Source organism: Cebidichthys violaceus, unplaced genomic scaffold (genome assembly GCF_023349555.1).
Source record: "Cebidichthys violaceus isolate CVI_PGR_0920_01 unplaced genomic scaffold, fCebVio1.0.p SCAF_12, whole genome shotgun sequence".
Classification (NCBI taxonomy): domain Eukaryota; kingdom Metazoa; phylum Chordata; class Actinopteri; order Perciformes; family Stichaeidae; genus Cebidichthys; species Cebidichthys violaceus.
In genome coordinates this window covers 838,075-972,500 of record NW_027176285.1, presented here as the reverse complement: position 1 = coordinate 972,500, position 134,426 = coordinate 838,075, and the positions used below count along the sequence as shown (strand labels likewise).

Sequence of the window (134,426 nt, the reverse complement as noted above, 5' to 3'; positions counted from 1 at the left end):
CACATTTACACACATGTGCATGGTGCAGGAGCTGCTTTGTATAAGTTACTGAAGAACTGAGACCAATCAGACATGAAGGCGTGTTTAAAGTTCCCGAAGTGACTTTAAAGAGGAGTCCAGGTCTAGACCTCCAGATTTACTGGGAGGTTAAGAGGGTGTATGTGAAGGAAATGGATCATCATTCTAAGGGGTATAAACTTCAGTTATAAAATCATTTTAGCATTATAAACAACCGGCCAGTTCTCTACAATGGAATAATTCAATCAGAATCTTAATCAAGTCAGACTCCCAGGTGTTTTCTTTGAGCTGTTATGTGGTTTTTTTTACAGTGTAAAGTTTCTCAAATAAAAACTCGACTTCATGCAGTCTTATCGTCTTCTCAGCATGTGTGCATGTACATTATGTGTGTGTTTCTTCTTTATATCAGATTACTGACATGCAGACAGTTGTTCATTTTCTCAGAGCTCCAGCCAAAGCGACCAGAACACCTGGATAGTTACATCGGCCTCATCGGTCTGGCCAAAGCCGTCCACCGCATCAGCCCTTCACCCCCGAGTGTTTTACCCTGTCAGTTTTCATTCCCTTTCATTTACGTTTCTTCGCCCAAAACCACATTCATGACCAAACATGGCCTGATCCCATCAAAGTGATGCCTCAGAATACCTCAGCGAAAACCCTCAGATACTTCAGTGGTACCACAGCGATGGAAGCAGAGAAGAAGAAGCCCATTTTGCTCTCACGGTTTCTGGAACGGGCTCGAGGAGACACTGAGGACAGAGATGAGAGAAGCCAGACATTTAGAGGAGATCTGTGAGGAAAAGGGTTTGTGTTCTCGGTTTGGTCTGCAGCCACAGAAACCGGGCTTCACAGCCAAGTCCCTGAGCAGAACCCAGAACCGCAGATCGCAGACCTCTGTCTCGGTATGTAGAGGGGTCTGGATTCCAGTTCAACCTCATGTTTGTTTTTTCACATTCAGGCCATGAAGAGAAGCGAAGATGAAAACATACACACTCAAATGAAGTGATTGTACTTGATCATTCAACACAAACAGAATGCGATGCACCATGTATCACCTGTGGATACAGAATCACAGAACATCTCTATCCCATCGCTGCAATGAGCCACACAGCTGCACTGGGTGACATGTCAATCAAACCTGAGCCATCCTGCTGCATTGCCTCCTCGCCAGCGCAACAATTCCACGGCTGAAAATAGTTTGGGTTTAGCGAAAGCTACAGTGTTCGCTGTTGCTTGGCGAGATAATGAATCCTCTGCTATGATATAATTATACTAACTGGACAATCGGGAAAACACTTTTAAATCATTGTCACACTTAATAGAAATATTGCACTGCATTTTCTTGGATGGGATGAGAAGACCTTCGGCTGAAGGAACTGTTCACACGAGCTTCACCATCGATCTGGGCCGGTTGTTGTTTGGTTCTGGCAGATTAGCCGAAGGGGAACCAATGGGAAGTCTTGATGAGCCAGCGGTCTAAGATGCATGACCGCAGCATCCCTGGTTAGGTTTCAGCGAGTTGCTTCCACATTTACTTTCACATATTGCATTTCTCTCTTGTTTTATCGCTCTTCATGGCTCCTGTCAGGATCTACAGTTAACTATCCAATAAAGGCAAAAACAAATGAAGGGCAGCCAACGCTGAGGTTTTGTGTGGTTTAAAGAAATAATGTTTATTACTCAGCTTGAGAGGTGAGAGTGGATTTTAACTTTGAAAGGAACCGTTTCCAGTCATTATGCTAAGCTAACAGGCTGAAGGCTGTAGCCGCTCATGCATTTAACAAACAGACGGACCAATTCTCTCATCTAACTCTTGGCAAGAAAGCAAATAAATACATTTCCCAAAATTGTTAGATGCCAACCTTTTATTTGCTTTTATTTGCGCTGCTGTGCTGAGCTGCGAGTGTTGCTGAACTGCGCAGCGATGAGATGTTGAGATGTTGAGATGTTGAGATGTTGAGATGCTGAGATGTTGAGATGCTGAGATGTTGAGATGTTGAGATGTTGAGATGCTGAGATGTTGAGATGCTGAGATGTTGAGATGTTGAGATGCTGAGATGTTGAGATGTTGAGATGTTGAGATGTTGAGATGCTGAGATGTTGAGATGCTGAGATGCTGAGATGCTGAGATGTTGAGATGCTGAGATGCTGAGATGTTGAGATGTTGAGATGCTGAGATGTTGAGATGCTGAGATGTTGAGATGTTGAGATGCTGAGATGTTGAGATGCTGAGATGTTGAGATGCTGAGATGCTGAGATGCTGAGATGCTGAGATGTTGAGATGTTGAGATGTTGAGATGTTAAGATGCTGCCCCACAGGGTGATGGACTCTCCGTGGCCTGCCGTGTTAACAGGACAGATCTGTTAGAGGAGCTGGGACCACCCCAACGCAGCTTCCCTCAATAAAACTCAACCAGATGTGTAATGAAGGCTGTGTATGCGTGAGGATGGTGTGTGTGTGTGTGTGTGTGTGTGTGTGTGTGTGTGTGTGTGTGTGTGTGTGTGTGTGTGTGTGAGTGTAATCATTCTCACCCGTGTTGCCGTGTGTGTGTGCGCTGATACAACCCCCTGTGTGGAGGTTAATGGATGCAACTTCCAGTTAGGTTTGACCAAGTTTCTGCCTGTCTCCCTATTTCCTCTCTCCCCCCTTTTGTCTCTCTACCTCCCTGTTACAATTGTTCAGATCTCACACCACCTCACCCTCATCTTTTCTTTTAGTCCGGTCCAACATGTTATTTTTCTATTTGCACTTCTTTTGGGATCTTTTCCCCCTCAGGGCTTACATGCGGAATTCATTTTCATATTCCCTTTCCATAATTCCCCTTTCTCCCAAAATCCTCCTCCTTAACTGACAGCCCTCCACCCCCGCTTCACCTCCTGTACACCCCCCCCCCCCCCCCCCCTTCATCCCCTCATCCCTACCTTACAGCTGTTGTTTTGGATTAGTCAAATAGCTCCTGTCAGATCCAGTGATCCCTCTCCTTTGCCACCCACAGAGCTGCACTGCACTCTCCGCTCACTCACACTTTCTGTCTCCCCCTCAGCCTCTCTCTTGTGCGCGTGCACACAGACCGTATTGACATCTTTGACAGGTGCGTGTCAAGGTGTCTCTGTGGGCAGGGCCGTGAGGTTGTCGTGGTTTCAGAGGTCTCCACAGGCTTTCTTTCTTTTCAGGTCCAAGAAGGCGCGACGGTGCTGGCGTACAGCTCACACCTCTCAGCAGAAAAAAAAAAGGGTTGTTGTTCTAAATCAGACAAGGAGCGCCACGAATTCCCAGAGTTTCACTTCCCTGGAATTCACCTTACCTTTCAACTGCTCCTCTCTTCTTCTTCTTCTTTTTGGGTCTCGAGGAGTCTTTATTATTTTTTGAGAATTTTGACAGCTGCAGGTCCGGTCATCCATGCTGGGCGAGACAGACTGACACTGAAAAGGGTTTTGACATGATGATGGCAAAAGTAATAGTGTTATTTCAGTCATTTGGAGAAGGGGAGTTTCTGTGTGTGTGTGTGTGTGTGTGTGTGTGTGTGTGTGTGTGCGTGTGCGTGTGCGTGTGCGTGTGCGTGTGCGTGTGTGTGTGTGTGTGCGCGTGTGTGTGATAGAAAGAGAGGGTCCAGTTCCAATAGCACAGCACAGATATGCATCGAAGCAGAATTGGGAGAGGTGCTGCGTGTAATAATTTGACAGAGACGTGTCGAATCAATGATGTTGTTTCAGTGATTACAGAAATAGGCTGCTTTTACTTTCGAGTTTCAATGATACAGTATAGGGGTGTGGTGCAAAGACAAACAAAGGAGTCGCTCTTACTGTTATGAATGAGTGGCAGGAATCTGTCTCCTTGTGACCATTTAACGTCCACATGTTATGCAGAACATTGTAAGGGGATTTTTTTATGTCTGTGTTTATGAGTTTTGTATCGAGATCAAACAGTAAATGTAATTTGCAGTCCAACTCGGGTCATTTCTCAGGCCGTGTGTTGTGTGCCTGAATGAAACACATACAAGATGTTGTGTTAGTCAGAAATACAGACTGCAAATCTGTGCTCCAGTGCTTTGAGCTTAATGCTAATGTTAGCAAGCTAACATGCTCAAAGTGACACGCTCAAGATGTTTAACAGGTATAATATTTACCATGGTCACCGTCTCAGTTTATTGTGTTAGCATGCTATCAGTAGCTTATTAGGACTAAACGATATAAAGCTGAGGCTGATGAGAACGGTGTTTGCTGATATTATGTAATAAACCAAAGTATTGGACAGCTTAATGTCTTAATATCTTTAGATGAAAGGTTATTGGATCAATAAAGGTAGTAATAGAGCCAGTATCATCTGGGGACCACATATTAACAACGTGTTACACTGTGCTGGAATCACAAAGAATAGAAGCTAACCAGGCCCAACGACTTTTAAACCTTCAACAATATTGTTTTAATTAGACTACTGTCTGCTTTGTTTCAGCCTTCACATATCAATCACTGTGGCTGTGTCTGCTCTTTATGGCCATATAAATAATGTATCAATCAGACACACACACACACACACACACACACACACACTTATACACACATAGATTGATGTGGTGGCTTTAATCAGTTAAATAGCTCCTAGCCAATTAAAAGTATTTCTATACAGTTAGCAGACGTCATTATGAAGCCATCATTGCTGATTGATGAGTGTGTGTGCGTGTAAGTGTTTGTGTGTGCGTGTGTGTGTGTGTGAGAGAGAGAGAGAGAGAGAGATTACTGAGCTATGTAAAATAGTTCAAAAATATTATTTTGCTTGATACATGTTTATTTACATGTTCATGTATTACCTCACCTCAGTTTCAAACTGCTTTACTCACAGCTGGTCAAACTCCCTGTCAGTAAAGATCTGAATTTTTGGGAAACAACATCTTGCCTCCTCCTCCTCTTTTTCCTCTTCCTCTTCCTCTTCCTCTCTGCTTCCTCTTCATCCTGGTGTTTTCTCTCCATCTGCCCCCTCTTGCCCTGCATGCTCCTTCAGCTCAGGACAAGATCCGACCTCCTTCTCCACTCGCAGGCTTCCTCTGTAAGACAATGGCAGGGCAAAGGAGCTGTGTGTGCAGAGAGCTCTGTGTGTGTGTGTGTGTGTGTGTGTGTGTGTGTGTGTGTGTGTGTGTGTGTGTGTGTGTGTGTGTGTATGTGTGTGTGTGCCTGTTTATTTGCAAATGTACAAATGCGTGTGGGGGTTATTAGTTATTAGTAGCATCTGCATGCATACTATTTCTTTTTTGTACCTGCACATGTTTGTAGGTTTTGTGCACAGAGTAATTGTGTGTGTTGTTCATAAATAATGTATATTACTTTCTGTTCATGTAGATTTATGATGCAGGAAACAGCGACTATGTAACTGTAAAACAATAGAAGATCCACAACACACACACACACACACACACGTATTCTCTTTTGGCACTCACTTCTCCTGAAACCCCTTCGCTACCACAAGGAACTCCCTTCCTGCCTCAATGCTGGCACACACACACACACACACACACACACACACACACACACACACACTGAGTGACACATCCCCTGGGCTCACAAGTCATCAAGATAAAGCTTTAACAGTTGTGCATCCTCTTTTCGAAAAGTAAGGGTTGAAAATAAGAAATAAAGCACAAGGGAAACAGCCCAGACAGGATGCAGGAAATAAAAGTGAGAAGTCTTGTATGTCCGCGTCCGACCTGTCAAATTAATTTGTGGGATCATGGCTGTGAGGATACATAATAACAAAATATTATGTGTGACCATACGCTGGTATCAGACTGGAAGCAACAAAACAAAAGAGGATAGATTCCCAGTGTTAGCCTATAGCCTGTTCTTTCTGAGACAATAGCCCTGAGTGCCAGTGTTCCCTTATAGAGGAAACATAAGCGTTCTTTCGTGTAACCTTCCCCCCTCTGCTTCGACGGAAGCGTTGACGGCCCTCTTGAGACGGGCAAAGATGTCCTAGCCACCGTGGATGCGGACCCTGAGATAAAGGTGATATAAAATACATGAGATTATGGTTGTTTCATTGAGCTTTTCCCCCTATTCTCTCTCACAATGCAGTAACAGTTAATCACCTGCATAAAGCAGCCTAAATATAGGGTTTAGGACTTGTTACACCACTACCCGCAGGCTTGTAATTTAAACTTTTCCATTCAGTTTTTTTTCAAATGCTTTGGCTGCCGAGGGGAGATTGGCAGCTCTGAGTGGCCAGCAGATGAAGCGGCTGGCGCGCTAATGAATAGAACGCTGATTGCAGGATCCCCAAGATGCAAATTACCGTGCCTGCCACCCCTGACGACCGGCAATTACCGGGCCGCCGCGGCGGACGCCTCGTGCATATTCATCGCACTCGCTGGGCATATTGATCAACAACTTACTTCGAGCAAGAAGCACTGAAATGTATCGTGTCACTCAGTCAGTGCTAAAAAAAAAAAAATACTCTTAATTTTCCTGTTGTCAAATTTGACACAGTAGCATCGAGCAGGACAAGCCCTTTAACCGTGGAGGGAGTATTTATTATATCAGACTCAGGTATAGGTATAATTGCTAACATGTCACATTTAGGAAGAAGTGACAATTCTCATTTATTAGAAAATATTCATCATTCAATTATTAATTCTTGCTTTTACTTTACCCAATTAAATGCAATTAAAGTTCACTGCCCCCAACAATGACACTCAGCTCTAAGTCGTGTCTTCATCTTGACAAATGTTTTTCAAGATGAACTGTTTATGTCAGGCTTTTCTTATTTCATTCAAATCAGAAGTATCGAATGTAATACAGTTTTTTTTATTCTTCAAAATTGACTTGGCACCACATATGCTCATTAAAGATTAGATCAGTTTCATTTAGTTTTAACGCGAGTCGTGCGTCTTTGTAAGTCAGAATTATGTCATTATACTAATAGCAGCTCATTAGTGACCGTGTTACAATGACTGCTAATAAGTACCTATCAGTGTTCAACCCTCAGCACTGACAGCTTCCCTGTTTTGGTTCATCTTGTGTCCGTTTAACTCATATTTTGGAGAGCATACTTTTTACGGAGTAATTCCTGAAAACACACAGGCACACACACACACACACACACACACACACACACACACACACACACACACACACACACACACTGCAGGGCAGGCTTCAGAACATGGAATATGAATATGAAAGGGCTTCCTTCAACAACAACGGAAAAACAAGAGTGCTGCCAGCGGTTAATGGGACCAAATGAAGGAAAGATGAGCAACATTGGATTTTGAGCTCTCTCCCTCAAAACAAACATCCAATGATCACATTAGCATGGATCACAGAGCTGTGTCATTATTGTCTTGTGTGTCTTGTTTAGAGCCTCAGCTTCTAAATAATAATATTTATCATTCTTTTGACTTAGAAGCAACTTAAAAAAACATTTATTAGAGGATATGTGCCGTTTTTTTAATGTGATTTCTCGTCTCTCATCATGTAATGAAATTGAGTCTGTTTTTACATGATAAAGGTCTTAAAGCCTCTGAAAGCTTTGTGTAAATCTTTAGTATTTCTCATTAATTTAACATATGACTACATAATTAACGCTCAAAGTCCAAGCCATCTGAGTCGTCAGATTTTGATTCAAATATTGCTTTACCCTGAGACCTATGACGTCACCTTTTTCAACTGAAGATCAAACTAAATTCTGTCATTTAAAGATAACAACAGTGTTCTTACTTTAGCAGAACGTTGTATGTTCATGTTGGATCCCATCACTTGTAGTAAGAAGCTGATTGAGGAAATAGGTTTTTAGGGCCTTTCTTAAAATGAGATTTTGTAACATGGCCCCTCTAAAGTCACCGCCACAGGTTAACCTAACAATGCAGCATGTGTGTCCGTTGATATTGTGCTTCACCGGTGCAGATTTACATGCAAGGGTCAAGTGGATCAAATCAAGGTAGCAGGTAGAATAGGTGCTTTCGGAGCAGTTGCTTGCGGTCGGTGATCCAGCTGTATACTTGGTGAGCTTGAAGCTGGAGCCTCACAACGTTTGTTCCTCTGAGGTGCCACCGAGCCGAACTCCACACTGTTCCAGCAGCTCAGCTGTCAACAGAACTATAGCTTCACCACAAAACTGCTCCCGATGGCGCTGCCCTGCCTCCCTCTGCTGCTACTTCTTTGGGCTGTGAACAGGATTAGAGTGTGCTCTTAGGGAAGTGTTCCTCTTAAATAAGGGTTAACACACACACACACACACACACACACACACACACACACACACACACACTCTTTCCCTTTCAACTTTTCCTACACTCACCAGCTATGCATATAGATCTATATCTTAAATATTACCAACCCCTCTGATAACAATCTACACACACATACTGAGCGGTCTGACGTGTTTCCGTCACACAAAAGCAACCTGCAGTCAGGCAGGGGGGGGGGGGGGGGGGGACACCCCAAATGTAGGAAAGGAAAAAAAACACTGTATAATTCAAGTGAAGGAAAAGAAAGAGCGAGTGCAGGTGCTGACCTCCTGAGCTGCTCACATATGTTGTTATCGGTGTGTAATTTCTCCGCTGCAGATTCTTATCTCCTTATCAGAGAACGGCTGGTGTTCTGACGTCCGCCCATCAGACGCTGACTCTGGGCCAAGATTGCATCAATCAGGGTCTGGAGTGGAGCGGTGCTTTGAGTTTCTTAAATTGGTGGAATACTGAATCTACTTCCAATTGTTACCCTCGATTTAAACTTTTGATGGGAAACTGTGAGAAACAAAGTGGAAGAAAAACTGCAGAAATATAGATTTTGGGGGGGGGTGGGAAACAGCCTGCAGTTGAGACCATGGCCTGTTTTCATGTGCAACGTGTTGCTGTCTCAAAGAATCTATTACAAGAGTTTCTCTATAATATAAGTGATTGTAAACAACAGATGCAGAACTCAATCTGACATGGAAAAGTTGATTTGAAGAAATGTCCAAAATCCCTCCTGTCCAGCATGCATCATTTAAAGTCTCAAACTGATCTGAGGAAGTCATTGAGGACTAGGTCAGCCAATGGATCAGCTTCATGATATGACGTCATACTTTACGGTCTCCCAAAACCAGTGATTGAAGTTAGTCCTCGAACTTGAATTATTACTAGGACACACCTCTGGGACACAGAACCTCTGATCTGGACGGAATGCTGCAGATGAAGACTAAATACACAATGGAGAGTTGTGGAATGGAGCGATTCTTCTTTGGCTGCTCATCTGTGGCTCAGTCTGTCTGTCTGTCTGTCTGTCTGTGTTTGTTTGCCTGTCTGTCTGTCAGCCAACAGGAATGCGAGTGACTCCTGCCAGCAACAGAGTTGTAACAGGAAGCAATCACTTCAGAAGCAAAATGACTATTGAGAAGCGTCAGTCATGTTCAGGGCAGCATGGATGTTGCACAGAGGGATGCTGAAGAGATCTCAGGTTTGTTTCTCCAAGAAGTTCTTTTTTCAGGACTATAACTGATCCATCGAAAAATATTCTGTTTCCACAGGAGGTGTGGTGCTTTCAATGCTTTTATATTTACGCTAGCTCTCATGTGTGTGTGTGTGTGCTTCGCTATGATGCTGTTGCTGTGACCCTCTGCATCATCCAAATGAACCACATCATTGTGTTACTATGAAAGCGATGACCTCACCTGGCTGTCTTTGGTACCGCGGTGTTATCTCTCCTCTCTGCTGGTGCTTGAGTTTTGCTGGCGCGGTCACATGATCGCTTGTGACAAAGGTCGTGAAGGGTCAAGTGGGGTCATGAGTAGTATCCTGGCATCCTGCCAGACTAATCACCTGTTTATTTTTTTAACAACCAAACTCTGATCCGTCCTGGCTAAAGGAGGGAGAGAGAGAGTGAAGAAAGAGAGAGCGAGAAAGTGACAGTGAGAGGAAAGGTTGATCGTATTTCATCCTATGTAGGAATGCTCACCTCATATTTAGTATTTAGTGTTTGTTGTTATACGTTTACACATCTCTTTATTTAAACCGAGCAGCCTGTAAGCGTATCAGTCAGAGGATACGTTCTGACAAACTTGTGCTGTGCAGCCAGACACAGTTCAGATTTACAGAACTTCATTTTAAAGTCTGGTGGAGATTCAGAAGCTTCCAAAGATACCAAATGTGTCCAAAATTGAACATGGGTTTGGGAGAAATGTGTATAAAATCCAAATATTTATTTATGATGAAATGGTGCAGCCACTGAGAAACATAGACGCTCGGGTTGTAATATTTCACTCAGTGTGTTGTGAGGAGCAGGTCTGGAGGCGGAGCTGTCTGACGGTGGAGCAGGAAGTGGGAGGAGCCTGCTGTTCAGCGCCTACATATATGGGACTGAGTTCAGAGGTGAGCTCCTTGAACGAACCTGCAGCAGAACCCTGGGATCTCTTCTGGCAACAATTGTTTGTCTGAGAGAAACTGTGAGTTTCCTTGATCTCAGCACACAAACAGCGCATTGATGCTTGAGTTATTGATGTTAGAATCATGAACAATTAGTTAATTCTTGCAAGTAATATTTGTACCCGATGTATCCATGTGTCTTGTGATAACACATGGTACACATATATATATATATATAGATGAAGCATTGACTGTGCCAGCCTCACTTGACTGCATGCATGTGTTGATCACAGTGCCTGGTACCCAGCTTATCCTCGTTCAATCCTGATTGGTGAATTTTCTTCACAGCGTGAACATAATTTAGCTTCAATGAAGAGCTGAAAAAGCAGATGCATAATAAGCTGTATAAATTAAACCGTTAGATGGTCTAGATTAATTTCCCAACCTTAAAGCGATCATTCTCTTACCAGTACTGTCATTTATAAACCTCGATTGTTTTGCTGTGAGTTGCCTAATTTTGGAGACATCGATGTCTGCATTCTCCCCACTATGATGGGACTCTGGCACTCAGCTTGTGGTGCTCAGTGACAAAAAATGTTTGAAAAATTCAATGCCTCTTAAATCCACATATTGTTAATTTTAGTTTTTCTTGTTAGCAATTTCATGTAGGAACTATTTTCTTTCAGCAATAGTTGCTACTTGAAATTGCTTACAACAAGGTCTGTGGATCATCCTGTGTAACCGGCTTGTGATTTTTGGAAACATTGCTGTTGAGCTATTCAATTGTAATTTTTTGGCTCTTTGAGCACCACAAGCCGAGTGTCATATAGTCCTATTATATTCAAGAGAAGGCAAACGTCTTGATAAATAGCAAGAAGGAAAACAATAGTTTTGATTTGGGGCTGTCACTTTAAAGCTAATTGGAAATTAAAAGACAATACTAAAGGATAAAGGGTTAAAATAATGTATTTTTAAATTTTTATTCAAACCCATTTCATTTAATCTACCAAGCATTTATAAACATGGCCATTCTCTGTAGCTAGTCTGTTGGGACGATGAGACTGAAGCCGGCACTACGGCTTGTTACTGCCCTCTTTTGGGAAGAACTGCCACCGGCTTTGTTGTGAATTTGACTTGTATTGACCAGCCTTCACCACAGAGTGGCGCTATATCACAGCTGTAACGCTGGAGATCACTGACTGCTGAATGATGTGTGCTCTAATGGAATATACACAGAGAGGGCACTGGAAACAATTTGAACCAAAATTAGCAATAATGTAATGCAAATGCATTTTATTACCCATATACAATACATGTATATAAATCACATCTTAAAACAAATTTCTATCAATTAGCCTCTCAATCATTTTTCTAACTTTTCTATTTTACATCTTTTGCTCTATATGTTCCATGTTGTAACATTTCTTCTTTGCTTTTAGCAAACAAGCCTTCATCAGAATAGAACAGTGATGAAAGAGGACCATTGCATGACCACTGTGGTAAACTGAGACCAGAGTACTGAGAGGATTTTTAGCTGGTTTGTTTCTAATGTTTCTCCACAGATACATTGCAGAGAACCACCGTGACTGCATTATACAGGAAGTGATTCTAGTGTACAGAAGAACAAAGTCATGAACCAATATATGATAATATATCCATTTGCTTTTTGCTCAAATACAACTTGCAGGAACAAAATACTGAATGTTTGTGGATGCAAATGGAGACTTTTACAATTCTGAAAGAGAAAAGGAACATTTCCTTCTCTTGTATTTGAATATGATAATATGTGTCACCCACACATTCATAATATCACACCTTCCTTGTTTATATGAGATTGTGCATAGACAAAGTTCAAAGAGTCGTAGTTGCAGCATTGTGTAATTGGCAACTGGTGTGTATGCGTTATAGCTCACATACAGCTTCATCTTTAAAGTTACAGCTTTATTAACAATGGCACATTCTTCTTTGCTTCTATTTCTGTGTCTGCACGTAAACTATTATGAGCGTACATCATGTCTGTTCCAAAGAGCTTCGGTCAGCATGTTTTTCTTCGTGAGCGACTTGTTGAATATTTCATCTCTGACAGGTAGGAGCTTCAGGTTGCAACGAGATGACTGACTGCAAGACAGGAGGGCTGCAGAGAGCTGCAGGTAGGTCGCCACCCGCCTAAACACGAGCAATAAAGGGCTGGTGATGATAATGAGACATATAATAGCACAGATGCACAGGGCATGCTTTATTGTGATCAGCATGCAGGCAGCAACACGCTTGCAAATAAAATGAAGCATTTAGCAGCCATTTCTCTCAGGAACTGTTGGAGATCAAAAACAGAGCGAAAAGGAGAGAAACTCACATTCACAAGGTGGCCAGAAGCACTGCTTCAAATGAATGATTATGTCACTCCGTGTCTGCTGGATGTGTAAAAAGGAAGTTCATTGTGAATATGTTCACCATATATAAGAAATGTTTCTTATCAGAGCTGATCATTGTAGTCCAGACCAACATTTATTCTGTAACTGCCTCATAATAGAGGTTCAACCTGAGCATGTGGTATCTCAGATTATTGCGCCTCAGCAGTAGGTAGGTAACAAAGAGATATGTTACGGCTTCATCAAAAGACTCCACATATCAAAACCTTCAGGTTCAGTAAACGCATGCCCCTCCTGTTCAGAGCTAGCCCCTCCCACTTCCTGCACACCTGCATATAAGCTCACCTGTAGCATCAGCAGCACAGATCCTCCGGTATTCCTCTGGATCCCGCTGTGCCTATCTGAAGAAGACTCTGGTAAGTAGGATGTTTGTTTTTTTTAAAGAACTTATTTCTTAGCAATTAGATTTGTCAGAATTGACTGAAATCGTTTTCAGCAATTCCACTTGGTATTTTATTAAATTTAGATTTAAATTTAAAAATTAAAGCATTTATCTGAATGAAAATGATAATTGGAAGAAAAAAGCTTCTCCCACTTTCAAGGAAATGAATCTTACATTCTTGCTCTCTTCCATTCAACAGTTGTCAACACAACTATTTGTCAGCTAACGATGAGATGATTTCCAACAAAAAAATGAAATGAAAGTTCCATTTCCTGCACAACAAAGTGTTTCTTTGTGTCACTGGAATTCACTCTGAATATTTTCCCGATGATTTTCCCAAGCTCTATCTTTCATCTGAACAAGGAGCGTCTGTCTCCTGCCGGGTCCTTTGTAGTTTTGTGGGAACGGTGTTGCAAGGATCAAGTGACGGAGCGACAGAGAGGTTCCCTTGACCGCTAATCTGCAGAAACACACACAGACAAAGACACACTGTCCATGTTTGACATCCAGACAGCAGCTCCTCACACGTAAAGGTCCAGCAAGAAATGTGAACACCTGTTAAACATACCATCAAATGAGGTTGGAGAGAAGATATGAAGTATTTATTCAAAGAAACGTTTTTTTGTGCACTGGATGTAAACAGAGACGTCACTTTCATGATGTGCTATAACATTTAAACACATCACCAGCAGTCTTAACCTTTAGGAAATCTATTTTTTGGAGCCTCTCTTTATCTCCTCAGTATTTTTTCTGTTTTCATGAATCCTCCATTAGTGTCTTCTTGAATATCAAATGCACCTTATTATCATAGTAATAGACGGTACGAGAGCGTTCTTAGTCCCGCTGAGAGGCTCTCCTTCGACCCCGGGTTGAGCTGTGCTCATTTCCATTTAGATTTTACACTGACTTGAGTTGAAGCTGTATTTGAACGGAGCCGAGATGGACAGACTGAAGAGGCTGTGACCATAGTCAGTCAATGTCTTCCATGCTGATGGTTCAATTGAAAAGCCACTAGCCGGTCACATGTACACTCATTGAAAGACTCCTTCCATCGTTTTTAGTGGTCTTGAATATAAGGCCCTACTTGCGTTTAGCTGCCAAATGCTGGAATAAAACGCATTTACTTAAGGGCCACAAAAGAGCTTTTCCACAGCCAGATCTCATGTAATTTAAATGACTGCAATAAATCTGCTATTTGAAGTATTTTCCTTATGACATGTGTAATTTGAACATCCATCCAGTGTCTATTCAGAGAGGTGATGGATGTAACGCGTGTCATCTTGCTCTTGTTCTGTTTCTCTCTTCATGTATTGCCTCTACTTCTGTCTTTACAAGTTCACCAACATTTCCATGAGTTGTTCACCGTCGTTTCCTCTTGCCTCACAGCCCCCCATCATGGCCTCCAGCATGTCAGTGAGGAGCTTCTCTGTGAACCGTCAGCCGTCCTTTTCCAGCCGCTCTCTGATGGACACCGGACGCGCTCGCTCCCGCGCTTCCGTCTCTTTCACGGCAGCCAGCCCTCTGAGTCGCTCGGCCTCCATCGGCCAGGATCTCAACGGGCCAACAAGCCTGCAACTTAATGGCCTTCACGGCAACAGCATCAACGATAAGGAGGCCATGCAGAGCCTGAACAACCGTCTGGCCAACTACCTGGACAAGGTCTGACGCATTAAACCAGCCCTGTTGAGCTGTGGGTGAAGTGGGTGATGGGTGTATCTTCTTCTGCTACCAAACACTATGATCATTGAACTGTCTCTTTGTCTTTGTCTTCCTCCAGGTGCGTTCACTGGAGCGCTCCAACGCAGACCTGGAGATGAAGATCAAGCAGGTGATGCTCGACCGCATTCCCAAAGGTCACGATCTTGATTCCATGATGGCCCAAGCTCATGCTGTTGAGCAAGAGGTAGGGATGAAGGGACCCGCAACCACACCAGACATGCAGTACAGTGAGCGGCTCAAGTTCTCAAGGTCCACGGTGGTGACGTTTATTTTACATAGCCAAAACATCGATGCAAATGTGCAGGAGCTGCATCACTTGATTCATCAGAGGCAGAATTTAACCTGCGCTTGATCTTTGAGTTAACTTGTACCAAACCAAGCCTGAGCAAAGTTGATCATTAATTTTGCCTATTTTGACCAAATGGAAAAAAAAGTTACCGTTTAATGAAACTGTAATGCGTCACCTTATTGGACAATGAAACCTTCATGTGTCTTCTGAAACATTGGTACCCCACTTTTTACTGGCAGTATGCCTTTTAATTTTAAACATGCGAGTGTAATACATGAAGCATTAGAAGCACATGACTTCTGAGTGAAGACTGACTTTAGTGATGTTAAAGTATCTACTGTTCCTCTACTTTGGTATTTGGCAGGTGAGGAAGAGGACCTTGGAAAATGCTCGTCTCATGTTAGAGATTGACAATGCTAAACTGGCTGCTGATGACTTCAGAATCAAGTGAGTGGTTAATGATTAAAGTATGAAGGGGGATAACTGAAACTATCATATCACTTTGATTTAGACGTGCTTTAACCATTCAGTTCCTCCTGTTCCCTGTCCTCTGTACCCTAAGACTGCTTAGAGATTCTTGAGTATTTTGTTTAATGAAAGATTTATGCAAAGAGACGTCATGAGATGGACAGAACTACATTGATGAAACACACTGATCTTTTTTTTATACATAGATGTTTGTTTTCCATCTGCAGACATATCAGAGCTTTTAAGGTTACATGTAACTTTATGAAGCATTTTGTAAGCAATTGTAAAGAAAGACACAAAACATGAAGTATTCTGTTTTCTGCCTTTCTCTCCGTTTATCTGGACTTGACTATAGGTGGGAGACAGAACTGGTGATGTGTCAGTCTGTGGAGCGAGACTGTGTTGCTCTGAAAAAGGCCAAAACCGACCACGAGCAGATCATCGCCTCCCTGAGAGGAGATCTGGACAGCCTGAAAGAAGAACTTTACTTCCTCAAGAAAAACCACGAGGAGGTGAGTCTGATGGAAGTCTGTCTGCGCTCCTTTCTTCTTCACCCACATTTCTACGTCTTTTAACACGCTGTTTATCACATTCACTTCGTCATTACTCAACAATGGCCTTATCTCATTTTCATTTTGGGCCTCTCTCTTATTCTGCAGCCTGCCCTCACAAACAACAAGTTGTTTGATATCGGTCTGACCCAGTTTGGTGGACTGATGAGGTCTTATTTAGAGCCTAAGAGGACAGGGGAAAAAAAGTGTGTGTGTGTGTGGGGGGGGGGACAGACAGACAGAGAGGCGGTTCTCTGGTTACTCTGGACAAAAGAAGCAGGTGGATCTGGTTTCCCTAACCTGCTGTTTCGACCCAATCAGCTGATCTGAGGCGAGCAGACTCCTGTCCTCTGGGGGTGAATGAGAAACTAAGATTAATTTACCTCCTCTCACCAACAGAAGGATGGATCCCCTACTTACTGAAACACAATGTCAACAAAACTGCACCGATCCAATTCATGACCCGCCGCAGATATCGAGAATGCATTTCATTACCTGAGACAGGATTATTTAGGCTTTTGTTGATCCTGGATGTATCCTGCATGCACACCTATGTATACTTATTTTACTGTTGCTTGTTTGTCTTCTTTGACCACATGTGAAGGTCTTGACCTCTGTCAGTCATGTATGTTGAAAGTATAGACTCTCAACCCACCTACCAAGCAATCATACAAATACGCTGCATAAATTAAAATACACAATGTGTGAGTGTGTGTCACACAAAGAAACGAGAGTGAAAGAGATCCAGTGAATAATCATTAAAAGAGAGTGTGTGTGTGTGTGTGTGTGTGTGTGTGTGTGTGTGTGTGTGTGTGTTGAAAAACCAGAGGTAAGGTGAGCTTTGCCCCATCAACTATTAATGGAGAACATCTAAATTATAAAGATGTCCTCACATCCTGTCTGCCACCCTGCGGTGAAGGATTCACTATCCCTGGTTCCATATGTCGTCTGTATATTCACACACTGTACAACTTTATGTTTATTTAGAGATGACAACCATTAGGTTCTTTTAAATTAAACGTATGCACGCTGTGACAAAAGATAATTAAGAAGTCACTATGTTTCCCCATGCAGGAACTGGAGCAGATGAGGTCTCGTATTGCCAAAGATGAGGTGAACGTGGAGGTGGACTCAGCCACCGGGCCGGAGCTGGGCTCCATTCTGTCCGACCTGCGATCCCAGTATGAGGGGATTGTGAAGAAGAACAAGGACCAAACGGATCAGTGGTACCTCAAGAAGGTGAAGGGAGCAACTTTTATTATAAGAGAATTCTCTTTAATCAAGTGATTCCTTGAAACAGGTCTGCAACTTAATACTTCTTTTAATCATTTATTCCATTGTTTGATGTATGATCTGTCCAATGAATCAGAAATATGTTTACATCCTCATTAAAATATTTAGTTACACCTGACTCATCCTACTGAATCAAAGTTTATGAAAAAGGCAGAAAAATAGAAATGAACACTATATTTGGAGAAGAAATGGCAGACGGAGTGAGGGGAAACACACAATCATGCACTACAATACATTCCTGTGACGCTGTTGTGTCCTGTCCAGCTGGAGACGGTGCAGAATGACGTGAAGGAGAGCAACGAGGCTCTGAGAGGAGCTCAGAGCGAGCTGGTCGAGAGGCAGCGCTTCCTGCAGAACCTGGAGGTGGAGCTGGAGAGTCTGCACAAACAGGTGAGCTGCTGCAACTGAGAGGCGAGGGGCAAATCATCCCACAGACACAGAAGAGGATTCCATTCTACAAGCAGTAACTGTGCTGAAAGAGATCTTTTGGTGAAGGTGGTGTATCCATGTGTTCACACCTATTGGCTCCATGAGAATGGATTGATTAGGAGAATTGAAGATTGATTGTTTAGAATAGAAAACTAAACCGTGTGCCCATTGCAGCACAGCAAAGTGCTTCTTCCTCCTTTCTGGCAGCAGAAGCCTGACACAGTTGTGTTTCGGTTTAAAAATAATCGTGCAAGTGATGTTTCTACACTTTCAGCTGTGCAAACAAACCTTCATGATCATAAAGCAGTGCAAACACCACAACCATGAGTTTAAAGTATGACTGTGAGTGTTTCTTTTTCACAACGCCAAGAGGAATTATGGCATTGTGTTAAAGATGGACCGGGATTAGAAGGGATTTGTCAGATACAACACAGGGAATCCCTACTATTCAGATTCAGTCTCCATACGACGTCAACGTCTGAGAATAATAATTTAGTTTTTGGCTCTTCTAATCCTGTGTTGACAGTAATATGATCAGATATATGATGGATTCAGTTACTAAATTCTATGGGGTGAGTTTCGGTGGTGAGATGGGTAATCGTGTAATCATGTCTGGGCAGCGGTTTTGTTTTGGATGCCAAGGCCTTGCCAGCTATTTAACAGGTATTTTAGAACCAGGAGACACTGAGGTTTCATTTCTACTGGCAAACACCTTCAGAGGGAATGGGACCATTCAAAGCTCTCTCACTATTTCCTCTTTCTCTCCTCAGATATCGGCGCTGGAAGGTAACCTGGGTGAGGCGGGCCAGAAATACTCTTCTGAGATGGAGCGGCTGCAGGCCACCCTGAACCAGCTGGAGGACGACCTCTCGCAGCTCAGGCTGGACATGCAGCGCACCAAGACCGACTACGAGCAGCTCCTCCGCATCAAGCAGAACCTGGAGATGGAGATCGCCACCTACAGGCGCCTGCTGGAGGGAGAGGAGGCGTACGTTTTATAGTCTCATGACTGGATGAGAGCTGAACTTGGATTAAAAAGTCAATACCACTCTCATATCAGTCCGCTACGGGCCGAAACCCTTTAGCTTAGCATAGGTTGGCTCATTCCAAAGGTAGCAAAACCCCTGTAAAACCACAACTTCCCAGTCTTTATGCTAAGCTAACTAGCTGCTGGCACCAGCCTCATACTGGCATGAGAGTGGTATCGATCTTCTCATCCAACGCTCAGCAAGGAAGCAAAAAGCTCATTTCTTGAACTATTCTTTTAAATGTGCTCATCTTGTTTTCAAGTCAATTTAAAAATACTAATTCTAACAATGTTTCCTTTCTGCCCCTCAGAGTCAAGGAAGTTCCTCCTCCACCAAAAAGTGAGCGCTTGGCTTTTAATATTTAACTGACAAAAAAAAAGCAGCAAAGTCACTGCTGGTATGTCAGAGCACCAGAAGGACGTTCAAGCACAGAGTTAAATGATAGAATCACGAGCACAGCAAAGAGTGAAGCACTGCTCATTCGTGTATTCTTATCACACCCTGAATGAAACAGGGAGGCACAGAGTGACTAAAGGAGATAAGTACAGCAAACTGTTCCCATATGTTTGTGTTGTAATTTGACAGCGTTTAAGTGAGGCTGACAGACACGTATTCATTCACACACCCAATTGGCCCAGGACTAATGGTTGTTTTATGCACCTCTAAACAATGCAAGCAACAGCTCAGCTCCTATAGCAACGAAGGTGGGAGTGAACACATTTGTCCCAGTGTTGTAAGGTACGACGCTGGGACACACGTGTTCACACCCACCTTTGATTAAGACACAGAAACAACTTGTAACTGTGTCTTAATCTGACTGACTCATGCTGCTGGATTAACAAAGTGCAAGGTGTTTTGGTAATGTTCAGCATCAGAAGACTGAAAACAACAGAGTCAATGAACTCAAGAGTCCTCCGTGAGACGGTGGACTTTAATAGTTTAAGCTGTTTTATTTCGTGCACATAGTTCTTCACTTGAAGCTGCCGAGACATAGCGACTGATTTAGTTCAAGTTCAGTGTACAACAAACCAGCTGCATCAGGAGAATTAAAACTGTGGTAGTGCAGTGACTGAGCAGGCGATACTCAGACACATGATTCAACACACATTACAGAGGAATGTGAGATTAAAATGACTTATTTCCTCTAATGGTTTCTCCTCTCTCCTCCGCTCTCATACCACCTCATTGCATCTCATCTCTGCAAATCACACTCTCCTCACACTGCATTATCTCATATTTTCTTCCCTTTTCATTCAATCTCATATCATCAAACCATTGTCTCCTCATGACATATAATCTCTTTTCATCGCAGCTTACTTTCTCACCAGTGTAAATCTCACGCGCTCCCATTTAAACTAGTCCTTTCAACTCATTCTATCGAATCTCATTCCAAATCATCCTGTTTTCTTCCATCTCATCTCATCTCATCTCATGTCATCTGTGTCTGTGCAGAAGAGCCTGATGTTCGCACCAGGAAGATTGTGAAGGTGGTGACTCAGACGATGATCAACGGCAAAGTGGTGGACGAATCCAGCGAGGTGGAGCAGATTGAGGAGACCAAGAAATAAAAAGAGGGAACAAGAAGAAAATGACACGGAGCTGGAACATCATTTATCCTTGCAGCTGAGAAAACATTATTTTGAATAGAGGATTTTTTTGGGGGGGGGGGATTGCTTGACTATGAATGTTTTTAGTGTTTTCAGAGAAGTTCTTTCCCACATTTGACTTATAAGTGACGCTTTGATCAATTATTTGTGTCTGGAGTAAATGCAACAAACATACAACATTATGTCCAGCACTGCTGTAGCTATGCATGCTTCTATCACTTTAGAATAGAGATGTCTTTGTGTGAGAGCAACTGACTTAACCATCTTCATACTGTCTTACTAATGCAATGCTGTGTACTTAAGATACACGATATTTATTACTTAGTGTGGAAAAGTTTACTTTTTTTGATGTAATGCATTCCTTTACTCCTTTTGCAAGAATATTGTTCAATTGTCTTTGCTGTTTGTGTGTTTGTACTCTGACTAAATAAAGGTTCTTTAATCCATGTCATGTGTACTCCTCTATTCTTTCTTAGAATAAACTATTATGCTGAAATCAAATGACAACATGCAGTGTCTTCAGCGGACTGATGTTGCTGCAATCAGCTGTTTTTTTTTGCCAGCAATATTTCTTACTGCTGTCTCAATATGTCTCTAAATAAATATATACGTGATTATGTGCAAATAAGCTTGTATTCAGTCCCAACATGTATTGTTGGTGCAGGTACCTCGGTTTCCTTAGCAATAGGTTAACGGAGGACATTTCTGGAAAGAGCTGCAGAACTCTTACAGTCACATAGATCCATTTGGTAACTCAAGTAAATACTTAATAAGAATAGAATTGTGTTGAAGTATACACGTTTCTACCATTTACAACCACAGGAAGACGTATATTCAGGGCCAGCTGACATGACCCCTCAGTGAAATTCTCTCTCTGTTAGAAATTAAATGGAACACTTTTTCCATTTTGTGTGTCTTCTCCTGAGACATCCCCATAAAACAAGTATTAATTAGTAAACTAAGAGACCCGTAAAAGGACGTTTTTCTTGATGAACAGATTTCTTTGAAAGTCTGTTTCATATGTTAAGTTGTGTTTTGTTTTGCAGTGCTTTCCCTGTGAAGCGGATTCATGGAGCCTGATGCACAAGCAGAAGCTTGTTCACGTCTTTTAAATGGTGGCAGGTAGAGTACACCGGCAGTCGCCTTCTATCTCTCCTCTGTTGTTCTCCACAGAGAGATAATGACGACATGGTGGGTAGGAGACAGACAGATCATTGGATTAAGCGGTCTGGTGATGTTTCAAAAACAAGCTCACCTCCCGAGTTCAGCTGCTGCATTCAGGCACCATTTACAGTGTGAGATCAAACTGTAGTCATATATTCATTTCTGCTTCCTGGTGTTGTTCCATTAGTGGTTATGTGAACAAGAACAGGCTGACATTTTAGAGGTACTACAAAAATCCCCTCAGTCAGATCAGATTTCATCCCCAGCCGGAGCCCACATACACTACAGCACCAATTATGTGTCAGTGCTCTAAGGCAGTTATAATGGGTCTTCCAGCTCATTGTTTAGCGCTCAATGTAGCTTGACTGTCCTCTCGTGGCCAGATCTAATAATAGCAATTAATGCACAACTCAATTCAGTGAAGGCAGCATTTGCAAAGATTCACAATGTACAGTTTTTTATAAGGTGGAGTGTTTGAACATATTTAAACATATATGATGCAGTCTGCATGGACAGTACAAACAGTATGAGAGGAAAGTCACTCGCTTGATATAAAGAAGATACTGAAAAACAGTAGATTACAATGAGTAGATTTGTGTTTGTCATTTTACCCAAAGAGAAGAACATTGAAGGACCACAACCCCGAACTCTGTCATCCTCCAGACGTTGGGTATCTGGGTTCGAGCCTCACCAGACTCAAGCAGATCAACCCACTTATATTCTTACCTCGAGCTTGTAGCCTGTTTTACGTGAAAACAGTCTGGGCTTTGACAGTACCTTTTAGTCTGCAGTACAGGTGAGACCACATCCTGTTTTTGGTCTTGTTTTCCATCTAAAGCGATGTCTACGTAGTGTTTCTTTTATTCTTTGGGTGTAAAACATTGCGCATTAAATGGTCTCATTTCCAGGAAGGTCAAACAGTTGATCCCATCAGAGCTAAGCTAGTTTACAGGCAGACTGACTCTAAGGCAGCTTTTTTTTTCTGTCCCGCCAACCAGTGTCAACACTCAGAGATTATTCACGCTCCTCTGTCATGCATTCCCATTTTACAACTGGGACGCCTCCACAAATATAACTGAGCAAACTCAGTGAATTATTACAAATGTTTTATACATTGTAGAAGAAATTTGACCACAGTGGAGTAACCTGCTGAGACGTTTAAACAGGAAGAAGAAGAAGACATCTAGAGGTGTCATGATCCGTTTCATGGTGTACTGTTTGATAAAGAACGATGACAAATGTACAAATCAATCAGTCTAGCATGCTTCTATGTTATATATGGAATACAACGTGAGGTTGAAAAATGTCCACATCGTTCTATAATGTCCTCTATATGGGGGGGGACAGCCTATCATCCTCGTATTTCAAAATGGTTCCAGTTCATTTTTGGAAAGAAATTCATGAAATAAGTTGATTTTAGTCACAACAAAGTTCAATGATACATGTCCAATGACATATTACTACAAATCACTGTTATGTACATAGTAGGACAAATGTTGTCATTGTGTCATCTTTGGCTTATTGTTTTTGGTCTGACACTGTTTTGCACAAAGTAAGCCGGGGCATGAGGTGTATTATATTGGTTTACAGTAATGCTCGCCCATTATTGGCTTCAGCACATTGCTTTCCAGCATGTTGCATAACATCAACAGGATTACTCACCAGACACAAACATTCCCCATCTGTCTCTCTGCCTCCATCACTCGCAATCTTTCACCGTCGACCATCTTGCTTCTCCCTTCATTTCCCGAACGTGACAGCATTTGACCTCTTTAGTTATGGAGCTCCTGATATGAGCGTTGACCCCTGGATCATGCTAAGTAGCCAAACAGGTGAGTTAGTTTGTAAGAAGGCTAAGGTCTCTGGACATCAGACCACCAGTAAGCTTATTACTGATTGTGTTGTGTTTGTCTGCATTCTCTTGAGCTCAGGAGGGATCACGGCCACTTACAAGTGCAGCGTGTTGTCAAGCCTTAACTGCTGACAAACATGTTTCTGTTTCTATGCTTTAAACAACAGGGCTTTATGCTGCACCGCTAAGAGATTTATACACAGTCACATGTTTGGAAAGTGAACTTTTTTACAAAAAGGACAAAATTCCAGTGATATTGTTTAGAAAAATATCTTTTATTTCGTCTTTCAAAGCAGCAGTAACATTTTCCTTACAAACAATGGATGAACACAGAGTGACAGAGGAGGAAATGGATTCAAACTGATCTTTTTTCACTGTCTTTGCCTAATTATATTCTGGTGTTTTTCCTCCTCTCACTCTTTTTGTCTGTCCAGTCACATTATCACTCTCACATACAGGCCTTCTTACACATACACTCTTTCACACTCTCCCTCTTCTTGCTTTCAAGCCTTCTTGACTGCAACTAGCTGGCTTCACGCTCTCCTGCTCTGCTTTCTCTTTCTCTTTAGCAGGCTCCAGACTGCAGCACAGGCTGAAACTCTCCGGCCATGCAGATGTCCTCCTGTTTCTGACGGACGACGCGCTGGATGGCGGGCGGCAGGCCGCGGGGGTTCCTGGAAAAGATAATGGCGTAGCCGTCCTCGCAGCTGCCATCCTCCTTCAGGGTGCGGCAGGCGTAGGTGATGGCGTAGTTGTCGTAGTCGGTGTCAATCACCCAGTAGTTGTCGCCTGGTTAGAAAGGAAGGAAGAGGTCAGCGAGTGTGAAGAGGAGCGAGGAGATATGAGAGGGGTGTGAGGGTGGGTATGTGTGCACAGCTGACCTCCACTGGACAGGTAGCTGGCCAGTCCCTGGTAGTTCATGAACATCTTGCCGGGGTTGGTAGGGTCGGGGACAGAGTACTGGGCGGCCATGTCAGCACACACAACCCAGAAGCTGCAAGCACACACACGTCAGTGTCAAAGTGAACAATGTAGGCCCTCAACAAATCAACAACGCTAATATCGTTCTTGCAATTACAGGACATTGTAGCGGCGTAAACCTCAGAAATTCTAATGACAACATACTGAATAATCGGCATGCATACACTACAGTACAGTATACATTTCTCAAAATAAAGCCTAGATTTCCTTCAGCATGCAGTGGAGCCCACATTCCTATGTAAAAAATCTACTTCTTCAACCTTCAATTCTTCCTAATCCTCCATAATCCAGGGAAAACCCAGTTTGTAGCTAATGCTGTTCAGAATGTGCTTTTACAAAATCACACCTGCTCCTAACTGCTGACCCTGAAAACTGAATCAAGGTGGTCTTTGTGACCAAACTGACCATTTGGGGTTTAAAGAGATGGTGAGATGGTTTTTCATTTGAATTATGTAATCGTATCCGCAGATAAAGAGTGAAATAGAGCAGGGTGAAAAGTCTCTCATTCCTGTGAAGTCACTCGCTGGTCCTCTGACTCACCCAAACAGAGTGACGCGTCCCTTGGAGGAGGCGGTCATGGAGCCGTCATCGTCGATGGTGTACTCAGCGGAGATGTTGTCCTGCAGGAACAGGCCCTCTGGATCTTTCTTCTGCAGTGCGTACCACTTTCCTGCATACTGCGATGAAAAAGAAGGAGGAGGACGGTGAGAAAGGGTTTTACTTCCTTTCAACATGCATGCTGTTGATGTGCTTCCATTCACTCACCCTCTTGGGGTCAAAGTCCCCTTTGACTGTGAAGCTGTCAACAACACAGGAGGCAGACAGGCAGTGCTCTACGCAGGACAGCAAGACCAGCAGCAGAGCCAGTTTAGAGGATCCCATTCTAAAATGAAAAGCACATGAGTGTGTTAGGACCAGAGACAGACTCCCACATGGCTGCTGAAGTATCATTAATGACACAAAACCGATCTGTTGTATACAAAACTGTGAACACCACATTACGTCAACAGTCACAGCTGACGGAATGGATCGTTTACATCAAGTGCACAGTACATGTTTAGACAACACAATCATAGATAGCGTTTGCTGATCACTTCAAATACAAGTCAGTAGAAGGTAAAGTGAGTAAAAGGCATTGTCTTACCTGTTTGAGTCAAAGAAGCAACACCAATTAAAAATCTACTGTTCGTGGTTATCCACCAGATTGAGTGTTGTGGCTCTTGTGTGTGTGAGGCAACCTTTATATACACACTCTGCAGACCAGCTTATGGCTGATTTTCATTGCTTGGTACTAAATAAGGTGCTTAAATCTAGAGGTAATCCTGTTGGGCTGAAATACTTACTGTAATCTGGCTTCTACGCTGAAACCTGCCCAAGACTTTCTATAACAACAATCAGACCTTTATGTAACTGAAACTAAATAAAAACAGGCACATATCTGAGCAGGTGCAGCAGCACGTACACACACACACACACACACACACACAATTTGAATAAACACATGGGACAGCACAGGTAATACATTGAGTGTTTGGATTTGGAGTGTGGATTTTTCTCAACTATAGCCAAACGTTTAAGTGTCAAAAGTTGAAATAAGTTGCTGCTACACAAAATGCAAATGTTCTGCCTCAAATGCCATCCTGAGTAGCAACAGGAAGGTTTGAGCTTAGTTCTCTGATTTTTGCAGACAAAACAAAAAAAAGTTTTTTATGAAAAAACTGTTTCCAAGAGTGAGTTTCTGATTAAAGCCACTCCGGGGTTAGACGTTTTAAGCAAAGTGCCACACTGGTACAAAAGGCTCAAATCTGCTTGTGAAACTAAACTGAATAGGATCAACAAGAACACCAGCTAAAACAATTTCCTGGCTAGATTATAATGACATTCCACTTTGTCCTCAACATATTCCTCTGAAGGAGCTTTAAATTCAGACAAATCTATTTTCCCACTCACTTTTGATGAGTTCAAACCATACAATGACTGAGATATTAATTCCATAACTCGTTGGAGACGTTGGTGAGTTCACCAGTACAAGGACTGAGGAGTACTGTGTGGACAAGCACTGTTCAAAGTCAGGCTGGATCACAGGAGAACGTAAATATTGCACTAGAATCTAGGTTAATTTAGCTACAGCTTGACATATGATGTGTTTTCTTACATTTTAAAGAAGCTCTCTTGCTTAAAGTTATAAGTTCACTACATTTACGCATCCAAACCATAACAGGACTACATATGTTACTTTACTACAATAAATACATACTTTAGAGGTGAGTACAACAAGCAAAACACCTACAGGACTGGTTAAAACCGTGCCAAGGTTTCTCATTTTAATTTTGAATTTCAAAATCAAAACATTATAGATATTAATATTATTATTATTAATAATGTAAATGCAGATATATTGCATTCTTACATACACATACAAAGACATATACTGCTCCTGACAAAGCTATTCTGCATCAGGTTTAGGAATCTGGTAAATATCATCTTTTTAAATCTGCTGTTGACCTGTGATGCTAGTTATGTATTTGTTTTGTTTCTTACTGTTATCATGTTATCTATCTGCCTTGTTTGTATTGTTTTACCATGTAAAGTGTCTTTGAGTACCTTTTAAAGCACTGTACAAATACAATGTATTATTATTAATATTATTAAATTCAGCACAGTTTAAGACTGACAACATTATCTCACACCTCTTGAGACTAGCTGGTTATTTTCTCTTCTTGTGGCTGAGTAATCAGTGCGTAATCCTGGAAGAAGTAGCCTGTAAGTCTGTCCAAACTTCCCAAATAATGGGATGATCCGCCTAATAACACAAACACTCACAACACCGTTAGATAAGGGCGTCAATGTCTGAGAAGTCTTTTACCACAGAAAGGATCACAGTGGCAACACACATATTACATTTCATGACAAAAGAAGAAGTGGAAATCAATATGACTATTATTTCACATGCATGCAGTTTTGCACTTACACACACACACACACACACACACACACACACACACACACACACACACACACACACTCTCTGCTGTGAACTATTGAACTCTCCTTTTCTGGATTAACCCCGGTCACATGAGATTACTGCTGGCATAACACTGTTTATCATGACATAACAATCAAAGTCTTCTTCGTGTGCAGCTTTGTTCTTCTATTATTCTCGCCTTAATTAAACTTATTCAATCAAAATTAGATAATAGTTATATAACTGCAGAATCGCCCCACACTGTTAGTAGACAGTCTCCTCAGCGAGGACACAGACAAACAAACCAATCAAGGCAGACAATACCTCTGTTTTTGAAGTTGTAAATAAATATGTGATAAACAATGAGTACTTCTTTTGATCCTATAAAACCATTTATATGAATTAACTTATGATCTGAGGACGCCTAGAAGCCCAACCGTGGCCTATTCAACAGAGCACGCCACCAGCCTCGGGTCATTATCAACGTCTGCATTCGGCCGGTAACCTGGACGGACCTGTGACACGGCTAGAAACGATTACACCCTCTGCTCACCATCATGACTGCTGTATTTAGATCTGTTTAAGTGCTGTCACGTTCAGGGACTGTGCAGACACACACTGGCTAAAACCTTAAGCTCCTACTGTACACCCCATTTACAAAACATGGAGGCGTTTCCTGGTATTTGGGGTTGTTTGGTATATTGTGATGTAAAAATAAAGGGTAAGATAGATAGGCCTTGGGCTGGAGAGGTGTAGGATGTGTAAACATATGTATTGATCTATTCATTATTATGTATTCCCTCTGTAGGACAAGGAGTGTGTGTGTGCTTTAAGGTGCTTTATATGGGTCTGCTGCGATCTTGTGGTGAGTGTCAGCATCGCAGCTGGTAAGTATTCTTGTGTGTGTGTGTGTGTGTGTGTGTGTGTGTGTGTGTGTGTGTGTGTGTGTGTGGGAGGGACTCCATGGGGTCTGGGGAGGGCGTCTCAGAGTGGGCGCTCAAAGGTGGAGCGGCACAGCTGCACAGCAGATCAGGCAGGGGTTGTGAGGGCTGCGCTGGTTATACTAACCCATAGCATACAATGATCTTGATCCTCTTGATGAAGTTTCAAGGTAACAAATGTACACATGCTGACTATAGTGTCTGCAAACATAAACGCATATTTACATGTCATGACAAGTAAAAAACAAATAATGCTAAAATAAAATAAATATTAATATTTATCTGCTGATCTGTGCTATAAATGTAATTTCTGTATGATTCCAATCATTTCAAGCATTTTCATAATCAGAATCTCTGAATGATGTCATGTCCTGTTCAAACAGAGGAGACAGTGAGGTGAGACAGTGACCAGCTGTTCCTCACCTCACTGTGAATCCTCACTAACTGTTGAGTCTTTTTCTGTCTCATTGTTTGTCACCACTGTAATATCTGTACACTCTTTTATTATATCTCCTTTCTTTACATATAATATGTAATGTATTTCACGTCTGTGTAGAACATATTTAGTCCTGCTGATCTGACATTAAAAAGCACAGAGAGGCGAACACTACCTCTGCCTCACTGAAGGGGGCGAGCGAGAGCCCACGGGTCGGTTTATGCTTGTTCTGTCGTTGCTCTTCTTCTACACTTATCTTCTTCTTCTACGCTTCTCTTCTTCTTCTTGTATTTTGCTTTGACCACAACAATGTAAGATTATATATCTAAGCTTAAAAATGTCTCAAAAACAGTGAAATATGACCAAATCAACATCAGTTCATCGTCGGACAGGTAAAGTAACATTTTATGTGTTTGTTGTTCTCTTTGTACATCCGGGTTGTTACGCAGATTATCGAGGAATCTCACGATGTTCGCGGGTGGCGCTCGCGAGCGCTCCGCTTCTGAAACGCCCCCGGTGGAATCAAACATGTACCTTAATGTGTGTGAATAATGCTGATATGAAATATGAAGAACAACCAGTAGTCAATGGTCAGGCTGTCAGTTGAATGTTGATGTAAGCTTCTCTATTGGGTTCATATATCTGTAAATCTGACTTATGTAGAGTCAGAACCTCACCAGGCAGGAACCTCACCACACGTCACTGTCGTGTACACACACACACACACACACACACACACACACACACACACACACACACACACACACACACAATGGATCTGCCGTAGGCCTAATCTATTATAGTGGAAACAGATTATCTGTTTGACCTTTTGTTTAAGGTGTTTATGGAACCTTATTATAGAGAGGTCCTCCCTGCTCTCAATGAAAGGATTAACTTTCTTACAGAAGCACAAAACGTCTCTCTGTGTTGTTGACAGTAGTCTCTCACTGATGATGAATGAATGTCTATCTTCCAGCGTTACTCCCTTGGCCCCATCAGGATGTCACTGACCACCAGTCTCTTAAGTAACGACAGTCATGGCTGTGGAAACCAGGGGGACAGACACTGCAGGGAGACTCACACGTGGACAAAGACGGAGAGTTGGGGTGCTGAGATAATCAGCTCGTGTCCTAACTAAAGAGGGCTTATGCCAGAGGAGGCCTTGTTTAATAAGGACTTAAAGAGCTTGTACAGGTAGACAGAGCTGCATGTGAGAGACGGACAGAAATAGTATGCTGCAGTAGACCACACTGAAAAATAATTAATAACAATTATCTTTCTAGGTTTTTATATTTATTTACGACTTCATTCTTTTTTGTAATTGGGATTTGTAACTTCCTGCCTTAGACAACCTCCAACAGATCCTCTTCATTTATAGTTATTCATATGTATATTTAAATGAGTCCTTTTTGTTTCACTTCTCTCGAGCTCAGAGAAGACCTTCTTAGACTTTATTAGAACCTTCGTATCCAACTCCCAATGAGGTTCTTGTATCCTCTTTTACGGAATTCTCTTCATCAACAGCATCATTCACTTTTTATCTATTAAACATGTTTATACAAGCTGGGATCAAAGCACCAATTTATATGAGGTGTCGTACGGTTATTCTACAACACTGGTAGTTTAATTGTTAGCTTTGTTTGTCTTTGTGCACATGTATTTAAGACAAAGACAGCTATATGCATTTAACCCTACATACAAATGTTTTCATTTGAAATAATTGCTGATTGGATGTAACCCTTGCAGTGAAAAGAAAGAGAGGAATATGTTAATTTCTTAGTTTTTTTGTTAAATCTCTGTGTTTTTCATGCTGTATAGATTCCTTTGATCGATCTGTGCCGCTACGAACGTACAGAATGTACTCGAGCACGCTGGGCGCTGTCAAACATATCTGTTACTAGATGATCAGCTGACAAGTTTAGCAGAGGCCGATCCCTGCTAACCTTCAGCTCTGTCTGCTGATGACAGATGGATTGTTTGGATTCAGCCCTCTGCCTCCTCCTCAGGGATCTCCCTCACTCAGTCCACTCATCCCACTAACAGGGGGGATTATTTTATTCCTGCATTTGAATGTGTCCACTTCTGTTTTCCCCCGTTGTGTGTGACACCTGGGTAAGATTTGTTTTTCTGTAGGGGATTAGCTGGATGAACCGGTAGCTATGTGCTTTGTTTTGCTTCATCCTTTTTTTGTTCTTTCATTTCTATTCAGAGAAGTTGGAAGTAGCTAATTCAGGGACCGAGCGGGAGCTCAGTCACTGAGCTGAGGAGGGAGACGACAGGAGCGTTTGGGAGAAGAGGAGGCAGAAGGAACCATGGGTGTGCAGAAGGAAGACGTGGAAAAGTTCCTCAAGGAGAACCCTGCATTTGCTAAACAGTACTTTGACAAGAAGATGAGCCCTGCCTCCATGTCAAAGGTGTCAGGACTCCCAGACAAACAGATCGACTTCAGCCAGTTCAAGGACCTCACTCAGGTACGTTTAACTGTTTCCCTTCTTGTTTATTAAGAGGAAAGGAAGCAGGTAGAGACTACTGACCAAACGTTGCCATAGTTAAGCAGCCAGATAAACCGTATCCATATATAATATAACCTCTGCAAACTTCTTAGGAAGGTCCGAATCATCTCTACTGAAAATACACTCTTAACATTTGTCCATTTTTTTTTTTCAAGCTCGAAGAAAGCCAAATCATGTATGAGCTGATCAAAGACATGCAGGAGAACATCAACGTGGAAAAGGTGGTCTTCAAGATCCTGAAGAGGATCAGCGCTCTCATCCACGCGGACCGCTGCAGCTTGTTCATGTACCGTCAGCGGAACGGCATTGGAGAGCTCGCCACGAGGCTCTTCAACGTCAACACGGAGGCAGAGCTGGACGACTGCGTTGTGCCACCGGACTCTGAGATCGTCTACCCGCTGGACATGGGGATAGTCGGCCACGTGGCCCTGACCAAGAAGACTGTCAATGTGAAAGACGTCACGGAGGTTAGTGGGAGGAAATGCATCGATGACCATAAACTAATCAGAATGATGAAGTTCTCTCTGGATGGGGTGCAGATGTTCAGCATATCTGCACTGCTGTCTGTCGCGTCCTTCATGATACTACAATCAGCCTCTAACTTTTAGATCCTACACATAGTTTTAACCAGTAATTAAATGTTTATCTTTTTAACAATTACATCGTAATCTCATAGCAAGCAGGTCTGCTTCTGAATGCAACTGCAGTTATTAATGCAATTAACTCATTCATTAAATATGACTCAGGAGGTGACATGCAGACTGAATCTCTATGTTTTCCTTAATTACATTTAACCAGTAATATGTGCAGACAAGTAAAGGAAGAGTTAGTGACACGTATCTATGAGAACGTAAATCCTCTTGTCAGACATAATCCATTTATTTCCAGATCCCATCAGCCTCTGCTCTAGCTGTGGATTAGACGCCTCTGGCATTTAGTCAGCAGGAATCTAAAACAGATCAAAACAAACTCGCTCTGCGCTGCCTCCATACAGACTAAACTAAGTACTAAATATTAATGAAGTGCTGCGGTTTCATAATGAAATCACCTTGATAATCAAGCAGTGGGAAACAGCTGGTTGATCCTATGATTGTGGGACATTTTGCTTTTGTAAATCATGTTTAAAAGAAAAACATCTTCCAGTTCAGTGTATCGATTATTGTCACTCTGACTAGGTTTACAACAATGGTCTTGGTTTTGGTCCAAATGACTAAATTATAAATTTAATAGCAATAAGTGTAATTTATCTCATGATATAGTAGGAACAAAGCTGCCCTCTAATGAATCTCCTCATGGCTCTATACTGCATACTGCATTTTGTACCAAATTTCTCTTTCAAAGCATTTTTTTTTTTTTAATGTTTGCAGTAATTGTAATGAAGGAGAAATGAAAGCCTTGCAAGTGTACTTAACATCCACTCAGAACGTGTGTTTTCTGTCTTCTAGAACCAGCATTTCAGCTCATTCGTCGACGACCTCACAGAATACAAGACCCGGAACGTTCTGGCTACGCCCATCCTCAACGGCAAAGACATGGTGGCTGTGATCATGGCTCTGAACAAGACCACAGGACCACATTTCACTGCTGAGGATGAGGATGTGAGTCCCAACCACACAAGAAGCACACGCAGCTGAAGCACATATACACTCGTTTATACACGTTCAGAGGCCAAATCATAGCTTCTAGAATTTGATTTATTTGATTATAACTTTTCAAGACAACTGGCATCAGTGTATCACTGCAGCGGGTGGGGAATCCCCTCCTGGTAGATCATTAAGGTCTTTACCAGTAGGACCGATGTGTGTTCAGCATACGTTAGGTCATTAATCCCAATTAGCAGCAAACTAAGCTTCAAAATGGAAATAAGCTTGAGGTGGTCAAGAGCGTTATGGACTTAGATCTACAGCAGGTTCATGACTTTACGAACAGTAAGACAGCGTATGAAATCATAATCAGATTCTTATACTTCTACGTATTCTTTCTACTGTAATGTCTACCCTTCTGTATCCTATATCTTCACACATCAGCACATCTTGTATTGAGTCAGAATCTATCACGTTATCCAATCAGAGGTATCATATCATATCATGCTTTTCCTTTTCTCTTGTTTGTCCGTCTAGCTTTTTTTAAAGTATCTGAAAATTGCCACGTTGAACTTGAAGATCTACCACCTGAGTTACCTCCACAGCTGTGAGACCCGCAAAGGACAGGTGAAGGACGTTAACCTGCAGCACAGATTTTAATAGAAGTCAGGAGTTTGGCTTTTCATTCTACTCAAACACTGAATGACTGCATGAACTGACTGCTGTGTGTGTGTGTGTGTGTGTGTGTGTGTGTGTGTGTGTGTGTGTGTGTGTGTGTGTGTGTGTGCGCTCGCTACCTTTCTCTAGCTGCTGCTGTGGTCGGCCAACAAGGTATTTGAAGAGCTGACGGACATCGAGCGACAGTTTCACAAAGCCTTGTACACAGTCCGAGCCTACCTCAACTGTGACCGCTACTCCGTGGGTTTACTGGACATGACAAAGGAGAAGGTACTGTGTCTTGTGTCTTGTGTCTTGTGTCTTTCTCTCCGTCTTCGTCTGTAACATCCCTCGTTTTTGAGTTCACGCATTTGTCACCAGGAAGTGTTGACTGCACTTTTGTCTTCCCTCCAGGAGTTCTTTGATATTTGGCCGGTGTTGATGGGAGAGCAGGCGCCTTACTCTGGCCCCGTCACTCCTGATGGCAGGGTACGTTCCTTTATCATCTAACATTATCATCAACACTCTGCTCGGCTGTAGATTTGTCGTCCTTGTTCTTTTTCCAGTTGTAGCCGTTTTAAACCTGATTGGTGTTTGTATTTTTGTACTGCAGGAGGTCATTTTCTACAAAGTGATTGATTATATACTACACGGAAAAGAAGACATCAAAGTAATACCGTAAGTACATCTTATGGCTTTAGTCTGAATCTTGATTTAACATGTGGTCATGGATTAAGATGACAACAACAACCAACAAATCAGCCTTTGAAGTCATTACAGAACTAGCAACATTTTGGGGAACGGGGCTTGAAGTCAACGTGGAATATTTAAGTTTGGTAGCTTTAACTTAGTTTAGACACAATCTGTGCTCATATCTCAGATTGTGTCTGTATGGATCTGTGCTCATATCTCAGATTGTATCTGTATGGATCTGTGCTCATATCTCAGATTGTGTCTGTATGGATCTGTGCTCATATCTCAGATTGTATCTGTATGGATCTGTGCTCATATCTCAGATTGTGTCTGTATGGATCTGTGCTCATATCTGCTAACTTGTCTACTTGCTCGTGTGTCACGCAGCAATCCCACTCCGGACCACTGGGCCTTGTGTAGTGGTCTGCCTACGTATGTTGCTGAGAGCGGTTTTGTGAGTTTATTTTCATTACATTACTCCAAGCTGTTGAGTCATTTAGAAAAACCAAATGAATGTTCTTTAGCACATCTTCCACCTCCATCGATCTGTTTTATTTCTGCTCCTCAGATTTGTAACATTATGAATACGGCCGCTGACGAGATGTTCAAGTTTCAGGTAAGAGACCTTAGAGGGCTAAGCTCAGCTATCAGGTGGAAGAGAAGATTGTATCACATTGTATCACATTGCATCACATTGTATCACGTTGTATCACGTTGTATCACATTGTATCACATTGCATCACATTGTATCACATTGTATCACATTGCATCACGTTGTATCACATTGTTTCACACGCGTTTGCTTGCTTCAGACTGAGCCACTCGACAGCAGCGGATGGACCATTAAGAATGTTCTCTCGCTGCCGATCGTCAACAAAAAAGAAGAGATCGTGGGCGTGGCCACTTTTTACAACCGAAAAGACGGAAAGCCTTTTGACGATCAGGATGAGCAGCTCATGGAGGTGTGTCAACGCTGAATTCTGTCACGTGATTAAATACTTTTGTACACATTGAATAGTTCTGCATCATAGTGTCGCTCACTATTGATGAAATACTCAATGATGCAGTTCTTTTTATCAGACTATTTAATGTGGACTGTCACGACCCCTTTGTCTCAGGCTTTGACCCAGTTCCTGGGCTGGTCGGTTTTGAACACGGACACTTACGACAAGATGAACAAGCTGGAGAATCGGAAAGAAATTGCTCAAGACATGGTGCTCTACCATATCAAATGTCGGGATGATGAGATCCAGAATGTTCTGGTCAGTACTCTTTGGTTTATTTCAAACTTTGCTCGCAATTGTTCCACCGCAAGGCAACAGGAACGCTTCAGCCATGTTACACACTGTCACACTTCAGAGACTATCTCTCTGCTTCTGTTATTTAGTCGGTTAAAACGTACAGACGCAATGTTCTTCTCTTTTCTCCCAGAACACCAGAGAGGTCTACGGCCGTGAACCCAGAGATTGTGAAGAGGAGGAGCTCCTAGATATCCTGGTAACACTGAAATCTGTCCACTAAAATGGCACCTAATCTTTAGAAGAGGTCCCAAAGTGATACTTCATTAAAATAATTTCTGTTTTTCTAATATTCAAGAAGGGATGTTTCATCTCACTCTGCTTTGCTTATGTTTATTCCCCTCTTAGAAAAAAGAACTACCTCCACTTATTAAGAAGTTTGAGATCTACGAGTTCCACTTTTCGGACTTTAACTGCACAGAGATGGAACTGGTTAAGTGTGGGGTCCAGATGTACTACGAGGTCGGGGTGGTCAAGAAGTTCCAGGTCCCTCAAGAGGTGATCTAGACGAGCATGCCACATAATTACACTGTATTATAAAAGACCGCGCTCATGAATTAATCAGTTCTCTCCCTCAGGCGCTGGTTCGGTTCATGTACTCACTCAGTAAAGGCTACAGAAAAATCACCTACCACAACTGGCGTCATGGCTTCAACGTGGGACAGACCATGTTTACGCTCTTAACGGTATTATTTAATAACATATGCTATTTCCATTTCTGCAACTGCTTCATGTTCCATATCAAAGCCTAAAAATCCATCTGAAAAAAAATATTTTCTTTGTGTTAACCACTCTGTGTGTGTCTGTGTCTCTGTGTGTGTCTCTGTGTGTGTGTCTCTGTGTGTGTCTCTGTGCGTGTGTCTCTGTGTGTGTCTCTGTGTGTGTCTCTGTGTGTGTGTGTCTCTCTGTGTGTGTCTCTGTGTGTGTCTCTGTGTGTGTGTGTCTCTGTGTGTCTCTGTGTGTCTGTGTGTGTGTGTGTGTGTGTCTCTGTGTGTGTCTCTGTGTGTGTGTGTGTGTGTGTGTGTGTGTGTGTGTGTGTGTGTCTCTCTGTGTGTGTGTGTGTGTGTCTCTGTGTGTGTCTCTGTGTGTGTGTCTCTGTGTGTGTCTCTCTCTGTGTGTCTCTGTCTGTGTCTCTGTCTCTGTGCGTGTCTCTGTGCGTGTGTCTCTGTGTGTGTCTCTCTGTGTGTGTCTCTGTCTGTTTCTCTGTCTCTGTGTGTGTCTCTCTGTGTGTGTCTCTCTGTGTGTGTCTCTGTCTGTGTCTCTGTCTCTGTGTGTGTCTCTGTGTGTGTCTCTCTGTGTGTGTCTCTGGCTGTGTCTCTGTCTCTGTGTGTGTCTCTGTTCTCAGACGGGAATGTTGAAGCGGTACTACACTGACTTGGAGGTAATGGCCATGATAACTGCAGGCTTCCTCCACGACCTGGATCACAGAGGGACCAACAATTTGTACCAAGTCAAGTAAGCGCTGTTTAAAACTTCAACTTAAAGGAAGGAACATTTAGCTTGTGAAACAGTTGAATTTAATGTCCTACTGAACTTGAAAGCCATATAGAAGAGTCTGTTTTGAAAGTCATATGCTATGTCAATGCTGAAGCCTTCAACTTGAAACTGAGGCTGATCGTTGTTAATGTTGTGGATAATTCTATTGATACCTGAGGGATTTTCTTTTTTTATGCCAACAGATCTGGCAACCCTCTGGCCAAGCTGCATGGCTCCTCCATCTTGGAACGACACCATCTAGAGATGGGGAAGTTCCTCTTGGCTGACGAGGTGAGAAAGGAGAGGTGAAGTCGACGTTACTGAAACCTCTTCCTCGTCTCGACTGATGACTGATGCCCACCTCTCTCCTCTCTTCTGCAGTCACTGAACATCTACCAGAACCTTCACAGGAGACAGATAGACCATGTGATTCATCTGACCGACATCGCCATCATCGCCACGGACCTGGCTCTTTATTTCAAGTCAGCATAATCTCTCATTGTTAATTCCCTCATGTTGTACTTTCTCTCATCGTCACTCTGTAAAAAAACACGATGATGATGAATGGTGAACTAGCTCCTCTCATCTCATCTTGTCAGGAAAAGAACCATGTTCCAGAAGATCGTAGACCTTTCACACACATATGAGGATGAAAAGAAGTGGGTCGAATTCATGTCTCTAGAAACAACCAGAAAAGAAATCGTCATGTGAGTACAGCGAGCGTGTACAATGTCCTTTGTTTGTTTCACATTGTTTGATCTTCTAAATCTCTTTTCTTGTTGTTGCTTCAGGGCTATGATGATGACCGCATGTGACTTGTCAGCCATCGCCAAGCCTTGGGAGGTACAGAGCAAGGTGAGAAGCACAAACATGTAATAAATAATGAATGTTTATGATCTGCTTCTCCACTGACTGTGTGTGTTTCTCTGTGTGTGTCTCTCAGGTTGCCTTGTCTGTAGCAGCAGAGTTTTGGGAGCAGGGTGACCTGGAGAGGACGGTCCTGGAGCAGCAACCTATTGTGAGTTAACAAACTGTTTGTGTTTGTATCTGTGGTGAAAACGTGCATATGTGAAAGCACATGTTGGTGTTAGTGAATAACTCTACATGGAGACTATCTGTGGTGTGGAATTATTACTTTCATTCCCTTCATTTGCTTAGTTTTTTTACATTAACTTTACATTTTAAACATTAACTCACAAGATAAAGTTCTCAGGATAAAATGGTTGACGTCAAACAGATGATTAGTAAATACAAACTCTCCCCTGTCACTCAACCAGCAGCTGTTATTGAATTCCTGGATGTTAATATGGTTTCTTTGTTAAGTGACTCGAGCCCTCTCTGTCCCTCCCACCAGCCCATGATGGACAGGAACAAGTCAGCAGAACTACCAAAGCTGCAGTGTGGTTTTATTGACTTTGTCTGCACCTTTGTCTACAAGGTAATTCTTAATATTGCATTTTAGCTGATTATTTACGTTTCCTTTAATCAAATCATCTATTTAGTGTATATTTGGAGGTTTCCTGCTCTATTTTTTGTGTTATTTTGTACAAAATTAAAGCACAACCGCTCGCTTATTTTCACTGGCGCATCAACGAACCCCCCCCCCCCCTCACCGAAACTGCTCTGTTTTCATCTTTGCAAACTCATTTTTTATTGAATTTAAATTTGTACTCTTTCCTTTTTCAGGAGTTTTCGCGCTTCCACCCACAAGTCCAGCCCATGTTTGATGGCATCCTGAATAACAGGAAGGAGTGGAATGCTAAGAAAGAAGAGTATGAGGCTAAACTCAAAGCCATGGAGGATGAGAAGGGTGCTAAAGAGGCTGCCACCGCCAGTAAAGGTGCAGTAATACTTTAGAATAAGTAAATGTATTAGAACTGCCGTCATTTGTTTGCCATTATGTGATCACTGAAGCTAAAATGTCAAAATTGGTTGTTAGTTTAAATACTAAAATTGGCCCCAAATGTGTTGACTCTCCCTTTGCCATGTGTTTGTCTACCAGCTCCTGCAAACAGTGGTGGAGGCTCTAAGACCTGCTCGCTGTGCTGAAAGGTGAAACGGCCGGAGTTCACACCGACGGCTCACGACGGACTGACTTCAGAATGACCTGAGCGCCGCAGCCAGCCGGACGGTCAGTCTCACTGCAATAAAGTCATGAAGACGGATACGAGAGTGAATGGACAGTGCTGTAGTATTTCTCCAGATAAACTGGTTCCGATCAGAAAAGGAAAAACCTGAACCAGGAGAGAATCCTCACCAAGAAGACACGTTTTGTCTTTAAGGGACACTAACCAGGTGAGCCAAACATGTAATTCAGAGCAAAGCAGGACTCCAGAACATGACTGCTGTAGTCATGACGACCTCTACTTTAATTAAATATCAATCGAGAGTAAAGTAGAGGTTCCTACTCATCCTCATACAATATCAGTTTCCTTATGTTCTGAGGATTAATGCTAGTTCAGGTGCAAAGATGCTGTGTGTGCTTGTTTGTTGTGGGACAACATTTTATATTTCTTTAATTTAGTTATTAAGCACAGCAAACATGAGAGGATGACATTTGTACATACATCTGTGTAATAACTGTAGATTCTATATCATGTTTCAAGCTCTGTTGTCAAACATACTGTATATTGTACATTCATGTAAAATTCACTTAGGGGTTCAGAGTGTAAAGTCAGTTAATGGGTGGATAGAAATCTATTTTAACTACTGTACATATATTCTAATATTTAAAATGTGATGATTTCATGTTCACTAACCATTCACCAATGAGAGTCTGTTTACCGTGACTGCAGAGAGCCAATCGAGACTGCTGCAGTAAAACATGTGCATTCACTTTAGGAGAGAGATGCTGAAGATAGATTTTGCTTCGCTGTCTGCAAACAGACCTTTAGTCGCTTAATCATGATGCCTTCATACTGTACATACATCTGAGAGAGTAGCTGAGCATCTCATGTTTTATGAAGATACAACGACTAATGTCTTTTTAAAGACGAGCACATTCGATCTAAAATGAGCTGGTTCCAGATCAGATTAACTTCACTGTGACCTGAAGGACTGGACCTCAATGGCTGTTCTGATGTCTGCACTGGTCCCACCCTAAACAGGACCGTTGAGAGGGAACCTTGCACACCTTTAGTCCATCATGTATCTTCAAAGACAATTTCTGCAGACTTCTAGAGCCGATTGAGAAAAAAAGAGCAGCTTCTTGTAATGACTTGTACATCCTCTGTTCCTCCCTGTAAATACATAGAAAAGAATATGTTTCCAGTTGAAATAGAGCTTATTTTTAAATAGTGAAAGTGTGTGATTTATAAGCGCTGACAAATGACTCAATAATTTCTCATTTCCTTTAAGGGATTGAAATATGTTTTTATCACGCTTGTCTCAACTTACTGATGTACAGGAATCACATACAGATGTTTGTGTATCAGAGATCACCGTGTTATATTAGGCAATACATGTACCTTAATATGCTTAACATGTTTGAGTAGACTTTACTTTATGTTCAGTGTTTTAAAGCCACTTCAGATGCTCCATGTGAACTATGATGACCCAAATAAAGCAAATGTATTTTTTATCACTGAGTGAATTCATTTCCTTGGATCCTGAAACGGAAACTTGGTCACAAACTAAAATGACTGACTTGCTACATACTGTTTGGCAAACTCACTATTCACTTAGTTAACATTCAGGACATTGACTTTTAAAGTCATATGACTAGTTTAACTTAATAAGACTTGTTTTATTTGAGTGTCACAACATGAAATGTACTAAAACCTCGTCCACTTAACCATCTCAATTATGAAAGCATGGAGTATATAATGCTTTAAAAAGGTAAGGGAGAGTTCATAATGAAGGTTACAATATTACACAACACACAGGAGTATTGAGGGGACACTTGTGTCCACACAGCACTTTCTACGACTGGTCCCTGACCCCAATCCTGGGATTGCTGCTAAACTAGGCCAGGATTACAACCATGCTCTTCCCCCAGGCTCATCTCCTACTGAAGGACAGGTACACACACACACACACACACACACACACACACACACACACACACACACACACACACAGACAGTTGTCATAAGGTGTGTGTGTGTGTGTGTGTGTGTGCGCGCGTGTGCGCACTACAGTGTATTCCGTCTTTGTATTACATGCAACTAACAAACTAAACCTGAAGACTGACTTGGAAAGGTTAATTGTTTAAAATCACTTTCTATTTCAGTGTAAAGACAGAACCTAAACAACAAAAAACAAATGACAACACTTTGATTATTACATGAAAAATATGTTTTTGTTTATTAGTTTAGAACATAGTGCCGCAGGTTCGGAGAGGATCGTTCATTTAAGGATGGTGTCAGAATTTGCTGCAGAGAGGAGAGAGAACAAGAGGGGGACATGTGTTTACAAATGATATACATATATTTAGTGGAGATAATGTGTGAATAAACAACAACAAAAGCTGTGTTTTGGTGACGAACAGGAACCTGTGTTACCTTCAGACAGTTGTTTGTAGATGCGCTCCTGCTCCTCTCTGGCCTTCTTCTCTGCTTCCTCGACCCTCTTCTCCTCCTCAGCGATGGGCTTTAGGTAATCTGAACCAGAACGACACCACAACCGGTCATTATTTCAAAACAATAAGACGGACTGTTTAAGGGCTCTAAAGGTATTTCCTTAAATGTGGACTTTTATTTTACACATGGGCTGGGATGGGCTTAGGTTTACTGGACTAAATGAGACTTTTAAACATGTATATTACTTCCCTTTTGTTTAGCTGTTGCCCTTGAAGTGTGGACATTGACACTATGACACATTGGCGCATGCGCAGACATGAACTTACCAAACCTCTGTTTGCCATAGAACACGCCGATCAGCAGAGCAGACCATCTGGCCGTCTGAAATAAAAGTGATTCACAGGTGTTGACTGGTGAAGCAGCTATGCCCAGCCAGCTAACTGAGTGTTCACAGTGTGTTGTTTAAGATACCTCCTGCAACTGACCTCATTGCTGTGACTGCGTTAAACACAACTGGCTGAGAATTAGCTCTACGGCTAGCAATAATAATCACGAGCTTCACATCAGACAGATGTGGAAGATGCCCCGAACTTTAACCTCCAGCTGTTCGTCCGGAGTAATGTTCAAGTCTGTCAATGTCATTGCTAGCATTAGCTCGCATGCTACTCTAGCGACTAACATCCGTTCGCCTATAGATGCACGCATAGAGGGAAGTTGGCGTTGGTTTATTCCCTTTAAATTGAGAAAAATCACAAAGATGACATGACATCTTCGGGGTACATAATGTGTGTTATTATTACCTTGATGAGCGGCGACACAGCGACCGGAGGAACCATTTTGAAGCGAGGAAGTAGATCACTTCCGGACAGAGCGGAAGTGATTTCTTCTTCGTTTTTTTTTTTTCTTGATACGAGAGGAAAGTTTGAAACCTCCGGGGCTAACTAGGATTCACTGTTAACCAAACGTACCACACGTCGTTCTATAATGTAACATTTCCAGTGTTGTTTTTCTTTACTTTTTACTTTTTCACTGCAACAATGGACTAAAGCAGCAGCCTATGACCGGTTCATAGTGGACTCACTAGCTTCACCATGTAATGATGCCCAAACATAATTAATACTCAAACATGAACATTAATCATATGTATTTGAGGCTGCAGCCCACATACCAATACCTAGTTTATATTACTCCGATAAGAGGATATTTTAAATGACGTAAAGAGAGTCACTAGGTTACGTTACAATAAGCCTCTCACATAAAGCATAAATGAAATCCTGTTCACACGTGAAGCAGAATGCACCTTATCAGTTATTATATGAGGCACTTTTATTTAGTGATATCAAAGCCATGCAGGTGCACTGCCAGAAGGTTTGACTCCCCTGGAAACACAATAAATAAATACATATACTAGATACTAGATCCTTAATTAATCAATTTATTTTTACAAATTCCATCCAAGACCAATTCATTTTCTTTTGATCAATTAATCAAATAATCATGTCAAGTAAGTGCACATTTAAAAAGCTGCTTAGATATATATCTTTAATCTCCACAGCGGATGAAGAATTTGTACTTGAAATCCAAATCCCAGTATGAAGTTTGCTGTTGTTGTAGTTTCTGATGACTGCCACTAGATGTCGCTTCTTCCCTTCTTACACACAAACTGCACATTTCTTTTGTTGCTGGGAAAAGCCAGTTTAAATTGTCTTAATTTAGCCTTACACACATCAAACACATCACCCAAGTTCACAAGCATCACACCACCACAGTGTGCAGATGGTGCATGCTATTGTTAGATGTGCTTATGGAACAAGCGCTCTCTCTTTATAGCAGACATGCTCTCACTTTAAACAAAGGACAAACTAAGACGTGTGGAGAAAAGTCTAAATTGTCTTTATGTTTTTCACAATTGTACAGTGTTATGGAGGAACATTAGAACATTTAGTCATTTAGTCTACATGTTGAAACTTGAGACACCCAAGTTAGTTTGGGAGCACAGATAGCAATGGAATATACACACAGCATCATATCATGGACATTAACTGAAGACAACAGAAGCACGTCATTTTTACAACATATAGCTATTATTATAAAATTGCAAAACACAGTATAAGTTTACATGTGCATACAGTTCTGTGGAGGTTCTAAAGGCAGACAGACATATGCAAATCATTTTCTAACAAACGTTTTCCACTTTTCTGATTTGCAGTAATATGACCTCATCACATTGTTTTATTTTGTTGTTTTTGAGGAAATGAAACAAAAAAAGAATCCAGATCTATGAATCAACCAAATTATTCGTCAATTCTAATGGTGATTAATAAATAATGAAATGAAAAATGACAGTTCTGTCTGATTATCAGGCGAACCAAAAAAAAAAATGTTCCAATGTATTATTAATAAACATAATAAATAACATGAACAGTATCAGTGTAAAACAATAAACCCAGTGCAGGATGTTTCTAATCGTTGTCATAGATGCAATCTGGAAAGAAAATGTGATATTGATTTAAAATATGTTTTTATAATATGAATGGTGATTTAGGTCCACAGTCTGGATATTTATAAATTCATACAAAATGATGAAAGATGTAGATTAGCTATACAACATACCATCTCCGATGTCATCGTAGATATCTCCATCGCTGTAAACAGAAAGGAAAGGATCAGTACAGACAGCATGTAGATTAGAGTCTCTGTCTCTGTCTCTGTCTCTGTCTCGTGTGAGTGTGAGTGTGAGTGTTGGTGTTACTCACTTCATGTCAATGTGGCTGGTCGAGACGTAGCCAACTGTGGAAGACACACAGACAGATTTTAGACTTGGAAGACAGATTTTGTGGCGCAACGAATGGGAAAAAAGGCAACAGTGGAATCTTGAACACATGTTTTGATTTCTGTTCTTTGCAAACACAAACAATAAGAAGCAGCAGATGCTCACGCTTGCCGTCCTCGTTCCGACAGATCAGTTTGTTGTCCACGGCTTTAACGATGACGTCAAGTTTCTCTCCTGCTTTGACTGGAAGCTCTTTCACACTCCACTTCTTATTGGTCAGTGTGGAGGAGACGGTCACCTGGTACAGCATCTGTATCTCCCCTTCATACTGAAAGAGAAGGACACCGTCAACAGTGTGACCACAAAGACATGTTCATGTTACCCTCCTGATGATAGCAGTTCTTTTTTCCAGCAGGTGAGATCCTGGTTTATACTAATATAAATATGCTTAGAGACATAATAGAGCGACACACTTTGAACTTTTTCCTGAAGTCCTTCTCCTCTTTCTCAAACTTCTTCTGCTTCTTCAGGTCCATCTCCCCTGTCTTGCTTTTGCCTCTCAGATGTGGAAGGCTGCAGAACAAAAGCAAATGATTCTTTGGTTACTTCATATTCTTAGTCAACCAAAATATGTTCTCTGAGACTTCTGAAAAATACACATCATGGATCTCAATGGTTGAGACGGTTATTTAGCTTTATTAAGGGATGTTCTTGTACCTGCTGATGGGAGGAGGGGGAGGCAGATTTTGAGAGTCAACGTCATCGTATATTTCCTCATCGATCGCTCCTCCTACATGATTTGTGATAACGCGTCGAAGAAGAAGTCAGTAATTAGTCAAGCTAATTCATGCATTTAGTACAAACATAACTTATTAGAGATAAAATGCAAAGTGTAGAAGCAATGCTATTTAAACTGCTAACCACTACGAGTGGTCATAACAGACCAAATAAATTAGGTAAAATAAAAAACACAGTTGCTCTTAAATAGAGCAACATTGTGTTTTGTAGAGAAGAATAAAAATCATAAAATGTTTCCATTAAATATCAATTAAAAACATTGTAGTATCAATACCTGAATTCCCCTCTGCAGTAAACTGGCTGGGTGGAGGCACTCTGACACAAGAGGAAAAAGAAATCATTAAAATGTTACATCATTTATATCATCAACTAAAAGTAGATTAATATGATTCAAAGCAGCCCAAATGAATAATCATATTCATGATTTACCACACAATATTTGAATCAGTCGGCCTATACTTGTTAGCAGATGGTGCCTTGATTTGTCTGATTTCGTCAACAGTTCAATGTGAGGCATGCAAATGACTGGAGAAGATTAGTAGAATCACAGATAATCAGCTGCACTGATTGTAATCACAGAAACAGCAGCAAATGAACATCCGTCAGTGTTATTCAGTGAGAGGTGGAGTGGCTGATCTGGGGAGAAAATCAACATTTAAAAGCGACTTCATCCGAGAGGAACTGTCTAGCCATTGAAAGGGGAATGGCGGCTGAACGATTAGGGATTAATAACAGTTGACAGGAGGTCTGTGATCAGTCTTACTACTGAGTGTATTTTACACTTTAGTGCTGGCAGTGGGTCTGCTCCGCTCAAACATCCGCAGGAAGCTCCGAGGCTTCGTAGAAGGAGACCTGGAGTCCAGAGGACTAGAGAGCCAACCAAGCATGAAAAGACCTGCATTTCTTTCTCTGCTCCATCTTCCTGTGTATCCATCTCAAGCATACTGTACTGAAACACTCAATCACCATTTACCAATTCCTTGTAAATAAACAAATCAGTTCCCACCTGACTTCCAGGTTTGAATCTAGAATATCGTCATATATTTCTCCGTCGTCGTCTCCTGGCAGCGGGGGCAGGACGACTACAGGACAAAAGCAAACACATTACATAATCGGCGACATGTTTCGTCTCAGTGAAGCAACCGTGACATCAGCTGTAAGTGGATATAATGGAATGAATTGCAAGGTTTGAAGCATACCTCCTGGTCCTTTCACCCCACTGTGGAGAGAGAAGGATTTCAAGAAGAGAGTCATTTCTTTCTCACTTGGAGAACATGTGGTGAACATACAGTCAAACTCCACCAGCAATGTTAAGTGTAACACATTGATGTAGAGTTAGAATCTATGGTTCCGTACCTTTTATCAGCAGAGACCACGTCGATGTCATCGTACACCTCGGGTTCGTACGCCTGCTGAGCTTGACGATTCTTCAGAGTGTTGAAGTCAATTTCCACTGAAGTGGTCTTCACATAACCAACTGTTGGAAACAGAGAGTCAAATATTGGGTAGATTCATTTTCCCAAATTAGGATTTTGGGTATGATTTATTGCATGTGTGTGTAGCTCAAATATAGACGTTTGAATGATGAATTAGAATTTGTAGAAAATAAAAAGATGATAAGGTTAAGAGATGTAATTGAAAGTCTTGTCCTGTATTTACAGGTTGGACTGGGACGATGTTATGACAAAGACGAGTGAAGAAAGTGAGACCAACGAGGGACGAATATGTGAGCTTACTGGATCCGTCCCGCGTCCGTCCCAGCCACCTTCCCTCTGGGTTGCCCTGGACACGTATGATGTCCACACAGTCTCCCTGCTTCAGAGCCAGGTCGTTCTTACTGCTTCTGCAATCCACACGAGCCTTCCCCTGGTGGACGACCTCCAGAGGGCCGACCAGCTAACACACACAGCCGTGCACAAAGGTATACACAAACACACAGACACAAAGAAAAAAAAACATTTATTTATGACATGCTCCTAACAGAATATTTGTCACTTTTCTTTATGCTAAGCTAAGCTAACCCCCGCTGGGTCCAGCTACTTATTCACTTCCTGTCTCGTTTACTCACTTTGAATTTTTTTCTGGCATCTTGTTCCTTCTTCTCTCGTTCCTTCTGCTCTTTCTTCTCAGCCTCCAGTCGTTTCTTCTCCTCCTTCTCCTCTTTCTCCCTCTTCTTTTCTTGTTGCTGTTCAACCACTCCCCTTTTGGGAGCGACAGAGTTGACAATGGGCAGTAATTGTAAACGTGACGGATCGATACATGAACAAATCCACTCACTGGTTGACTACCAGACGTTCTTAAGATTACGCTCTCTCTCACCATCGTTCATCAAGATCCTCATACATCTCTCCGTCATCGTCATCCTCTTCCTCCTGGGCCTAGAGAACGCATGAGTAAGAAAGAGAAATAGAAATACATTACTGTCATACATCATAACCTTTCAAGACATTTAATGCACATTTTCTATATTTGCTCCAATATTCTAGTTTTCTTGTTTTTCCTATTCCTCGTCTTTGTAATTACTCTCTCATAAATGAACGTCATGCTGCAGTTGTTTCACATTCTTCACGACGTATTTCACTCTCTGAGGCACAATTCCCTCACACTGTATATGTTGGAGTTCAATCTAACATACTTACTTACCTTCTTTGCTTTTTACACACACTGTAGAAGCACTTCACATCAGGTTCAAAGTGAGCAGTTGTCTGCTCACTTTGAACATTTCAAAGATGACGTGCTGCACACCTCTAGTGTCTTTAGGAGCACACATGCATGTTCTTATATGAGTACTCTAGTGTTTGCATCTGCACGTGTGACTGTATGCATATCTGTATTCATGTAGAAGTAAATCAGCATGCCTCACCTTTGCCCTCTGACTTGGGTGACCTAAAGAGAAACAATGAATCAGCATTACAAGAGCATTTGATCCTTGTGCAATCGCTACGATCATCATGATCTGACTCATGCTTCACATCGGACTATTTCTACTCTGTTTAGTGTTTTCGTAACATTCACAGACATTTTATCTTCTGATTCTAAATCATATTATGTTTATGTTTGTACGAGGTTCAGCAGTCCTCCTCTGTCTTCCTGTGGTGCTGTGAATATAGACGCCTTGCCACATGTGATCATGACACATCATGTCTAGTCAGATAGTGATGTTACTGGACCTGTAGATGGTGGTAGAGGTGGAGGAGCGCTGCTAAATTCATCAACGTCGTCATAGCACTCATCTTGCTGGCTCCTGAAAAACATAGTAAGGATTTACCTTCAGCGAACAGGAGAAGCTTTCCCTGGAAAGCATGCAGTATATATTGTGTGTGTGTGTGTGTGTATGTGTGTGTGTGTGTGTGTGTGTGTGTGTGTGTGTGTGTGTGTGTGTGTGTGTGTGTGTGTGTGTTTGTGTGTGTGTGTGTGAGAGGTTTACATGGCTCCAGGGTGTCGTGGGGGCAGACTGGGAACCGCAGGCGGAGGGGGTTGAGTCGGGGTCACATGGTTGGTATGGTTACTGGGGTGAGAGGCCAGAGGAGTTGAGCTGACGGGTTTCTTAAAGGCGCCAGGACCTGTAACAAAAACACATGGTGTTCAGATGAATAGATGGATAGATAGCGTTGTCCATCCTCAGAGAGGTCATTGGGACAGTTGTCTGTACGCAAAATGATGGAGAAGAATGGCCCATTTCAGTTTTAGCTGCTGCTGATTTTAACTATATATAATTTAAGTTTCTAAGTAACTGGTGGAGTAAAAACTTTACAATGTTCCTCTAAAATGCAGGGAAGTAGAAGTATAAAGTAGCAACAAATTTAGCTACAGCACTTCAGTAAATGTAAATACATCACAAACTATAGTTAAACTTTAACAAATATCAAATGTAAAGTGTTATTTCCGGTCCAGTATTTGTCCGTGTTGTGGCACATTTCAGCCACCAGCCGTCCTTCACCTCTGACTGGAAATCCATTCAGGTCGGCTGTGTGTTTAAAAACAGAGCCTCTCACTCGAAACTATCCCTTTTTTCTGGAACTTACTTCCTCATGTGGGGAAACAAAGTCAGCTGTGACAGCAGAGAGCGAGGGGGGGGGGGGGGGGAGAAACTGGACAGGGAACTTAGCCGAAGGAAATAGAGGAACCGAGTGTGTTTCTGTGACTAAAGCAGCTTCTGTGAGACTACTTTTGTACGGAATAGACAAAAAAGCAAATTCAGCTGCTGTATGAACATATCTTAAAATGCAAAGAACAATTTACTTTGAAGTTATCATGCACAAGCAAAATAAACTCAACAACATGCCACACATTGCTAACCTCAGTGACACGCCACATTAACTTGTGAAGCAAGTCGTTGTCACACTTCTGAAAAGTGTTCTCAAAGTCCGTCCGAAGCAGCGCTGCTTGTGACAGAGAGGAAACGCTCTTGAGACAACGATCAGTCAATCCTCTTCACAGGAAGCACCTCAAGCTCAAAGAGAGTTTTCACTACATGATGTTGAAACAAATGATGCTGCAGTGTTTGGTTTGCTGTGCTGCTTACGGATTGGGAGCAGAGGGCAAAGACATGAAGTACCAAATGGAAAACAAATGCTGTGAATGCAGCCAGATAAAGTATGTCTGCCTGTGGGTTCACATATGTGCACCTGCTGCAGAATTACTCTGTTTTCCAGCTCTTTGAGTCAAGTCATTCCTGGTTATAAATTAGATAGGAAGGAGATTTATACCGAAAAAGTAATAGAATGTCTACGCTCTCTTCAAACCCTTTTATGATTCTCATTCCATTCGTGAAAGTCATTGTATTAGTTAGTAAGTTAGTTCAGCTTTATTTCTTTAGGTCGATATCTTTCTGCAGCAGAGCCCTGAGAACACGTTGCATATCCAGAGGTGTGCAGCCAGATCAATCAGTCACCATGACTTTAATGAATGAGGTCATATTTCTGCAATCAGTGCAACCAGTTAAAATGTGTTTTCTCTTCATTATATGTCCCAACATGAAGGACATTACAGTGTGTCAAAGAATTCTCCACACTTTCATTTTAGTGGAGGAAAAACGACGTCATTTCATATCAAATATCAGCCTTAAAGGTCATGAGAATCAGAATCAACCTTTTCAGTCACACCTAGTCACACACTGAATGTAGACACCAGCACCGTCATGTCTTCTGCACTTCAGAAGTCTGTTGTTGTTTTAGGATGAAATCTTTACCGACTCATGAAGTAATGGTTTGGATTTTAACTTTATACTTAAGTGCTCCATATCTACACTTAACATCGACTTGTTAAAGAGCTCTTCATAGCCTGCAGAAGTCAAAGCAAGAACTGTTAACTCAATGAAGAATGCTTGCTTGAGTTTATCTGTCACACTTCTTTGGGATACTGAGTGTTTTAAGCTCGTATTATGTCGGTGGTGCCTCAGACTACACTGGATTGGTGGTTGTGTCCTCGTTATGATCTATGGTGTCACTATTAAACCAGCAGAGCTGTTCGTTCCTGTGAGCCGTACTTACCATGATCAGAGGCCACAGCACCTCGTTTGAAGCTCTCCAGGTTGACTCTGGGGGGTCGGTTGGGCTTGGCGGGGGCAGGGCCCAAAGCCAGACTGTTGGGGAGGGGGTTACGCTTGGGGCCTGAAGCGTCATCGCTGATACTGCTGCTCGTCTGAGGAGAGAGGTTTTGAGGTTTTTTGATGCTAGGTTTTTTACTGGCTAGAGGTTTTGGAGGAGGGACGGCGTTAGAAGGACTGATGAGCGGTTTGTTGGCTCCGTCTGCTTTCCCGCCGCTATCTGACTCCTTGTTGAAGTTATTCTGAGCACTCCTGAAGTTGGACGGGGGCTTAAAAGCGGAGTTTGGCAGAGGCGAAGGTTTGTTCGCAGTGTTCAGATGGCCTCCTGCCATCTCTTCATTTTGCTGTCGCAATTTTACAATGCTGCCGCTCGGTTTTTGTTGTAAACCTCCACCGCTGTCTTCTTTGATCCAGCTGGGCTTGGAGTTAAAGGCGGGAGACGGTTTGGGAAAGGCCGGTTTGGAGTCGGACAGAGTGGTGCTCAGAGGGGGCTTGTTGAGGGGGGGCTTCTGTAGAGGGCCTTTGGCTTCAGGAGCCTGCGAGAAATGTGGCTTCAAGGGTGGCTGCTGCTTATTGACAACGAAAGGTTTGGTGTTGGTGTCGTCCTGGTTGTTTCCAAACCTGCTTGCCAGGGCTTTAGTTTTGTTTGGTTCGTGTGCCTCTACGTCACTTTTAGATTTCAGAAAATTGGGTTTAGGAGGAATATTTTTCGCCCCGCCTGAGAGGCTGTCGAGGACAGGCTTCTTCGTCTGTGTTGGGCCGGAGGAGAGGGTGGGGTGCAGGGGCTGTTTGACGCGTCCAGGCGGTGGAGAAGTCTCATCGACGCTCGCCCCAGTCGACTGGAAGCGAGCCATCATGGCCTTTACGTCCGCTTTCTTTTCCTGGAGAGAATGGAAGAGGACCAGAGAAAGAGTCAAATATCATAACACATAACCAGAAGTGAAATTATTATTCGAATATTCAAGTATAAAATGACTTCAGCAAACGAAAGTCCTAAAACAGAAACTGCTGTACAGTGCGAAAGAGGAATAAAAGAAAACAGAATGCACAAAGACTGACATGAAAGTTCACATAGGAACAGAAAGTTGCACAACTTTTAAAATACCTTATTTCCTATCAGGACATTTCCTTCTCTGATTTACATTTGTGCAACTCCTGCTCTCTCTCTGTGGTTACTTCTTCAACTTATCTGTTTGTTTGTCTCTTTTCACTAGGTGACTCATTAACCACTCATCCGTGTTTACACAATCCATGTCAAACTGAGTTTGAAACAAATGAGCCTAAGTTAATCAATGTTATCTCGTTGTTCTCTGTGCTGGAAACGTAAAACTCTTACAACACTGAATAAACCAGGAGCTCCCCAAAACACAGAGTCCTGTATTCTAGCCTACAGAGTTTCCTTCATGTATTCCAGTTAAAAGCTCTTTTCTATGATATGGAAACTATTGAAATGTTCCAGATAATGTAGCCTCTGAAGATCACGTCCTATTAAAATGTATAAATAAAAAGCAATTACAAACGATAAGAACGTTCTCATAAGCACACAGATAAAACTTAAACAACACTTGAAAGCAAATTCTAATATGTTAATTATGCAGTACTATAAAAAAAGATAGACTGGTCATTGCTCCTTTATTACTCTTCAGAACACAGTTCATGTTGACTTCCTAGAACATTCTCCAGTGCAGGTAAACAAACGGTACTTTTGTCAAGTATGTTCTGTTGAAGACGAGGGGGAGGATATTTACAATGTGCCTGTTTTGAGCTGAAGGAACTTTAGCGACTAAATGGTTCATCGTGTGTTACAGGCTGATTGTTTATTACACTGAGAATAAGTCTATATAAATAAGTCGATAGTGTTGCTCTAGCTATGGCAGGATTGGATTATGAAAGTCTGTCCTACAGAATGACCAATATGCCCAAAATAGCAGATTTGGTCAATTTCAGTCACACATGCAGCTGCTTTACAAAGTGCCACAATGAAGTGACCACACAAGTAGCAACCACACCTTTGGTAATAAGGCAGGTTTGACTGGAGTCAGCACCATACAAGGAAGTGGAGATAAGAGCAGGCTATTCCTACAGCGGAGCGGCGAAAGTAAGGGAAAACTGTGCAACGGAAAGAATAAATGCTCTGCATGAACATAAACGGGAAGTTGTACGTCAGCTCTTAACAAAATATCACACCCAGCTAGAACATTTTACAAATGTTGACATTGACACCAAACCATGTTAACGGTAAAAAAAAAAAAAAAAAAGGAGAAAAAGCTGCAAACGTGTTATTGAAACTAGCATGATCTCAGTTTGATGCTTGTGAGTGATGATGTTCAATGAGTGTCACTTTAAAGGTGCGAGTAACATCTTCTAGGGGTGGCATAATGAAGGGTGTCAACACGAAGCCTGACATGATGCGGCTGCATATGAAATCCGGGCAAAGTTCCCTCCGTTTCTCAACCACAGTAAAGTCAGAATTACCCAATATGTTCAGACAGTTGCAGTTACCACTTCTCTAAATGTTTGTGCAGTTGCAGTTTTGTACAAATTTTTACAATATTTAGCCAACATAGCACAACAGAACCACAAACTGCCGTCAAAATGACCGTCAAAATAAATCTTCTCTAAAACAACTTCACCTTCTTTAAGCGTGGCAAAGGTAGGATTTACTGCAGGGCTGTTGTGTTAGACTGCATTAGTTTCAGATAGAAGTGACTGATAAGCTGGCATCTGACTGGACATTCTGGGTAAGCGCAGGTTTAGACTGATTTACTCTGTATTCGATCCATTGCTGCAGTGCAGGGTCACTTTTACTTTATGTAAACTCACGGGGAGAAGTGAGAACCATTGCTATGTTGGCCACAAAGACTACAGCCACTGGAGTGTTAGATGTTTATCTAGTTTCCCTGTTTTTTTTTTGCAAATATGAACAAAAAGGCTGCTGTCTGTACAGTTATCAACCACAAGGACACTTCCAGTCAAATGACCTGCTGAGAAAAGAATGACAGGCGGAGGTATTCTGGTCAAAGCAAAGAGGAACCTTGATTTCTATTTCCAGTGTGATTAAAAGTGGAGGCCAAAGTTTCTCCATCTAGTTTACATGAAACCACACATTTCTTTACACATATTGATGTATGAAGAAACTGAAACAAAAAACATATTCAAATGAAAATAATCTGATAGGTAAGTAGATTGCTACATTAAATATAATAGATCCTCTCTAATCATACATGCAGAAAGTTGCTTAAACGAATGGCATCGTCAAATTCAAATGTACAGAAATGAATGACTACTTGAGGGTGTATTTGCAAAGAAATACTCAATAATATCCATTCTTAATAGGCTACTTTTAAACACTAAGATTTCCAAAACCCTTTTTTCCAATGGCATTCTCGATTCATTGTAATATCTAAAAAGTGATGTATCTAAATAGCTTCACAGTTAGCTGACAGTGAAGCTGTACTCACCATGCTGAGGACGGCGATCCGAGGCAACGCTGCTTCGTCTGGTGTGAGAAGTGTTGCAGAGCGTGTTTGTTCAGTGTGTCTGTGTGAGCTTGTGTCGCTGTCGAAGAGCGAGGCGGAGAGGTACCGAGATGAAGCGACTGACAAAGAGTGTGACAAAGCATTAAGTGTGTGACTCTGTGTTTGTATGTGTGTGTGTGTGTGTGTGTGTGTGTGGGGGGGGGGGGGGGGTGGACACTCCAGTTCTGTAAGCTACATCAGTAGACTACTTCCTCTCTCTGTAGTATGTGTGTGTTTAGTGAGGGTGTGAGTCTCACAGCCTCTCTTATCTGTGTGTTTCGATCTCATGGATTTGCCTATACCTGGCAAACTCCCTGCAGTTTCCCTCTGTGCTTAACAACTGATGCCCACTCACTTCAGTGGAAGGGCAACAGAACAACCACTGTGAGACGTGTTCCTTTGCAACCGTGTCAAACACTTTAAACACTGTTCAAATGTGACCATGAGGGATTTGGCTCAACAAACATGTGACATGACTCAAAGCTACATAGCCACAAAGAGCAACAACCCCACCATAATAAAGAATTTGACCACGTCTGCACAACAACAAGACCAACAGTCTGCAGCCGTGTGAGGCTGCACAGTGGGGGCTTTGAGCTACCAAGGCAAGCATAGCAACATACCCAGAAGATTAGCTAATTAGCACTAGATGATGAGTCAGTGGATCGACAAAGTCAGTAGCCAACATCCTCAAACTGTCTAAGTGCCATGGCAACCCTACATTACTAGTTGTGCCTGTATAGTTTGCTAACAAAGCTAACTCTGGTCCATGCACTGTTTCTGGGTGTTTAGACTTGTCAAGCTTTGGTTCAGGATCAGTATCCAGAATTGTCCCGTGCATTTTAAGGATTCTGGCCCTCAGACTGGAGTGAGCGCCTGATTTGATCACCTGAGTAAAGAGAAGAGCAGTCAGTGGGACAGACGTCAACAGATGCTTTTAGTGAGGAGGTTGTCTCACTCAACCTCAGTGGACCGCCTAGTGCAGTGATTCTCAACTGGTGGGTCGCGGACCTTTGCCTGAAAAAAAAAAAAAAAAAAATCTTGTGCTTTTATTTTGAAGGGGATTTTTTATGCAGCGGAGTTATTCACACTCCTTAACAGTATTTGACGTTAATGCCTTGTAATGCTAATACACACCCTCCATTTCACAGTGTAGAAGAACAGCCACAACGTTTGTTTTCATGCTAATTGAGCGAAACTCAAGTAGGACACCGACTACATGAGATATGGGTTTTCTTACATTGAGGACAAAAGAGGACAAAATCCTCAGAGTGTTTTGTGCAGCGAGGTTCTGGAACAAGAAAGCATGAAGCTGTCAAAACTGAAGCGGCATTTGTTGATCAATCCACAGTGGATAAGCTGAAAACTATTCCTCTGTCAAATTACGTTATCTTTCACGTGTAAATTAAACAACCAAATACAAACAATAACTTGGAACAAAAAGAATCTTCAAATTTGGTTTTAGGAAGTAAAATGTAAGTCAGAAATCGTAGCGACCTCAGACCTTTAGGGGGTTTTTTTGGGTCGTTGACAGCAAAGGTCAGGTGACTTCCATCGTCAGACTCCACATGAAGCTACTGAACCAAGGATCACTGCAGGTTGTTGTGTGCAGACTCTCCCCACGATGTCACCATCCACCATCCATAACGCGACACAATCTGTCTCCAGTCCGCCTGACATCATGGTGCATCAGGCCAACATGCAAACTTGTATTTGATGACTTTTCACATTTCAAAAATGTAGAAAACCAAAAAAAAAACGTTTCTTGGTATGTTTTTTTTTTCTTTTTTCAACAACTGAAAGCTTTTGCAGAAAGATTAAACTGTGACTTTTTACAGAACAGTTACAAAAGAATGTCCTGAAGCATGCAACGAGTTTAGCATCCATAACTCTTTGTTTTTCTGACCCTGAGGTGGTGCAGCTCTTTAAAAATAAGCTAAACAGATGTTTAGCTCAGCGTTAAAGAAAAGAACATCTGTTTTGTTTGAAGACAATTTAAATTTTAGCATCACAACATTTCAACAGAGGGACTTTCCATTTTTATACTTTACACAGTGAATGTGCTGCCAAAGAGCACAATCTGCTCGGCTTTGGATGGACTTTGTTCCTGTTAAACTGTCGCTGTAATCAGCAAATGATAACAGACCACCATCAGCAAAAAAAGAAAAAGTAGAAGGATGCACACATTCTTTCACTTTTTGAGTTAAACCATTCAAATAAAAACATAAAATATGCATCTTATTATTGTGAGTCCTGGACCTGTGAGTCCTGAAGAAGGGTTTGTTTCTGTGCATCTATTCGATGTGTCATCTCAAGCATGTTTGTAGCTCATCTTCACTCCACTGCATCCTCTTCCTCCTCCTCTCTCATCATTCCTCTGACCGGTGATACGAGTACGTGTCGTCTGCCCCGTCTTCATCATAGCCGGGGTAATGCCCCCCCTCACTGCCTCCTGTCCCTCTGTCCTCAGGGCAGTGGATCCCCAGTCTCTTCTGCAGCTTCTCCTCCTGGAGGCGCTGCTCCATGGAGTCCACCAGGTCGTAGATGCTGTCCAGGGACCACATGGGCGATGGGAACCACGCCTTGACGTCGCTATCCTTCCCCACGACCAGCATGCTGTAGTATTCCTTACTGATCTTCAGCTGTTCTCTCAGATTGTTGACGGTGTCACGGGATAACGGCTCAACTTCACTCTGACTGTGACCTGGTGAATCGTAAGTTGTGCACTTTATTAAACACGGTTGTAAGTTGATGTTTCCATCACTTTGGTGTCCACTGCTCCACATCACTGTGACTCACCATTCAGGGGGAAAAGCTCAACCGTTCCTGTTGCTTGGTCTCCAGTTCCAGTCAGCTTCAACATGGCAAAGTGGCGAATGCCTGAAGAAAAACGAAAAATAAGTAGTGAGTAAATGTGAGCAAGAAGCCAGTAGTGGAAGAAGTACTCCGAACATTTACTGAAGTAAAAGCAGAAATACCACAGCGTAGTAATCCTTTGTTACAAGTAAAAAATGCTCATTTTGCAGAATGGCCCATTTTAGAACAATATATATTATTTTAAAGGATTATAATAATTGATACATTAATTATTAAGCATCATTTTAATGTTGCAGCTGGTAAAGGTGGAGCTAAAGTAAATGTAGTTCAGTAAAAAGTGTAATATTTCCCTGTGAAATGTGGAGAGTTGAAGTATAAGGTATAGCACACAATGGAATTACTCAATATTTGACTTAAGTAAATTACAGTATAGTTTACTATAAATAAGAATATATTATAACATAAAAATGATGCAATAACTTTTAATTACATATATGACCAGTTTTTATAGTTATTATTTAATTCTAACCAATAAGGCAAACAGAGTGTTTGTTTAAAGGTCAGAGGGGAAACCTGACTCGGTTGTAACGTTTCCTGATTGTTCAGTAAGTGTGGAGAGCTGCTGACCCAGGTGACACCGCTGTCCACTGAGAGCAGAGAGCTGCTGTTGGAAGGAGTAGTCGTCCTCAGAGGGAGCAGAGAGGAGCAGCAGTCTCCTCTTAGACATGAACCTAAACATCAAGAGCAATGTAAGTTTAAATGTTGTGCTATAAGTCAGCATTATGTGACATCAGGACATGTTAAATAAGAATGAGAACATGTTGTGTATGATTTCTGAAGAGGCTGTTTGTCCCTATGCAGTATTAGTGGATAATGAGCAGTGAATTACAGCACAGTACCTGAGCAGTGAGTTCTCAGCTCCAGGCTTTGGCTTCCCATCAGAGCAGGACGGAGGACTCCTCCTTTCTTTTTCTTTTTCCGAACGCCTCGAGGGAAAGTCGTCAATGTACTCGAACAGAGCAGGGCCTGACGGAGGAGCCTCAAAGACTTTCTAGGGGAATAGTAAACACAGAGAAACAAGTGTCGTCAAGTTGAGTGCACTTTTCACAAACAACTGAAAGGATGGCACCAACTTTGTCCAACAAGTTTGAAGGAAATGCTGCTTCTCCTGTACCACGAGGTGAATATTCTCATCGCTCTGAGCACCTGTGAACTCAAGTGCACTTCCAGGTGTGATCCTGAGTGAGAGTAGTGCTGGAATCGAGCACTCATGCTAAAAGACGAAAGAACAACCTGAAGATGGGGGCGTCTTACATTGGGTTTGATGTCGTAGTCTGTGACGGTCATGGAAAAGAGGTCGGAGGACGACAGGCCGAGCTCCGCTCTCAACAGAGAGATCAGGCCTGAATCTGAGAAATGATCCGATCGGTCACTGAGTGGAGGCTCCGACTCTGAAACACAAACAACGTACGAATGACTATGTCTGCATACAGATGTAAAGGAAGCAGATAAAATACCAGGAAAATCCTAGTTTAACCCGGCACAACCACAACGACATTACCTCCGACTCTAAACTACCACAAAGATGAATCTCCACCTCCGAACAACGTTTGAAACATGTAACCTTCAAGGACGGTACACATTGCAGGGTTGTTGTGTGGGATTCCAGTAGTTTGGTTTATGACCAAACGCCTAGAAGACAAACACCGTTCCCATCGTGCTCACTGTTTATTCAGCAAATGTAAGCATGCTAAGCACACTAAACTACTGAACATGTGTTATCAGTGAGCTCAAAGCAACCCTGTGGTTTTAGTGCTACAGCCTCAGACCATAGACTCTTGTTTTCTATTCAAACAGCTGCTGTTTAGCTGTTGCAAGTCAGAAATACCCGCAGCATTTAAAAGCACCGCAGCTCAATAACAAATGTTCACAAGCAGTCTGCAGCTCAGTTTTTAAAAAAAAAATGTATTGAAGTAAAGAGGAAAATGCTTGAAAAACACTAGAAATGATCCTTTTAACAACAGATGTGAGAGTGAAGAAATCCACTCTTTCACAGTGAATTAGACCTCGACTGCTGTAACTATAGAAGCATCATATTTGCCTTTGATCACAACTTTTTGCTCAGAATATTCAGACATTAGTTATATGTAAAAAACAAATCATATCTGCACAAGATTTTCCAGTTACTGAGACTACCCCTAGATATATCAACTAATATTAAATGCACATTTTTAAACGGACACTATCATACACATGCACTAACAAGCCCTCCTCACCGAGCTGGTGGTGTTGCAGCGTGAGCTTGGCGTCACTTCCCTCTCCCACGATGGTCGCCACGGTGATCTTCCTAATAGCGAGGTCACAGTGCTGCTTCTGGCTGTCGTCTCTCTGCTGCGTGTACAGTGCTGCATCTCTGCTGGGCGTCGAGATCAGCTAGCACCAGTGCGACACACAAACAGATGCATCACTCCAAATGGAGGATATGAGGTCCTGACCAGGTGCAGATGTGTCTTAAGAGTCCAATGCTTTGCATGCGCTTTATAACGTGGATGTAGAGATAAGAGACTGAGCAAAAGGAAAACGCCAGAATTCAAAAAGAGACAGTTCTCACCATTAACCTTCTTGTCCCCTTTAAAGTGTTCAAGAACTCCGTCAGTGCTGTTTTGTCCTTCTCACTGGCCTCTCTGTTGGACTTTTTACCTCTTCCTTTCCCTTTCTTCCCTTTTTTCCCTTTACCCTTTTTCTTGGATCTTTGTTTGTCCCGCGCCTCATCCTTTACATTCTGCTCTTTTTTATCTTCACTGTTTTTCCCTCCATTCCTTATCTTCCCTTCTTCCACAGCGGAGACAGGCCTGCAGTAGAATAGAAGGAGAAAAAAAAGGACTTTGATGTTCATCCAGCTCTAAAAAAGCACTTCTGTCTGGTGTAAAGAGATGAAGAGGCATGAGCTGCCAGATGGGAACACACATTCTAAGAAGGGCTTTAACGTCCACACCCTTTTGTCTACTACAGTATGTTTGATAAATGGACCAAGAACATGAAGATGGTACCTGTCTTTCTTCACTTCAGCGTTACTCTTGGACACAGATGGAGGGCTGTGCACTCTTTCCTGTCCACCACTGCTTGAGCCCTTTCCCCTCGCGGACCCAGCAGCAGGCACCTTACGGATCACGAACCTCGACCGTCCATTCAGTATATCCTGGATTTTACTCCTCAGGGCAGCTTTTTTGTCCAGGGGAGGTTTTCTTTGTAATGCCGCGACAGACGTCACATTACCTCGCCTCTGAGGGCTCACTATCGTCTTCTTCATCTTTCTTTTCATCACAACCTTCTTTTTAGTGGTTTTACACCTAAATAGAAATAATTAAAAAAAACATTTTGTCTGAGAGGATTTGTGTAGATTTTTCCTACATAACTTCAGTTAAAATTACGTATAAAAAATGTGTGCAGTAAATTGGATAGCACACATTAACATCTCACAACAACTCCTACAAACTGAAGATGAATTTTTAGAATGTGAAATGTTGGTAATTTTCCCGACAACAGCATTAACTTTCAATCGAAAGTGCGCTGACATTCCCTATCAGTACAGTGAATGACACAGTGGTCTAATTGAACCTCAAGTTGGATCCTTTTCTGGTCATCTTCTCCAGCTTCCTCACAGGGAGCTGATCAATGAGCTCCAAAATCGCCTCAACGCGGACCGGATAAGGGAAGCGCTCACTGACCCGAAGGTTCTTCTTCAGAACCAGCATGGTGAACCCTTGCTCCTGAAACAAATTGTTGTAGTATAAAAACTCAAGCGCTGGTACCCACAAAGGAGGAATAGTCAAATTCATAAAAAAAACATTTCCAATAAGAAACAATTCAAATGGGCTATAACTAGTTTACATCTTGTTGTAGGACTAACTGGTTACCTGGCTGGTCAGCTCCAGGTAGTGCAGCAGTTTGCTAACTGTGTCAGGGTCCAGGCTCTCCACTGTGGCATCTCCTTGGAAAGTTGTTTTCTGGATTCGACCTTCCATCATGGCGTTCTGGATGATGGTGATGATGAACGTGTCTCTTTCTGCCAGACGGCAGTTCAGCCCTTTCTGAAAGAGACGGGGGGAGACAAAGGAGGTAGAAAGGATGCTGTTTTTAGTTAAATTACTTCATCATATTTTCCCAAATTAAATAAAACAAATTTAAAAACGACCTCCAAATGGTATAAATAAGTACAGTACCTGCTCCATGTCTTCCAGCTGTTTCTCCATCATACGAAGGTAGTGGTCATTGTGTGATGGGGCTGTTATCACCCACAGTCGCTTTTTACCTGGAGGAGAGAAGGGGTACTGTAAGTACGGTACTGTAAGTAGGTAAACAGACAAGTAGGTACATCAGCCGATCACATCATTTGTCTCGCCTGCAAAGTCCGCCAGGAAATCCAGCTCCGGAGCCAGGCTCGATGAGGACTCTCCGACCCCTCTGTTGTCCGCATGATCTTCGTCCAACCCCAACCCCTGCTCGATGCCCGGAGGGAGGTCTGAATAGTCTCCCCAGTCCCTCACGTTAGGGTCCAGCTGAACCTTGGGCTTGCTGCGACTGATGCCCGGCCAGGCGGTGAGCCAACCCGGGTAGCTCCAGAGAACAGCAAACAACAGCAGAGGCCAGTGTGACTTGTGGAAATGAAGCATCCTTGTTGACACGGTAGAGTGGCTGGGTCGTTGATCGGCTGGAGGTGGTTAGCGGCTCACAAGTCCTCCTCTGAGTATAAAACACATTTGTGCTCGATCATAGGCACCAGTGTTGCATCTGAGACAGACCAGATGGATTTGTGAGCTGTTTAAATGTGATTTAAGAGTGTGAAAGCTCCAGAACGTCGATCACAAAAGTTGAGAAATCCCCAAGTTCAAACCCCCATTAAAGGCTGAAGAGCTCTGTATCCTAAAAAAAACAGGTGGACCCAATCGGACTCTCAAAGGCAAAAGATCAGCAAAGACTGCAGGGATGTTAGCCTCTCTCACCAGCAGAGAGAGACTGACCGGGGAGACTTCCCTCTCCTCACACACATGCGCTCCTGGTTCACATTATCCCCCGGGTCCGTTAACAGGAAACTCAAAAGAATTTTCTGGGACTTCAAAGCATTTTCTCTCTCTCTCTCTCTCTCTCTCTCTCTCTCTCTCTCTCTCTCTCTCTCTGTCTCTCTCTTTCACTCTCTCTGTCTCTCTCTCTCTCTCTCTCTCTCTCTCTCTCTCTCTCTCTCTCTCTCTCTCTCTCTCACACACACACACACACACACACACACACACACTCACATTCTGTGTGTGTGTGTGGTGCTGCTTTGTCCCACAGCTCATGGTTTGGTGTCCATTCTCAATAGAAAAACAATCAGTCACATGCAGAACAGACTCATTGTTCCATAGCATGAGTTGGATTGAGGGTAACCGCCCCTCTGTGTTTTTGATCAGAGTAAATGCCTAACTGCTTCAGGGGTTACTTGTATTATTATTTCACCCGGTGACGATTGTATTTGACATTTTTCTATTTCAATATCTGTCACTCTCCATCAGAGACCGGCGCTGACTATTGCAGGCTGCCTCACACGTGTAGGAGGTGAAAGCAGTGTTGACAGACTGATGGAGTCAAAGTGGGAGTTCAGAGTTTGAGCACTTCATCTTCAAGCCATTTGTTCAACGGGAGTAAAAGCTTTTAAATGAAGGCAAATGGCAGTGACCATAAATAACCCCGACAGTCTAGAAGAGTTCACACCAGTTCAAAGTTGTGAACCTGAGACAAATGTGCCCTTAGGCGAGTTAACCCTGAAGACTCTCTGCCAGGAAAAAGGCAGTCATTGCTCCCATCACTGCCCCATAAATGCTCCACCAATTAAACTCTTAACCACATCAAACTAAAGCTTAAACAGCTGATATTAGCATAAGACCACAAGCCTCAACAGACCTGTGAGCATACACTTGACCATCTTATGTACAACTTTTTAGTAACTTATCTATTAAACACTGCAGGATTTCTATGTCTAGTCAGGTTATAAGTTACTAAATGTAATGTAATAAAATACATTAAAAAAGTATTTACATTGCATTTTAAATCCTTCAAATGAATTCCAGAGAAGGAAAAGATGGTTCTGCCACCAGTGATATGATATAAACATATGCAACTACTAAGCAGACCGAGATACAGCTTCAGTGTTACACACTTTGAAATGAGTGAAAACAATGACTGGTGAGGCTCTTTACGATTGTGAGATGTAAAGACACATGTTGATTACGTTTTTGTATTATTATGTCACTGAGGAAGAAGAAGAGAAAGAAGAGAGAATATAGGAAACAAAAAAAATGTATAGACGTTCAAGCGAAGCTAATGCAATTAGAAGAGCCGTCTTTAGGGTGAAACGCTGAAATGAGAACCAGGCGTAGCAACAATGCATTCCACTCTCTGAGCCTGATAAAGAGAACCAGATGATCAATATGTGAGTGAGAGAGAGAGTGTATATACTCCATACAGTACATATACTGTAAGAGAAGTGAGTGTCAACACAGGTTCTGTCTCAATGACACTTTTTCATTGGCAAAGATGTACAGTTCAAAGACAGCCAACAACCTTCCACGTGTCTCCAGCACAGAAACACAGAAACAATGTGTCCCTCACAAGCACTACATCTACAGCGCTGGATCAGCGAGGAGGCTTCATGCATGAAGTGACTGCGAGGAGGAGAGAGGAGAGAATTGCCTCCACGTAAATGACAGAGCAGGTTATCATTTCCTCATTTCAAGGAGCAAGCAGCTTAAGAATAATCCAAAATGGGTGAAAGTGAGTTCATGACACAATGTAAAAACACTCCTTAGAGGAAAAACGTGAGTCTTGCGGCACATCTTTGAACAGCGGTGCCATTGCTAGTCGTGTGAGTGGAACTGATTAGTCCATGAAGAGGGGCTAGAGGGGGCCGACCAAAGATCAACGAGGGTTGAAATCCTGGACTACAGGCAGTTTATAGGATTGTTTTGATCCTGTATGAACAGTTTGATGAAGAAGATCATATTGTCCAATTTGTAAAACATATCAATACTTTTAAAGATTTGTTTTAAGTAAAAAAGAAAATTGCTACATATCAGTTCTGATATCCTCCTAGTCCACATCTGTTCGTCATGACGTGATGCTTGAGATTACATATACTGTACAACGTCTATTGAGTCAAAGCCCCCTTTGCAGTGATCACACGCTACCATCCAAATATCAGAACTCACTTGATCTCATACAGCGGCGTATGATTATCTGCACCAGTCGAAGTCTCAAAACGAGAGCCAGGTGTTCCAAAAGATGGAGGAATGCTGTGCAAAGTGAACATCTATGCATAGATAATATATTTAATATAGTACATTCTGCAGAAAGGATATGAATCACATCATGACACCTAATGGCAGCTAATGATACTATTCAAACAGAACAGGACAAACCACAGTAAACAACAAATAACATGTCGCGGTCGCATCATAAGAGAAAATGACATTTTCCAAAAGTATAAGTATTTCCTTTGAAATGCCAAAACATATTGTTGCATCTGAAAAATGTATTTCCCAGAAAAGATATAATCAAACCTGTTGGTAAATTATTGAAGCCTGCATTACCAACTTGGCAGCAACTTAAAAATTGTCTCCCAGTTCTCTCGCAGTGTGAACTTGTGTAGGACAATGGTTATTGTTGATATGGTAGAAAGTAGTTGGATGGATGTTGCATTGGCCCCCTTAACAGGATTATGCAGCCATGTCTGACATATTTGTATTCAGATGTATATGTAAGTCCATTTCATTGCTGTTTAGTGTAGAAGGAATCATAAAAAAAAGATTTAAAAAAGACCATTCCCCCCATAATGCGATAGTGGATCTATGGTAAAAGAGCGCTCCCCAGTGGACGTGCACAGAGTTGCACTTTCAGTAAGTTTTAACCATGGTTTTGGGACGCCATTTCTCATATAGTAGAATACACGTATATGTGCTGCTCATTAATACATTTTTTAAATATAATTGCATATGCATTTGCATTGGTTGTCTATTTAGAAATGGACTCGCGCATATGCTTCCTGCAAAGAGGTTTAAACAAAATGTCTACATAAATGTACCTGAAACTGATAATGTTATGGATAATAATGCAAAATATGAACCTTACTGTTACTCTCAGTTAATAATATGTTGGGTTAAGTGTTGGTGAAACAGTATTTAAACAGCATTAGGCCTATGAATGACTAAAGCATTCAAAGTAGTCGGATATCCTCTGATGCATCGTCTCATATGATCCAATAAAACTGCTTTATCGGCCGCTTTCAGCAGACCTCTTCCGGGTCGACACACAGTTCGCCTCTGCTGCACAGAGCCAGGACTATTGGCAAAGGTCAGTCGAGTTGTCTGCCGCTAACCTTCCCACTCACACTTTTCTTCACCGTGCAATTGTTTCGTTTTTGAATTTCTGTGCGCGTGCAGGTGTCTTTTTGAGTCACGCGTCGCGAGACATGTGTATTAGCTGCCGGGCTACAAGCGCTAGCTAGCTAGCCTATGTTAGCATTCAGCCCCAGCTAAATGTTGCAGACAAAAGGAGGAAAGTGGCAGACACACAAATCATGTGTACATCAGACTCAGAGAATCTGCGATGAGCACCAGAAACACGTTTCATCCACCAGATTTACGCGTTCGGGTTGTGTATGGATGACACACAGTTGTGAGGCGCTGTTGCCGGTGGAAGCAGTTGATTTATGTGTAATTTATTGGGTCATAAACGTCAAAGAAGCCGTTAGCTAGAGGCTGAGAGCCCTTCATCCTGTCCCGGGTTTAATCCGGAATCCGGACAAAGCAAACCACAATGGTTCCGAGTGTGACTCCGTGTTCGTCCTTTGTATGGGCTGACGTTGTAGATGTAGCACAATGTTGAACTGAATCTAGTGTGACTCATTTTTGATACTTTTTGATGACGTGGTAGCTTTGGTTTTCCTGACTTAATTTAAGAGTCCTGAACACAACACACCAGGCTGCAGCTGTACTGAGAGAAATCAATCCCGTTAATCCGGACTGATCGACTAACACACGTGTTTTACAGATGTGCAGAGTTTTGTTTTTGTTTTCTGTGATGGTAAATTTGTTGGTTGGACAAAACAAATTAATTTGAGCCTGGACTCACTCTAACAGTTCCTGTAAGACTAAATGACTAAAAATAGTTGACGTGACATAATTGACAACCTACATTCACAACAGACGACCTACTTTGTTCTTGACATGCCGATGCTGTTCCCATTGGTTCTGTAACATTGATTGAAAGCAATGCTGTATTGATCCTTTGACTCAAACGCAATGGAAAATAATAATAATGTGCAAAGACACAAAAGGAGAAAAGCGAGTCTCTTGTTAGACATAATGAAACTACAAAATGACATCATCTTACCTTGATAAATGACCTAATTGATTATCAAAATCATTATTACGCTATTTCGAATAATTGTCAAATAATTTCCGCTCTAGTTTGAGATCTAATAGAGTTGTGTTCTTTATTGTTATCCATTTTAATTTGAACTTTCCCCCTTAACTTGATGTGTTTTTGACCTTTTATCTTAAACGGCCTCTTCACTCTTCATTGCCAGTCTATTCTAGTTTAACCCGACCACATCCGCCACACGATCCCAGCTCCATTATCTCCCTTTTAAAGTAAACATGCTGTGTCCCTCATGCTGTGTCCCTCATGCCGTGTCCCTCATGCTGTCCCTCATGCCGTCCCCGGCCTTAGAGTCGTTCAGTAGGCTGTGGTCGTCCTTCATTTTTGTTCATTTACAGATGTGTCGGTGTCCTTGGAAATGAGACACAAGTGTTCATATGCCTGTGTCCAGTATGTGTGTTGGATTTGGGTCCAAGCGCATGTAGGAAAGTGTGTGACCTATTGCATAAGCATAGGTCATAAGTGTGTGACCTATTGCATAAACATAGGTCATGAGTGTGTGTTTGATCTACAGGGGAACAGGGTAGGATATATTTATGTAAAACTTAACTTAAAGTTCTACTTTTTCAAATGAGTATTTGCAATTTAATTGAGATCTGCTTCTGATGGATATAGATATTGTCACACACCCATATGTTCCTTCTTTCTTTCACACACACTTTCATCCTCTTCTTATTTACCCACAACCCCCCTCTGTCTTCTGGTGCCCTTATGTCTGATTTGTCTCTTCCTCAGGAGGGGTGTTGTGTGTCCCGTTGAGCTCCTCCTGTCGGTTAGTGTCGGGTGTGTGTGCACCATGGCGAGCCTCCTTCGTGTTGTGGCGGCCAGCTGCTCGGCCCCCGTGTTCAGCGGAGTGTCCTGCGTGAAGCTGCAGAGCGGCGGCGGCGGTATCAAAGCGTCATGCCTCCGCTTCTTCAGGACCCATCAAGCTCTCGGACGGTGCGCCAGTCCAGGTGAGACGCGACACACGTTTGGCACTAAAAACACATAACTGAGTTTTTAAATATTTTGTATGTTGCGTCAGTTGGTGGACATTTGATTTATTGACTGCAGAGGGACCTACAGCTGAAATAATTAGTTTAATTAATTGATTGGTCGATTGACAGAAAGTTGATTGGCAACTGTTTTGAAAATATATTAACCTTAAATCTTTTTTAATTCAAAATGACATTTTCTTGTTCTCATTTATGAGGATTTGCCGCTTTTGTCTGTTTTATATTATTGTACAATTAATCCTTTTGGGGTTTTGGCTGTTAATCGGAGAAGGTAAGTGTCACTTTGGACTCTGGGATAAAATGTGAAGAGCGTTTTATAGTGCAATGGTTAAACCATTAATCAAGAAGATAAAATCATTAGAATCACAGTTGGTTGCAGCCTTAATTGCCTCTCTGGTTTACTGGTGTTTTACGTCTACGATTAGGAACTGTGGCTTCGTCAAACATAAAGTCATCAGATCAGAAAAAGGATGGTTTCATTCATGGATACCAGGCTTACTTTCCTTCCTGTTGGACTCTACATGTAAAACACTCGTAGCCCAGCTGTTGAGCTTTGCAGAAGCACGTTTTACTACTGATAGCAGCATGAAAACACCACCACCTGTACCTGCTGTGTGTATTCTCATGTCCCTTTGTGGCAGGTGGCAACACACTCATTCACTCATCAATGGTACTATTCAGCTGTAGAGGTGAGCTTCATTCACCGCTGTCCTCGGCAGCTGGCGACACAAGTCGGTCATCGTGATATAAATATGCTATAGAGTAGAGCCCTATTCATTCATTCATTCATTCATTCATTCATTCATTGTTATTCCTTTTTAACTCTTTCTTTGTAGTAATTGTTATGAAGAAGTCAATCCCTTGTTTATTGTAGAGGTCAATGTTGCTACCTGCATCTGCTCTGAGTCCCAAAGTCACATTGAGCGTGTGTGTGTGTGTGTGTGTGTGTGTGTGTGTGTGTGTGTGTGTGTGTGTGTGTGTGTGTGTGTGTGAGTGTGAGTGTGAGTGTGAGTGTGAGAGAGAGAGAGAGAGAGAGAGAGAGAGAGCCAGTACCAGCTGGTTGCAGGTGTGCGTGTGTGTGTGTTGGGGTCATGGGTGTGCTGATGTCTCTCTGTGAGTGCAGGTGAGTGTTGGTGAGGGGTGCTTGTGACCTGGTTCATGCCGACATTCCTGCAGTTCAGCCAGCGCCAATAACAGCTGGCAGCGTCTATTCTGGACACACAAGTATCAGCTTACAGGCTCGTAAAGGAGGGACACACACACACACACACACACACTGCATATAGATGTGCTTATGCTCTGACCTCTAGGGAGCCTATAGACATACAGTAGAGACGTTGATGTGAACTATGTCATGTTACTGGCCCTCTCAAAACCTGCCAGCACTGCAGACTTGGATGTGAGACCAGTGTTAAGACATGAATACAGTAACTATGCCTCTCGGTTAGCCGACGCGTCGATCTGTCCGTTTTCACTCACTCTTACCGGGTGTTTACCGGTCACCGCTTGTGCGTTAGTGGTGAGGATCAAGTGTGCCCCTCTGTGTGCACTATCCCAGTTAAAATGAATGATGGGGTTGGGTTATTTCACAGTGTGTCCATGGCCCTAAATGTACTTTGTGGATTCAATCTGCTGGAGTTTGAACTTAATCTAAACTGCATTTTTATGCTATGATAGACTCAGCTCTGTGACTTTATTACCTTCAGCTGATTATTAGGTGAGTGTTACATTTGTTGGCAGACACACGATGCGTTCAGTGGCATGCCGTGACTCTTGGTTTATGGAAATGTTATATAGCTTTTTTTTTTAAAAGTGTTGTTGAGCTTTTTCCTAAAACTAAAAGAAGTTGTTAGAGGACGTGTCACCGCAGCAGGTGAGAGACTCCTGTGTTTATTTATAGGCAAGGAGACGGAGGGAAGGAGCTGCAGTGGAATTTTCCATAGGAGCCGACACATGTGACCTGACCGCTGCTTAGACACTAGACCTGAATAAGAGCACTAAAAAAGACACTGAGTGAACCGGCTGCAAATATTAATAGAGGAGTGTCATTGGCATACTCATTGTATATATATTTCATAAGCTTCCCTTGTGTTCTCACACACGTTGAATCAGATTTCAATGTAAGTTGTTCTGTTAAACCATTTGGTCAAAACTGTAATGTCTTGATTGAACATTTTGCACACTAATCATGTTCCCCAGAGGATAAATCCCTAATGGCTTTGGTCCCCCTGACTCAGGCAGGACAGAGTTATCCAGTGATGATTATTTATCTAATTAATTGGCACATTTGGTAGAGACAGCCATGATTTTTTTTTGGTTATACTTGCAAAACTAAAGACATCCCATGAGTCTCAGCTGTACTTTTGGTTCAGTGCTAAGTAGCTAATGTTTGCACGCTAACACACCGACTACAATCCTCAAAGGGCACCACCATCACGGCTGTGGACTCTTACTGTTGTTGCTGGACACTGACCTTGTCTATCTGCCTTCAAAGGCCGTTGCACATGCAGTACAGTATTTATGGTAAACACGGTTTTAACTCTGAGGAAATTCTCCTTGAAGCTTTAGAGTATTTTCCTCTATGATGTTTATATAATAAAACATTTTCTAAATATCTCCTTTGTCTTATACCATGAGCCCCGACTTTTGAAAGTGAAAAGCTGCAAACACTGTATCCTGTGTATTGTTTGTATCTTTCTGCTGTTTTTGAATGTTTTAATTAAATTGGTTAATATGACCACTTATGTCTCCTGTACTGTTTCTCTTTGCCTCTGCAGGTATTGCATACAAACAGCTCACAGTCGGTGTGCCCAAAGAAATCTTCCAGAATGAACGTCGTGTGGCGCTGTCCCCCGCTGGGGTCCAGGCGCTCATCAAACAGGGCTTCAACGTCATCGTGGAGACCGGAGCCGGAGAGCCTTCCAAGTTCCCCGATGAACAGTACACTCAGGCCGGAGCAACCATTAAAGACATTAAAGACGTCTTGGCATCTGATGTGCTGGTTAAGGTAGGAGAGAGTTAGAATAACGGCTATTAGTCTACAGAGCTTGTCCTGTTCTACTTCAATCAATCGCTCTGCTTCCAGGTTCGCGCTCCCATCTTCAACCCCGACCTGGGCGTCCATGAGGTGGAGTTGATGAAGGACGCGGCCACTTTATTCAGCTTCATCTACCCGGCTCAGAACCCCGAGCTGATGGACATGCTGTCCCAGAAGAAGGCCACCGTCGTGGCTATGGACCAGGTGCCCAGAGTCACCATCGCCCAGGGCTACGATGCACTGAGCTCCATGGCAAACATCGCAGGGTAGGTACATGATGCCTTCAAGGGAGGTCCCTGCGTTCATGAAGAGCGTCCTCTTCAACGCCTCACTGATGTGTTTTATCGTCTATTTAAGAGAGATGCTGCACTTTAATGTGTGTCTGTTATGATATTTAATTTCTAATTGTACATGTTAAATGCTTGCAGTTCATACTTTCCATATTGCTTGAAGTTTCGTATCATTTCCTGTTTTATTTTGCTCTTCGTGGTTTCAGGTACAAGGCGGTTGTGTTGGCAGCTAATAACTTTGGTCGCTTTTTCACTGGACAAATCACAGCAGCTGGGAAAGTGCCGCCTGCAAAGGTGTGTAGTGTGAGCGGTTCTGCATTCAAAGTTTCTCTTATTGTCAAAGAATAGATGTGTTGTCGTGAGTGTGAATGTGTCTCTGCCAGTTTTAACGTGCTAAATCTCTGTGCTGGCCGACCCAATCTGTGTCATGTACGTGAATAGGTTCTGATCATTGGAGGTGGAGTGGCTGGATTGGCTTCAGCTGGTTCTGCCAGAGCCATGGGAGCCATTGTCAGAGGATTTGATACCAGGTTTGTTTTGATAGATTTGAAATCTGAAGAATTACAAACAGACTCACGTAGTTTTAACAAAGAAATCTGTCAATTTCACCCGAGGTCCATGTGTGCAGTTTTAAGGACAGACAATGTTAGTCATTACTGGTCTAGCAGAGATATTTTCCTTCTACCTGACTAACAACCCCCCCCCCCTCTCCCCCCCTCTCCCCCCCTCTCTGTCTCTCTTAGAGCTGCAGCTTTGGAGCAGTTTAAGTCTCTGGGCGCAGAGCCGCTGGAGGTGAACGTTGAGGAGTCAGGAGAGGGTCAGGGAGGCTACGCCAAAGAAATGTCGAAGGAGTTCATCGAGGCAGAGATGAAGCTGTTTGCCAAGCAGTGTCAGGAGGTGGACATTGTCATCACCACCGCTCTTATCCCTGGTATGCAGAGGTCAAATGAAAAGGTCATGGAATATCACAGAATGTGATTTCACTCCTCGGGTCGGTGTGTAATGCCTCGATGTCCGTGTTTCCTCTATAACATTGTAGGAAGGCGAGCTCCCATCCTGATCACCAAAGCCATGATAGAGAGCATGAAGGACGGGTCAGTGGTGGTGGACTTGGCCGCTGAGGCCGGAGGAAACATCGAGACCACAGTACCTGGAGAGCTGTCGGTGCACAAGGTCGGCTCGCACGCTCTCTCAGAGGAAAGTGTTGCTTTGGTTGATGGTCTCGTAATTAGTTTTTATTTATTCATCGTTGTCTTTAGGGCGTGACCCATATCGGCTACACAGACCTGCCCAGCCGCTTGCCGACACAGTCCAGCACTCTGTACTCCAACAACATCACGAAGTTGATGCGGTTCCTCAGCCCCGACAAGGAGAACTTTTACCTCGATGTCAAGGAGGAGTTTGACTACGGGACCATCGATCACGTCGTCAGGGGATCCGTTGTCATGCAGGTACGATGTGCAACACACAGAAAAAAAAAAATCCATGCAGTCGTTTATAAAGTCATTCAAAATGACCTGCAGGTCCTTTTCACCGTCACTAGATGTCACCCTAAGACAAGACAATCGTTTCGTCTTACGCTTTGTCCCTAAAAATGTCTCTAAACACTTGTTAGTTCATTACAATTAAAAATGTCTGTCTATGCGTGACCACATTCATCATCTCAAGCTTTTATTTGTTATATAATATCTGCTCATGCTACTCTAATAATGCTTTTGTTGATAAGAGCCTATAAAAAGAATGGCCTGCCGATGTTGTTGGCCTCTATTGGCTTGTTACAACCATCCTGTTAGTAATACGTAAGTAATGGAGCTTATGATGTTGCCTTCAAGCTTCAAACACATTGCTATCCAGAGCAGCTGGTCTATTCCCTTTCTGTTATTTGTGTATCTTTACTACCTGCGTTTGATTACATATTGGGCAGATTACATTTCCTCACTTTTGCATTAGAAGGCTTCCCTTTTTTAATTGTGTGGTAATTAAGAAACAATGTTGCACAAGTTTCAACCGTAAGATGTTGGGATCAGTACAGATCTGGGTCAAGGTTCTGCGAAATTTACCAAATTTGAGTTTCTATGTTAGAAAAAATAAAAACATCTGTATCTCCTGAATGTGGACGTCAGTACTTCAGTCCAATATCCATGTTTTTCAGTCTGGCGGACGCATATCATTTACATGTCTTAAATCATAGATCATTGTTCACTTTTTAGGAGAATACTTTTGCTGTAATCAATCTAAGCGCTGTTCTTTTTTCCTTTTTTTTTGGAGCAAACAAATAGATTAACGTCGGTATTTTGACTCGTATCTGATACGATGATCACACAAACGAGGCTGAAATGCAGATATTACTTTCTGTTCTTACTGATCATTAGTTTGCTTACTTTGAGCTTGACAGCGTAGTCTAATGTTTCAGAGATTTAGGAATGCAACACAGGACATTGTACACCATCAGGTGATGAGATCCGGGAATAAAGTGTAGATAACTACAAGCCAAGCCATTAATATGGTGCATAGGAAAGATTGATTGAACCTTCTGTTTGTCCCCCCCCCCCCCCCCCCCCCCCCCCTTCTCTTTCTCCCTTCCACATTGTACCTTTTCTCGGTGGGAATTCTTGTCTCCTCCAGGACGGAAAGAACCTGTTCCCCGCTCCCCAGCCTAACAATGTGCCCGTTGCAGCTCCTCCTAAACCCACACAGGAGAAGGAGAAGGCTCCACAAATCTCCCCCTTCAAGGCTACACTCACTACTGCTGGCGTGTACACTGGAGGTTGGTTAAACGTGACACCAAATGTTTAGATTTTCTGGTTAAGAAATATAATTTCTGCCATGTCTGAGAGCTTCGCTCATTTACAAGACTTCTTGTTAATTGTCCACATTGGGTCTTGAGGGAGGTTGAGGTGAAGCATAGGTTAATAATCAGCTTTTTAGGTTGCTGCTGGAATGTGCACAGGAGGCGAGAAGTGACACACACACACACACACACACACACACACACACACACACACACACACACACACACACACACACACACACACACACACACACACACACCCCCCCCTGTTAGAGTCAGGAAGTGTGCATTGTAAAAAGAAAAAGCCTCCCGCTGAGTGTGTGTTTGAAGTAGTGCTGTTGTGAGTGGTTCCCATGGTGCCACACAGCGCTCTGTGTTAAGTGTGCCACATGCAGTTAATGCGGTTCACACATTGTTTAGGTGCGCAAGTAGTTTCCTACTTAATACCAACTCCCAGCTGCTGGTTTTAGCTGCTCTTTTTATTTTGTATTATGAGAGTGGGAACCTGCTTCATGCTGGTTATTAGTGTGTCATGTGACGCAGTCATTTTGAATCACGGTAGATTGACTGCCATGGAGACGGAGAGCGTCTTTTTGCTTCACCAGGCGGTTTGTTTCGTGCCACCAGACAAATTGCTCTTTGACTGATAATTATACCTGTCTGTGGAAGTAACAGGAAATAAGGACGCCATGGGTGGTCAAGTGCCTTCTGCTTCATGCAGTCAAGCAAAATGTTCACATTATTCTAACAGAATCTTCCCCCAGATATACTGGTGTGTGTGTGTGTGTGTGTGTGTGTGTGTGTGTGTGTGTGTGTGTGTGTGTGTGTGTGTGTGTGTGTGTGTGTGTGTGTGTGTGTGTGTGTGTGTGTGTGTGTGTGTGTGTGTGTGTAGGTGTATAGTTTTTACAGTAGCTCTTTTTTTTATTTCTTTGACCAGGTGCCGCCACCCTGCTGGGTCTGGGTCTGTCAGCTCCCAACGCCGCCTTCACTCAGATCGTCACCACCTTCGGTCTGGCTGGCATCGTGGGATACCACACGGTGTGGGGAGTCACTCCTGCTCTGCACTCGCCGCTCATGTCGGTCACCAACGCCATCTCAGGTTGGTTGTGTTTTGTTGCGTCTTTTACAAACACCTTTCGGTATAATGCATTCCAGCTCTACACCGCTGCTAGCGTCAGGCACGAGGTAGGGCTGAGCAATATGATCCGAAATCTATAGCCAGAGTTACTGTCACGCTAATCTTTAGAGCAATAATTCTAACACACATAGTGCAAAAAGCAAAAACACATTCTGGCGTAAAATGAAGACCAAGCAGTGAGATCAAACATGCCACCTATCAGTCCAGCCGATTTCTCTGCAGCCACGCTGTTCTTGGGTCCAAATAAAAACTGAGAAGATTGTTTCCTGATTGTCGGCTGCAGCTCAACACAGAGGGGTTAAGAGGTTAGAGAGGTAAGTGCATGTGTGTGTTCTCCTGGCTTTGATCACTCTTAAAACCCACACTGGGGTAGGAAGTAACACACCGTCGCTGATCTCTGAGGGTCACGGAAGTCATTGCTCGTTTACACACAGCCAGACATGAGAGCTCAGCAGAGACCGTTCTTAACTTCCTTTATCACTTACACAAATACACCGTTTTCACATTCAACTCTCCACAGCGTCACACTTGTTCTTCTGGGTCTCTTTGCTTTTATTTTCTATGTTTTGTCTCCCTGAAGTGTACTATTTGTCAAATTTCATCGATAAGTCATCACTGAATATCAGTAGAATATGAGACGGCAAATGAAATGAATCCTCACACGTTGGAGTTCATTCTAAGGTCTTCCTGTTCTCTCTCTCTCTCTCTCTCTCTCTCTCTCTCTCTCTCTCTCTCTCTCTCTCTCTCTCTCTCTCTCTCTCTCTCTCTCTCTCTCTCTGCCCTCCTTCTATCCCTGTTGAGATATTTTCCATCCATATTTGGCATTACTTTATTTCTTTATTATTATTTTGTATTTCTGTCACTGACTGTCTGTGGTTATGGAAACGGTGAGACCAACATAACTCTGTTGATGTTATGCCAGACATCGTAAAGACACACACACACACACACACACACACACACACACACACACACACACACACACGATCACTCAGACATTAGGGAATCCTATTGGAATTTAGGGTTTGAGTAAGGGACAGTTATATTCTTCATGTGGGGATTATAGTGTTACAGCCAGTAGTGACGGACTGGTGGGTCATCTTGAATTCTTCACACTGGTCTCGTATCCAGTGGCTCATTGAGGCACCTCTTCATATCTGGTGTCTGATAGAAATGCTTTAATCTACTTGAGAGCAGTGATTCACTGTCACACTGTGCCTGTAGCCTGGTAGCTGATGTTTGTCACAGCGACCTTGGCCCACCCAGTATACGTATGATGCCTATTGGCTTTCTTTCTGGCTAATCTGTTAGTTTTAGTAGCCAGACTTGCCTTTGATCTCTACCAAATAGTGTAACTACTACTTGTTTTGGATAAACTGTGCCAAATCTAGAAGGCTGCAGCTTTTATTTTGATGTGTCCGATGCATATTTAATCATCCTTTAGACTAATATTATGTGACTGCTGTCCTCTTCTTATGCTCCTCACCAACAAACGCTGCATGCTTCCTTCTGTCGTGTCTTTCTGAACAGTGAGGGTTTTCTGTCGGCCTGTCAACTTCTGTCCTAGAAGTTGTGAAATGATGTTTGGCAGCATTTGAAACTTGCTTTGTTTAGGAGCCGATATGACAAAAAGAGACCCGTGAGAGAGGGTCAAACTTCACATATATGCCTCATTTGAAAATTCTAACCAACACTATTTATTTGATACACACACACACACACACACACACACACACACACACACACACACACACACACTCTACCTGCTAGTCAACCTAAATTACACTCAAACACAATTACTGCAGGCTCTTGGGGTGCTGTGTGTTGCATCCTACTGCCTGTAAGTCATTACAGGACTGATGTTATCAAGGTTTCCTGAGCCTCTTTTGGTAAACACACACTCCCTCTTTTTTTTTTTTTTTTTTTTTTTTTTTTTTTTTGGAGTTTTCAAATCTCTAAATCTTTCTATTTCTGTCTTTTTCCAATGCGGGAAGCAGACAAAGTATTCCAAGCTTAAGAAACGACTCTAGAATTCCTGCAGCTGTTACACAATGCTGCTGTTAGGATGAACTCTTTTATGACCGAATTAATCTTTTGTTGTTTTCTTTTGTAACATCTTCACCGAAAGGTTTCACTGTCCCGTATAACGAACTATGAACGTGGAGGATCATGACTACTTCGCTGTCCTTGCTCTGCAGGTCTGACGGCTGTGGGTGGTCTGTCCCTGATGGGAGGCGCCTACACCCCAACAACTACTGCTGAGACACTGGCTGTGCTGGCCGCCTTCATCTCCTCGGTCAACATTGCCGGTGAGTCACCGGTAGACGCCTCACAGCGATCGCTGCCAGTTACAGCAACCTTTAGCCAGTAAAATATCAAACTTAGGCCGAAGATTGAAGTGTTTTATATTGATTGTACAATAACATGCTTTCGAACCAAGTTTTGCAGCTGCCCTCTTACCCACCTGCTCAGACCCAGAGTCGGTGGCTCTGGCCTGGACCACACACATGCATCCCTGCTATTTCCCTTAATAATTTCCATTATAATGACGGCGTTCCTGGAGTCAGTATAATACTCATCACTCTCTACTAGTCCTGTTCCTCCAGGGCTGAGCCATGCATTTGTTTTAATTTCTCCAGTTAGCTCACAGCTCCACACCGGGCGAATGAACGTAGTTAACTTACAGTTCAGCCCGTTTGTTTGAAATCACCCGAGCTCCTCTGAGTGTTTGTGAGTGAGATGCAGACCATCTTGAGTTAAATCAGTCTTTTAGATTTCCCTCAACGAGAGCATGTTGAAACACCACAGCCTCTATAGACGTACCTAGTTTCATTTGTGATCTTCTACACGGTTTGTTTCCACACGCACATTTCTAAGCGGTTTACCGCATTACCCATAAACCCCCGGGAACAGAAAAAAAACATTCCATGGAATAGGACAAAGCACAATAGTGAAGTTTAGCTCCAGTAAAACATACCCTGACATTTTTCAGTCTGATTTGAGGAATAGGTCCCTGGCCGGAGCTTCTTGTTCCCCGTTGTGTCTCCGCAGCTGAAAGATGTGGGAATGCATGGAAAACACCTCGGCCTGTTGAATATCTTCAGCTAAATATGTTCCTCTTTCCTCACAAACCCAGTGTCGACGGGCAATATCGCATTCCTTATTTTCCTGTTATTGCTCCAGGCCACTCATTTCAGTCATTGAGCGAAATCTCATCATTAATTCTGATTTATAAATGGCTTATAATCACCTTCATGGTAGAAACGGACCAGCTGAGTTGTTGAAAGATGCTCTGACTTTTTCATCATCAGGTCAATATAGGGATGCTCTAATCCAACTTTTTAACGATACCTGGGATGTGGGTAACTGCTGATGCACAGTACCCATCCCATACTGGTGTCTATTTAATAAGCGTTATGCCTCACCATGTGGAAGTGACTGGCATGTACAGTAGAGCCTCACAGAGCTGCTAGCCTGTCTGTGGACTCAGCGGCCTCATGCTGGCCAGTGTTGCTGATTCATTTCTATTCTTGGAAGCTTTCTAAATATAGTGTCAGCAGACCCCTTCTGGGTTTGAAAAACAAAATTACCAAGAGAAACCAGTAGATGCTGGCTTTGCGTTGTTAAAATACATGAACATTCCTCCATCTTAATATATTGACACAGATTGGTCAGCAATAATATTAGTCCGATTCTGTTACACTTTTAACCAGGACTACGACTGAATTTACATGAACTGGTAAGAAACGTGATTCACCTTTTGTGTGTGTGTGTGTGTGTGTGTGTGTGTGTGTGTGTGTGTGTGTGTGTGTGTGTGTGTGTGTGTGTGTGTGTGTGTGTGTGTGTGTGTGTGTGTGTGTGTGTGCAATAATGCCAGGGGGGAAAGAGAGACACACAGAAATGTGATCTCCTCCTGTAAAGCAGTGAGACACCGTCTGGTCCCGGTTTGACGTTTTTGAGGTTTTCTACTTGAAATATTTACACTGACATAAAGTAGACTCATTAAATTCATAACATTGGTTATTAGGCTTGGCAACACTTTTCAGCTTTTGACTGAAACACCTGTTGTCTAAAAATAGATGTTCTTCAGGTGCCTTTAACTCCTTGCCTTTACATCCCTGCATCATCACCTCTTACACTGTGTTTTATTCACTTTACTGCTCATATTTCTTTTGGATTTTAAACCTATTTTACTGCCATTGTAAGTACTCATTTCCTCTGTCTCTTCACCCAGGTGGTTTCCTGGTGACTAAGAAGATGTTGGACATGTTCAAGCGTCCCACTGATCCTCCAGAGCACAACTACCTTTACCTGCTCCCCGGTGGAGTCTTTATCGGCGGCTACGCTGCCGCTCTGCAGTCTGGATACAACATTGAACAGGTGCGAGAGGATGTTTGAAATGCCATGTCCCCTGTGTTTTCCCAGATGTGGTACAGGCCCTTCCAAGTAAATCACTTGGCCTAACATCTCATCCTGTGGACCCTCAATCGTTGTCTATAATCCCACTATTGTCCATTCTCTGCCTCGTTCTGTAACCAGATGATGTACCTGGGCTCGGGTCTGTGCTGTGTCGGGGCCCTGGCCGGCCTTTCCAACCAGAAAACGGCCCGTCTGGGTAACGCTTTGGGTATGATGGGAGTCGCGGGCGGGATCATTGCCACTCTGGGTGCCCTCAAACCGAGTCCTGAGCTCATGGCACAGATGAGTGCAGCCATGGCTGTAGGTGGCACTACTGGTGAGTCAGTGTGTATTTAAGTCACAAGGAGGAGAAAGCAGACTTACAGAATGGTGTTTCAGCAAATCGGTGTAAATTGGTTTTGCATTGTTTGTGTGTGTGTGTGTGTGTGTGTGTGTGTGTGTGTGTGTGTGTGTGTGTGCATGTATTGCAAGCCTGGCCAGATTAAGCTGCAGGTGTGCAGAGCGCAACATCAAACACAACATGACTAACTCCCCACCAGACTCAGAGGGGGGGGGGGGGTCTGTCGAAATGGTCAGCAGCAGGTATTACTCACTTGTTCTCGCTCATTCAGGACAGTTTGATCATTTAAATGCTAATCGTTCCAGTAACGAAGCGTATACTAGACTAAACTACACACACACACACACACACACACACACACACACACACACACACACACAGCGTAGACCCGCTCACAAACATGGAATTTCCCCGAACAGGCCTCATCAGCAACACCTGGTTCCTCAGATGGACCCACTTCCCAGCAGTCCTCTTGTGTGTGTGTGTGTGTGTGTGTGTGTGTGCGCGCGCACGTGCTTCTGATTTGCATGTTATTAGCGTGTGGGTCTTTCAGGGCCACTGCACTGTATTTATTTGTTATCTCTTTTGTATCTCTCCCCCCCCCCTTAAGGCTTGGCCATCGCTAAGAAGATCCAGATCACCGACCTGCCCCAGCTGGTGGCTGCCTTCCACAGCTTGGTGGGCCTGGCTGCCGTGCTCACCTGTGTGGCTGAATACATGATCGAGTACCCCCACTTCGCCACAGACCCCGCCGCCAACCTCACCAAGATAGTCGCGTACCTCGGCACTTACATCGGCGGGATCACTTTCAGCGGCTCTTTGGTTGCATACGGCAAACTGCAAGGTGTGTGTGTGTGTGTGTGTGTGTGTGTGTGTGTGTGTGTGTGTGTGTGTGTGTGGGTGTGGGTGGGTGCTTAATGTTCCTCGCAGAGCAAACATTTACATTTCCAGTATGCTAATGCACAGACAGAACCTACATTAAGGCTTTTTTTTTGTATTTAGAAGTACAGATTTTGACACAGGTGAACCTGAACCGTCAGCCTGTATGTTTGGGACTTGACTCTTTAAAAGAGTTACTTTACATTATACAAGTTGGAAGAACCTTTTATAGACGATTATATTAGTATTGGCTACCAAAAACAAATTATTTTTGTTATATTTGTGTTTTTGAGTCTTACACATCCTTATGATTTCATGAATTATCACTTAGTATTTCATTTTATGTTTGCAACAGCTTAGTTATTTCATGACCTGATAAATTGTTAACTTAGTTTACTCGTTTGATTCTTCATCTGGTCCATAACCACCAGTTAGGTGAGCTGTACATTTTATTGCACTTTAATATTTAGGGGTAATAGAAGTAGGGATGGGACGACATGGGATTTTATCATGGATCAAAAATCCACATTCAGTCCAATTGTTGGGTCAAAAGTGACTCGTAAAGCTGTCTAGCGCTGATAAAAGGAACATATTGCGATTGTCGATGTGAATGAACTTCACTCAACAGGATTAATAGTATTTTTATTTTATTTATTTTTATGTCAGCTTGGCCTGAACTGTAGTTATCAGGTCTGACTCTTCATACTGTATGCTGTGAAGTGGAAAGAGAGAAAAAAAGAGTTCATGGGGTTCATGCGCTGCCACCGGTCCCAGCAGCCGCTCTGTAATGTCTGAGTGTTTCATGAGGGCAAATTATGCAGGAACATGACATTCAGTTAATGACAAGTCTCAAGTGGTGCTGCTGTTAAAGCCTCTTTCTGCTGTTTTGACTCGTGCCTTTTTAAGACTACGGTTACAGCTGATTGATAAATAAACACAAGTGTTCATGGACAGTTGTTAGCGGTGTTTTATTTAAAATCCTCTTCTCTCCATGCAGGTGTTCTGAGCAGCGCTCCCCTGGCACTCCCTGGTCGTCATGCTCTGAACGCCACTCTCATGGCAGCGTGTGTTGGTGGGATGATTCCCTACATGCTGGATCCCAGTTACACCACAGGCATCACCTGCCTCGGATCTGTGTCTGCTCTCTCCGCTGTCATGGTACGGTGTGTGTGTGTGTGTGTGTGTGTGCGTGTGTGCGTGCGTGTGTGTGTGTGTGTGTGTGTGTGTGCGTGTGCGTGTGTGCGTGCGTGCGTTTCTCCAGGGTCCGTTTTTGCACTCGAAGTGCATCTAATTGTTATGGAGGGATCACTTTTCCTCTTTATAGCCGATCATCACATCTGCTGCTGTTCACTGTGTTAAAGAGCTAATCTGATTCCAGCCGTGGATGAACCTCCTCTCCTGCGCTCTTCCTCTTCTCTCCTTCAGGGTGTGACCTTGACGGCAGCTATTGGAGGCGCTGACATGCCGGTGGTGATCACCGTACTGAACAGTTACTCGGGCTGGGCCCTGTGCGCCGAGGGCTTCCTGCTCAACAACAACCTGCTGACCATCGTCGGAGCTCTCATTGGGTCGTCTGGAGCCATTCTGTCGTATATCATGTGTGTGGTGAGTGGAGCCAACCTTATTAAAAACCTGCATCGTAGAGCTGCTGCCTTGAGTCTCGGCAACGCTGCTGTTCCTCTCCTCTCCACCAGGAGGGACTCTAACTTTACCGCAGTCGAGTCCTTCTTGTAAATAACAAATCTCAGGTCTTAAATGTGTGTTCTTTGAGGAAACCTCCCTTTCAAATGTCCTCTGATGGCTGTGTTTTGCTGTACACAGTCAATAAAGTTAAGGTAATGTAATTAATTGCAAAACCTCTTTCTCAGGCTATGAATCGTTCACTGGCTAACGTGATCTTGGGAGGCTACGGCACGTCTTCCACCGGTACAGGGAAACCCATGGAGATCACCGGGACACACACCGAGGTCAACGTGGACCAGACCGTCGAAATGATTAAAGACGCCCAGAGCATAATCATCACTCCGGGTACGACACACACACTCACACAAGTACACGCAACCCCACACACACACACACACACACACACACACACTTCAGAGGGTCTTGTACGTGAGTGGAAAAACATGGTACTTTGACTTTGCCAGTCACTTTCTTTTTCTCTTTTTTTTTTTTTCCAGCATTAGCGAAGTGTGTGTTCTGTTTATTTAACCTTTTCTTGACCCATGTTACATCACCATTTGGCTAGGCTAATTGACAAGTCATGGCAGAGTGGCCACACACACACACACACACACACACACACACACACACACAAGGTTTCTGTGTGGTCGTCACTCCCAGGTAAATAGACATTCTACAGTGCAGCATATATATGTGTGTGTGTGTGTGTGTGTGTGTGTGTGTGTGTGTGTGTGTGTGTGTGTGTGTGTGTGTGTGTGTGTGTGTGTGTGTGTTGACAACTCACGCACTATGTTCAAGATTGGCTTCTAGTTCTTTTTTCGGGGTTAGACTCGGGGTCCGCCCTTTGTTCCAGGTACATGCTTTTCTCCGTTTCATGTGTTTTCAATATTCCATCATGATTACGCGTCTGAACCTCCCACTTGAACTGTTGCGATGGTCCTCGGTGCTGCTCGGCCCGGTGATCTCTCACTCCCCTCCCCAGACTGTTGAGTTGTTTTACTCACGTTGGTCCATGTAAACACAGACTAAAGGCATCCAGCCTGCAAATTGGTGATTCCAGTCACACTGCTGAGTTCCTATATACACAAAATAACTTCAGAGGAAACTCTGGCAATTTACAAGAATTAAAGTGGTCACATGGTTGAGAAGTGGAAGATAAGTGATCCGTGTAGCAGCATCCAATAGAGATTAAACCAAACCATCTTTACTTTACTCTGTTGAGACTAATGGATGATGAAGAGAAACGTGTCTGACAGCTGAAAACAAAAAGCAGGCCAGAGACTTTTTTTTTTTGGGGAGAAATGAAGGAGCGGATATTAAAAAAAAATATTTTTTTGGTAGCCTTTTCTCAAAATGGTCTACAAACGATTCGAGACGAGACGAATAACACAATGCCAGACATTTCTTTGGAGACATAAACCAGTGAAATATCAGGATTAGAATAAGTGAAATAAACGATCGTCATAGAAAGTGTCAAAGTAGCTTCAGTCAGAGTAATCCTTCTCTACCTTTTTGTAGTGATTAACCAGCTCGTAGTGTGACCCGGTGCCGGCCTTCAGTCGGACCCCTTGTTTCCCCTTCGACCGGTCTCTCTAATGGGAGCCGTCACAGTCACTCTGCCTGATTGACATCTGTGGAAACTGCCTGATAAACATAAGTGTTTCCCGGGCTTCGTCTGGCCCATCTCCGCATGGCCCGGGTCCACTTGTTTCTCTTATAGGAGGAACCCCACAGAGAAGGAATGAAAGAAGAACTGTGATGGAGAGAACAGAACCATTAAGTTGTTGAGCTGGTCTGCATACAGTCAATCACGCCCCCCCCCCCTTTCTTTATGCTGAATTTGAAAGCTTGTCAGTTTGACTGGTGTGATGTAACAAGACAAGCTCCTGACTGCTTGTTGTGACAAGGCTAGTAAACACCACTGGACCGTTTTGACGTGTGTGTGTGTGTGTGTGTGTGTGTGTGTGTGTGTGTGTGTGTGTGTGTGTGATAAAAATCAAGCCCCACACAACAGCAATATTAAACACGAAGAAGTCTGAGGTTCAGAGAAAAAAACCCACATACTGTGTGTAGAAATCAATGCCAGCTCTCTACTAGAAGGCAAGTAACCTGATTATATATCAGTATATGATCCGAATGTTTAATATTAGGTACATGATTTATGAGTATCACAGTTATAGGAAATGGTTAATTGAAATACGTATCTATTTGTGAAGTACTTTTTAGTCTTATCTATCATTCAACCGATCAGTTAACATGCTAACATCATTAGCGTGTTAACTCTGGGTTAAAGGGACTTTAATTATTAGATATGCTCACTCTGTGCTGTTGAGCATTTTACCTTATTTTTTTGGTTGGTGAAGGTTAGTGGATACTAGGGCTGCAAAGGAGTGAAAAAAACATATACATATTCTGTCATAAGAAGATCTGAGAACGTATCTGTCTTGGAGAGGTCGTCCATCCTAAGCTTTAATACGGGCTAATTGTTTCCTGTTGTCGTTTCAAACTGTCTTTCAGGTTATGGACTCTGCGCTGCAAAGGCCCAGTACCCCATTGCTGAGTTGGTGAAGATGCTTAAAGATGCTGGCAAGAAAGTCAGGTAAAGGAGTGATTAAACCAACTCATCGACACATTAAATGTACGTTTATTGAATCCATCGAAAGAAGAAACTCCAGTAACTATAGTATCTAAGGCCAACAAAACAGAAGTAGTGCGAGACGTGTTCCTAATCAGTCACCTGTGCTTTATACAGATCGATCGCTAGGTGAATATAGACGGAGGTGGATAGAAACGGTATAGATGTACATGTGGATTGAGGACGCAAGGAATTAAAGTCAAACAATTTGACCCGACACAAGATGTAAAGTGAGCCGCGGAGGACATGAAAGAAGAGTTGTGGTTTTGAGCTTGATGACAAGAAGATGGGGCAGGACAGATAGGAGGAGACCTGTGTGCGAAGAAGGAATGAGGAAAAGGAAACGTGAAAGAAAGGAGAGGAAGGACAAGGTACAGCATGTGTAATTGTCCTGCCTCAGTTGTTTGATCCTGGCTGCTGCAGCTGCTGCTACTTAGAGCATTTGTAGTTGATTAGTGGAAAGTGGGTGGTCACAAAACAAGCCTTTGCCCTGATGTCTTACTCCTCCTCTCCTACTTTTCTCTGTTCTGTATTCAAATGCGTTCTCATGAAATATTATCTTCTTGCTACTCGTACCTGCCTGTGTAATCCTGCTACACCTCTCCCTCTGTCTGGAAGAACCATCGGCCATTTTATTCCTTTTACACGGCAGAATATTGACACCATGAAGTCTGGAAGCGCAGCACGCTTTCGCTTCTTCTTTCTGCAAAACCCTAACCTGTGCGTCTTCCCACTGTCCCCTAATACATGTAGTCTGAACGGCAGAAAATGACTTTTCAATCGGCAGCCATGATCCCAGAAACGTCGGCCAACTGCACCCTGAATCTGCCCAAAACTCGCCCCAAAGAAAACTGAAAATAAATCTCCGAGACACCGGAATTCAGTGGCTGGTGTTCATCTAGTACCCTGATTACATGACATGGCTAATTGAGTTTGAGAGCTATGTATACCCAGTCACACATATCCGTACACACTCGACTAATAACACATAGTGGAGGATTACAATGGGAAGTGTGTGTAACCAGACTATAATCACAAACGTCTCTCTCCTCCTCTTGTACAGAACCTTTTAAAGGACTCGTTCCATTTTGTTTTCACAGGTTTGGTATCCACCCCGTGGCCGGCCGTATGCCAGGTCAGCTCAACGTGCTGCTGGCTGAAGCTGGTGTCCCGTACGATATCGTCCTGGAGATGGAGGAGATTAATGAAGACTTTGCTGGTAAGATCTCGTCCTTGCTGTACCTGCCATGAATTACTTAAGTGACTCATCTAGAATGATTGTGACCCAACATGTTTTCATTTTGTTGCAGCTTTTTAGAGGGAGAAGGCCACAGAAAGTATGTAGTTAAATGTCTTGTTTCCCATTTGGAGAAATAGATTTATTCGTTTTCTTGCCGAGAGTTTAATGAGCAGATTCGTATTACTCTCATGTGTTTATGCTAAATATGAAGCTGCAGCCAGGAGACTATTGGCTCACTTTAAAGACTGGAAGCAAAGACATCGAGATGTTTATCTCGTTTGTTCACATATCAAAATGACAAGTAGTGGTTTTATGGGAAATTAGGAGGTAACAAATATTTCAGAGTGACAGCTAGACTACAGCGATACAACTTGTTAACTTTAGTTGAGAAGCGAAAGATTGGAAAAGATATATCGTCATGGAGACACAGGCCGGGACAAATGAATCCAGTAAACACAAGATAAAAGGATTGAGATATGTTTCCTAATTTCTTTTAATTTGTTGGGTGACCAATCAGAAACGGACCTGGTCCTGGTGATCGGTGCCAATGACACAGTCAACTCGGCCTCCCAGGAAGATCCCAACTCTATCATTGCGGGTATGCCTGTGCTGGAGGTCTGGAAGTCGAAGCAGGTGAGACATCTGGTCCATGCATGTGTGATAATGAGGTTACCCTGAAGCCCAAAAAGATAAAGACGACTGGATTTTACGACAACTGGACTGCTTTTTACCGCCACAACTGAATGTTGGAGTCTACACCCATAGAGGGGCCTCCCATTTGAAAACACACACACACACACACACACACACACACACACACACACACACTCAGGGCTCACGTACATAGAGGCAGACTGTTACAGTTCCAGGTGCGGTCCCATGCTGATCCCATTAGTGGTGACTCTGTCGCTGTGGAATGACGACATTCGGAGCATCCCACTGGCACCGATCCGAGATCTGGGATTTATACAGCGCTCCCACTCGTTTCCACACACTCTCCTCTGGGGAAATCAAAGTGGACATTCCACTTTAACCCCACACGCTAATATGGACGCACACAGAGACACGCATACAGGTGCACCGATAAAGACGCACAAAGAAAAAGAAAAATGGGTTTTCAGAGAAATCACACGAATGCTTTTGAATGGTCGTTCATAAGTGCTCATGCATGAGTCATGTGCAAACCACACTGACAAACATTTACATACTTTTACACATGTTAAAGTCGGATGCATCTTCATTGAATTAATGTTGTCCAAACCAAACGTTCAGGTTATAATTGAATCAGTTCTACTGATTGACGAGCAGTGTTTTTAATGAAAACAATATTGTTGAATATGTTAATACAGCAGCTGTGAGTGACTTTTTAAATTGCAAACAGCCCAGCGCTATCTCTAGATCTAAGCTAACTGGACAGAGGCCCAATGATCGGGGGGAATTTCAGCTTTTTTTCTTTAGAGAAGTTGGCATAGTTTTGAAACTGGCTCCCCCTAGAAATTCTTTTCAAATACTTCACATCTGATCGTCCACATGGAGGCTAACGAGCGCCCGTATCTCGTCCCGCTCTAGGTGGTTGTGATGAAGCGTTCGCTGGGCGTGGGATACGCAGCTGTTGACAACCCCATCTTCTACAAGCCCAACACTGCAATGTTGCTCGGAGACGCCAAGAAGACTTGTGACGCCCTGCAAGCCAAGGTCCGCGAGTCGGAGAGCCAGTGAGGAGGACCCCTCTGTGAGCGCACATGGAGCGAGGAGGGTGGGACACGATGAGTCAATGTTTTTCCAAAAAAAATATCGCCACATTAACATGATCTTTGTCCTGTTGCGACTCAGCCAATTGAGCAAAGATGATTTCAAAGTTATTGGCTCACCCTTCCTATCATCTAGGAATAAAAGAAATTGTTTGCTGAAAGATGAAACCGGCTCGTACAACAGGAGCCGAGCGATGCAGATATTGTAGTTATTTTTTATTGGTGCCTCCACTAAGTACTAATGTACTCGGAGACAGATTTACAGGCACGACTTTTATTTCTAGATATTAAGGGAAGGATGCGTTAACCATTTGCATGTGGTTTGTGTAATCTAGGGAGCAACCGGCAATGTCTTCCTCATTATAGGCGCCTATATTAATGTACAACAACAATCAGAAATGTAGATGCAGACAAGTTCAATTTCACTGTTATGATGTTTTAGGAAATAGTCAATAGTTGATTGAAACCTTTTAGATGAATTGTAATTTAAAAAGGAACAGCAGCAGAGATATGAAGGTGAAACCCTAAAGAAAGGTGTGAGAGAGTTGAGCACCAATGTTTTTCCACACTGTTAACTGTTCTCCCACATTTTATCCAACTTTCTTTTTTTATCGTGAGGCAATTTGGTGTTCCCTTTATATACAGATCTATCAGGTCTATTTGCTGAAAGATTAATATCTCACTTTTTTTTTTTCCCCGGGCAAGTAAAAAGAAAAAAAGCAGAATAGTGCAACATTTTTGTAAAGTTCTTTCAGTTCCAGTTTTATACGGTGCTAAAAGATTTTTGTATTCGGTCCAATAATTATCATAAACCGAGAAAATCACGTTTTAGAAGCCATAGCCAGTGATGGGAATCCAGTCATGCCGCTTGCTTTTTTTCTTTTCACTTACTTGTGTCTCCACCTATTGCTTCTAGAGCAGCAATCGCACACGGATCCAGAAAGATTAAAGAGCCGCTTCTATCGAGCATTTAATGCAATAAACCAAATGGATCGGGCCTTTTGAAGTAGGACTCCACAGAAGTGATGTGATGCTGGGAGAGACGGTACCAAACAAACACTCTCTGGATCTCTGGTAGCTGACTGGATTCAGTGATGTTTGTGAACCGGGTCCATCACATCGTCCCGTGTGGTTCTGATGTTACAGTACATGTGATGCCAGCCTTTGGCCTTGACGGTGAAGGGTGGTGTTTTGTTTGAAGTGTATGTGGCTCCATCCACTCCGATATGTGTGTCCTCATTATCTTTCTAGCGGGAAATGAAGGATCACCGTTTGTAAACTAGGGCCAGATGTTAACCTGACTGCTGTGCTAAGGGTCTACAGCAACATTGCACTTGATTCAGTCAATGCTTTGCTACATTTCAGAACACATGGATTGTTCAACATTGTTATTAAGCATTTCTAAATTGAAATTGTCCTTTTTTTTCATTTTCCATAAACATATACTTGTGCCAAAATGTCCCCTTTTACTCTCAATCTGGATAGAATCTACGGCACAAACATGAAGATCACTGACAAGATGTCAGTAGCTCCGCCTCTAACCCTAACTAACTCATAACGATAAACACCAGAAACGTGCTCCATGAACGTTCTGATTTTTAAACACGGTTGGTTCGCTGCAATCCTTTTTATCACGTCTCACACTTGTGATGGTTAATGATACAGTAGATGAATTGGTGAGATGTTTGAAGAACAATATGTCATTAGGTGACAGGTCAGCAGTCATTTCACGTGCTGTAAGAAGTTGTTATAGTTTCATCCTGGGACCCTGATACATTGACCATGACAACTATCCTACCTCTCCTTAAAAAGACCAATCACTCTACAGAGGACCCTGATCTGACCAATCACGTTTGACTAAACCTACCGCAGGATGTCTGGACCAGTCACTTTCCATCCACACGCCTGAATTCAACCAGTCGGCTCTCATGTATGCTGACCTTGACCAGTTGCTTCCTGTTTTGTGTTTTTAACCATCAGACCTCAGCTTCCGGCTGGATAGTTTACTGTTGTGCAAGTGTAGAGCTGCAGATGTCATTAGCGTCTCATCATCTTCCAGGTCATTTTACACAAATGCATTCTTTAGGGACTATTAAATTGAGATTTTGCTTAATATTTGTTGTAGCTCGTTGCCATTTTTGAGGTATTAATCAAATTCATGGAGGAAGAGAATATTACTAGTTTTGCCAACGTGCCCCTTATACCCTTACCGGTATTGTCTTCTAAAGGAAGTATTTTTGTAAAGAGGCACCATATTTGTGCAGAGCAACAATGGGGTTTTGAGGTTGTACAATGTTTCCATGCACCGTGTAAGGGAGATGAAATGTACTGTGAATGTTTTTCCCCTTTTGTTTATCATGGAACAACTTCATCCCTAATAAACCTGTATTTACACTAGATGTTGCCTGAGGCTGTCGTTCTTTCCCTGACGCACTCTTAACGAGAACAAGTTGATCTGCAAGGTTTTCCCTGCGGTCTGCCACAGCTTTGATGGGAATGCTACCTTTTGAAAACGCAAACATTTGTTCTACCTGGATGAAGGGTCATTGAGGGGAAAGAGTTGTATCCACACTTGTAGGCATGCTTTACAGAGGGTGCACCAAATAATGTAAACAGAATTTTAGCTTTATCAAAATCTGGCAATCAGCACTTTGATGATTGAGGTTTAAAAGACAGTTGTTAAAACTGCAGGTGCATTGGCCAGAAAGACTACAATTATCTCAACTGTAGAAAGGAAAAATAGAAAAGATAGCTGCTGATGTTTCCTCCTCAGAGTGTCAGTGTTGGTGCACTGACACTCTGAGGAGCTCAAGATAACAGTACAACTGCATTTTCTTCAAAATGATACTAAATTAAATTAAAAAGCTTCACATTAAGCCATTGAAAAGCAGCTAGACAGTAGGTTTATTTTTATCGTCCTTCCACTGGTGTCATGCAAAGAGCGTTTCTTCTATTCAGAGATTAACACAATAGCTCCTGAGGGATGAAGGGGGAGAAGACTCACACTCTGGTTAGGAAACCTCAAAGGGTCCCGGTGCAACAGAGTGGGATCGCATGAGTCCGTCATGAGGGTTGTGATAATGTCTGAAATGTAAATATCAGTTTGTGTGACATTTTCACCTACAAGCGGCACTTGATTGCTATTCATCAGCGGAGAGTGAACTGGAGGCACTTAGGAGGGGAGTGGTGCGCACAGATATAGAGGAGATTAGATCCGTGAAGATGGGGATCGCATGTGTGCGCGATGAGGGTGGCTTCATCCTGTAACAAGTAGCACTCAGACAGGCTGTTATCTGCTCCCAGACTGCAGGAGATCTAAAGAGGACTGTCACTCCCACAGCAGAGGCCAGATGCAGCGATAGTGATACAGGTCGTGTGTGTGTGTGTGTGTGTGTGTGTGTGAGAGATCCACGGCCTGATAAGCGCTGAGGTGACAGCCTCCTCAGCTCCAGCTGAATCTATTGTCACACCGCCAGTATTTACCCAGAGTGCTGAAGGACAGCCAGCATGTTCAGCCACAATAAGCCTCCATCCCTCCCCTCTTCAGGGATGGTCTGTCCTCCCTCACTTTGTTTTGCCTGGCCTTGCATGCAATTTGACGGGGAGAATATTTAATTATTCCTTTTTTGTAATCTTTTTGATGATGAGACTTACAATGTGCATTCCATGTTTGATGAGGTCATTGAACGTGCATGTATATGTGTGAGAAGAAAATATGCAGTTGTTGATGAAGCGATTATTTTACTTTCAAAGAAAAGATACCACATATCAAAATTAGAGTTAAGTATAAGCACAGAAGTGTAAACAGCAATGTGCTACTGTATGACAAATAAACGTAATTATTATGCAGAATGTCCACTTTTAGACCTGGGTGGATGAACCTGGTAGGGGCTAGAATGCTGGGCTCTTATTGGCCCCTTGTTTGCCTCAGATGTACATTTGAATACAGGTCCTCTGGTAGACAAGACAGGTATCGGTACAGAATCTGGGTTGTGGCTCATATCATTTCAGATGATTTTGTTTCAGTGGTGTTAGCTACTGCATATCTCCAAACAACAGTGTAACTAATACAATGATCACAAACCAACTGACACGTAATCCACCTGGTGCTTTTGGGGACCCTGAGGGTCGGAGGCCCTTTAATAACTCAGCCGAGCTTTCTGGATTTATTTTATTGGATTTTTTTTACAATACATCGACATGCATCATTTAATATGGTAGTTGATGGAGCTGGATTCTTCTTACTGCATGTAGTGGTGGGTAGTTTGATACATAACAGTGCATCCTATATTATAGACATGATCACGTTTTGTATATAAAATCTCAACCCACAAAGTATTTACCTCTGGAGGAGAGTGGAAGTATAAAGTACCAGTTAAGGAAATACTCAAGTACAAGTGCCTTTATACTTACACCACTTAAAATACATATAAATATGTGCATATGGCAGCTTACATTTTGTAAATATTAGATACATTGTAGCCTATCGTGCAACACAGTGCTTTGAATATTGTTTCTCAAACACTTGTTACCCGTGTTTCTACACGGGGACAGTTCAGAGACGCACCGGAAACACGTAGAACTATTGTTGACGGAATTAAGCGGAGATTTACAGCAGAACAACGAAAAGGTAAGGAGCTTTGGATGATTTTGAAGGATATTACACATTGTGTTTCTGGTGTTTGTTTGCTCACAGCCTTGTGAGGGTTTACCGGAGAGGCGTTCTGAAGGTAGTTCTGGAATTTGTGTCGAATGCTCGTGCTTTGTGCTATCTCGGTTGCCTATGCTAACCGTTAGCTTTGTGATGCTAACCGTTAGCTTTGTGATGCTAACTCGGAGAAGAGCGAGTTATGGCTAGAAATACGTGATTTTGTGATAAATCTTTTATTTGCGTACAATAGTTGTGTAGAATGGTGTTTGGAGTTTGTAAAAATGTCTTAGATTGTTTGTTTTACCCAGATTTCTTTTTTTTGGGTATATAACATATTCATATTCATAAATACATGCATAAATGGACTTTTTTCGACGGTAAATGCTACAGCGGGCCCGAATTTGGGTCTGTCGGGCTTAATAGGTCATTGCTCCGCCCACTCTTTATCCTTTCCGATTCTGCTTAATTCCCCATTAAGTAAGTTATTAGTTTCATACGCGATCTACCTCGATGTTTTTCTCCACGCTTCATGGATAAATAATGTGTTTTCCCCGCAACAAAAGGGAGAATTTATGGAGCCGTGGGCCTCAAACGCCACTTCAAGTGCAAAGGGAGTTTCCTGTCCTGTGTGGTTCTGCTCGTCGGGGACGTGGATCTAGGTCTGGGACTGCAGCTCCTCTCACTGCCCGAGGTACCGATGTGGAGGACCGCGCTTCACCTCAGCTAGCTAAGCTAAGTACCCAAGCTCCAGCTGACTGTTTGCGTTTTTCCTGTTTGCTTCGTGCACTTTATCCGCTGCTTGCTGCTTGCTGCTGCCGCCTTGCATGTATTCAATTAGCAGTGGTTTAAGTGTTCCTCTGGCCGCTGTTTGATGTGTGCATCCTCATGTTTGAGTTATAGTTTAAACATGAATGTGATTGTGAAGATTATGGGGCTGGAGAGATTGCTGTTGTCTTGGGCGGTTATTGGCTCTGCGTTATGGAGATTGTGGTAACGTCACCATGTTGGCTTTAGGGACGTATCTGAGTGTTGCTTCTCCACGTCATTGTGTCCCTGCGCTGTTCGCTACTCGGCGCTCCACGTGGCTTTCTTTCTCATGCATGTTTCGTACAGCTGCATTGGTGAAATCTTGTGCTTCAGAGAAAATGTGTTTATCTGCTTATCTTGCTTTATTAGTATTCATGTGACGTCATGCTGCCCTCTGGTTCTGTTGTTTATGCTGCTGCTGCTGCTGCTCTCACCTGCAACCAATCCCGACCTTCTCACCACAAAGCGTCAGTACACCGTTGATAAGCTGTTGTTTATGTGCTAATGTTTCAAGCAGAGATGTGCTCTGTAGCTGGTACGCTGTTTTATTTTGTTTCATTTAAAGTGTTCCATCTCAATTCTCATCGTATTTGTTTGGAGTGTCTGGAGGTGCTGTGTTTGGGACACCACATCTTAACAGCGCTCACCTTGCTTTGTGTTTGCTGGTAGTGACGACTCTGAACACATTCTGTGTTAAATCCCATTTAAACTGTGAACAAATAGTATCTGAATGCTGCGGCAAACATCTCATCTTCCCCCTCACTCACCACTGCAGGAACCGCACCGTTTCCAGCGCTGCTAGTCAGGGAACACATTTTAAATCAATGCTCTGCAGACAGGCTTGAGTCTCTGCAGGGTTTGATGTGATGAGCGCCAACATCAGACCCCGAAGCCCTAAAATCTATCTGCTGCTCCAAACCCACAGACCCTAGTTAACTGATCGTGTGTGTGTGTGTGTGTGTGTGTGTGTGTGTGTGTGTGTGTGTGTGTGTGTGTGTGTGTGTGTGTGTGTTAGAACGCATGGCCTTGTGTACATGAAGTAATCCTTGTTGAAAGGCGTGCAGATGAAACTACGTGTGATTGGAGAGATTTGTGTGTGTGTGTGTGTGTGTGTGTGTGTGTGTGTGTGTGTGTGTGTGTGGCTGGCTGGCTGGCTGGCTGGCTGGCTGGCTGGCTGTGCTACGGGATGAAACTTCTCCACAAGCCTTTATTCCAGACTCAGCATCTGTTTAACATGTTTTTTTTTTTTTTAACCAATTGTCAGTCTGAACATGAACTACATACATGAACTTGCTACTCATCTGACATGCAACACGGACGTACAAAGCCTGAACTCACCACAGGTGGCGCTATTAAATATGTTCAACTCTGGTCCTAAATCAGATAAATCTGTTGCCATAAACTTGTGGCACAGTCTCATTAAACTACATCACTGCTTGTTTTACGTTCATACTCCACAGAAATATGCTGATGGCCATATTTTAAAAGGGCATTTGATCCAGTCGTGCAGTTTCATACTTGAACTTCCCATAGCTGGATACATTAAAAGCCCGAGCACACTATATCGAGAACTTAAATGTGGCAATGTTATGACAAGAACTCCTGGACTTCCTTGTTTTTCTAGATCCTAGTCTTAGATGTAAGATCCTCGTAACGTTTCAACAACGTTAAATAAGGATTAGTCGCCCTCATAGTTCATACTGGTGCTGCTGGTGGTTTTCTTTAGGCTGAATATGGCTCCTGGGATAAAGTGGAGGTCCCAAACAATAATCTACCGTGATGCAAATAGATTAGTGAAAGCTGTGTCTGTTTGTTGCATTGCTGTTCTGCTGTCTAGCCAGATTTCGAGGTCTCTGACCTAAGTTGAACCTAACTTTTTCCTGAAATGGTTAAATAGATTCAGTACATTTATATTTGCCAATGAGTGAAGTAGTCTTGCTTTTCTAATGTGATTTACTGTCATTAAGTACATCTCCGTCATCTGTTGAGTAAACGTTATCAGCTGTATCAAACAGGACGTCCATCATCCGGATCTACAGCATCACCGCAGCTCTGGTCCCGTTACATCTGCAGGTAGAGCAGATGGTTTATCATCGGCCTGTGTTATGAATGGAGGCCCTCTCAACCAGAGGAATCCCTTTCCTCCTTGATCTGGAGCATGTTCCCTCGCTTAATGTCTAATCTGATCATCCCAACAGCTTGTTTGGAGAAACTGCGTTATTGAGTGGTGTCTTAAAAGCCCCCCGGGACCCAGGCCTCTGGGACACATCGTCCCGAGGACACACGCACACAAACATACACAACGTCTGCCCCGGACTGTCCTTAAGTCCTTTTGACTGCGAGAGCCAGAGATAAATGAAGACACGAAAACCTGGCCGGTGAGCAACACAACCGGCCTCTTAACTGTTCAATTTCATTGCTGCTCAGGGCTGGCTAGCATAAACATTGTGGGAGTGTGTCCTTTTAAGCTGCTTTTATTGTCCAGCTGCTTCTCAACCTCTGGATGTAAATTGTTGAGAATTTGGGATGGAAGGATGAGAGAAGAGGGGAAGGAGGCGGAGGTGAGGGGGTGGTTAATGTAGCGGTGAGGAGTGAGGGGATGGGATATCCTCTGAAGTAAGGCAGGACTGTCGTGTGGTTTCCCTGTGCGTGTGCATGTGTGTATCTCTGCATCTGTGTGTTTGTGCATGTGTGTCATTTAAAGCAGAGGCATCACAACGTTCAGAGAAACTTCATGTTTATTGAAACGTCTTCCCAGACCACTTCGCACCAATTTGTTATCGTCTTGTGGCCGGGCGAGAGTTGTAGCAGCAAAAAGAAATGCAAAAGGAAACAAGATGTATTTACTCTGAATGGTTAGGAAACCCAACCTATGCAAATTAAGGGGGGGGGGGGGGGGGGGGGGGGCTTTGAAGCTGATGTGAGGCTCACTGTGGCTGTCAGACACAAAAACTGGATGATCATCCTTGAAATATGTCTGCTATGTAACGGTCTGATATGTATTTGTTGTGCTGTCTGTCTTGAGAGAGGATATATTTTCCCCACGCTTCCTTTGACATGACTTAACAAAAGTCAACAGCATCTTAGACTTTTATTATTATTATTATTATTCCTGTTTTAATTTTGTATTCTAGTTGGGTATTCATGTCCTGGTCTATATCGGTCCATGCTGGCTGTATGCTGTGCTTCTCTCTTGCCCTTCCAGTGATAAATGGATGAGATGCCCTGCATAGCATTTCACTCCATGTTTACGCTCATGTCTTGTATGAAGGTTCCCATTTAGTTGCAGTCGAGCAAACAAAAAAGCTGGCAGGTGAGAGACATTTTGAATCTTGCATTTTACTGCTCTGCCAAATACAAATGTGTGTTTCTTGTGTGCTAGCGGTGTGTACATGTTCCAACATCCTATAGCGTGATGTGAGAAGCAGAGCAGTTATTATTGTAGTGTCAGATACTAGATACTAGATATAAGCTACTGGAGATGAAGTCCTCCCCAGACGTGTTGGGACCCACAGGTGGGTCGCTGTAGGTTTTAGCAGGGTTGCCTAATCCTTTCTTTCATAGTCTTTTATTTAACGATTATATCTGCACACACCTCTTGAGCCACATGAGGGAGCCTGGATGTTCGTATTGTTCTGATAATATAAGATACTTATAAGATTGAATCTAATATGAAAGGCTGGCGTACATTTAGTTTTTCTGATGAGAGGAAACCAAATGCAAAATGAATTTATTTGGCCTCATTTACACACACATGGAACATAAAACAAATGATCTATCAAATGTATATCTCTCCAAAGTGGCTGGTTTACCTGTTCAAGATAATCTATGAAATATATATTTACACACAAACTCCCTCTTCTGACGATTCATAGATAAGACCTGTTTTAAGTGGCTAAACTAAGTGTTGGGTTCGGTGTGCATCGTATCCTGTATGACTAAAGATGAATATAGACGTAAACTATAAGTAAGAGGCAGATCTGTGATTCATCAAGCCTGTATTCTATGCTAAAAGGCTAACATTTGTCAGACTGCTTTGTTGTGTTTCATGTGAGTCAACATCACAAAGCCGTTAAACCACACAGAGCTCACCTTGTTCTTGTCAGCTCATATATGGTCTCTTGTCCAGAAAGGACCTCAATCCCACGACACTTTGAGAAGGTTGACTTAAAGTTTACGTTAAAGCCTTTTATGGACCATCTTTGATGGCTGTGGATTAAGTCTAAGCCTACAGGTTTGGTATATGGACGTGGCACCAGAATGCTTTTACATTTGCGGCAGGGCAGACCAGGACAGTGCAGCCTACATATGAAAAGGTTCCTGAGGGCTCCTTTCAGGGTGAGGGTGAAGGGATGAAATCTCCATCTTTCTTGACTCCGAGGTTTCTCAGTTGCAGTAATGATCGTCATGACAATCATGTTGCTAGACCTACGGTAATATTCTGCATATTGATAATAATCCCATGTCGTCTTTAGAGGAAGGGACCTTACTTCATGTCTTGCATAATGTGAATCAGCGTTGTTGCAGAGTTGAGAGAAATGTGAATGTGCTGTCATCTACGGACTTGTTGTCAACACGCAGTCGTTTCCATCATTTAGTTGTGAAGAGCTCCCTGCACATATTGACATTGATATGTCTACATGCATGAATTATCATCAGACTTCTAGTAAAGAAAGGACCTTCAAAGAAGTCTCCCGTGTCGACACGTGTCGACAACATCTTTTAAACAGAACTCTGAGCAAATCAATAAACAGTTCAAACTTTCAGGCTTAATTTTATAGCCAACAATATTTTAATTTTATTGACTTCAATATAAGAAGTTTAAATCGATTGTTATCGGATATGAAGGGTAGAGAGTATACGGGCCAGCTGTTCACTGTTAAAGAGCTGTCATCGTCCACACACACACACACACACACACACACACACACACACACACACACACACACACACACACACACACACACACACACACACACACACACACACACACACACACACACACTGCTTCCCTCTGTCTCATCATACCCAGCACCATAAACACACCCAGCCTTGTCTTGTGACATGGTGGACATTTCACTCCGTAATCTGAGGTGTCTTTTATCTTTGGGGGAACTCCGGAGCTTTCCGTGAGAGCCTCTGAAGAAACAACCAGAAAGGAGGTCTGGAGTGGAGCTCCAATCCCGCGGGATCTGACCTAGAGTGGTGTCCTTTCTCCGGTTGGTAGGGGGCGGTTAGAAAGTTCACCTTCTCTTGTCGAGGTGGTGAAACTTTACTCATTTCTGTTATTGATAGAAATGTGGTCTAATTAGGAAAAACAACAAAGAAATAAAAGCTCCTTCAGTACCGAGTATCAGTCGAGGGTGAGGAGAAGTACTGATGCACAGGAGGCAGCGACCAGGAGAGAGGACACACAGAGGATCTCCCTCCATACTCCCACTCCTCCTTCCCTCCCTGTCCCTCGCTCAGCGGTGATGTAAGTGTTTTCCAACACTTCTCCCGTGATATCTTGCTGTGCTGTGACCTGAGTATCTGTGTGAGGATGGTGGAGAAGTGATAGGAAGGCTGAGGGAACAATAAAGAAAGGAAGAAATTCAGGGACAGAAGCTTGAGTGTATGAAAACTAAAGAAAATAGGGTCGTGGATGTGTCCATGTGAGCGTGTGTGTCTGTCTCTCTCTGTGTGTGTGTGTGTGTGTGTGTGTGTGTGTCTGTCTCTCTCTGTGTGTGTGTGTGTGTGTGTGTGTGTGTGTGTGTGTGTGTGTGTGTGTTTTTGAGAGAGAAGTATCTTCAATGGGAGTCAGGTATCAGCTGCATAACCTCTTCAGTGTCAAAGGGGGCCTCATCAGCAACATACACAAAAGAGCAACTGACACAATGAAAGAGGGAATGAAAGAGCGATCGGGTTTCACTGGCAAGGCAGGAAAAAGAAAACATCACATCTCTTCCCTCCCTTTCTCTTTCTGTCTCGCTCACTTTCTGAATCTTTCTTAGCGTTTGCAGAACTACAAAGGGAGAAACATCTGAGCCCCGTATTTGAGCAGCACTATGTCATAGAAGGAATGTGCCACTTGTTTGAGACTGTGTGTGTGTGTGTGTGTGTGTGTGTGTGTGTGTGTGTGGATGACAGCGTCCAGCCGCAGCCTGCATACCTCACTCGTCTACCTACCTGAGAGCCTTTGAACGCTCCCCAGCTGTATGGTGGCCCATTCAGTGATCGGCGGCTCGCATGAAGTGTTTGATCACCCAGCCTGAGTGGGTATCTGATGGTGCCTGTCTGTTAGCCGCCTAGCAACCCAAGTGTTGGCTTGCTGATATGCTGGACTGATATTGGTGTTTTGCCTAAAATTGGCAACAGGGCAACCATTAATGCCTCTCATTTAGATGGATAACATACCTTTATAATCGTGATTTTTACTACCATGTAATATTAATCGCCCGTGATGAGAGGTCCTCCTGCTTCTCACACTGTGGACACCTGCTGAACAGAGCAGCATTAGTCATTTAATAAGGCTTAATGAATAGAGTAAAATCCAGAATCCCAAATCCAGCTGTTTCTATATTTACCCCTTTTTCATATTGTTTAAGCAGGAACAAGTTGTTATGTTGGTAATTTAATGAGGGCCCTGAAGGCAGCATAATGGTGCTTTGTTTGGCATGCTCCAGAGGAAACTAGAGGGTGAATTATGATAAAAGATATAACCTCACAGCATACACACTCTTGTATTGGCCTAGTCTAAGTCATGCACGGAGCAGCACACATCATTTTTTGTGTTTCTCTTCTGGTTTTGCTACATTAACATCATGGCTGCCCCATAAAGTTGACGACATAACAATCCAGGCGGGAAACTCCACGCAAAGTACAGAATGGAAGTGATCTTGAGGCAATATTTTAATTTGTGCGCGTGTGTGACCGCGTCTCTTTAAGCTTTCGTTACAGAACCTGTCGGTGTGCATGCCGGCCCACTGATGAGGCTTACTGGGTTCACTTTGATGAAACCACATCCTCACTCTGCCCAATCACTCGGGTGTTTTCAAAGCACAGAACAGCACTTCTTGTTGTTGTTGTTGTTGTTGTTGTTGGTGTTTCATGTCTGATGGACATGCATGTATAATAAGAACTGGATTCAGCGTTTCAAGTTGATTCACCTAAAGAAAAAGTTTCAAACTCGTCTTTCTCAATGTAAGTCTATGGGGAAAGTGTGTTTTGGGCCCAATGGCATCACGTGATGGACCCGGACGTTGTAATTCCACAGTTTGGCCACTATGTACAATTTGCTTCAAAGCCTGGTGCTTTTCCGTGGGGCTTAGGGACAGACAACAGATATAACAACGGGAGCAGAATAAAAGGTGGAGCACAGAAGGTGTACAGTTGTCCTACCACAAACATCAATCTAGCTCTTCTCCCTGAAGAGATTCAGACATATTGGTCTGTACATCGGTATGTGCTTCAATTTATCTTCGTATAATATAATTACCATCTGGGACGCATTGCGTTAAATTGAGAATATGAGACAGTGCTGACAGCAGATATGTCACTGTGAGCTCAGCGCTCTGCAGATTGAGCATATTTTATCTTGGCATCATGGCTCTGTTTTGAACAGCATCTCTCCCTGTAAAGTTGTATGTCAGCCTCTTTGTTGGTTGATCAGTCTTTCATTTTTCCATGTTCTGCTCCTCCACACAAGCTGTCAAAGAGAATCTCAGGTGGTTTTGTCGTCATGTTTTTCACTCCTTCATCTTCATAACTTTGGTATCGGTGTTAAATAAACGTGAGAGTATTGTAGCGTCTTCCGAGGTGTAATGGATGAAACCCGAGGCTCACAGTACTTTGATCCGCGGTCTCCGTTCACCCGGACATCAACCTCTTACCCCAAAGACGCTTCAACCTTTGCTGCTCTGAGAGGACAGTCTTTCCTATTGTGATGACAGCAAGTCACTTGAAAGGAACAAGATGGGTCGATTGAATGAACAATCGATGCCGTTGTCTTCTGGTGAGGATAGTCTGGCACCATCACACCAGGCTTTTGAAGTGTATTCAATTGTTACATCGTGTGGTATTGAAAGAGCACGACAAGGACTAAGAGCAAGGACGGCTCAGAGACAGACGTGGCAGCGTGAAGAAATGAACCGAGGGAGACGGATTCAATGGGGGAGAAGTAGGGGAACCCCTCATTAGCGTGACAGCCCGATGAATCGGCCCTTAAGAAGGTAATGAAAGTTAATTTAGAGATGTTTTATTGTTCAGCTCTGTTTGTGCAGCCAGGCCACACTCTGCAGCAGCTCAGTCTGCCAAGAGAACACAGCAGAACAGGAGATATTAATAAATATTAATATGACCTGCCTGTGTGTGTTGGCGCCTGTTTGAACGTGTGTGTGGGTTTATAGCTGTGTGTGTGTGTGTGTGTGTGTGTGTGTGTGTGTGTGTGTGTTCAGACGTGCATCAGTGTGAGATGTTCCTCAGCTGTTGCCAAGGCAGCATGGAGGTCACGATGAAGACGAGCTGTGGAGAGTTAAATGCACATAGAAATAAAGGGCAGAGGTTGTTTGTTTCGTTATGCTTGATTACTCTTATCGCGTAGTTGTTGACTACTTAATAGTCCCGTCTATACTCTTCAGTTCACTCTTCAGTTCACTCTTCAGTTCACTCTTCAGTTTACTCTTCAGTTCACTCTTCAGTTCACTCTTCAGTTCACTCTTCAGTTTACTCTTCAGTTCACTTTTCAGTTCACTTTTCAGTTTACTCTTCAGTTCACTCTTCAGTTTACTCTTCAGTTCACTCTTCAGTTCACTCTTCAGTTCACTCTTTTTCGAAGGCGTGTTTTGGTTGGTGTGATTGTGGACCAGGCCCATGTAGACCATCACTGGTCTCTTTGAGACGGATGCACCACACAGCAGTGCTGGTGTTTAATAACTCACACACACACACACACACACACACACACACACACACACACACACACACACACACACACACACACACACACAGAGTGATGCTTTGGTTAAGAGGGGTCACATTTGGTTTGTTGGTTAGTCCACCGCTTTGGTCCAGACTGACATAACTATCCTACGGATTGCCATTATTTTGTACAGATGTTCATAGTCCCCAGAGGATGAATTCGACTGACTTTGGTAATCATTTACAACCTTAACATTTGTATTTTGGTGTACGCTGAGAAAACCTGACACTGAAGCATGTGAATTCAATTTTTTCCAGCCGCTTGGAGTCCCGCCCGAGCGTTGGAATATTGTTCTTTCACAATGGGTGTGCATTTGACTGGTTTTGAATGCGGTTTGTCTGGGTGCCTGATAAGATATGCACTTAATCATGGAATTCTATCCAGGGTCTTTTCCGGGTGATAGACTGAACCCAGAGACCACAATCAGTTCCTGAGACCAGAGCTGGAGCTACAGTCACACTTGTCTTTTCAATAATACTTTATTCAATTTAGCAAGAATAGCTATTGGATCTTCCAGAACCAGACGTGGAAGTATCTAGCCCGCGTTCAGCACAGTCTGCATGCAAACCACCCACAATGCACGTCGAAGTAAAACCAATTTTTGTAGACACAGTGAGATCCATTATGTCACAGTAGTAGTGGTGCAAGGCCAGGTATGGATGTACGGCAATTTAAAGTTCAGTACCAGACACCAAAAGTCACAACACTGAGGATGACCCAAGCACAAGGTCAGGATCTGTAAACAGATTAACATGTGTTCCTGCTATGATTCTGGACAGTTGAGTGGAGATAAAGTCTGTCCAACAGCTAGAAACAAGATAGGCATGACTCTGTGGATTATGCTTTTGAGAGACAGGTTTTGAACTTGTGACCAACAGGAATATCATAATACACCGCATGTGATCATAGAGTTGATGTCCTGTACAGAAAGAAAACTGACGGAGCCAAACGGTGATGGAGATTGTAAAAACTCCAAGCCTTTTAATACGCACGTGTCAATGAAAGGCATTCAGCTATTTGTAACTATTAGGATAATCAATAAAGTATAATAACTAATTAGACTGATGTTTATTATTTGCTGCCAGATATATTTTTCCATCATCTGCTCACATTAGTTCAGGATGTTTATTCCAAATCTTCCACACACCTGGGATTTTATGTGTTTTTTTTTTTTTCTCCAGTGCAGATGTGTGTGTGTGTGTGTGTGTGTGTGTGTGTGTGTGTGTCTGTAAGGGTACTTCATCTTCGTTTCTGAGCAGAATTGGCAGTGTGTTTTGAAACGTTACACCTCACACCCCGGCCTGCACATGGATTGCTCCACTTGCCAGCTCATCATCAGGCCAGGAGAAAGTGTGTGTGTGTGTGTGTGTGTGTGTGTGTGTGTGTGTGTGTGTGTGTGTGTGTGTGTGTGTGTGTGTGTGTGTGTGTGTGTGTGTGTGTGTGTGTGTGTGTGTGTGAGAGAGACAGAGGGTGGGTGGGTGCATGCTGGTGTGTGGGTGTTCCTTGATTACCCTGTAGTCTATGGAAGTATGAGGTTAAGTAGTGCAGCATTGGCTGAAAGACTACCCAGGAAGCTGCATCATCATCATCATCATCATCATCATCATCATCATCATCATCATCATCATCATCCTCATCCTCACTGAACTGATGACTTCATGACGACAGTAATATGAAATACTGACTTTTTTTTACTTCCATCTGTCTTCATCTGTGTTTTCTTCCATGTCCTTCATTGGATGTAATAAAACCCTTTATTAAGGAGCCATTGATCCATCTTTCTACCAACCCATCGTCATATATATATATATATATATATATATATATATATATATATATATATATATATATATATATATATATATATATATATATATACATACATACATACAGTATGAGCAATCATTTAAAGGGTTGCCTTTGTTTTCTCTTCCATATTGGTTGTCTGAGCACTTCTATGAACCATGTTCAAAGATCATTTTGATTGTATGTAAACACTCAGAAGAGGATCTTTTATTCAGTCACGCTTCTGATCACCTGCTGCTCTCTAACCTTTAGATTCACGTCCAGAAAAGCTTCACTAGAACGACTGAATTCACTGTTTCAGTGAGAACGGGTCCTTCCAGTTCAAGCTCAAGCCGACCGCACATTTAATATCTGAGATCTTACGATAAATAGACGGAACTGCCGCAAAACACTCCATGAGGAAACACTCGAGTGTTTCACTAACGTCAGACTGAACTTACTGCATTTCCTCCTTCCACGAAGCAACGTCTGCTTTCTTCATGCATGAGCGCGTCAGTCCGTGTGTTTGTGTTTCCCCGAAACAGCGCTGCAGAGTCCCAACTGTAAAACAAACACAGCAGGAGGTCACGGTTAAAGACGGGCCAAGACAGACACCACCAAGAGAAGGAGAGAGAGAGAGAGAGAGAGACGTCAAATAAACCCGCTACCTCCAGCGTCTTCTTTATCTGTCACAGTTTACTGCTGACTCACTCTGAATAGATGCTTAGCTGCATCTGTGTGTGTGTGTGTGTGTGTGTGTGTGTGTGTGTGTAAGCACAAGCTCACGTTTGCTTGTGTGACCTGCGTGCATTTGTATGTACGTTTACAGTATTTGGTTATTTTCACACCTTTGGTGTGTGTTCTCAGTGGGAGCGCTACACACAATAGTTCTCCTCAGCTGCTTGCTGCTGCCTGACAGAAATGTTTATATTGCGATCCTTTTCGGGGATTCTGACCCCCGGCTTTGGCACCGCTGGAATTCAGCATGGACATGAAAGTTGGGAGATAAGAACTGTTTGTTATATTACTCTAGGACTTGGTTGTCATGGCGTTATATCATCCCAAATATGGATATTTCTTTTGTCTGTCATACCTAAAACAAGTCAAGAAGAATCTGTAACTTTAGTTCTTGCCCATCAGTATTTTATGGATTTTTATAACAGTGATTGTTATGATGATGATCAAATCTCAGCCTCCAGGTTTATCATATAATTGTGTCTTTAGGTTGACTGATGTTGACAACACATCTACTGTATGTTTAGTCATAGCTTCACATTCACTCACAGGTGCATCATAAACTCTGCTCTCAAAGGTCAAGTGCTTCAGTGTACCAAACATGTTTTTGGGACACTTTGGGCCTATTACTCATGTTCATGTGTTTCCGAGTGGTACCGAGTAACTTTGGGGTGATTGTGTTAACAAAGGGTGAATCATCCCACCCCTAGCTGGAAGTCTCCCCACTGGGGACTATTGTAAATATTTGAGAGGAACTGTTGACATGAAGATAACACTGACTAATGGATATACAAGCCTGGACTCAGAAAAGCACTGATGGGACTGTGGGAGTGATGGTGGAAAAGGATGGGTGGGTGGGGGAGATATTGGAAGGGAGATGGAGAGAGAGAGAGAGAGAGAGAGAGAGAGAAGAGGGACGAATGGGAATGTGGTAAAGGGCCAAGAGCAGAGAGGGGAGTGGAGAGACATGACTATGGAGAAAGTCGGGAAAAACAGATTGTGTGGTGGAAAAAGAGTTGACGAGGGAAAGGCAGGTGGAGAAACGAGAAGAAACTGATGGTGCCTATCAAAATAAACTACCCCAATGAATACTGCAGTCCTCCCACTGTAGGAAACACAAACGACTTTCAGCTAACGTTAAAACAAAATGGATCTTTTTCAGGCTTCTGCCTCCTTTTCCAATGTTCTGCCTCTTGAATGTGCATCACAGTTTCATTTTGATGAGTGAAAAGGAAGAAGCGGAGAGATAGATGCAGGCTGGAAGGGGAAAACTTTCCATTCCAGCGCTGGTGTTTAGTTTGAGATTATATCAATATTGATAAAACTGTCCATAACGCTGATTTCAGGCAGATTACCTTTACTATTCTGAGACGCAAACAACGGCAGAAAGGAGGCGACTGCAGCTATTAAATACACAACGTGATACCAAGCCTGACTCCTCGGGACAACGACACAGAGAGTCATGCATCTTGACTCAGGTGTCGGAGATGTAGCGATGTTTACGCTTTGAAATGATAATGATCACAATGACTTTTATTAACAGAAGAAAGGTCAGTGCAGACCTCAGCTGTGAGATTAAGTTCAACACAAACAAATGGTTTCCACCCTACTTTCAAGTTAAGTCTGTTTCTTTTTTGCCGTTGCACAACGTTGGTTCGAGCGATAGATTACTGGAAGCAGCGCTTGAATGTTTAGATGTTTGTACTGGTGTCGGGTTACGGAGAGAATTCTTAAAAAGCACAGCTGACAGCAAGATTATCTATTCCTGGTCCTGTGTGCCGCACACACACACACACACACACACACACACACACACACACACACACACACACACACACACACGTTCACACACTCCATACATCCTATTATAGTGGTCTACTGAATACTCTACTGAAGCCTCTGGCGCTGTAGGATCAGTTAAACAAGTCCTCTTAAGGAAGGGTTCAGGGGGTTTAGTGGAGCAGCAGGTTCCAGCTAAAAAGTGAAGGTGACAAAAAAACTTCAGAACAAAAGTTATTAAGAACACAACAACTCCTCCATTGAACGTTAGTTATAGCCAACAGTCACGCTTCCATCCAAACGTAGAACACGTTTTAACAGGGTTTCCAGAAAATCCACCAAGAAAGGCAACTTATTTCTCATGCCTCATCCGTTACTGTTTATGGGGGTCGGGCGCATCGAGAAACAGTCGCTGGGACTAACTGTCTGTCCGGCACTTGCTGAATCAAAGTGATTGAATGGTTTGTGGCATATTTAAATCACCCCGTCCATAAGAAACAGTTTGCTGATTCATGCAGCTTCCAGCTCAATAGATTCTTGTTCTCTAGACTATTGTCCCAGAACATAAAGTAAGCTCTTGGCTTTCCCAAGACCAAACGGGGACAGTAAGCAGCAAAATAAGAGCCTAACTTTCCCTTAAAAGGAGGAACCAAATACTGTGTGTGTATGCAAAGCAGCATTCTCTTTTATCCAAGACTAATGGTCACATGTGACATTTGGAGAGCTGTTCTGCATCTTTACATTCCTTGCGGGGCTGTTTCTGGTCGGGCCTGTTTGTGTTCCTTAATGTCACTGAACTTGACTACATCCAGGCTTGGATCGAGTGTTTGGCTGCCAGGTCTATATTATGCAGTTGTGCACAAGCTTTCTTGTTTGTATCTGTGCGTTGCAACCTAGACGTCCGCTCTTCTATGTGTCTGCCTTGTATCTCTTTTGTTTGTGTTGTAATGTTCACGGTTAAGCTAGTAAACATGTCCTTTTCATTCCTCGGCCAATTGATAACAAGACGCCACGTGTGATGTTTGTAAAGAAGGTTGTCAAACGTTCTATCTTGGCTCATGTTGCCACATTTATCAATAAATAACTAATTGTGCCTCAATTACTACAAATTGAAATTACATTTTTTTTTAAATCCTGCCCTCAAATTGGCAAAACCTTCTGATTTTGAAAACGTTGCATTTGATCAAATGTTGTGCAAAACCAGCATTCGTTGGCTCTCTGTAACAATGGAAAACACAATCACTCTCCGACGCTCCGTCCACGAGAAGAGCATGTCAAGAATTCAAAACAGGAGCAATGCCAAGGTTCAGTGAAGTAACCATCATGGCAAAGGAAAACCACAATCCACGACGAGGAATCTCAACAGGCCTGAAGAATGTGGAGAAGTAAGACCGTAAAATGAGGAGACACAGAGTCTACAAGGAGAAGGAAAGGAATCTTCAGAGGAGGTCTGGAGGACACTGCACCCTGTTTCACACTAAAACCTTCACACACACACACACACAGTTAGAAAACAGCAAATCATGATCTCGATGTTGCCCAAACCCAGTGGTTCTCAAAGTCTGATATCATATCAACACCTTTTCATTTAGTTAGATCAATCAAATAAGACCAATGTTTCATTTATTAGGACTGTATGAACCTTGTCTCTCAAAGACATGATGCTCTAGTCCTAACTAACCAATTACACATTTGAAAAAAACAAATACTTGAGTCTTCGCAGTTTCAAATATACACACATTTTTGGCAAGACTTGAAAATCAGCAGCTCAAGTTCCCATTTATTTCACCATGAAATTAAGAATTGCATATGCCTTCTTGATTTAGCAAATTTGATTAGTCGGGATTAGTTCCCAGTGAATCAGAGAGACAGACGGGGGTACAGTGAGTGTGTCACTTGTTTAAGTGAATACAGCGCTTCAGCTGTTGCCCAACTTTGTTGTCAGAAAAGTGTGTGTGTGTGTGTGTGTGTGAGAGAGAGTGTGTGAGTGTGTGTGACTGAGCGAGTGCTCATGCATGTGCAACGTTAAGTGTTCCAGGAATCAAAGTGAAATGAGAGGGAAAAAAAGCTTGAGCTCCAAAGGACCTTAACTACGCCCTGAAGTGCAAGCAGCCCCCTGTCCCCTACACACACACACACACACACACACACACACACACACACTGCACACACTCACTGCACACACTCACTGCACACACTCACTGCACACACTCACTGCACACTAACCTGTAGCCCATAGAAGAACCCCAGAAAGAGGAGAGAACCGAGCGGCCAGCTGTCTGTATAGCGTGACTGAAGAACTGAATAAAGCAAAGTGTAATAATGACCAGAGCTTTAACATCTTGACCAAAAGACACATTTGAGGAATAATGTGGGATGAATTAAAAGTGAAGTACTTCCACAGGTTAATGCTCAGAATCCCCGAACAAATGCCTCAACACCGTGTATCTTAGTGAGAAATGATGGGGATTATGCAGCGAAAATGACAGAAATAAATCTTTTTTTTGTCATTCAATTACTCATTTAATGTGTTTTCTGCCACATCAAAGCATGCGTCAGTGAGTGACATGGAGGTCCTTGTAGTCTGATTCAAGATGTCTCAAGAGCTTTTAAATGTGTGTTTGAGCGTGCGTGTGCGCAAATGCTTATGTGTCGTACTTGCAAGTGTTTATGTGTGTGTGTGTGTGTGTGTGTGTGTGTGTGTGTGTGTGTGTGTGTGTGTGTGTGTGTGTGTGTGTGTGTGTGTGTGTGTGTGTGTGTGTGTGTGTGTGTCTTTTGTGTAACTTTTGGTCAAGGTAGGAGTGTGTGAGTCATGCTGCGTACAGCTGTGGCCCAGATGAAGGAGGCCACCTGCTCCCTCCCTTTCCTTCATTTCCTTACCTCCATCATTTACACGTTCTCCCAGACATACAAACAACCTCCAATTAGGCCAACCTTGACTCACTCTACGCCTGTACTTTACACACACACACACACACACACACACACACACACACACACACACACACACTCACACACACACACTCTGCCACCTCATATTGGGCATGTGTTCTTGTTGATGCAGTGTGTGTCTGTATGAAATGGATAAAGAAGGGGCTCCATTGGTTGATTTACTTGCGTTTCATTTAGTTGTAATATTGTGCTTTTATAGTGTTATTTTGCAAAGATTAAAAGCAGGACTCCCAGACAAATCCCAGACATAATTCTCCAGAAATCCTCCACACCACCCCGGCTGACACCAGTGTGGTTTTTGGCAGAAATGGGACTAAAATTTGTGATCCAAGTCATATTAGTACAAACATGCCAAAAAGTGGATATCCAACTCGGCAAGGCAGTTGTTTGACCGCCTGAAGAGACCTTGTATTTCCAAAAAGTCTGAACCAAAAGAAAAAATCTTTCCCTCCTGTCAGTTTGTCATATATATACAAATATATACAAATATAAATAAATATCTTGGTCCCAGTATTATGAAATGTTGTTTTAGGTTTAAAGGACACTCAGTTTAAAGGTGAGCATAGTTATAGTTGAACACAGCCTTTGTTAACTACGTTCCCGTTACATTTGAAGAAAACCTGTGAAAAAGATGAGTACGTTTGTAAAGTATGAATACATAGCGGTGGATTTAGTTGCTCCGCCCCCTCTGTTAAATCACGTTACCCACTGGACCAAATCAAACTGAACGTGAATATTTTCTCAGTCAGGACTGACTGGATGCTTGTGGTTTGTGTGTTTGTGCCTCATTCTGTCACGGTGGTCGTTGGTTGGACCACACCAGGTGTGTGTATGTTTCTGTGTGTGTGTGTGTGTGTGTGTGTGTGTGTGTGTGTGTGTGTCAGTTTGGAGGGATGTAATGTGTGTTTGTGTGCATGTGTGTCTGTATCAACCATCCATATCAAATCTGAGCATAAATACGAGGCATAGCTCTGCCTAATTTCACCCAGTCAACCAACTAATCAACCTGAGTTCAGTGTCCGTCCTGATTGGAGGAGATCTGATCTGAATTCCTGTTGGCGAGGCCAATTACCCAGCATGCTGTTCTACTTGTGTTTCATCACAGAATTGGTATTCCTAGATCGTGTCTGTATTCTGTGTTTGGGCTCTGATATTTCACTTCCCCCGACGTCGCTGACCTTCGGTTGAAATAAACCAAATGTGCTCAAGGGGAACAAAGCAAGATGGCAAAAGCAGGATGGTTTGAATAAAATGTTCAAATATCCTCTCGCTACTCTAACTATCTGCCCATCACATTATGTAAGCCAGGCAGTTCTTTTGGCACATGTTCCAAAATGTTGGATGAATGTAAATGAATCAGAACGATGCATATTGTACCATATTGTACCATATTGTACCGTATTGTACCGTATTGTACCGTATTGTACCGTATTGTACCATATTGTACCATATTGTACATACTGTTATATTTACCCCGTCCCTTCATTTAACCTTTTGTCATCATAACTTATACAACTTCCATGATGAATTAATTACAACAAAAGCATGTCGCTGTACAAACAATGTGTTCTGTGGCTGTCCTTGGTCAGCTGAATGTAGTTTTCCTGCTAAGTATCTTAAAGTTTGCAATAAAGTTGTACAAACATTCCTGATAATCACCCATGAGTCATGCCACAAACAGCCCGATATTCCTTTGATTATCGCCATAATCGTTTTTAGCAATTTGAAATATCCAATCATTTTATACGTTGCAGATTTTTTGCTGCTATTACTTACAAATAATGGTTATTTTTTATGATTAAATGCATTTTTACACAAAAACTTTGGAACGCGAACGTTGGATAAAATGTTATGTTTTTAAGAGATTAATGAAAGCCATTGGAAAAGCCCTGTGCGGTATAATGACATAAAAAAAGAATCCTGGTCTTTTAATCTCGCTCCTGTGGACACAAAGTTTTAATAAAAGCATATCAAAAGGTCTAGTCTATAAATGGCATTTCTGTGTTTATCCCTGTTCTCCATTTCAGCCTCCATACATTCCAGTGAAATGAGGCCTCCCATTGGACCCAGTCAGTAATCAGCCCACTGGCTGGTCTGCTGCTGTTCTGTAATAATATTCTAATAAGCAGTGACTGCTGCTTTGATGAAGGCCTGCTACTCCTACTGCTGATCTACTGATCTACTGAACTTACTCCTACTTGGGTAATTAAATATAGCTGAAAAGAAGGAACCGGACCACCGGCTCTCCTTGTTTCTGCTTTCGCTCTGTCCCTCCCTTTCTTCCGCTCACGTCTTTGCGCTCCGTCTTCCTCCTCGGGTTCTAACTGTGATCTTTTTCATCACGCTTCACTGCTTTCTGGTTCTTTCCTCACTCGTCGACGTTTTTTTTCTTTCTCTCTCGTCTCTTTAATTTTCATATTTGTTGTTGTTTGTCAGGTCTGGTAGAAGCCTCCTGCTCTGATCTCACTCCTACCCAGGCAGTTCAATCAAGAGAGGCAACGGTGGGAACATGGACCACCGGTGGGAGGATGGGGATGCAGATTTCTTTTCACATTTTGCATCCCCTCCTTTTTATTGTTTTCTGACACACTTTGTCTGCGATCAACCATCCCATCATTTTCTCTTTGACTCAGAATCTCTGTTATTCTCTCCATTATGTCTCGTTGGGTATTTTACCCTCTCTCTGCCTGTGTCTCTCTCTCTCTCTCTCTCTCTCTCTCTCTCTCTCTCTCTCTCTCTCTCTCTCTCTCTCTCTCTCTCTCTCTCTCTCTCTCCCTTCCCCCTCACTCTCTTGATTGACTTGAGTGGGTGAAACGGGCCAATTTGTTCTCCCAGGGTCTAAAATTACCTGCCTGTCTGTTTGGATGTGGAGACGCACAGATGACTTCTGCTCTTCCATCGGTAACCTCGGTTCATGTCGTACAGAATCAGCATTGTTTGCCCAGGACTTTACTCGAGGTTTTTACTCTTAAACCCCTGAGAACTGTTGGGATCATTCCCTGAAATGATAGTAAAGATGTTTGCATTGACTTGTAACCGCTGAGGACCAAAGCAGAGCTCCATTTACAAGCTGAACAACTTCAACAACTGACATAATAAAGGCCAAAAAAAACAAGATCATAAATGTTGCTTTCTCCACCCGAGTCAATCCTAATATAATCCAGATTCTAACCAAGTATTTAGACTTCGAAGGTTACTTACTGCTTCACAAAAAGCAGTGAAGATGGGTTCATTTAAATGTTGTGCTTCTGGGTCTGCCATGATTTTTGACAGCCTTTCACATGGAGGTGGAACACGTTCTAGTGATCACCCTCAAAGTGAGTCTTGCTCCAGTGAATTGTTGTTGTTCGTCTCCCACAGCAGGCCGTCGTGTGAGTGTGTCTGTCTGAGTTTGGTTTGCTCAAGAGTCGGGCTTGATGACCGTGTAGCTGCTGGAGTTCCAGGGTCCTGGTATTACATGCTGTCTCACTGTCATGGCCTCCTGGAGACATTTGATCTCAACAGAGCTATTCATAATACCTGTACAGTTCCTGCAATGTCAACATATCTGCCTTTTTTTGAGGCCTCTTGGCACCTTTTAGCATTGTGTTTGTTTGAAAAGATGTTTTATTTCATATTAGAATAGTTTGTCTCATACTGTAACTTATCCACAATGTTGGGCCAATGTTATCTGACGCTCTCACACTTGTAGCACAGTGTATGACACTAGTTTAGAAGTGAATTACATTTGAATACTTCAAAGAATCAGAAGGTTATAGGAGTGTATCTGGCTCTGTAATGGGTACTAGTTGATGAATCGTCTCTTGTGTAAATGTTATCACTTCTCCAGTACGAGGAACCATGAGGAGACCCTAAAACAACCTTCTTCAGTGCAGACCAGGCCCCGTTTCAGAGCTCCGTTAAAGCGAGCTCCGCTGAATGACGGTTTCAAGATCGCTGTGAATCTGACGGATAAAGTGCTCCTCAGCAGAGCCTTAGGACGGTGTGAGTGAGTCCTTTCTGGTCTCATTCCTGGCCGTGTCTGGCCCTCGTTCAGCTCCCGTTTCACTGTCCTGTCAGCCCACATACTGGGGGTCTGGAATTAAAACAAAACAAAACAAACATAGCACGGATTCCATTGTGCGTGTGTGGTTTTTAAACTCGGCTTTTCGGGGTCACTTCAGCTATTCCTAGATGTAATTTTGCTCACAGATACTCAATATCCAGATGAAATAACATTGCCTCCGTGCTCTAAGAGGTGTATTAATATTGGCACCGCTCTCTCGGATTAGGAAAAAGACAGCAGATATTTCTAGACAGACATTCTAATTTTACTACTTTGCATTAAAACACATTTGGAGCAGATTTTTTTTATTTTTTCGAGCCTGCAAAGATCAACAGTTATTGTTTTTTGTGTGGCTTTGGGAGCCAGGGATTGTGTGGTTACATCTCCCCGTCTCCAGCACGCCTGACCTTTTGTGCTGGTTCTCTGTGTGAGGAATACTTTTCCACCTCACTAGCTGCACCGCTCCCTGTTTTCACTGCTCGCTCTCTGGATGGAGAATGTTTCTTTCTCTTCGTCAGTGTGAACATCATTTCCTCTCTGACCCGGTCTGTGGAGACTGTGGTGAGTCGGGGTGACCTGAGCTCCAGTGGAACTAAACATGGCCGTGTGTGTGTGTGTGTGTGTGTGTGTGTGTGTGTGTGTGTGTGTGTGTGTGCGTATATTGGGGGCTGTCGCTTTATCTCTCAAAGTTGAGCTGACATTCACTGTCACTTTTGATTTATTGCATGCCCTGTTGCTCATAAGTAAACTATTCTATTGTCCTCTTTATCATCCAGCCAGTGTGTGTACCGTGTGCAACGGTCCAACAGCAAAGTTAGAACAATAATGGGTCAAGGTGAGTCTGTTAGTGTGTCTCTGTGCTGCAGCGGACTACAAATGAACAAGACAAGATCAACTCTGCAATGTAGTTTACAATAAGGCTGCATACATTGTGTTCCAAATAATCACATAACCATAAACAAAACATTTAGACAACGCAACTCTGTGTGTGCTGCAAAGGAGGTGTCATTATTTAAATAAGTAAAGATCTGGGTTTTATTTCCTTATTTCTAATCTTGAAGATCACGTGTGAATCTGATTTCAACATCTGAGGTCAGTAATACAACCATGTTTTTAGTGAAAATAGAATTAAAAAAAAAAAATGCAACGTAAGCACTTCTTCGGTTTTTTAATTTTATTAAATATTATAAAGCCCTTCATATTTAAAATCTGTAAAAGTGAAAATAATGATTGTGACTCTGTGTGTGTGTGTGTGTGTGTGTGTGTGTGTGTGTGTGTGTGTGTGTTTGTGTTTGTGTTTGTTATCCTCCTTGGGTTGGTGACACCAGAACTGTTCCTGTTGTATTCCCCACAAGCAAACACCCCCCCCCCCCCCCCCCCCCCCCCCCCCCCCCGAGGTCTCACTAGAGTCACCTGCTAACACAACGTTTATTAGTCCACAGAGCTGCTTTAGACCCAGAATCTCTCACCAGTGACTTGTTATTGTTTTTAAAGCTCTGTTTACTCTGCACAGCCCCCCAAACACCAGCCCCTCTCTGGGCTGAGGACCAAGAGCTTTATTAGCTAGATGAGTGTTGGGTGGCCAGATCTGAAAGTGTGTGTGTGTGTGTGTGTGTGTGTGTGTGTGTGTGTGTGTGTGTGTGTGTGTACACACACATGGCCTACCTTACAGAGTCTCTATATTCATGTGCTCGCCTGCTCGTGTTTATCATACGTGTGTGTGTGTGTGTGTGTGTGTGTGTGTGTGTGTGTGTGTGTGTGTGTGTGTGTGTGTGTGTGTGTGTCAGCGTGTGTGTCGACCAGCTGCTGCGGTGAGGTTGACTTCACCTCTTAAAGTGTTCTTGTGGAGGTGATTATTACAGTATTTGTTTGTTGTTTTACAGTGTGGCAGGTGTTTATCTCAGCCGGCTACGTGTTCACCTGCTGACAGGTGCAGCGTAGCGCCACGTTATGCTACATGTATTCATTATTATTACTGTTTTCTATTCCGTGAAGTCGAAGAGGCTGATCTTTGTGGAAAGTCAGAAAATCATGGAGCTTGTGTTTTTTTGTTTTTATTGTTTAGATTAAAGGACAACCGGGGCTTTTACTGGCTTGCTAACATTTTAATGGGTTTTGATGGAAAGCGTATAGCATTACAGCTGTCTGCAGTGGCCAACTTCTCTGAAAGTCATCCCTGAGAACAGTCATTTGAACTTCTTCAGTGAAGAACAATGACGTCACGAGTCCTCTCTAGCAGCTCCGTGACTTCAGAGAAAGTACATTCCTCCCAAGTGGTTTTCCTTATTCACACATGCAGCTCGTCTTGCATCTATTAGGCCGATTCTTCATGTTGCCTTTCAAAACAGTTAGAGTTATAACAGACTATAGTTTCTATAGTCGGATAAGTAGGTGCCGTTACTTGATTACACTGAAATACATCGTGGAGATATGGAAAGAGGTTATTGATCTGATCTGTTGATAGAGAATCTTCCAGCAGGTGACAGAGGTTTGACTGATGTCAGCCATTACAGTCAATGGAAAACTGATAATCTTGTTTTCATGTTCAAACTAAACTACAGACCCGACCTAACGGGGAGCTTTATGACGTATTATTTTAGTGTGAGCTCTACATTCTCAGGTTTCCCTTCTTGAGCAGTTCACCAGTTCTACATGGACACACCCAGCCTCTCTGGCTGAGGAGAGAACCTCCAGTCTCCTCAGTGACAGTAACACGTCTACTCTGATTCACTCTGCTATGAAGTGTCCTGAGGCTGGGAGTTTGACCTCTAAAGGTTATCTGTGGCCGTTTGAAGCTCTGTCCAATCTTAAGGGATTGCCATGAATTACAAATCAGTTGCTGCTTTTGTTTGAGGCCAAATTGAAAGATTTTAAACCTTGACTCATTCATGATATGCTTCACATATTACAGTACCTGACAACTCTCTGAATGACTGGAGGACGACATGCACAGAGCGACTACAACCTCTGCTCAGACTTTGCTCCACTATATCTTAAGTAGACAGTAGTTGTTTGCTGCTATAGTAATGCTTTTCATGTTAAATACAGCTCTTTAAGGGAAATATGCCTCCACATATAAATCCAACATTTAGTTGTACTGAACCTGATTGCCACATACAGCGTGGAAGGTTAGAACAATGCTGATTATCTGTGGTCTAGTCGAGACTCTTTCATTCCTCAAATCAAATGATTTTCAGATTGTTCACTTGTGTGTGTGTGTGTGTGTGTGTGTGTGTGTGTGTGTGTGTGTGTGTGAGAGAACAGCATGCTGGAGCTTTTCTTCAATTGGAGTTTCCAGACAGACGTTAAACACGCTAAAATCACATTCCCAAAACCTGCTGTACTTTAATGTTTAAGTTAATAATCTTTAACTTACAAAGACAACAGTTGCTCCTTTGACAGATAATGAAAAACGGACTTCACAGACGGCTCTGAGGGGAATCTTCATGTGGACACGGACACACTGTCTGGTTCGGAGACGTCAACACCACAGTGAAATATAGGATGCAAAGTGAAGTTCAAACACACAAACATTCAGCCTTCACTTCCTTCTTAATTTCTCTGGTTTCAAGAGACGTATTCCCGTTCACCATAGTGATCTAAGCTGTGGAAGATCTTCACCATAACACACGATGATCCTGTTTAGAGAGTCTTTGCTCTTCAGTTCGGGGCTTATCAAGAGTGATTAAGAAGACACGACTTGCATCCCGCCAACAGCTGCTGAGGCACTGGACTCTATGCAGTAATTCACTTGATATTTCAGAGGACACAGCGCACAGTGAAGTACCTATAATCTAAGGTTGTCATTTGGTATGTGAACGTCTTTGTTGCGCGTTCTTGGTCCTCTTCCTAATCCTACCTTTCCTCATCTCTCCCACCTTGCCTCGTCTTTCCGTCCCCCTCTTCCCCCCTCTGCTCTCCGTCCCGCTCTGTTTAGTAGGTCAACATGGCCTGCCTCCTCTCCACATTAATTGTTGTCCTGCTGTATCACGCAACCATTCACAGCTGGGACTCATTAGACCTGCGTCTGTGTTTGTCTCAATGTGTGTGTGTCTGCATGCGTTTGTATATGGGTGTGTGTGTGTGTGTGTGTGTGTGTGTGTGTGTGTGTGTTCACCAGGCCGGGGTAATTCCCCTTCTGTCTTTGATGAGCAGGTTGGTCCAAGGCTCCGGGCTGAGTTCTGTGAGATGCTTCACACTTGGATGATATGCTGGTGTTTTGTAGTTTTCCATGCATCGCTTCTGTCTCTCATGTGTTCTGTCAAAAGCGGGACTGTGAGAATGCTGAGATCTTTGTATGGTTGCTTGGAGGCCTGTGGTACTTGTTGTCCTGTGAGACGCTCATGTCTCCTGTCATCAGCTCTTTGTCCTCTCTGTCTACGATGTGTGCTGGATGAAAGATGTGATGTCACGCTGAAGCCATGCAAACTACAGTTTGACACGCTGTCTGCACGACTCGTGTCTTTTCTGATTGGTTGTGCTGAATGCTGAAGCAGTGCAGCAAACACCCAACAGAAGCTTCTGACAAGGCGCTGCCATAAAGGCGGAGTCAAACCTGTGACAGAAAACAAACCAAAACACGGATCCAGACTGACCTGAGCCCAAAAGAAGACTCTAGAAAATGAACCTAGGTCCATGAAAACAGGTTCAACCCCCATCGCCCAGTTGTTTGATTATTCAATAAGTCGATCGCCAAAAAAAAGTGTGTGTGTGTGTGTGTGTGTGTGTGTGTGTGTGTGTGTGTGTGTGTGTGTGTGTGTGTGTGTGTGTGTGTGTGTGTGTGTGTGTGTGTGTGTGTGTGTGGAAGAAGCAGCCTTTGAATATGCAGCTGCATATCGTTGACTTAAGATGTCGTGATTTTGGAGCAGATCAGTTTACACTTTGTTTCTATACTTGATTTTCTTTTAGAATAACTGATATTATTTATGTACCTCAAACACAACATCAGCATTGCCAGGATATCAACATATTTACCCCTCTTCACTCGTCTCGTGTCGTTGCCAAACCCTCTCTTTATTCCCTGTCTCCCCACATCATTACTTCATATCAGGTATAAAAACGCAGGTACGCACATAAAAAACAGATGCATGACTGGAATCATCAACACAAAAAGAAATATTCACGTCTTCCACCAGCCAACATGACATTGGCCAGATGTTTGCATATTTCCACTGTCATATTCAGCTAAAAAGCATCTCTGTTTTCCGGCTACAGTCAGACGAAGTGCGTCTGTGTTTCTTGGTGCATTAGTGAGGATTTGGGTTTTAGATTCACAATCGGGCTCCTGGTCCTCGTTATTCACGGCTGTGGCTCAGAGGTAGAGCGGGTCCTCCTCCAGAAGATCAGCAGTTTGATCCCCTCCTCCAATCGCTGTATGGCGAGACACTCGGCCCAAATGACTCAACCCAACTGTGCCATCGCTGTGTGAATGGATGAACGACATGTAGTAGAATGGGTTATTAAAGTCCATTTACCATTTTCTATTTTCAAGGTGGTATCCACGGCCTGTTAATGTTCAGTATCAATGTTCAGTATGATTTTATAAGATGAATAAGGGATGAAGTTTAACAAGTGAATGGACGTGTGATTAATTTGTAAAGAAGACTGCTTTTCACTTCTGGCAATAAATGAATCTTCCGGTGACTCTGTGTCGTATTCAGTGCCTCATCAACCCTAAGCATACGATTGAGAGAAGTTGTCCCGACACTGGAACGGCCCTCGCTGCAGCATGCAGGGCCATCATGGTGGAGCACATGAACAAAGCTGCAGCGGTCACCGTGGGACTCCTCCGTTACCCCCGTGTTCAGCTTTGCTTCCATTCTGCCTGAACAACTTGTTCTCAAACATGAATTAAGAGCAAGACCACATCACAACCCTGTGGGGAGTTTCAGTGTGGCGGCGGAGCTTGGACCATTTATTCACCCACCTTTGTTTAATTATAGGTCAAAGACACCTCAAGGTCTGTGGGCACATACATGTAACCATTCAGAGGGGGGGGGGGGGACCCCCGCTGGGTACCTCCCGCACCGTAAATAACAGGATCCTGACCTTTTTCTCTGGCTGTCCTTCTTGGTGGGTTTATGGATCACTGTAGTGATCCATAAATAGCTTTGTGGAGTATTTTCTTAGCACTCCTTTAACTCTGGGAGTGGAATACACTTCTACTCACTGATGTAATGGACACTGTTGTGTACAGTTAGTGGCGGGACGATACAAACAGACCGGATGCCGCTGAGTAACGTCTTAACGTTGCAGAGACGGGACTGGTTCCCTGTTTGAGGCAGTAACGTCTCACCGACTGTTGTCTTAGACTTCACTGGTTTTTCTAGGTGAACTTAATGAACTGGAAGCTGAGTAAACTCTAGTAAATACTCGTCCTTCTCACAGCTCTGCTGTATGAACAAAGGGGAGATTTACTTTGTCTTCTCTGCGGTGATAACACGCAGTGTAAGTGCAGCAAGTGAACACACACATGAAAATAAATCCGTCATCATTACGCACTCGTTCCTCTTTCCTTCACTCCCCGCGGGTCCCTCATCCCCTCGTTTGAAGTGCGCTCTCAGTCCCTGACTCTTTTTAATCATGTGGAGGACCCGGGTTTTAAAGCCAAGGTAAGATAAACTCTGTCTATAGAGTACATCTGGCAGGGAGAGCTCTGCTAGTAAAACAACAGGAGAGAGAAAGGAGGAGAGAGAGCCAGGAAGAAGTCAGGGTGAGGACAGCTACAGGCAGAGCAGCGTGGGCGAGCGGCGAGAAGGGAGAAGGGAGCAAGGAAGCAGGAAGCAGGAGTGAACGAAAGGTACACATGTGAGCTAACAGGGTTGATGTTGTGCATCCCGCTTCTAAAAGCATTGGCAGGATATAGTCTCCAACGAAAATACATTTAGTTTAGGGGGAAAAGGACCGGCTTTGGACTGGTGGTTTCCTCCCTGATTTAACCTTCACTGTCTTCATACCCGTGTCTCACAGGTCATCCTGCAATCGGCTGCTTTTAATTGAGGAATCTGGTGACTCTGACTTGAGAATAAAAAGTTAGCTTTGTAGTCAGTGAATCCATTTTAACATTCTGTGCGTTTAGCTGTTTCTGTCCCCTTTCAGTGTTGGTGTAGTTTTCATTTGTATCATTTTAAAGGAGGTGTCGGAATATATAGCAAAGCTTTTTTATGTACATATTTTGTATACTGTTTTTCTTTAAGAATTTTTCGTTCTTCTACTCTCATCTCAGTTGTGTGTTGTACAGCAGAGGGTCATTGGATCATAAACATGGGAGGATGGATGGAGCAGTAAGGGAGTGAGACACAGTGAGGGGTTGACTTATGAAAGACACATGGAAGTGAGCAAGATGTGTGTGTGTGTGTGTGTGTGTGTGTGTGTGTGTGTAGAAGTCTGTGTTTCAATACATTTGTTGGTAGTTATGTGTGTCTGTCTCCTCTCTTGCATCCTGTACATTTTGCCTATATTTGTATGGATATAAGCAGATCAATAACTGTATGTGTGTTTGTGTTTGTGTGTAAAGTACCGTGAAAGTTCTGGAAAAAAGCTCGGGCCGTCATCAATTCTACCCGATCCATTTCATCCAAGAAGAAGCACAACATCACAACTCCGCCATATGGAGAGTGTTACTATAGAGAGCAAAGAGAAAGAGGCTGCATGTGAATGCAGGTCACACAGACCGGACTCTGCAGGAGAAGACTGAGTACTCTCTCTCACACACACACCTACACACACACACACACACACACACACACACACACACACACACACACTCTCCAAGGATATTGGACAGTAACCAGAGAAAATCAGAGATAAGGAAATTGAAGAGTCTCTTTCCTCCGCCTCATGCGGCTTGTTTTCTCTCTAAACAAACAGCCGACATCAGCGCAGCGTTTAGGAGCCCTGCTTGAGATAGTCTGACATCCTTTTTACGGGACGCAACACAAACACGCACTCACAAGTAACAAAAACAATCCCAAAAAACTCTACTTTGACACATTAGTGCAACAGAGGTTAACTAATTCCAGAAAAAGGAACACTTCCCGCCAAATCTAGCAGCTGCAAGCTCAAAGCTCTTTGAACCGCCGGAGGTCCCCCACCAGACGTCACCAGAGTCGCTGTAGGTTAGGAGCTTTAGGAGCTCTCTCACATCTGGATCTATAGGTGACCCGGGGGTATGGATGAAGAGTGACAGTCCAAACCACCTCTGTCCTCGCACACTCTCTACGCCATAGTGATCAAACGGTGGGATGGTGAGTCCTCCCGCTGAGCGGCAAAACCCACACACATACAGAAATGCCTTCTTGCACACACACACACACACACACACACACACACACACACACACACACACACATGCACCCACACAGAGTCTGGGCGCAGTGTTTGTGAGTGACGTTGTGGTTGTCCGTCCTAGTCTCGCTCTGCCGTAACCACCAGTAAGAAAGAAGACTGTGAGGCTGTGAGACTCGGGCCACAAAGTCTCCAGCGACCTGCGGTTCTTATTAGTCGGCCATCACTTTTGACAGTCTAATAAAGCCAGATCTTTCAGGAAGGGCTCTTCCTGTTGTTTTCGCTCGTTTTCAGCTTAAGTTGACGTCTGACGCTATTGTCCGCAGTGTCTAGAAGCAGGAATGTGCTGTGAAGGGGCTTGTCTTTCATTTGATGTGTTAAAGCTGTAGCGGTGCTGATTTGTTTGTCCATGTGTGAATCCGGTTGCCAGACTGTGGGGACACCCTCGGGGCGCTGTAGTCTGCCGGTGTCTGCTGAGGACACGATAGCTACTGTAGCATTAAGCTCACCGGCCGCCGTCAACTCACCTGCATGGCCTTAAAATACGCAAAGTCAGATCTCCTGTGCAAGTCTGACGAAAAAGAAAATGTATTAGGATCAAATACAAACGGTTTTGTTGGTACGGAGCGTGACATTATTGAAATCTATCATATAATATAGAGAGAAATCCAACTGTAAATGAAATTCTATATTTTTTTTAGAATGGCAGTATGACGATGAACAACTTCTGACAATCCTATAATAGAAAAGTCAACTCATTACTGAGATTACACTAAGCTCTCACACACGAAATTGATTAGGATTTAAAGCTGCATGATTAATGGCAAATGACTGTGTCTCATATAACCTTGAGGACTTGAAAGCACCATACTAAATAATTAAATGCAATAAATGTGTTTTGGGCAGTCATCAATGCTATTATCTACACTCGGCCTGTATGACGGCTGGAACCGGGGACATGGGGCCAGAAGCTGTTTATTGCTTTCGTATGGAGCCAACATGTGTTTCACATTTGCCAGGAAAGTTTCTTTTTTTGAACTGTAATATGTACTCTCAGGGTGCTGTTACCGTTAAGACAGGATCACACTGCGTCCGCTGCACCCCTATCAGTTGTTAGTTAAACTAAGACATGAAAACGAAAGCGTCTCTTAAATTGGCTGCACTTTATCAGTTCTCTCCTGTTGTTGCTGCAGCTTTAAATGACAGTTTTCCCTCGTAATGAATTGATGCAGATCAGATGTTGATACGCAGTGAGTAAGCTCTAAACTGTAACAAAGTTATAGTGTAGCATTACAGTCTTGGCTCACCTGCATGAGGATGGCTGTGCTTTGTTTATAATTCATCAAGTAAATGTATTTGGCTGCTTTTGATTGCGGCTTGACTATCCGTGTAAACAATTCTAGTTCAGGATCCCGAAGTAGCCAAAGCATTCTTTCCTCATGAATTACTGATTTGGACTCTCATGAAGGCCCCCTAAGTGCCCCTGTTTGTCTTAGCGTCTTGAACTTGTATTATAATGCATCTGAGTTATGCTGATACGCCGGCATGGAGCGCTTGCAGAAAGTGACGTCAATGGGACGTCTTCTCCCGCGCTGAAAGGCAAAGTGCATCACCGAAAACCTCATCAATGTTCCTGTGGGCTCTGTGCTGGTGGGTCCACGTCCAACGTGTGTGTGTGTGTGTGTGTGTGTGTGTGTGTGTGTGTGTGTCACCACAACCAAACCATCACAGGACTCATCCTCTCCATGATTACCCCTTTTTGAGGCCCAGCAGTGGAAGGCTCGGTGGAGATGAAGCAGGCATTGTTTTATTCTGAAGCAGAGAGAAAGGGCTGGAATTATCTCGTTAGGGCCATGGGCTGAGATTAGTGGGTTGGCGAGTTAATGTAGGGCTTGACCCTGACCTTGTTGGTTTTACAGTGGTGTTTCATGCTGAAACCGATCATCTATTCATGGCCACTGCACAACAAGTCTGCTCCAAAGCAGGTTCTGTTGAGACTGTCACATGCAGGTTAACAAAAACCTGCCGCTGATTCAAGAAAACATCTCAAGTAAAATAAAAAAAAACAGGGTTTCGGGTGATTTTGAATTACCTGTGAACTGAAATAAATCATTATCCATTTCAGTTCATGCTGTATTTAGACTACCTTCCCTGCTTCAGTCGACCGTTTAGCTGTCAGCCTGTGTTTATGCACGCTGACCAATACCTTGTATTTTGTTTTAAAAGGTAGCTGACAATCAATCATAATATCATACCAATGCAATCCTTGTGTTTTGTGTTTACTCGTGTTATTATACAGTTTTCCAGTAAACTGTTTCGGTGGATCTTTTGGATACAAAACATAATTTTTTTTAACATTTTTTAATTATTTTTTTAGTGTGAGACAACCCAGTGATCCACAGTGATGTTTCTACAGGCTGTAGGATCCACTATGACATCTAAGCCCCTGATGTGGTGCACCCACACAGACCCCTCTCTGTGCAAAACCACATATTGCTTATTGCCACACAATTTTAACTACCCGACCCAAACCAGACTGTGACATTCCAACCTTTGAGCTGAAGCGGTGATCGAGGGACACTTGGGCCCAACGGTCTGTGCAAATGATCATGTATGACGGGTTCCAAGACTCGCCACTTTTTGAAATGTGTTGCTTTTCTTGGCTTGTGTGTCATGAAGTAGTCCAAGAGTTTTCAAGAATGAGCTCAATTGTAGTAAGAGCCAGTGGGAGTTGAGCTGGAGGGGGAGTAAACGAGCACAAACTGAAAGAAGAAATCACTTTTAATAACTCATACAGACACTGGTGAGTGCTAGAGATTCCCAAAGACGTGATGTAATTATTAGCAAAGTGTGTGACGGAGAAGCTAATGGATTACATTCACCGTTATGTCAGACACTGAAAAATGGAGTTGAATAGAGTTTAACGAGACGGAGAGACTTCACCGCACGTCTTCCTCTGTGTGATTTTTTTAAAAGTGTAAAATGATCTCCATATATATATATAATGAGCTTCAGCTCACATGCATGAACACATGCAGAGCCCCCTGAAATAGCTTGATCCTGCTACTGCCGCACCGATCTCCCCACATCACCACAGAAGAAGAAACCCTCCGCTCCCTTTGCCACCTGACCTCATGTCTGTTCTTGCTTTAAAACACACTCTCACCACACATACAACACACCGACCGCCGGCCTCAGCCCTGACCCCTCGTATTACCAACTAATCAACCATAATCAACCATAATCAAGAAAACAAGCTAAGAACTAGAAAGCACTCCGAGAACAAGACGACACAGTCCTAATCTAAAATAAAACGTTTACAAGCTGTCCTCACTGTCCATTGAACTAAACATGGGAGCATTTCTTTTTATCACAATTATCCACAAAGTGTGCAGCTTTTGTCACTGCAGTGTGTCTTTCTGGGCTTCTGGAAGAACATTTCCAGAGACTCTTGATATTTATTTATGCATGTATGTAATGTATGTAATGTATGTACTTACTTACTTACTTACTTACTTACTTACTTACTTACCAACCAAGACTGATCTTGGTAACTAAGTAAGTAAGTAAGTATCCACCCTCTGACAGCCAAGCTGGGTCAAAACCTGTCACCCGGTGGTGACTGGACTTTAGCTGCTTGTGGCCGTAGCTTCATGAATAGATACTAGACCATGGAGTGTCAAGGGTCACCTGATCGTCTGACCACGATGGAAGGCAAAGCTACAAGTGTCAGGACGACAGGTCTCAGGAGGCCTCTCCTCATTTTCCAGATCCTTCTGACTCTCTTTTTGTGCAGCTGCTCTGAGCGCGTCTAGTTTAAATTGTGAACTTTTCAGAAAGCCACGTGTTGTCACTGTATGTGTAGCCCTGCCAGCACCTTTCTGCCATACATCACATGGTATATAGACACCAGACGCAAGTGTTGAGTTGCACTTGGTTGTAGAAACGAAAAGACAGAAACAGTTGTGTCTAGAATGGGGAAGAGAGAGCTGGAGTGAGGAGTTGAAACCCAGCCTGCTTTCTCACCTCGGCACACCTGGCCTATCGCACCACGTCTGTTTGATGCTGCGGCGCTGCACTGGGTTCCTGACGAAGAACAGAGACGGTTTTGCGAATACAGCGACCTTGTAAAAGCTTGTATAAGCATTATCACGGTGTGAGTTTGTGGTGATTCCAGCTCGCAGCAGTGATGCGTCTAAATGCGTTTAATCCATCCTGCAAACACCTTCACATCACGTTCGGAGGTCTGTGCAATAACCCGAACCCTCAGGGAGATCTCAATCAGCCTGATGACACTTCTCTACGTGAATCAACAGCAGATGGTGAAGCTATTCTCCATCATAACAGCTTGCAGTGCTTTGTCTCAAGATCTTCACCCTGCAATGTAAACAAGACATTCAACCAATCAGCAAATGCCTTCCAATGGAAAAGAAACAAGTGGTTGGCACTCATGTTGCCTTTGAATTGAACCAATATGATATGATCTATTTTCATATGGGATAGTATTTAGTCATATCAGCTGCCCATCTCTAACCATTACCAGAATACATGATAGAAAGAGACCTTTCCTCTTGCTCATTTCATTGGCAGCTAATTTGATTATTAAAAAACAAAACCAGGCAGGAGAACGGTTGATGTGGTTTTACTGTATACAGACACCCAGTAAATTAGCCTTTACTTGATCCCATGTCGGGCCCTAATGCCTGCATGTTGACTCTGCTGTCAGGCGGCCAGTGATCAAGGACTAATGGAGGCTTTCTGCTTCCAGCAGCCGTGGGTCTGAGGCTAAATCACGCCAGTGGAGTTGGAGGAGAGAAGGCCAACAAAAACAACAAATATATTTTCATTTAGGCTGCAGGCATATTCCTCTGGAGAGAAGGGGGTGAGGGGGAGGAGGGTGGGGGAGTAAAGGTGAGGAAAGGAGAGGAGAGGTAGAGCCGAGGACAGAAAGGAGAAACGACATGAATCAAGCGAGGCAGGAATGGGGTGATAGAAAAAAGGAGGACAGGAGACTAATTTTCAGGTTTTGTATGCTCTGAAAATAGTACAAATGACATGCTTACATTTTAGTTTTTATCTCCATGGAGCAAATGTAGCATACTCCACTCGAGTGACTCACATTCAGGACTCTTTGTGACTTTTCCTGAATATCTCTCCATCCTGCTGACTGGCTTCAACATCTTTTTTTCTTCCTGGTTGGTTTTATTTCTGTCTTTCCCTCCCTCTCCTCTCTGAATCGATAAACAGAGGCCTCACCTCAGTGCAGGCCAAGGCAAATGTTTGAGCCACCTGTTGCAGGAAACCTGAAGCCCTCAGGAGATGAGGATGGAGCTGGAGCTCAGGCTGCACTCCAGGTACGGGACCGGACGGGCGACGGAAAACGCAGAGCGGTGTGTGTGTGTGTGTGTGTGTGTGTGTGTGTGTGTGTGTGTGTGTGTGTGTAAGCTCATTTACAAATGAGATGGAACGATCCATATTTCTATATTTAAACTTCAAGGTGCTTGTTGGCTGATGCCTCACTGAACAGAAAAATAAATAATAGCAGGAAAAAAAACTTTTTAAATAAATATGTTATTATTATTAAGCTTTTGATTTATTATTACGATATGACTTTTCTGTTTATCTCTCCTTTACTCATTTTATTCTCCTTCGTTTTCTTATTTTTTTTGGCTGAAGTTTAATCATCTTTTCACAATTTTCCGCCAAGAAACTTTTCCAGGTTTCCTTGTAGTTATATAATAATGAGATGGATGTGTTCATTTACGTTCAGGGCAAACTTTGGCCCAGTGTGTGTGTGTGTGTGTGTGTGTGTGTGTGTGTGTGTGTGTGTGTGTGTGTGTACTACTGTAACCTCTTGTAACAGTAGCTAAAGCATATTTCAGCAAACATACTGTATGTGCTCAAGTGTTATGACTGCTGATGTTTTATTCTATATTTGAGTAGTGAGTAATTCCTTGTCAGTAGAAGTGTGTGACTACAAACAAACAAACCAAGCGGTCGGTCACACAGGCGTGACGTGTAACTGCATTGATACGCCGTTATGGCTAACAGTTGCCTATTCACAGGGCGGGTAGCTGCAGATCAGGGTTGTGGTCTGTTGGCTCATGAATGACTCTCATTGCTCAACATCTGAGAAGGAGAGCTAGTTCTACAGCAGCGAGACGTCTTCCCTCAACAGCTAGTCGCTGACGCTGTCTGTCGGTGGACAGCTGACATAGAGTCAGTCCATCAGACTGTTTGGCCGTGAAAGGCTGCTTCCTTCTGTCGGTAACGGTGTTGATTGGAGCAGTGAGATTTGAATGAACCTTCTGGCTGTAAAACCAACACAGTGAAACATGGAAGGCTGAAAAGCAGTTTGGACCTTCACAGTTTTGTGATCGGTCTATGTGGGTCTGTCAGTACCAACAATTCTAATTACTTTACCCGTTAGTGTTACTCATCGTTTAAATGCAACATATTGATTATGTTGCATGCTATTGACGAGAGAGACAAAGTCAAACAGTTTAGCTATGAAGGACTAAATGATTTAAATAATTAAAGTAAAAGGAGCTGAACATGCAAGGAGGAGGAGGAGGGGGAGGAGGAGGAGGACTCCAGGTTCACCTCCTCGGTTCCAGGAACTCCCTTGGTCTGCTTCCAATGATTACCCCCGAGCCCCTTTGCCCCCCCCCCCCCCCCAACCCTCTTTACTTCTGCAAATACCCCTTCGAAACCACCCCCCCGACCCTCCAACCCCAAATTTTCTGGCAACTCCTTTAATCGCCCCCATCACCCCTTCTTCCTCACAGCCGCTCACCCCCTCCTTTCACCCTTTCGGCATCCCGTCCAAACTGCTGCCCTTTCAGCAAACAACTCCCCTCCTCCCTTTCTTTCTAGCCCCCCCTCAACTGCCGTAAATGCCCCCAGGACTGTGGTCCTTTCAGTTATTCACCTCTCCTCCAAACCCACACGTCTTTCTCCAACTCAGAGCTTGCAAACTCTCTCTCTCTCTCTCTCTCTCTCTCTCTCTCTCTCTCTCTCTCTCTCTCTCTCTCTCTCTCTCTCTCTCTCTCCCCCCCCCCCCCCTCTCTCCCCGGGAAGTAAAATATTCACAGCTGCTGCTGCGGTCAGGTCGCACGGCCACAAAACTCTCTGAGCAAACAGAGGAGCTGTGAACGTGTGAAGCCGACGGTGTACGTTTCATTTGAGGTCCGACACAGGTCCGATAGATCCTGATGTAGTCAAAACAGAAACCGCATACTGAGCCTCGCCACATGCCTCAACAAACCAAACACTAACCAAACACACCCAAGCACAACACGAAAGCAATGACATTGGCAAACAGTTTCTAGTAACGTGTTAGGCACACTGCAGAAATGGGAGAAATGATGCGTGGCTCGGTGCCGCTGAGCAGACCAACTCACATGTCATTGGGGTAGATAAGTGTGAAACATCTGTCTCGGATAAACGCCCTGCTTTTAAAGTCTGGCCTTGTTGTGCATCACGGGTAGAAGGCAAGCGCACACTAAGTCACGGTAAAGATGCAAGAAAAAAACAAAACTTCAGGCTATTCCAAGAGGTCTACACATGATAGATATATAGATATAGATATATATCTATATCTATATATATATGGAGTCTTTCTCAAGTTCCTCCCCCGTATGAACGAGTGGATGAATTTGTCTCAACTATCCGCTCTGGATTGCCATGTTCTGAAACGGACTTAAACAGGAAGTTTTACATATGTAGATCTCTGCAGTTGTAACCCCAAATAATAAAGAAGTCTTGGCTTAGGAATGCCAGCCCTTGAACTTTATGAGGGAGGGAGATTGGGGGGTGGGGGTGGGGGGGGGGGGGATCAGTGTCTTGAAAACATTTGAGAGTAATTGTACATGATATGTCGTTTACAGAACACCCAAGTAATCATATAAACAAAGGACTAGATGCCCTGGGAGGATGAAAGGACATTTGAATCTCCCTCTGATGCATCATACTTACTCAGGGTTTTGACATGAGTGCCTCCTGAGCACAAGAAGAGGATCGAGGACCCTTTTTGTATTAAACACAGCGAGATCGACCGACTCTGATGGACTCCATCACACACACACACACACACACACACACACACACACACACACACACAGAAACAGATGGCAGAGAGTTGAAGGTGATGGATGCAATGAACACATTACAATTGCTGCAGCCCTGGGCAGATGAAGTGTGTGTGTGTGTGTGTGTGTGTGTGTGTGTGTGTGTGTGTGTGTGTGTGTGTGTGTGTGTGTGTGTGTGTGTGTGTGTGTGATAACCTTGCTCTAGGTCTGATCCCTCTAAATGCTGGAATCTATCTGAACTTTACCAAGACATGACAAAAGTTTGAAAAACAAGGGGGGAAAGAAAAGCATCGCTGGGGGAAACAGCAGGACCCAGACAGCAGAGAGGGAGTTTAAGAAGGGAAGAGGGAAAGCGAGAGAGGAATAAAGAAAACATGACATCATAGTTAATTAGAATCAGGTGATAAACAAGGGAGTGATATTTACGTTATACCATATGCCCTGTTCCATGTGTCTCTCCGTCTCTGGGGGGCACGGCAACAGGTTTCAGACAAGTAAGGTCAAGGAGGAGGCTTTCCCCAGCTGCTGGACCACACTGATGCACACACCGCTTTACCCCGCCGCCTCAGTCTGCCTGTGTGTGTGTGTGTGTGTGTGTGTGTGTGTGTGTGTGTGTGTGTGTGTGTGTGTGAGGGCCTGCGTGTGTGTCGGCCATTTCTAAAGCCTGTTTTGTCTTTGTTGTTATCACATAAAAGACAGTGTTTATCCTCCAGGAAGCCATGTTTGCCATGTGTACTTGTAAGAAGAACTCATCCACCAGGTTGTCTGCTGGGATTCTTTACGAAGGAAAATCTAATTTCTTACAGATTCCTGATTCACTCCACCGACTTACTCCCAGTTTGTCTTAGACTCTGATGTCTTAGATATAGATGATTATTATTAGAATATCTGGACCTTATGAAATGGTAATACATGTTCTACTTCAGCCACACAGTACTCATCATTTCATGGTGGTTGCTCCATTAAACCGGGTGAAGGTCCATCTACCGATGAAGACCATGAGATGTGTTTGATAGCTTCAGGACCAAAAGTGAAGATTATTTTCTCAACCCTGCTGTTTTGAACTCTAACCATCATGGTCTTCTCTTTACTCTGTATTTACAATATGAACAACCAGTAATTGAAACGTGAAAATAAGTCAGTCAAACAACTTAAAGACAAATATATTTTTTATATTTATTCAGGTTTAAATGATAAGTATTCAATAAGACAAGCATAAATGGTAAAAAAAGACAAGATTCGTCCTTTTTGTGTTTTTGTTTGTTTTCGTTAAATATTACACAAAATAAATAAATTTAAAGGAGAAATATGATAGTGTTAGACTTGCTGTTGTGATGGTGCTTCTTGACTCTTAGCTCTTTCTCATCCTTTTCGTCTCCTGCTCTCCTTCTCTTGTCTCCTCCCTTTCTATCAGTCAGCTTTCGATCCACACTTCCTCTTCTTCTCTTTTTCTTTTCCTCTCCTACATATTCTGTCATTTCATCTCTTCCCTGTCGAGCGCTTTACATGCACACAAATCTAGAAATGTGAGTTACTAATCACATTTTGGCACAGAAGTCACTTCTTTTCATATTTTCTACTGTGCCAATGTACTTGATAACTTAAAACAGAAAATAATATATACATTGTAAGGCAATATATCTTATTTATTTCTTTAAAAATAGAAATGTCTTTATCCAACAGAGATAAAAGTGTCCATAGGTTTCCATTCCGCTCCTCCTCAGTGCATCATTCAGATCTGATTCAGATCTGTCCAATGTAGCCATCGCCGTAACTCCAAAGAAGTCCAGTGCCCCGCGTGGAGCAGAGCGTTCCCGTGGCTCGTATGTCCAATCATCGTGGTTGTACCACAATGGGCAGGAAGTGGGTGGCAGTGTTTTTCCTCCGCGTCTTCTTCCCCCTCATCGGCTTGCCGTTGGCGTTCAGTCCCACAAACATGTGCTTTTTCTTGTTGCGCCACTCTGCTGAAGCGTAGGTGTTGTACTTGTTCTCCTCGATGCGTTCAATCAGACGGCAGTCCGGACCAAAGTCCCTCTGAAGGGGAGAGACAAGGAGTGAGAATCAGTCAGATTGTGAGACCTGAAAGCTTTAGTCCAGTTTCTAGTCTGCTTCTTATTTGTCCTGTATGACAGTAGACTTAATATCTTTGTTTCTTGGACTGTCGGTTGAACAAAACAAAGAATGTCTCACTATTTCATAGAAGTCAAAGTAATGAGTAATAATTTATTGGAGCCTAGTCTCCAGCCTAGTCTCCACTTAATTTATGATCTTCCTCCTGTCATAATTCGTATTCTCCTCTTCCACATCGTGTCCTCAGTTCCTCTTCCTAATCTTTCAGTTTCATTATTAAGAGTTTCATAATTACTATCATAACTCTGTAGTTGTTCTGAGCACAGACACAACCTGATATTGTACCTCTTGTGACAACATGGAGCAACACGTGCTCAGCACTGCTCAATAATCTGCTGCACAGTCCCCAGAGTAATGGAGCTGAGTGTAAACGTTGGACGGGACTCTCAGGTGCTTGTTGGTGATGCTGTCGGTGGAGTGGACCATGGGGGTCGGGGCTGTGCTGTGGGGCACAGGAGGAGAGAGAGAGAGGGTAGCGTGCCGTGTGACGTCTCAGAGGTTGGGGCTCCGTGCTCAGCAAAGAGCATCGTGACGCCGTGCTCGTGGCTTACGTTACCGTGGTGACCACCCAGCGGTAAATAAAGAGAAAACGATCTGAGAGAGTAACATGTGTCGCTTTACTGGAAGCTGCTCTTGTGCTTAAGGCTAACGACGCTTAAACAGCCAGGTCACTGGATGCGGTGGTTCACGAGTGAAAATGTACTCGCCCACACACACACACACACACACACACACACACACACACACACACACACACACACACACAGTATAACTCCGTCTCTCTCTCTCTCTCTGTATCTGCCCACAGCTGTTTAAATTGGTTCCAGAAGTAAAAGTAAATGAATGTTCACAAAGCAACATGAGAATATTGTACATACACTGTGGAGCTTTTAAATGTATGCTGGTGCTCAGTACGACCAAGCTCTGTGTGTGTGTGTGTGTGTGTGTGTGTGTGTGTGTGTGTGTGTGTGTGTGTGTGTGTGCTGGCTGCCTTTTGAATAAAGAAAATTGTAAAAGCGGATTAAAACTGTAATCTTAAGTGACATTAATTTATGGTAATAAATTGTGAAAAATAATACTATCTGTGCTGTTTTATCACTGTAGATCTTGAAAAGTCTCCACATTGAACAGAGACGTTTAACACGAGTAACTTAGCAGAGACCACACGGTGAAGTGATCCATCCTTCATCGCCGGTTTTCTTTGAGAATTCTGTTCAAATTGAATTATGGTAAAAACCTAAATGCAATCATAATCCGTCGTGCCCCTCGCGTGTATTGATCTGCTGTAATGAAACAATGACTTCATTTGATCACCGGCGGATAAAGAAGTCACTGTGTAAACCCATCAGGTGTAACCCGACGCCAGCCCCTCACCACCGCGCTGCTGAGGCTCGCGTTGCACCGAGCAGAAGACGTCATGGGAATTCAGTTTCAGGCCATGCAACAGAATGCCTCTCTGTCTCTCTCTACCGTGTGTCATTTCATCTGCGGCGTGGCTCCCAGAGAGACGCGCTGAAAGTTGGGTCTTTCAAAGTAAGCGAAAGAGAGGAAAAAAAAAAAAAAAGCGAGGGAGAGAATGAGATAAAGAGGAGGAAGGAGAGGGAGAAAACGGATGAAACAAGGGCTGCCCTCCCCACGGGGACTGAAGCAGGATGGAGAAACTGTAGGATTGTGTTTCCTTTTTCTGAATGGAGAGGAGGGGAGAGGTAGGTAGCAGGGAGGAGAGCTCTCATTCACTAACTGTGGTTCCTGTTTCTGGAAGAAAGAATCTTGTCCATTGTTTTAAAAAGCTTTCAAGAAGAGTCAAAGCTGCAGGGTCACCAGTTTAAGGAGAACAGTATCTTTGCGTGGCATCGTTTCAATAAAGTTCACGCATGTTTTACACCGTATCAGCAGTCCAAATGAACTGCATAGGTCTGCATTGGACACTAAACATAATAAGTAGTGGATATCCTGCATTAAGATGGGCAGATGGTAGTACAGCGGTACTGAAATAGCTACTCACCGCTCCGTACAGCTCTCCCTTCTTGCTGATTGCCAGGTAGTAGTTACTGCTGAGGCCCCTGATGGCCACGACTCCCACATCCACTGACTTGATCTCCAGCATACCTGGCGAGGACAGAGAGACACGCGTTTCAAGACCTTGTGCGGCTCAGATATTGTCGCATTCTTGTACATTGTTGTTTTCTTTTTGATCCGCTGATGTAACTCAGTATTGTTACCAAGAAGAAAATCTGAATATTATTTGGAGAGATCACCACAGAATGAGGTATTTGACAGTATTAGCGTCGGTTTAAAATGTTAACAGGGCATTTTGGAAAACATGGTTTCAGGTCAACATGCATCACTCTTAATTAGGTTCCATAATTCTGCAAAATAGCTTCAAAATACCGCAGGAGAAACCTGAATCATCTCAGTTTATTTCGCACAAGTGAAGCCCAGTCTGGTCTGCCCCTCTCTT

The 134,426-nt window shown here is 43.0% G+C and overlaps 7 protein-coding genes across 10 annotated transcripts in view; 3 read left to right on the top strand and 4 right to left on the bottom strand.

Annotated features, from left to right (window-relative positions):
- The first annotated feature begins 12,982 nt into the window (after positions 1 to 12,982).
- si:ch211-243g18.2 (uncharacterized protein LOC559906 homolog) lies at positions 12,983 to 20,967 on the top strand. The gene is given in 12 exon segments (XM_068705804.1): positions 12,983 to 13,006; positions 13,008 to 13,111; positions 13,113 to 13,134; positions 14,547 to 14,819; positions 14,938 to 15,063; positions 15,533 to 15,615; positions 15,992 to 16,148; positions 17,262 to 17,426; positions 17,745 to 17,870; positions 18,680 to 18,897; positions 19,248 to 19,276; positions 20,390 to 20,967. Coding segments are annotated over 12 exon segments (1,422 nt in total). The 5' UTR covers positions 12,983 to 13,003; the 3' UTR covers positions 20,506 to 20,967.
- A 2,854-nt stretch (positions 20,968 to 23,821) lies between these two features.
- On the bottom strand, positions 23,822 to 25,823 carry rbp4l (retinol binding protein 4, like). Its single transcript, XM_068705805.1, has 5 exons — positions 25,686 to 25,823; positions 25,307 to 25,424; positions 25,082 to 25,218; positions 24,442 to 24,554; positions 23,822 to 24,349 (listed from the first exon to the last, which is right to left on the bottom strand). The coding sequence occupies exons 2-5, from the start codon at positions 25,421 to 25,423 to the stop codon at positions 24,126 to 24,128; spliced, it is 591 nt and encodes a 196-aa protein (XP_068561906.1). The 5' UTR covers position 25,424; positions 25,686 to 25,823; the 3' UTR covers positions 23,822 to 24,125.
- pde6b (phosphodiesterase 6B, cGMP-specific, rod, beta) lies at positions 25,114 to 40,683 on the top strand. Of its 3 annotated transcripts, none has more exons than XM_068705803.1 (25): positions 25,114 to 25,245; positions 28,315 to 28,393; positions 31,093 to 31,354; positions 31,552 to 31,863; positions 32,842 to 32,994; positions 33,517 to 33,606; positions 33,787 to 33,927; positions 34,051 to 34,125; positions 34,250 to 34,314; positions 34,717 to 34,783; positions 34,898 to 34,945; positions 35,142 to 35,291; positions 35,448 to 35,591; positions 35,761 to 35,826; positions 35,976 to 36,125; positions 36,206 to 36,313; positions 36,973 to 37,082; positions 37,307 to 37,394; positions 37,485 to 37,585; positions 37,703 to 37,810; positions 37,895 to 37,958; positions 38,047 to 38,121; positions 38,458 to 38,541; positions 38,790 to 38,943; positions 39,106 to 40,683. In XM_068705803.1, exons 3-25 carry the CDS (start codon positions 31,196 to 31,198, stop codon positions 39,150 to 39,152), a joined length of 2,559 nt encoding a protein of 852 aa, XP_068561904.1. In that variant the 5' UTR covers positions 25,114 to 25,245; positions 28,315 to 28,393; positions 31,093 to 31,195; the 3' UTR covers positions 39,153 to 40,683. The 3 variants fall into 3 exon arrangements, with proteins under 3 accessions (XP_068561904.1, XP_068561903.1, XP_068561901.1); XM_068705802.1 differs by having other exon boundaries at positions 28,315 to 30,995; XM_068705800.1 differs by having other exon boundaries at positions 28,315 to 31,354.
- Positions 40,684 to 43,500: 2,817 nt separating this feature from the next.
- Positions 43,501 to 54,408, bottom strand: fyb1b (FYN binding protein 1 b). Of its 2 annotated transcripts, XM_068705798.1 has the most exons (19): positions 54,204 to 54,408; positions 50,687 to 51,623; positions 48,622 to 48,757; positions 48,365 to 48,438; positions 48,058 to 48,080; positions 47,514 to 47,572; positions 47,263 to 47,395; positions 46,931 to 47,090; positions 46,551 to 46,671; positions 46,394 to 46,413; positions 46,201 to 46,276; positions 45,975 to 46,061; positions 45,469 to 45,509; positions 45,114 to 45,186; positions 44,870 to 44,969; positions 44,562 to 44,724; positions 44,380 to 44,413; positions 44,237 to 44,268; positions 43,501 to 44,108 (listed from the first exon to the last, which is right to left on the bottom strand). In XM_068705798.1, exons 1-19 carry the CDS (start codon positions 54,204 to 54,206, stop codon positions 44,086 to 44,088), a joined length of 2,295 nt encoding a protein of 764 aa, XP_068561899.1. In that variant the 5' UTR covers positions 54,207 to 54,408; the 3' UTR covers positions 43,501 to 44,085. The 2 variants fall into 2 exon arrangements, with proteins under 2 accessions (XP_068561899.1, XP_068561900.1); XM_068705799.1 differs by lacking the exon at positions 45,975 to 46,061.
- A 1,700-nt stretch (positions 54,409 to 56,108) lies between these two features.
- ccdc80l2 (coiled-coil domain containing 80 like 2) lies at positions 56,109 to 61,895 on the bottom strand. The gene is made up of 12 exons (XM_068705483.1): positions 61,480 to 61,895; positions 61,301 to 61,389; positions 60,995 to 61,168; positions 60,696 to 60,847; positions 60,128 to 60,427; positions 59,689 to 59,929; positions 59,354 to 59,510; positions 58,392 to 58,528; positions 57,977 to 58,128; positions 57,705 to 57,808; positions 57,060 to 57,140; positions 56,109 to 56,964 (listed from the first exon to the last, which is right to left on the bottom strand). The coding sequence occupies exons 1-12, from the start codon at positions 61,748 to 61,750 to the stop codon at positions 56,630 to 56,632; spliced, it is 2,193 nt and encodes a 730-aa protein (XP_068561584.1). The 5' UTR covers positions 61,751 to 61,895; the 3' UTR covers positions 56,109 to 56,629.
- A 3,510-nt stretch (positions 61,896 to 65,405) lies between these two features.
- nnt (nicotinamide nucleotide transhydrogenase) lies at positions 65,406 to 90,145 on the top strand. The gene is made up of 22 exons (XM_068705797.1): positions 65,406 to 65,459; positions 67,284 to 67,501; positions 70,321 to 70,550; positions 70,629 to 70,846; positions 71,077 to 71,164; positions 71,312 to 71,400; positions 71,614 to 71,801; positions 71,910 to 72,043; positions 72,130 to 72,321; positions 73,496 to 73,637; positions 74,599 to 74,760; positions 76,998 to 77,108; positions 79,034 to 79,179; positions 79,339 to 79,534; positions 80,169 to 80,402; positions 81,435 to 81,595; positions 81,863 to 82,042; positions 82,306 to 82,465; positions 84,638 to 84,719; positions 85,856 to 85,974; positions 86,513 to 86,628; positions 87,565 to 90,145. The coding sequence occupies exons 2-22, from the start codon at positions 67,345 to 67,347 to the stop codon at positions 87,712 to 87,714; spliced, it is 3,255 nt and encodes a 1,084-aa protein (XP_068561898.1). The 5' UTR covers positions 65,406 to 65,459; positions 67,284 to 67,344; the 3' UTR covers positions 87,715 to 90,145.
- A 40,852-nt stretch (positions 90,146 to 130,997) lies between these two features.
- Positions 130,998 to 134,426, bottom strand: part of fgf10a (fibroblast growth factor 10a) — a 16,015-nt gene continuing 12,586 nt past the window's right edge. Inside the window, exons 2-3 of the mRNA XM_068705796.1 lie at positions 133,971 to 134,074; positions 130,998 to 131,869 (exon numbers count right to left, since the gene is read on the bottom strand). Coding sequence (XP_068561897.1) covers positions 131,669 to 131,869; positions 133,971 to 134,074 — 305 coding nt within the window. The 3' untranslated portion in view covers positions 130,998 to 131,668. The remainder of the gene's footprint in view (positions 131,870 to 133,970; positions 134,075 to 134,426) is intronic.

Excerpts from the sequence above, each read along its gene's own strand:
- nnt (XM_068705797.1), top strand. The coding sequence starts at position 67,345 with ATGGCGAGCCTCCTTCGTGTTGTGGCGGCCAGCTGCTCGGCCCCCGTG. Across the intron at positions 79,180-79,338 it reads CTGGATACAACATTGAACAG|ATGATGTACCTGGGCTCGGG; the intron begins GTGCGAGAGGAT and ends TTCTGTAACCAG. Across the intron at positions 86,629-87,564 it reads AGGTCTGGAAGTCGAAGCAG|GTGGTTGTGATGAAGCGTTC; the intron begins GTGAGACATCTG and ends GTCCCGCTCTAG.
- pde6b (XM_068705803.1), top strand. The coding sequence starts at position 31,196 with ATGGGTGTGCAGAAGGAAGACGTGGAAAAGTTCCTCAAGGAGAACCCT. Across the intron at positions 35,592-35,760 it reads ATGAGATCCAGAATGTTCTG|AACACCAGAGAGGTCTACGG; the intron begins GTCAGTACTCTT and ends CTTTTCTCCCAG. Across the intron at positions 37,959-38,046 it reads CTTGGGAGGTACAGAGCAAG|GTTGCCTTGTCTGTAGCAGC; the intron begins GTGAGAAGCACA and ends TGTGTCTCTCAG.
- fyb1b (XM_068705798.1), bottom strand. Across the intron at positions 48,439-48,621 it reads CCACGACACCCTGGAGCCAT|GAGCCAGCAAGATGAGTGCT; the intron begins GTAAACCTCTCA and ends TATGTTTTTCAG. Across the intron at positions 46,062-46,200 it reads GATTCAAACCTGGAAGTCAG|TCCTCTGGACTCCAGGTCTC; the intron begins GTGGGAACTGAT and ends TTGGCTCTCTAG.
- rbp4l (XM_068705805.1), bottom strand. The coding sequence starts at position 25,423 with ATGGGATCCTCTAAACTGGCTCTGCTGCTGGTCTTGCTGTCCTGCGTA. Across the intron at positions 25,219-25,306 it reads GGGACTTTGACCCCAAGAGG|TATGCAGGAAAGTGGTACGC; the intron begins GTGAGTGAATGG and ends TTTTCATCGCAG. Across the intron at positions 24,555-25,081 it reads GGACGCGTCACTCTGTTTGG|CTTCTGGGTTGTGTGTGCTG; the intron begins GTGAGTCAGAGG and ends GTGTGCTTGCAG.
- ccdc80l2 (XM_068705483.1), bottom strand. The coding sequence starts at position 61,750 with ATGCTTCATTTCCACAAGTCACACTGGCCTCTGCTGTTGTTTGCTGTT. Across the intron at positions 60,428-60,695 it reads AGAAAAGGATCCAACTTGAG|GTGTAAAACCACTAAAAAGA; the intron begins GTTCAATTAGAC and ends ATTTCTATTTAG. Across the intron at positions 59,930-60,127 it reads GCTGAAGTGAAGAAAGACAG|GCCTGTCTCCGCTGTGGAAG; the intron begins GTACCATCTTCA and ends ATTCTACTGCAG.